Raw genomic sequence first — 128,502 nt, forward strand, 5'->3', positions numbered from 1 at the left:
TCTTTCACAGCCCACCAGAGGGCGCAGTTGGTAAGTGTAACTATAGTCGGTGTAAGACTAAGCTAAATTTTGTTACAGAGCTTTGCTTTATGAAAGTAAGGACAAAATTAGATTGAGTTGAACCACTTTTAATGAAAGTTATATGAGCTGTTCAAGATGCATCAAACATTGGTTTAAAGCTGGGCTGCAGTGGTATATATATGCCTTTAATATTTGCCCTGGGCAGAGACAGACGGTTCCAGGACTGCCGGGGTTGTTACCCAGAGAAACCCTTTCTCGGAAAAAAACAAAACAAACCAACCAACCAAAACCCATTGGTTTAACATTTTGTCAGATACTTGCTGCGCCCTGCATTCTGCAGTTTGAACCCTTAAAGGTTTTCCAGTGTTAAGAAGTAGTGTGTCGCCGGGCGGTGGTGGCGCATGCCTGTAATCCCAGCACTCTGGGAGGCAGAGGCAGGCGGATTTCTGAGTTCGAGGCCAGCCTGGTCTACAGAGTGAGTTCCAGGACAGCCAGGGCTATACAGAGAAACCCTGTCTCAAAAAAAAAAAAAAAAAAAGAAGTAGTGTGTCGGTGAGGAGAGAGTGGGTGAGTGGGTAGAGGAACATTCATGGAGGCAGAGGGGAGGGGTGAGAGGGCAGAGGGGATGGAGGATTGTGGAGGTGTAACTGGAAAGGGGGATATCATTTGAAATGTAAATGAATAAAATGATTAATAATAACATATCTATGTACAATCTTATAAAAAAAAAAGTAATGTGTTAAGCCAGGCGGTAGTAGCACATGCCTGTAATCCTGGCACTCTGGGAGGCAGAGGCAGGAGGATTTCTGAGTTCAAGGCCAGCCTGGTCTACCGAGTGAGTTCCAGGACAGCCAGGGCTACACAGAGAAACCCTGTCTCAAAAAAAAAAAAAAAAAAAAATGTGTCTTTGTCATGGTGCCTCCTAGGCAGTCAGCTGGGTCAAGATGGCTGCATATCTCCTTCCCAGCCAGCAGTCACCAGAAATTCTTTGAAGTGGATGATAAACACAAGCTTCATAACTTTTTTAAAAAAGATATTATTTTATATATGTGAGTACACTGTCACTGTCTTCAGACACACCAGAAGAGGGCATCTGATCCTGCTACATCTGGTTATGAGCCACCATGTGGTTGCTAGGATTTGAACTCAGAACCTCTGGAAGAGCAGTTAGTGCTCTTAACCACTGAACCATCTCTCCAGCCCGAGTGTTGTACTTTCTGAGAAGCACACGGCCACAGCAGTAGCTGATGCTCTGGGTGAGGAGTGGAGGGTTATGTGGTCAGAATCAGTGGTGGGAACAACGAACAAGGTTTTCCCATGAAGCAAGATGTCGACCCACAGTGCACCTGCTGTAGAGTAAGGGGCATTCCTGTGAGGGACCAGGGAGAAGTGGAGAGGGGAAGTGCAAGTCTGTGGATGCCAATCTGAGTGTTCCAACTCGTTCCTGTAAGAAAGAGGGAATGAAGAATACCCACGGCTCACACATCCTAGTGTACCTTGGTCATTGGGGTCCAAAAAGAGCTAGCAAAATCTGAAAGTTTTTTTTAGTCTTAAGAGAAGATGATTGCCACTGTTGTTAGAAAGCCTGTGAAGAAGGAAAGAAGCTCAGGACCAGAGCACACAAGACTCATGGTCCAGTTCTTCACTATAAGTGAAGCATTATAAGTTTAAGCTTCTATATAAGCATCTATGCATTGCAGTATAAACATCTATGCATTGGCCTGAACAAACAGTACACTAAGAAACAGGAGGAGTTTAGCTGCAGAATATGATAAACTTTTGGTCAAGAGAATGAAGGAGATCAAAGAAAAACCCCAGGAACAGATTTCCAGGAGCTGTAGGCTGTCCTCACTGACAGGAACAGATAAGCTGTACGGTGGTGGCGCACGCCTTCGATCCCATCACTAGGGAGGCAGAGGCAGGTAGATCTCTGATTTGGAGGCCAGCCTGGTCTACAGAGTGAGTTCTAGGATAGTCAGGGCTATACAGAGAAACCCTGTCTCAAAAAAGGAGCAAATAAGAAAAAAAAAAGGGTGTGTGTGTGTATGGGGGGGGGGGTGAACACTGATGGTATGGGAGAAGGTACTGCACAGCCCTGCAGTGAGGACAGCAAGGCAGATCTGAGGCTGGGGAACCAGGGGCAAATTCATCATCCCAAGACTACCAGACAGTAAGTAGCAATGTCCCTTGCTTTTATGTGAGGAAACCAATTTAGAGGGAAAAAATGACAGGAATCCCAGGCAACTGAGTGAAGGACAGATCAGCTTTAAGAGGGTGCCAAAGCCAGGTGTGAGCCTATCGCGAAATAACTGGAAGGCTGTGGACCCAGGAGTGTAGTTTGCTACACTGAGACTGATTGTATTTCTAAGGGTGTATGGGTGTTTTGTCTGCTTGTATGTCTGTGTACCATGTGGTATGCCAGGTCCTTCCTCAAGGCCAAGCAAGTGCATCAGATTTCTTGGAATTGGAGTTATGTTCGGTTGTGAGTTACCATGTGGCTGCTGGGAATTAAAACCTGGGTCCTCTGGAAGAGCAGCCAGTGCATTTAACAGCTGAGCATCTCTGCAGCTCCCAAACTGATCTTTGGACCACTGCTTGCTTTGCCAACTCACTGCCTGTTTCTGCTTTTGTATTCCCCAAGAGTAAGAAACACCATTCAGTTTTGTGTGCCAGCAGCAGAAACAGGTGCTTAGGAAATGGGTGCTCGTTGCCAGGACTGGTGCCGTAGCCACTTTGGTAGGATACTTGCCTAGCGTTCTTGAGGCTCTAGGTTCTATCCCTAGCACCGTCTAAGCCAGGTTTAGTAGAACATTCCCGTAACCCTGATCCTTGTGAGCTGGTTGGGTGCAGAGATGAGAGATGCAAGGGCACTCTCAGATTAAGGGCAGCCTGGACTGGAAACCTCTCCAAAGCCCAACTGACTAATGTTCGAGAACTATTTATTGAAGAGATGTGGTTCGAGGTGCTGAAGGACGGTTCAGTCAAGAGCACTTACTACTTTTGCAGATGGTCTGGGTTTGGTGTCTAGCTCATGACCACATCCGATCCAGGGGTTCTGATGCCCTCTAGAGTCTGTTAGTGATAGACATGATAGGGGTGCACATAAACTCAGTCAAACACACATACATGTATATAACAAAAAATTTTTTTAAAAGTTGCAACTTGCTTTTTCATTTAAAGTTCAACCAGAGAAAGAAGAATGTGGGTAGAGAAAGGAAATGGTTAAAGCAGGGGCAGAAATTAAAAAATAGACTTTTCAAAAGAAAAAACTTACAGTTATCATGGTGAGCATGGATAAATAACCAGAGAAGAGCGGGGCACCCGTCGAAGATTGGCAGTATAAGTTAAGAGAAAGCTTAACTGCATTTCAAATAAAGCGACAATCAATTATTCTGAGTGAATTTATAAATTACAGTTCTAAATCTGGGCACAAATTTTCATTTGCTTCACAGTATTTCAACTGACTTTTGTTTCTGTTTTTGTTTGTTTGTTTTGTTTTGATACAGGGTCTCTCTGAGTAGTCCTGGCTGTCCTGCAACTTGAACTGTAGACCAGGCTGGCCTCAAACTTATGGAGATCTATCTGCCTCTGCCTCCCTAGTATTGGCATTAAAGGTGTGGGCCACTATCACCCAGCCCTGTGACTGTTCTTTACTAATCGAAATGTCCTTTTATTTCTTTGTTGAACAATTACTTGGTACTGAGTGCTTTAGTAGAAAAGCCATGCTTGAGCTGGGCGTGGTGGTGCATGCCTTTAATCCCAGCACTTGGGAGGCAGAGGCAGGCGGATTTCTGAGTTCGAGGCCAGCCTGGTCTACAGAGTAAGTTCCAGGACAGCAAGGGCTACGCAGAGAAACCTTGTCTCGAAAAAGAAAAAAGAAAAGCCATGCTTTTGAGCAAGAAGTAGTGACTTTTAAAGGACACTTCAACTAGTCAGGCAGTGGTGGTGCACGCTTTTAACCCCAGCCCTTGGGAGGCAGAGGCGGGTGGATTTCTGAGTTTGAGGCTAGCCTGGTCTACAGAGTGAGTTTCAGGACGGCCAGGGCTAAACGTAGAAACCCTGTCTCGAAAAATAAAAAAAAAGGGGGGGGGCGGGGCTCTTAAACTACAGCTATGAATGCTTTTCCATCTGTTGTGAGAACAACACTGCATGCGGTAAAGCATTTAATGTAGAAGTGCAGACGGTGTGAGTGCTGTGATGAGTGCCTTTAGAAATAGGGACAATGAAGACTAGGGGACCAGAGGATGAACTTTCACGGGTGTGGGGTAATTTTTCAGATTTTTGAGGTCTAATTATCTGGACAAGTTTTGCCTTACTTCGAGTTTTAGGAGAACGTGAGTCTCACCTGTGAAAGGATTCATACTAGAACAAACATCCAGAGCCTGGCATACTCCTAACAAACGCTGTTTCTTCAACCTCCATCCCAAAGGACCATTGATGTTTGCTTTCTCAATACTTCACAGGTTCCTGTTTGTGGGCGTTTCCCAAGTGATTAGGATGTAACTAACGCTAGGAGCGAGTCAAAGTTTCTCCCTGAACGAGGCTCAACGAAGTAATCCAACTCCGGTTCTGGAAAACTCCAATCCGTAGTTTTCCCCTGTCTCTGAATCGCCTGAGGTCTCGCTACTAGGAGCAGTGAAGACTTCAGCTGACCACAGTCCACCGGCTCTAAGGAGGCGGGGCCAGCTCTCTGTAGCTATGGGAGCTACAGGCTTGGGCCTGATCGAGCAGCCTATGGGCACCAGGACTACAAGTCCCAGCATTCCCCCAACCCCCCACTCCCCCCCCACCGCCGCAGCACGGCTCGCACCTAATTGTCAGCTCTCGCGCTCACTGGCCAATTGGATGGTGGTGAGGGTTATCGCTGGTTATCGAAGACCAATGATAAAGCAGAAGGGGCGGGCGCTTCCTCATCGCTCACCTTGAGCTCAGAAAAGCTACCTTTAAAAGGTCGTGCGGAGCCGGGCTGTCGCAGGTAGTGAGGCTGGAACAAGAAGGTGCGGCAGCGTGTAGAGACCGGCGCCGGTGGCCTATTGGACCTCGCTCCGGGAATTCGGCGTCACTGGGGGCGGGACCGGGGGCGGGGCCTGGCCTCGTTGTGGCGCGGCTCGTAATCCATTATGGCGGCCTCGGGGGTCGGTGTCTATCACTGAGAGGCGTCGGAGCTGGAACCGAGCGCCGGGTCCCGCGGCTGAGGATCCCGTGCGCGGCACACACCCCCACTGGCTGGAGAAGCCGGGTTTCTCGGCAGAGCTGGGCATGTGACTGCTCGGCGGCCGCAGCAGAGGCCGGGGCCAGGGCCGGGGGAGGGGTGTCTCGGGTAGAGACCCCTGGGCTCGGGGCAGCCGAGGCGTCGGGCCTCCTTCCCTGTGGCTGCCTCTCTGTTCGGACTGCGAGAGTCCTTCGTCCCTCATAGCCCTGCTCTGGCTCTGGGACACCCAGAGTGGTCTCAGTTTCTCCCTACCTGGGACACCCTGTTTCCTGAGGAGGAGCGTCGCCCCCGAGTAAGCCGCCCCCGCCCTGCCTGGGAAGTCTCTTTCTCACTCCCAGGCCGCCTTTCTCTCGATTTCAACCCCAAGTTTGCCACGGAGCCCCCTCATTCAAATCATCTCCCTGCTGTCAAGAGATCTCCGGGGGTCCTCCCAGATTGCTTCCGCCGGCCTCCGATGTTCTGACTTCTTCCAATGTCACCTACAGTCCCATTGGTCACAGTGCAGCCCAAAACTTTAATGCAAAGGAAAAGTCTGGATTGGTTTCACAGGCCTTTTAAAAAGCGGACTTAAAAGTTGCTGGTCATGCATTCCTTCTCGGCAGAGTGGAGAGCAAGCTCTCATTGAGATCTGTGTGACCCGTGTCTTTCCGGAGACCAGGGCAGGGAAGTGAGAGCGGCAGGAAATTTGTTGCAAGATGGAGAGACAGAGATAGGGGATTGGTTGACTTCCACAGGAAAGATTGCAGAAAACATAAAAGAAGCTCAACCTTTTCATCGCGCTGGGGAGTTGAAATGACTTTCAGTACTCTTGGCCCCTTTCTGACTTCCCCGTGAATATTTTTATCCAAAGTTTTCCTCTTGCAAAGAAAGTGTTCCTCGGCCCGCAACATAGACTTAGATTCAAGAAACTTCTGGGTGGCATTGTGGTTTCAAACTGATTACCTTGGAAAAGAATTCCAGACTCCTGTTTACATGTGTGAACCCCAAACCCAGCTTCCCTTTCTCGTGGAAGCTGTCTGTCTGTGATTGACCCAAGTTACTGACCCAAGTCGGTGTGGTGTGAAGTTCTGGGTGTCTACTGTTGCCTGCTAACCCCCACGGACCATTCTGAAAGATCTTGAACCCTCTTCTGGAAAGGGGCGCCTACCACTGCTTTATGGGGCAGCAGCCTGGAAAAGTTCTTGGGGACCAAAGAAGGCCTAGTTTGCCCGCCCTGCATTTTATCAAAGGGGCAGGAAAGAGGGACTCCTCGAGGCATGGGGGCCCACACTGCAATGTGTTTGTGGAACATGGTGAGTGCCTTACAGGTTTCTGATAATTGGTTTTCCTTAAGCATCAAAGAAGTTTCTGAAATAATACTTGTGTCAATTCCTTCTGGGTCTCCTCAGCAGCATTTTTTTTTTTTTTTTTTTGGCTACTATAGTTGCAAAGGTGGTGGAACAGTTCTTTGTATAAGAAAATTGTAAGTTTATTCAGTCTGCATGAGTTGCTGTTTCTTGCCTGAGTCCCCTTCTGGTTCACTGTTGACACAGGACAAGCCCTTTAACTGTTTGGGGGTCAGCATTTTGTGGGGGAGGGGTTGGACTTAAGTGGCTCTGAAACAGTCATAGTTCTTCCTGTCTGTTCTCACTAAAAGCTGGGATCCTACCCACTGTGTGTGGATGCCTTTATTACTTTGTCTATAGAACACTTACATCTTCAAAGTGGTTTGTGCACACAAAGGTTAAGTACCAAACCTAGTTGGCATGCTATCTTTTGACTCTCTCAATAATGAGCTGCACTTGAAACTTCTGTTTTGGGGCTAGGTGGGAAAGTTGAGTGTGGAAGCAGTGTGTCTCCTGAGCTGAGACTGGCTGTGTTGCTTCCTGTAAGGAACAGTCCCGTCCTTGCTGGTGGCATCTTTTCTTCCTGATTAGTTGTCTTTGACATTTTTTATAAATCTATTTGGTTCATAATGCTGACAGCACATGTGCTGTTGACCAACAGTTAAGAGCTGGTTAGACTAATGGGGCAGAGGCAGCAGGAGCTCGTTAGTTAGTACTGTGGCATCCTGATATTTCTCAAACTGTGTACTTAATATTGAAATAGCAATTGAGCTCTTATAGTAACTATACGTAAGCAAATATGGCCTATGCAAGGGTCTTGTATGCTTTGAAATTTAGTCATTAGTATTTAACAACAGGTGGTTGCTATAAACAGCTGTTTTTGAGTGAACTTATAGTTGATAATTGAAGTTTTCTTTTTGTAAGATTTATTTTAGTGTGCGTGTGCGTGTGCGTGCGTACCACATTTGTGTCTGGTACCCGTGAGGTCAGAAGAGGATGTTGGATCCCTGGAACTCAAGTTACAGATCATCATGAGCCACTTGTGTGGACCTTGGGAACTCTATAAGAGCAACACATGTTCTTAACTACAGAACTCTCTCTCCAGTATGTCTTTTTGTTGATGTTAGTTTTTCCTTTTCTCTGTATAGCCCTGGCTGTCCTGGAACTCACTCTGTTGGCCAGGCTGGCTTCGGAACTCAGAAATCCGCCTGCCTCTGCCTCCCAAGTGCTGGGATTAAAGGCATGTGCCACCACTGCCCGGCTACCTATTTATTTTCTTTTACTTGTAATTATTTAAAATTTTTTTATGTATATGTATTTTGTCTGCATGTATGTTTGTGCGCCACATGTGTGCAAGAGCCCGCAGAGGCCAGAAGAGGGCACTGGAAACCCCGAGCTGGAGTTACAGGTGGTTGTGAGCTGTCTTGTGGGTTGCTGGAAATTAAACCCTGGTCCTTTAGAAGAGCAGCCAGTGCTCTTAATCACTAAGCCGTTTCTCTAGGTCCTTTTCTTGTAGTTCTTTTTAATTATGTGTACGTGTGGGTATGTGTACATAAGTGCAGGTGCCTGTGGAGGCCAGAGACATCAGCTCCCCCCTGAAGCTGCAAGAGCAGCGTATGCTCTCTTGACCTCTGCGCCATCTCTCTAGCCTGGTGTTTCCTTTTCTTGTCCACATGTACTTCAAGTAAGTGTGGGCATCTTGGTTTGTCCCTCTACCTTGAATCAGTTCTTTTTAGCATTGTTTGAGGTAGACAACAGGGGCAGTTTGTTAAGCTCCTTCAAATTCACAACTTAAAACATTGTTATCTTCTGAGTATGATGTAACTTCAGATAGTGGAAGTCGGTGGACACTTAGAGAATTCTGGCTAAACTAAAATACAACTAGCTACCAACGACCCAGGAAAGTCACATCTAGAAATCCTGGCCTAGGTATCTCTAATACTTTTCAGGGGTTCAGAGGAGAGACAGGGTCTTGTGTAGCTTAAGCAGGCCTCTAACTCAGTGTGTAGCAGAGAATGACCTTAAACTGTCTGATCCTCTTGTCTTATCAAGTGTTGAAATTGTAGGTGCTTCTAATCTGCCCTCATCCTTTTGTGTATGTGTATAAAAAACAAAGAAACTAATTTTTCTTATTGCTGTGAGTGTGTGGGGAATGTGTGTCTGGGGTGTGTGTGTGTGTGTGTGTGTGTATAGGTAGGTAGGTAGGTTAGAGGGTAGACAACTATGGGGAGTCCTTTGTCTCCTTCTACCTGTCCTTGGGTTCCAGGAACCAACTTAGTCAGGCTTGCATGGCAGGTTTTTTCAACCCATCTTGCCAGCCTGTGCACACATCCTTTTGATACTCTGAGGTCTAATAGGACTACACGTAAACTTCAGCTGTGTACTGAAGTGAGGTGGTGTCCTCAATAACAACACTGGAGCAATTGTTTGCATGGTGACCAGAACTTTTTAATTTTTCTTTTTTGGACTACCATTTTTACTTGGAACTTCATCTGATAGATTGTAGTTACTCAAGACTAAAATTTGTCTTTCCTTTTGAGGAAAATAGCTTGTTTTAGAGAATTCGAATTGCTATTGTGCTGTCCATACCAGTGTGATGTTTACAAGTGTGGTCAGGGACCTAGTGTTTTCTAAGGGGTCAGTAGATGATATGTGACACAAGGTCACATGGGTGAGAGGCACCTTCATACTGCCAGGCGAGGAGGGTTTTCAGTGTAACAGTAGAGAAGAGCGACTCTACTGTTCACCTGCTCCCGAGGTGACAGTCTTCAACTTTAGAACTTTTTTGTTTGTTGTTTGTTTTTGTTTTTGAGATCAGGTTTCTCTGTGTTGCCCTGGCAGTCCTGGAATTCTGTAGACCCAACTGCCTCAAACTCAAAGACCTGACCGTCTCTGCCTCTTGAGTCCTGGGATTTAAAGTGTGTGCTACCACAGCCTGACCCAATTTTAGTTTCTAAGGTGGGTAGTAATTGAGATAAGAAATATAAACTAAAAGTCTTTGAGCAATTATTGATTTTCTAAAAGTATAAAAAGGCCTGAGATTAAAATGTACAAACTTTTATCAGTGTGATAGTGCACACTTTTAATTCCAGCATTCAGGAGGTAGAGAGGCTAGAAGATCTCAGAGTTTGAGGCCAGTTTGATCTACATAGCAACTTCCAGGTCAGCCAGGGCCATATAGACCATGTCTCAAAAAAAAACCCATCCATCCATCCAACCAACCAACCAAAATGTGGGCCTTTCATTGTGTAAAGTCTGTTCAACGCACACTAGGGTGTTTTCTGATGTTTCTCTCTCTCTCTCTCTCTCTCTCTCTCTCTCTCTCTCTCAAGACAGAGATTCTCTGTGTAGCCCTGGAGCTTGCTCTGTAGACTAATCTGGCCTTGAATTCAGAGATTCACCTGCCTGAGTGTGCACCACTATTGCCTGGCTGTTTAATTTTTAATTGATGTTTGTATTGTCTCTGTGCGTGTCTGTTTGGCCTTGACTTCTCACACTCACTTCTCTTTTTGGGTGCTGGAGATGAAACTCAGTCGTTAAACTTGGTGGCAAGAGCCACCTCCTCCTCCACATACTTCAAAGACCCATCAGTGAAAGCCACCCTGAGTTACAGTAAATGGAAGAAAGCCATTTGGAAGATTAGTCTGTATGGTTTGGCCCCATTTTAAAAAACAAATAATTACTTATTGCATATGGAGAAGTATGGAAGGATTTTAAACCAAAGTTGCTGTTTTTAGGGAATTGAGATTTAGTGGAAATAGGAAGAAGAAAACTTTAAATTTTTTTGAGACAGGTCTTGCTTTATAGACCAGCGTGGCCTGAACTCCAACATAGCCATCGTCCTTCCTCTACCTCTGGTTCAGGGTGACAGGCAGGAGCCAGCAGCCCTTCTTAATCTTTGTGATATTCTAGATACTTTCTACAACAAATGGTGTTATTTTGTAATAGATACAGAGAGATTTGTAATTTGGAATGGTGACTGAAATAGGTACTTCTTTGCTGCACACTTTTTGTGGAACTGCTTAAGTCTTGATTGAAGATCAGTCAGTTTGCTTAAACTTTTCTCAAAGACTATGGATTTTAGTTCCAAGCGGCTTTTCATCCTCCATAGACTGATTTTTCTAAAGTTTGTTTATGTCCCAGGCCTAACACATGGTATTGGGCCATATGCGAATTGGACGCCAAGGATAATGCGTGGTAGTGGGTTTTGTTGGTGGTGAGTGAGGTGGTTGTAATGGCAGTAGTGATGTGATGATGAGGAATTGTGGTCATGGTGATGGTGGTGGTGGTGGTGTTGGTGATGAATTTTCAAGGGGTAGGGAAGCAGATGGTAACATTTGCCAGGATCATTCGTAGTCAAAAGGATTTGCTCATCTGTAAAGAGAGGGAAGAAATGGAATCTATGGTATTTTTTTTATGTTCCATACATTTAACATTTTAGTGACTTACCTAAGAAAATCCACTGTTAGGAGTGTTGAAACTATTCAGAAGTAAACTTTTCCTAGATGTCCCTTTTCTTCTACAAATGTTGTTGAGCACACATATGCTAGGTAGTATTTTAATAAGAGAACAGAATGCAACTTCCACCCTCCTAGAACCTTTGTTTTAGACACAGAGGCAGACCATCCCGACTGTAACGCAGGAGATACAGATAGACTACATTGTAGCAAGTGCTGAGAGAAAAGGAACAGGGATGCTTGGGGCCATACTGCAGGGGCGGCAGAGTCAGTTGGTAGCACATGCCTGTAATTTCAGTACTTGAAGGTCTGAAACAGCCGCGGTGGTGTCGCACACCTGTAATCCCAGCACTTGGGAGGCAGAGGCAGGCGGATTTCTGAGTTCGAGGCCAGCCTGGTCTACAGAGTGAGTTCCAGGACAGCCAAGGATACACAGAGAAACCCTGTCTCAACAAAAAAAAAAAAAAAAAAAAAAAAAAAAAAAAAAGAGGAAGAAGAAGAAGGTCTGAAACAAGAGGGGACTGAGTTCTAGGTCAGCCTGCTCTACATAATGAGACTATGTCTTGTTTTGTTTTTCTTTTTAATCTTCTCAGGGGCTGGAGAGATGGCTCAGTGGCTAAGAGAGCCTCATGCTCTTCCAGAGAATGAGAGTTCAGTTCTCAGCACCCACACTGTGGCTCACAGCCATCTGTAACTCCAGCCCTTCAGGAAATCCAACACAGTCTTCTGGCCTCTGCAGGTACCTACACACATGTAAAGCACACTTACACACACATTAAAAACAATAACAGCAGTCTTGGACTGGGGAGATCGCTAAGAAAGATAGCCTTACAAACAAGAGGACCTAAGTTTGAGATCCAATACCCATGTAAAAAGCCAGGTGCTTTCTATCACCTGTTTGTAAGCCCAGCATTGGAGGCAGAGACAAGAAGATCTCAGGAGCTTGCTGGTAGGAGTCTCTCCTAATCAGTGAACCCCAAGTCTTACTTTGAGACCTTAGAGATCTCAAAAAATCAGATGAAAGCTGGGCACTGGTGGCGAATGCCTTTAATCCCAGCACTTGGGAGGCAGAGGCAGGCGGATCTCCAAGTTTGAGGCCAGCCTGGTCTACACAGTTCTAGGACAGCCAGGGCTATACAGAGAAACCCTGTTTCAAACAAATAAAAAACAAAGATGGGTGGCACTGAAGAGTGACACCCAAGGTTATCGTCTGGCCTCCACATGCCGTGTACCCTCCATAAACATAATAATTTCCCTTAAACTTGGATTTTCTTTCCCTCTTCTCTCTCTCTCTCTCTCTCTCTCTCTCTCTCTCTCTCTCTCTCTCGCTCTCGCTCTCGCTCTCGCTCTCGCTCTTTTTTAAAGATTTATTTATTTATTATATGTAAGTACACTGTAGTTGTCTTCAGACACACCAGAAGAGGGTGTCAGATCTCATTACAGATGGTTGTGAGTCATCATGTGGTTGCTGGGATTTGAACTCAGGACCTCTGGAAGAGCATTCAGTGCTATTAACCACTGAGCCGTCTCTCCAGGCCTCTTTCTTTCTTAGTTAACTAATGCTTGGTGCCTGAGGAGGTCAGAAGAGGGCATTGAATCAGCTCTTGGAAGTAGAATTCTGAGCAGTTATGAAGCACTATGTGGCGCTGGGATCAGACTTGGCCCTCTGTGAGAACAAGTGCTCTCAACCTCTGAGCTCTCTCCAGCCTTTAAATCTTGTTTAATAAGAATCCTATTAAATGGACTGAGTGAGCCTGTGTCTGCTCACGAAGGGTTGGAGTGAGTTCTCGGGAAGATTGTTTCTTCTTTTCTCTGGATTCTGGGATTTTATGCAACTAGCAATATTCTGGGGTGTCTTTTCTAGTGAGTATACTTCCATTTCTTTCTTTTTTATTTATTATGGCAAAATACTCATAAAAAGAACCAATTTAATTGTACAGTTTGGTGACGTTACCTATTAATACTATGCCATTACTGTTATGCATTCTAGAGCTTTTAATATCTTGAATATGGAACCATATACCCGTTAAAAACAATACCAGCCTTGGAAAGATAAAATGCTCAGGGTATGTGGGTTCAGTTCCCAGCACCCACATTGTGGCTCATGGCTGCCTCTAACTCCAGTTCCAGGGCCCCAGGGCCTTTGTATAGTCTCCAAGAGCGCCAGGCATGTGTGGTGCAGGCAGACATGCAGGACAAACAGCATGCACAAAATGATTTCCATTTCCCCTCCTATGTTGCTATGCTTTCTGTCTTCTTGAGTTTGCCCATTTTGTATATCTCATAAAAGGTAGTGATAAAAACGTGCTGTGTGTCTGGCCTGAACAGTTAGTCTAGGGTTGTCAAGGTCATCCCTGCAGCAGCAGTTATCAGGCTTTCCTTTAAATACTTGTAATATTTCATGGCATGAGTGAATGAATATACTGTATTTTTCGTTCATGTAACTTGTGTACAATTTATAAAATTAGGTTATAATATAGATAAAAGGCTGTGACTGTCAGCTTGTTGGTAGTGACCATGGAGTCACTTCCTTGGTGAAGCCGCTGTCCTGGCCATCAAGCAGAGATGATGGGTTCTGTTTTGTCCTGCTCCAAGGAACCTCTTGTACTTCAGCACCCTAGAGTCCTTCCCCTTGTAATGCAACCTTGTTCTGCTCTGCTGTGCTCTGCTCTGTTTTTGTTTTGAGACAGGTCTCAACGAAGCCCAGGCTTGTGATTCTCCTGCCTCCACATCCCTGATGCTGGGATTACAGATGTGTGTCCTCCATCATGCCTGGTTGATGCTGTGCTGAGGATGGGACCCAGGGCTTCATGAATGCTACAAGCAGTCTGCCACACAATCTGATTCCCAGTCCTCCTGGGATACTCTTAATATCTGTAGTGTATTCCTGATACTGAGAATTTGTGTGTTCATCCTGTCTCCTTCCCCTCCCCCTCCTTTCTAGTCTGTTCCTTCCTTCACCTTTAAAGTGTGTTTGGCTAGCTTATCCATTTTATTAATCTTAAAGACAAACCAACTCTTTCCCCCCATATAGTCAAGATTCATTTTAAGGTCTAAAAACATTAAGACTAATTAAAGCAAAACTACTGTTATTGCTTTAAAAGATAAACTACTTTTCCCCCTTTTTATGAGTGCTTTGCCTACATGTATGTTAGTATACCATATGTGTGCAATGCCTCTGGAGGCCAAAAGAGGGTGTCAGAGCTCCGGAGATTGTCACATGTGTGCTTGGACCAAACTGGGGTCCTCTGGAAGAGCAGCCAGGGCTTATAACTGCTGAGCCATCTCTGCAGCCTCTGGCTGCCTTCTCCGAAGCAAAGTATCCATTGACTGTTTTAGTTAGCATACAAGAGTGTGCTTACGCCGGCCATGCCATCCGTGTACACCGCCCTCTGCTGCTCCTTGACATGTCATCTTTATTTTTAACGTAGTCTCATTTAGTGATTTTTGGAGGGCGACAGGGGGGAGTCTGCATGAAAAATAGTGTCTACCCAAAGGTTCACAAGGAGGTTTTGACACTCACTTTACCATATATTTTACAAGTTGCCTGGAATGACTTTTGATCTTTATTGGTGATGGGTTTATGGTTTGTTTTTTTCTCCTTCCATGTTGACCTCACACTTTCATTAAAAAGAGCCTTACCAGGGCTTGAGAGGGCGGCTCACTGTGATCACAGAGAGGAGCAGAAGCCACCTGTAACCCTGGCACTCAGGAGACAGAGATGAAGACATCTGGGGCCAACCTCTGACCGCTACACACACACACACACACACACACACACACACACACACACACAGAGAGAGAGAGAGAGAGAGACAGACAGACAGACAGACAGAGACACCATCACTGCTGAGCAAGTCTGGTATCTGGGTTTGTAGGTCTGTCTGGAAACTCTGTTTTGTTAATTCACCACAGAGTTTGTCCCTTTATGCCATCTACACCACCTGTAGCTTTAAAACAAATCTTAGTATCTGATAGAACAAAGCATCCAGCTTGTTCTACATTGTTGGCTTGGCTTCCTCTTTTTCTTTCCATACACAGTTTAGAATGAGTTTTATTCATTTCTAGATCCAGTTAAAGATATTCAGAGCGTTTGTTCTAGAATGGCATTGCGTTTGTTGATTACTGTGATCTGGGTATAGTAGAGGGACATAAAGACTGGAAAAGGCCGCTCCCCTGGCGGAACGCTCAGCACCCTGTCGGTTGTCGTGGTTTGCAGCTGCTTCCATGTCCATCTCTTCCTGATCTTCGGCTTTTAAAACATTCTGGTTTTCTTTGAACTCAATCCTTGGTCTTGCTGATAGAAATCCTGTTTGTATAGTTTCATGTGTCAAGAAATCAGATTCCCTCTTTTTTTTTTTTTTTTTCCAGATTAGGTGTTTAGTACATGTGGAATGAGAGTTGCTTTGTGTTGGGCACTGTGTGTGTCTGGTAGAACAGCAGGGAACGCAAGCGTCGGCTGGTGGTGGCTCTTTGTGCCCTGGTGACTAGCCTGGGAACCCCCATCGTCACCAGTGTGGTAAAGTAGTTATTGCCTGGACTGTGTGGGCTGTGTCCAAGGTTGTTACGCAGAAGCACACCCCCACTTGGTTCAGCAGTGCCTTTATCTTTTGCTGATGAGTGAGTGCTAGTGGCTTAGTCAGACAACTCCCAGGTTTGCCCTGATATGGTAGCTCCTGTTACCCTGAAGAACTCTTTTCTTATCTTCCTGCCTCAGCTGGACTTGCAGGTATGCTGGTGCTCACCAGCTGGCTTTTTAAGAATGGAGTGAAGGCTTTTGAAAATGATTATAACATTGAAATGAGAGGGATTGTTATTTAAGACTTTATATTGTAACGTTTTGTGGTGTTTGTTTTTGGTTGGACTTTGGACTCTGTGATTATTATGTGATGTGAAACAAATATATCCTATTTATGCTCTTCTGATGTAATTTTATGTGCTTACTAAATTTTATAACTAAGATCATGATTTGTAATTAAAAAAGAGCTTTGGCAGTTTGAAATTTTATTTTAAAACTAAATTGAACTGTTTTGAATAGATGGTTTATTGTCTGACATAAGTACAGAATACAGTACAAATGTGTGTTCTGAGGTGCTTGTTTCCACCTGTACCACCAGACTTTTGTCCCACTTCTCTGCAAAGCTATCTCTGTATTTCTTTTAAAAAATAGTTATTTACTGTGTGTGTGTGTGTGTGTGTGTGTGTGTGTGTACCATAGCACACATGTGAAGATCAGAGAACAGTTTGTGGGAGTTGGCCCTCTTCTCTCTGTCATGTGGGCTCCAAGTCTGGGCAGCAAGCACGGTTACTTCTGAGGTTGCCTTTTTTACTTATTTATATTTAAACTTTTCATTCATTTTTATTTTATGTATGGGGATGTTTTGCTTGTATCCTTGTGCACCACATATGTGCAGTGCTGCTGGAGACCAGCAGAGGGCATTAGATTCTCTGGAACTGGAGTCGTTATCATGTGGGTGCTGGGTACTGAATCCAGGCTGCATGCAAGAGCAGCTGGTGCTTTTAACTGCTCAGCTCTTCATTCAGCTCCTGCTTTCCGCTTTCTAATGGCTTCGTTGTATCCCATCACCTGGAGGTGTCCTTGTCTTTTCTGCACACAGTGCTGCAAGAATAACCTTGCATGTGGTGTTTCACAGCTGTGTACTGCGTCTGTGGGAGACATTGCTGTAAGCTGGACTCTAAGGAGCATATGCACATGCCATTTCTATAGCAGTGGAGCGCTACTGATGCCTAGGTAGATACTGATATAGATGCTTGCTGCACTGCCAGATCCTGTCATCCACTGAAGTTCTGGGGGCAGGGAGGTGGAAGTAGGGGGTGGAGGGTGCAGGCAGGGGCTGGAGTCTGTTGCCAAAGCTTGGCAGTAGACTGCTGTCAGGCTGTGTACTCTAACTGGTTGTGCGGGAGATAGTGTCTGATGTGGTTTTGGCCAGCAGTTCCCTCTCTGTGTGTTGGACGCTTGAGCAGGAGCCTGTGCTTCTGGTTGTCTTTGCCCCTCGGCTGCCCCACATCCCTTACTCCAAGGAGCTTCCCCAGGGCTAGGTCCAGGGTACTCTGGATGGACTCTCAGCCCTGGCTCTCTCTCTCTGAGGAGCCTCTCGGATCTGGCTACAAAGGCTGGCCGTAGACTCCATTGCCAGGGCTGGCTTATTTAGTTTGGACAGAGACCCAACTTTCTCCCAGTTTGTGCTTTAATGTGAAGAGACTCTAGTTATAAAGCTTGTTGCACAGGGGAAGGCTGTTGCTGTAGGAGGGTGCTCTGGCCGAGGCTTGCAAGCCTTTCCTTGTTTCTGAACACTCCAGGAGAATCAGGCCGTAGTCAGCAGGGAATCCCTCCACCCTGGGAATGGCTCTGGCTTAGAGTGAGCCTGCATCCTAAACTGATCAAGTCTGCCTGGAAGCAAGGTCTTTTATTTCCTTGTGTTGAGGTTAGCCAGCCTCAGGATGGAATGAGACCCCTGGTAGGGCAAGGAAGAGTGGATGGGCAGTGCCCAGTTCCTGAGGCCGCTCCTCGGTATGCACCTTCTCAAGTCATTGACTTCAGTTGGCCTGACTGCTCTCCAGGTTCCAGGAAAGCAGCACATGCTAGCTGATCAGCGTCTTCTCATTCTTTTGAGAAGAAAAATAGCAGATTCCTTTTGAGTAAATGATGCAGCTAGACTAGTAATATACATTGATTGCTATTTATAAAAAAAATTAACATCCTTTATATGTATAAATATGTAAGCATAAATATATTCATAATATTAATTTACATTTATCCTGGTCTCACTCTCAGTTGTTTTCATGCCATGTTCACACTTGTGTCTGTTTTGGAAAACTGACAAGTTCTATTTCATGTAGCTTCACTTAGCCAGCCATCTTTACTCCACTGCCCTAACTACACCCCTAGCCTGTGGAGTTGTCATTCTGTTAAAGGTTATATGTTACTGACACTGCCTTTTTAAATTAATTACATTTTTTTTCTTTTAAGAATTTCATACAAGTATACTATGAAACATCATTACTACCCGTTACCCCCTCCAGCTCCCACTGTGTCCCCCATTAAGTCCCTGACCACATCCCTCTGGCCTTCTAGATCTTTGTATAATGTGTTACTGGTGTAAATGTGAAAGTCACAGCCAACACGCTCATCACTTGTTGAGCTTTTTTTGGGGGGGGATTTTTTTTTTTTTTTTTTTTGAGACAGGTTTCTCTGTATATCCCTGGATGTCCTGGAACTCACTCTGTAGACCAGGCTGGCCTCAAACTCAGAAATCCGCCTGCCTCTGCCTCCCAGAGTGCTGGGATTACAGGCATGCGCCATCACTGCCCAGCTATGTCTTAGTTTTCTATTGTAGTGATAAAGACCACCACTGAAAGCAGCTTGTTGAGGAAAAAGGCTTTAAAAAAAAAAATCTTACAGCTTGTCATCATGTAGAGAAGTCAGGGCAGGAACCTGCAGCAGGAACTGATGCAGAGGCTGTGGAGGGCTGCTGCTTACTGGCTTGCTTCCCATGGCTTGCTCAGCCTGCTTTGTTATAGAACCTGGAACTACCAGCTTAGGGAGGGGGTGACACCTACAGTTAGCTGGACCCTTCCACATCAATTAAGAAAATGTGCCACAGGCTTTCCCACAGGTCAAACTGGTGGGGGCATTTTCTTAATGACTCTAGTCTGTGTCAAATTGACAGAAAACTATCCAGAACACCAAGTAGCTCCGGCTTGTCTAGAACTCTGTAAAGCAGACTGGCCTCAGACTCAGAGATCTGCATGCTGAGGACTGGGCTTAGAGTCGTGTACTACTTGATGTGCACCTTTGCCTACTGAGTGATCTCACCGACCCTGAGGTCTGTGTATATGTACATATATACACATTATTCTGTGAAAGTACTATAATGTGATACAATATTTAATTGTGTTTAAATATTTAAAATACAATAATATTTTATTTTATTTTATCTTATTTTGAGACAGGGTTTCTCTGTGTAGCCTTGGCTGTCCTAAAACTCATTCTGTAGACCAGGCTGGCCTTGAACTCAGACATCTAGCTGCTACTGCTGCTGCCTCTGCCTCCTGAGTGCAGGGACTAAAGGTGTGCACCACCACTGCCTGGTGAAATTGTATTTTAAAAGAATTTAAAAATTATTGTTGTGGGAGAGATGGCTCAGTGATTCAGAGCACTTGCTGCCTGTGCAGAGAGTGGAGTTTGATCCCCAAGTCCCAGGCCCACAACACCCTCTTTTCACTTTCTTAGCCACTTGCACCACATGTGTGGCCACATACGCAGAGGCATAAACACAGAAATTGAAAATATTAAAAATTATTATTGTGAGGGGTTTGCTTTATTTATGTGTTGAGATGGGGGTGGGGGGGACGGGGAGTGTCTTATTTTGTGTCCCAGGCTGGCTGTGAATCTGTAGAGACGGGCCTGCCTTGGTCTTCTGAGTGAGTGTTCTATTAAAGGTGTGTGCTGCCAGGCCTGGCTTGGGCTTCTTAATGGAGTGTTGCAATGGTGGCACAGAATGCTTGCATTTGCCAGAGTCTGGGCTTTTGTCCTGAAACTGCCACTTGTAAACCTGGACAAGCAAGGTTTAGTAGAGGTGCACCTAGAAGACAAACCTTCCCAGCCATCTATGCAAGTACAGCTTTACCTCAACAGGGAGAGAGAGTGTGTATTCTGGAGCAGAATATAAGTGACCATGGCCTAATGAATTGATGCCACCCTAATACCATGTTCCACTGTGGTAACTTTCTTTCCTTTTTTTCCTTTTTTTTTTTTTTTTTTTTTTTTTTTTTTTTTGGTTTTTTGAGACAGGGTTTCTCTGTGTAGCCCTGGCTGTCCTGGCACTCACTCTGTAGACCAGGCTGGCCTCGAACTCAGAAATCTGCCTGCCTCTGCCTCCCAAGTGCTGGGATTAAAGGCGTGCACCACCACTGCCCACCTTGGTAACTTTCTTAAAGTTTTTATACTAATAAACAAAGACCCAGACTCAGGCTGGGTCTTTGTTTATTAGTATAAAATATACTGAGTTTGAGTCTAAAGGATTTACCCAGAATCACAAGGCTGCTGGGTCAGACACAGAGGGACATTGAGTGGCTGTTCTGGGTCTGTAGATGGCCCAAGAAAGCAAGACTATGGGCTCACACCATTTCAGTTCTCCATAGCTGAAGTCCTAATCATCCTGGCTTGTACAGAATTCAGTGTGTCTGCACCCCAAGAAACTGCTTTGTTGTTTGGCAGGTGCTACTATGTCTCCCTGCAATAGGGAAGTCAGATGTGCTACTATGTCTCCCTGCAATAGGGAAGTCAGATCGTGAAGTCAGGCGCCTGTCCTCTGAACTCACTCCTGCTGGCCACCCAGGAGCAGTGTGACTGACTGACTGACTGACTGACTGCAGACACTAGGGAAATGAGGCGGTACACATCTGTGTTGTATTCCTTTGCTAGGTGGAAGGGAATGAGGCAAGGGTGGGGTCTGTGGCTCCACCTACATGGAATGTTGGTGAGCCTGGGGCCAGGTGTGTGGCTGTGGTGACTCAGGCCTGCTTCTAACCCTGCAGCTTACAGATGATGGACGGACCCGCGGAGACATGGCAGTTGCTCTTCCTGGAAACTTAGAGAGAGCCTTGCTGTGTGATCCACTTGGAATGCTTCCTCAGGCCTGGGGAGGGCGGGAGCTGGAGAGCCCCTCTTCTGTTTTGGTATGAAGTTCAGGATTCTGGAGATTTCCCCCAAGAGTTTCTCATGGGGTCTCTAGGCCATCCCGCCGGCAGAGGCAGGTGTATCCTCTGACTAAATAGCTGCTTTGCCTTCCCGCCAGGAGCGCACTGCTTCTTCAGGAGAGCGCTAGCTCATCTCTAAAGCTCTTGTTTACCACATTTCATTTTCATCTGGCTTTTTCTCAGTCTCCAAAGGTCTTATTTATGAGCCTGTGTGGAAGTTGAATTTGTGAAGCCCACATTGGGCCCTGATGCATTGTGGGTAGCTTTTGCTCCAGGTGATTTCTGGGTTCTATGAGCTTGTGTGGCTGTCAGCCCAACTTGAAATTGCACAGTGAAGCAAACCTTTAATTTACTGGGTCAGAAGAACTCATCAGGGACAGAAGTCTGACAAATTAAGGGTCTGCTCCAACATGGGCTTTTTTTTCTGTGTTGAAGGGGTGGGTAATTCACCTGGTATCTTCTGGAAACCCATTGATTTAAATGCATTTCAAGAGGCTAGGGATGCAGCTTGCATGATAGAGTGCTTGCCTACCCTGAAGCCTTTGGTTCAGTCCTCAGCACCCCATAAACTGGGCACTCTGGTAACCAGAAATTCAAGGTCATCTTTGGATATATAGCCAAGTTCAAGGGCAGTGTGGGATGTGAGAGCCTAGCTTTGATTTGTTTTTAAGCTATTTCTAGGAATCAGAGGAGATCCCTGCCTGTGCTGCTTTGGAGGTGCTCTCTGTTTCCTTGCTTTCTTTCTGTATCAGTTACAAAGCCTCAGCTAGTGTCTGAGGCTAGTGTCTCGCTAACATGATAAACAGGATAGGTGATTTCTCTGAGACTCACAGAGGAGCAGTTTAGATACCACAGCTCCCAAGTTCGTATTTGATTATGAGAGGCCGGCCAGTTATCTTTGGAGAGGTCCCTTAGCTCAGGCTGTCTCAGTTGCCATTGCTATAATGAGGTAGGGGTGATGGGGAATAAAAGCAAAGCAACCCAGCTCTCCGTGCACCGCGCTGCCTCCTCATACCTGTTAGGCAGAGGACCACAAGAAACTGATGCACCCCAGGGGCTGGAGTGATGGAGAGGCGGCTCCGTGGCTAGAGAGCATTTGCTGGTCTTGGGAGGACCTAGCTGTAGTCTCCAGAACCCACACCGCAGCTCACGGCCACCTGTAGCTTCAGGGCCATGAGATCTAACACCCTCTCTTGGCCTCCAAGGGCACCAGGCACACCTGTGATGCAAATACATACAGATAGGCAAAATAGACAAAATAAATCTTGGAGGGGAGGGAGAGAGATAGAATAACAAGGGTGCTTGGTGCTAAGTCATCAGTGAAGTGGGATTCTCGAGTTTTGACCAAGATCCCCAGGGTGTGCAGAGAAGGAAGCAGACTTGTTTGGGCGAGCCTTCCTCACTGCTGTATAGCACTGCTGGCTGTGGATTAAGCAAATTCTTCATTATTTCTAGGGAATCTAAACCCTGTTTTTGTTGGGGTTTGGGGTGGGGAGAATGTAAATTTTCCTAGTTAACATTCTTTTCCTTTTGAAAAGGCATGCTTTTAAAAGCAGTAATCAGGAAAATCGTGTTTTTGATGAATAAGCAGTGCCTTGAGTGCTAACGTATTTGTAGCCTTGTCTAATTACTCTGCAGGGTTCAGTGGGCCTTGGAGACAGCTCCAGGTAATCTGCTTGCTCTGCAAGTGTGAGGACCTGAGTTGAGGGCCCAGCCTCTGCTGGTGACCTGGTGCTGCAGGGTGGGGTGGTGACAAGAGGGATGGATGGCTGTGTCCTCGCTGAGCCGGGCTGTTTAAAGGGAATAAGCAGAGAGCGATAGAACAAGACACTTGATGTTCCCCACATGTACACAGAAGTGTGCACACCTGTATGTGTGTGCACATGCCCATGCACCCACCCTCACATTCAAATTGTGTAACCTTTAAGACTGGCTTTTTAGTTTGTTGCATGTAACATGTTTTCTCCTTTTCAATGATGAGTTATACCCTATTATAGAAATGTTTATTTATTTATCTGTTGTGGCAGTGGGTTATTAGTGGCTGGGACCCTAATGCTTTGAATATAACAAACTTTTTATGTGAAAGGACACTTCACACCTTCTTCTACTTTATCTTTTCTGTTTTGTCTCTATCTCTGACTGTCCCCTCCCTCCTTCCCCCCATCCAGGTGTAGCCCTGGCTGTCCTGGAACTCCTCTGGAGACCAGGCTGGCCTCAAACTCAAGGGTCCACTTGGCTCTACCTTCCACGTGTTGGGATCACAGATGTGCTCCTTCTTGTTATGTTTGTTTAAGACGCTTGTTTGAGTTGATAGACTTAGACCCTAAAATAACAACTGACTGCGCACACCTGTAATCCCAGCACTTGGAGGCAGAGGCAGGCGAATTTCTGAGTTCAAGACCAGCCTGGTCTACAGAGTGAGTTCCAGGATAGCCAAGGTTACCTAGACAAATCCTGTCTGGAAAAAACAAAACAAACAAAAAAAAAAATTAAGAACTGACAAAGTGTTTTCAAGAAGCAAGCCTCTGGGGGAAAGGTGCTTTTCCACAAAGAGTGAGCGGGTTTGTGAATGAAGATGGACAGATATGGGTCTCCCGCCTCTGCTGCTGTGGGAGCGGCTGTTTGTGGTTTGTGCTGTTTCCTCCCTTTTCTTCCTCCTAGGCAGACCTGCATAACCGTGAGGCTACCGAAGTACTGAGAGCCTCTTCTTGGCCTGTCTGTGTCGGTGGCCCTTTGTCAGGCGCGGCCAGCCCTTACCAGCTTTCCCATATACTGCTACAGCTAGCCCCACGGCCAGCTGGGAGACAGTCTCCATCCTTGAGCACCACAAAGGGGGCACTGTTTTGGTGGTGCTCCAGATCTATGTGATCTGCATCCCACTGTACCCTTCCCTCTTCACCCCGAGACTGGCAGGCATGCTTTACACAGTCTAATGGTGTTTACCAAAGTGGGGGACCTAGGGCTGTTGGGGGAGCTTTTGTCACTTGTGGGATTAACTTTGGATGTCTACAGCAAATGTTTGTTCCCACAGTTCCAGCCTGCTTTTGGCCTCTGCCTCAGTTCTGACCAGGTTCTAGCATAGCAGAACATGTGTCCACTTCAGCTTGCTGCAGGAGGGTTTGGGTGTCTGGAGCGTAGGCTGGGGAGCGTCTTGATGTTTTTTTTTTGTTTTTTTTTTGTTTTTTTTTTTTTTGACTTGGTTTTTTCAAGACAGGGTTTCTCTGTGTAGCCCTGGCTGTCCTGGAACTCACTTTGTAGACCAGGCTGGCCTCGAACTCAGAAATCTGCCTGCCTCTGCCTCCTAGGGTGCTGGGATTATAGGCGTGCACCACCATTGCCCAGCTGAGAGTCTTGATATTTTGAAAGAAAATGAAGCAGATCTTTCTGCTTTCTGCTCGTGGCTGTGGAATTTGGGCAGAGGAGTTTTCCCTGTGGCTGCCTGTCTATTCCTAGGGGCTGTGCTGCGGAGAGAAGGTCACCCTCTGCTTCTATAGCATCCTCTTCACCATCTTTGAGGAGGCCATTTGATCCTTGCTAGAAAAAAACTGTGGGAGCTGGAGAGATGGCTCAGCATCTAGGAGTACTGGCTGCTCTTCCAGAGGACCTGGGTTCAATCCCCAGTACCCACATGGCAGCTCACAACCATCAGTAACTCAAGTCTCAGGGAATCTAACATCCTTGTCTGGCCTCCTCAGGCACTATACAAAAGCTATGTGCAAACCGCACATCCAGACACATAAGAATAGGTTGAGAGAAAGAGGAGCAAGAACAAGATTAGGTCTTGTTGGCTAATGTCTGGACTGACTGAGAGCAAGCTGTTTTAAGATGGGCCCTGAGCTCAGCCCATCAGCCTGGAGAACACCTAGGGAAGGCTGTTCAAGCCCCAGGCTTTCATAACAAGGTAGAGGAGGATGATGGAGGTTCTCAGGGAAGCTGAAAAGCAGTGCCCTTTAGGGGAAAGCTCATTTCTCTCAGGAGTTTTACTTCAATTTCTCGGCTATGAGAAGGGGCTGACTAATGCCTTCTTCCAGTGGGCATGGTAATATACGGAGTGAGTGGTAACTTACGGAGCATGTGTGCTGAGCTAGACAGCACAGAGAGCTTACGATTCCTTATCCTTTAGGGTTGCCAGGGGAGCTAAGAAAGGGCCTGAATTAGGGCTGGTGGCTCCAGCTGCAGTTCTGTCCACTTGAGTAGGGAGGCTAGGAAAGGGCATACCTCACTTATCATCGCGGAAGTGCCTGTGGAGTTGCCATCCAAAGTGATCTCCAGGCCGCACCGCTCACGTTTGTGTGTGGTGCCCAGGACAGTAGTGCTTGCTATAGCAGTTGATGACACACATAGAACTACATATTCTCTGGGCCCTGTCTCAGGGACAGGAAGGGCTGCCCACTGCTCATCTAGGGACACCAGATAGTTGTCCCAGTGGCAGAGCCAGATTTGGAACCCATGCTTTTTGTCACAGACAGGAAGGTTTATGGACACACTGTAGTTCTTTAGTTTTAAAGACTGTCCAGTTGGGATGGGACTGGTTACCTTACTCTTGGCCACAAACTACTTGGAGTTAAGTTTGTCATTGTTTGCTGGGTGGTGGTGGTACGCGCCTTTAATCCCAGCACTTGGGAGGCAGAGGCAGGCAGATTTCTGAGTTCGAGGCCAGCCTGGTCTACAGAGTGAGTTCCAGGACAGCCAGGGCTATACAGAGAAACCCTGTCTCGAAATAAAACAACAAAAAACCCCATAAAACAAACAAACAAACAAACAAGTTTGTCATTGTTTTTTTCCCCAGATCAAGCTGCTTTTGGGATGTCATTTTGTTATAGGGTTTAGCCTCCTGGCCTTCCTCCCATTAGCCCTGCAGCACAGGCCCCCCTGGCCTGCTCCCTGGTCCTGTATGCCTGTGATGGAAGCTGCCCTGTGTTCACCTTGATGCTCACCCTCATCAGAGGCTGAGTTGTTCTGCATTCTCCTAGTCTCTGTACTCAGGCCCTTGGCTGAGATGCGTAGGGCACTGGAAATAAACTGGTCCTGATCTTTTCTACTGTCAGTGTTACTGCCCCTGTTGCAGAGCCTCAGCAGATCAGAGGGCACCTGCTTGCTTAGACGCTGACAGAGCATCCTGAGCTTGCTGCTGCCCTTCTTTTTGCAGGAAGGCCCTTCCTATGCACACCTGCAGGGTCCATTGTCTTCTCTTTTTGTGCCTATTAACAGCTTTTGATGCACCAGTCAAATTCAAATCATTGTCAAAGGGCTGGAAATCCCCATCTCTTTTTTCTCAAATTCGGGACTTGGTTTGTCAGTCCTTTCTTCTTCCAGTGCCTACCCCAGCCTTTTCTCTTGTCCTTGGGAAGGAAGATCTTGATTTAGAAGTACTATTAGAATGAAATAGAAAATAAAAACATCTCAACCAAAATTTCTTATGCATATGTGTGTGTGCATGTATTTATGTATTGAAATAGGGTCTCACTAAGTAGATTTGTCTGGCTTGGAACTCTGTATAGACTAGGCTGGTTTTGAACTCACAGAGATCCACCTGCCTCTGCCGCCAGTTGCTAGGCTTAGAGATGTATGCCACCATATTCTTTTCCATTTTTGAAAGCATCCTGTCACTAGCTAGGCAGACATCATGGTATATACCTGTCATCCTAGGACTCAGGAGGTATATGATCATGAATTCAAGCCAGTCTGGGCTACATAGTGAGACAGTCTTGATCTTTAAAAGTTTTTGTTCAGTGCTAGCGTCTCAGCTTGATCCCACTTCTTCCACTCAGCTCTTGATTCCATGGCCACAGTGCTCAGAGATGCATTGCTAACATTAATATTCTCCTTGGAGATAATTTAAGACTTCTTAGAATGGACTGTACAGCTTCTCAAATTTCATTTTTAGTATATGGGAAAGTAATTTTTTTCTTTCCTGATCCCCTACAAAGGAGATTGACTTTATACCTATCACATTTGTAATGAAACTGTGCTCAGTGTTTGAAAAAGAGAATATGGTAACAAAGGAAGCTCAAGTCACCTATAGCCCTCACTGGAGGTGATCAGTGCCAATCCCTCACTGATCTATCTGCTGGCAGCCACACCAGGGTTCTCATTCCATAGCTGGCTTTGCTCATCTTCCTCACTAAAGAAGTATTTCTTTCTTTTCTTTTTCTTTTTCTTTTTTCTTTTTTTTTTTTTTTGATTTGGTTTTTTTTTTGAGACAGGGTTTCTCTGTATAGCCCTAGCCCTGGCTGTCCTGGAACTCACTCTGTAGACCAGGCCGGCCTCGAACTCAGAAATCTGTCTGCCTCTGCCTCCCAGAATGCTGGGATTACAGGCATGTGCCACCACTGCCGGCCTTTTTTTTTTTTTTAAGATTTATTTATTATATGTGAGTACACTGTAGCAGTCTTCAAACACTCAAATCAGAAGAGGGTGTGAGATCTTGTTACAGATGATTGTGAGCCACCATGTGGTTGCTGGGATTTGAACTCTTCCAGGACCTTTGGAAGAGCAGTCGGTGCTCTTAACCGCTGAGCCATTTCTCCAGCCCCTAAAGAAACATTTTTTTAAAGCTGGTAATCCTAGCACTTGAGTGGCTGAAGCAGAAGGATCTCTGTGACTTCAAGTATCAGTTAGGGACATAGACTGAGACCCTGTCTCCAAGCAAATAGAACCAAAGGATTGTAGCATGTGGAACAATATTACACACACACAATTGTAACTCACAATTCCTGCTACAGGATACAGAATGTTGTACATGTGGAAGCTTGTAGCATTTCTTTTTTTTAAGATTTATTTATTTTATGTATGTGAGTACACTGTAGCTGTCTTCACACACACCAGAAGAGGGCATCTGATCCCATTATAGATGGTTGTGAGCCACCATGTAGTTGTTTGGAATTGAACTTAGGACCTCTGGAGAAGCAGTCAGTGCTCTTAACTGCTGAGCCATCTCTCCAGCCTTGCTTGTATTTTTAAATTTAACAGTTACAAAGAGAAAATAACAATTGTTGACTGCATGACAGTGGCAGCTCTGTCACCTCTTGTGACTAATGTGGGGTTTCCCTTCTGATGCCCCTGTTCCTGTCTTCCTCCTTTCCAGCTTACTGCTACAGGAACACAGATGGGATCCTGTTGCCTCTCTGGCTACAGCTCTCTGGAGCTCACATCCATATCAACTTGAAGCCAATTCATCCAGCTAAGATCTGGCCTGGGTTCCAGTGCCGCCAGACAGCTATGGTGGCCGTCATTTCTCTCTTTGCCATGTAACAATCTGTTTAAGCTTCTGGACCTTTTCTGCTTCCCTTGCTCTGGCGCATTTGGAAGACTGATACCCCTTTCATTCGTGGTCATGGTTCTGGTTTTTATTTTTTTATTTTTGTAGTATTTATGGATATTTTACCTGCATATATCTCTGTGTACCACATATGTCACCAGTTCCCACAGAAGCCAGAAGAGGGCATTAGAATCCCTGGAGCTAGAGTTACAGACAGTTGTGGGCTCCATGTAGGTGCTAGGAATTGAACCTGAGCTCTCTAGAAGAGCAGCCAGTGCCAGGCGGTGGTGGCACACACCTTTAATCCCAGCACTTGGGAGGCAGAGGCAGGCGGATTTCTGAGTTCCAGGCCAGCCTGGTTTACAGAGTGAGTTCCAGGACAGCCAGAGCTGTACAGAGAAACCCTGTCTCGAAAAAAATAAAACATAAATAAATAAAGAAAGAAAAAAAGAAAGAAAGAAAGAAAGAAAGAAGAGCAGCCAGCGCTCTTCACCACAGAGTCGTCTCCACAGGCCCTAAGTGAAATGTAATCAAGTCCATGTGTATTATGGAGAAAGTGAATTTAGTGAGGCATGGAACTGAACATGTCACTAGTAACTCTACTGTCCATCCTTAATTTTTCATTTGCTTATTAAGGCTTTAGTCTGTGTAAGGGCTCTGTATTATAATGGTTCAGGACTGAGGCCCAGCTGGCATGGCAGCTCATACCTAGAAACCCAGAACTGGAGAGGCAGAGGTAGGAGGAGGATTGCTGTGAGTTCAAGACTGACTTAGGCTGCATAGTGAGCTCCAGGATAGCCTGGGCTACACAGATCCTGTACAAAAAATATTAGGGGCGGGGTCCAGGGAGATGGCCCACCAGTAAAGTGCCTGCCGTGAAAGCATAGGGTCCGAGTTTGGAGACCCAGGACCCGTGTAAAGGCTGGGCTCGGGTGTGTGTCTGTACCCTCCGTTCCAGGAAGGTGGGGACAGGTGGACCTCCAGAGCTGTTGGTCATCCAGTCTAGCTGAATCAGTGAGTCCCAGGCCACTGAGACCCGGTCTCAAAAACGAAGGTGACTGAGGAAGATCCTGACATCATTGGTCTCTGGCCCCCACATATGTGCATGTGCCGAAAGACCGAACATACATACACACACATACACACACACACACACACACCCCAGATGACTCCTCTCTGAATTCAGATTAGCATAATTAACTTTGTTATCAGCCTTGGTTTAACTCCTATCATGTTTAACTGAGTCAGGGCTTTTACACTACCTGTTACCCATTTTTGGATAACACATCATTTTAAAATTGAATGTCTCCAGGTGGCACTTGGGAGGCAGAGGTAGGCTGACTCTGAATTCCAGGCCAGTCTGGTCTATGTAGGGAATTCTAGACCTGCTGGGATTGCATGTCGAGACCCTGTCTAAAACAAAACAAAATAAAACAAAAAATCCCCCCAAAACAAAAACAATTATTTCTGGTGTTGGTCAGGGATTCAGCAGTGCCTTGTCTGGATGATCCCAGATGTGGCTGCTTACAAGACTGCAGTCAGATGTCACTGTGCCATCCACATGCCATACTGGCTGTCACATAGAGTTCTTTGTAGAAGCCCCTCTCCACAGGCCATTTTTTCTATAGCAAGCAATCCCGGAGACTAAAGTTAGAAGCCACTTAGCCACTGTGAACTCCTATCAGCTCAGAAGTCCCACATTTGACTCCTCTTGGTTATAGAGCAGTGACACTCACTAAGCAAGTAAGCTAGGAATTATTATGAACTGTTTGGAAGCTGGCCACCATACTGCCAGGAGTGAGCTTTGTGATGTACATCCATTTTTGATATATGACATGGGTTACATGCACTCACTTTAGATTATAGTGAGCCCTCAGAAAACCTTGTCATGATTGTGTTTGTGCTGTTACCCTCCTCTCTCTCCATCCTTCTCTTCCAAGGAAGAGAAATGGACAGCACATCATGATGGGGTAAGAGAGGAGGCCACTTGGGAGGATCATAAGCTTACAAAGATGTTGGACTGAAAGGCTCTTGGGAGGTGGGATGGGCAGGTGATAGTCATGGCTGGGAAGGGTGCTGGGTGGGGAAGCATACTGTGAGAAGGACAGCACAGTCCCTGGCACTTTGGGGGACAGCTGATCTCTAGGCATATAGATAAACTGACCCCAGCTGGAGGATTGGAATCCATTTGCTCCAGTAGAGCAGGGCTCTTCTACCCCACACAAGTGACTGTTCTCTACAAGCTCTCTCCCTAGACCCAGCCCCTCCCCACAGAGGGCCTTTACCCTGCCTTTTCTTCCACCAGAACGGTTAGTTTATTGGGGTGGAGTGGAATCGAGTTCTGATGGACATGTGCAGTGATCTAGAACCTGCAGTTTCCTGCTTTGGTGGCACTGTTTCCTTGGGCTTGTTATTGAGGGCCAATCAAGTGCATTGTGTCCTGGATTTGACACTGAGTTTGGACAAGTTTTATCTTTTCAGAGAACCTAGTAGAATTGTGCTGTGCCTAGCTATTAGTCCAAGCAGTTGACCGGCCAGCTGCTCCGAGGCCTGACGTTCCTCTCCTCAGTTCTTCTTTAGCAGGGGCTCATTTGAGAGTTGTCACCTTGTGAAGATTTTCTGTGGTCTGAGGGGTTGAAACCTGATATCCTGTCTTACTCAGTTGTCAGACTGACCTAGAATCTGTGTCATACAGAGAGAGACTCTCAGAGTAGAGTATGTGTGTACCCATCAGTGGGTATGTGTGGAGGTCAGAGGATATGTTCAGCATGATAAAACGGTGTCATTTTCCCTGGACTTGATAGTTTTCCGAGATGCTAGGAAGGCAGCTCTTTATTTACCAGCTGTACATTTTTGGGGGCTTGTTCCCTTGTTTTGGTGAGGAGGCCCGTGGCTTCTAGCTCAGCAGCTTCTCAGTGGGCTTTGATATGGGCACACAGAACTCCGGAGCAGCCTAGGGCACTCTGCTGCTGTTGATCCCTCCCCTGTAGGCTGCTTTAAGGAGCTGGGGGAGTGTTTGGGGGTTGGGCGACTTGCTCTCCTGAGCAGCCCCTCTAGAGAGACAGCCATTTTCTGTCTTTCTCTCAGAACCTTCTCTGTGATCTTTTTTGTTTGTTTGTTTGTTCATTTGGTTTGGTTTTTTGAGACTGGTCTTACTATGTAGCCCTGGTTGTCCTGGAACAGCCTGTTGTGTAGAACAGGCTGGCCTTATACTCAAGAGATTCACTTGCCTCTGCCTCTTGAATGCCTAGATTAAAGGCATGTGCCATGATCCATTTAAAAAAAACATTAAAAAATTATTTTATGAGTATCAGTGTTTTGCCTGAAGGATATATATATGCATCTGTATGTGCCTTGTGCCTGCATAGGTCAGAAGGGGGTGTTGGATCTCCCAGAGCTGGAGTTGCAGGTAGTCGTGAGCCACTTGTCGCGAGTGCTGGGAACCGAACCCAGACCTTCTGCATGAACAGCAAGGGCTCAACAGCTGTGCCATGTCTTCAGCCCTCCATGATCCACTTTTGTACATTTCCACTTTTTAACTGTAAGTTTCTAGGTGTGTCTTAAAAGGATCTATGTTTTTACAGGTTTTTGATCTGTTTTACTAACTGTTCCTCTGTTATCTGTGGTAACAATGACAGATTAGGAATTACTTCTTAATAGAAGGAGGAACTGAAGGTCATGCTGGGGGCACAGAGCTCCCACTGGACATGACAGAGTCTGCTCCTGGACTGTTCCTTGAGCTCCCCACTCTCTACTGTCTCCGCTATGTCACAGGATTAATAATTTAATACATGCTCTGGTGGGTTCTCATATTCTACCAGGTTTCCCAACCTCCACCTTAGCAAGTGCCTGTGCAGCTTGGCTGAGGAACTGGGTAAAGAAACAGTTGTGAGGGGACAACAGAGCCAAAAGCTGGACAGATCCACCAGATTGCATTCGTGGGGAAGACAAGTGGGCGCAGGTCACTGCCGCCCACGGCCAGTTTCCCAGGCCTCTGGAAGCTTGTGCCTGTGAGGGTCTGGGCAGTGGTGTGCGTTGGTGCATGGGGAAGAATGTGGCCATTGCATTCCCCGACACATACCAAGAACCCTTGTTCCCCTCTCCACAGCAGTTCCCAGCTATGCTGGACGGCGTCAGCACACATGAGGGCAGCATGGGACACGCCCACTGTGGGACCCTTGCAGGCATACCGAGGGAAGAATGGCAAGCACGCAGCGCCTTTGGCCAGGATAACTGTGGCAGGCAGCAGGGGCCACGGAGGCGACCGTCCAGGTGTGACCCTGTGGAGACCCCGTGGAGGAGACTGCCCTGTAGAGTGAAGCCCAGCAGTGCAGGTTCCCAGGCTCCCCTACCCCGCTGATTTTCCTGCCTCTGCTCAGCGTGTTCTGATGGCGTAGGATAGGAAAAGGTGATAGCCAGGGCTCAGGGCTTCCAGCCTCGGCCTCTGGCCTTCATGCCCATGCCTGTGTGCAAGTGAGCCTTGGAGCAGAAACCCCACAGCTGTGGCTGCCTGCAGGGTGTCATCATGGCTGCTCCCCTGCAGCCCTCTGGGTCAGCTCACTTTCCTCTGCAGCCACCAGGTCTCTGTAGACTTTATCCTCGTCCCCAGGTCTCTTCCTCAGTCAGTGCTGATCTTAGCAATGTGTGGAGTTCTACCCCTCTGAAGCCCAGGCTGTTCTATTGCCTTAGCCATCCTTCCCTGGTAGCGTAGCCTTGTGTCTGCCTTCTGCTCTGTCCCAGACGTCACACCAGTCCTGCTGTCATTGGTCCAAGTGACATTTTTTCCCAAAAAACCAGTTGCTGCTGCAATCACAGGCTGCAGTGTCCATCAGGTACCCTTGTCCTCTTCCTCCGCAGCACTGGCATGTGCATTTAGTCTGTGTCCTCAGCTCTAGACTTTTAATTCTGGAAGAGCTGAAACTGCGAGTCCTCAAACCAGCCACAGTTCAGCTCTCCAGAATCCAGTAACATACACTGAGCATCACTTTGGGGCAGAAATTACCACCATCGCTTTACCAGGGAGTGGTGATGCACAGCTTTAATGCCAGTACTGGAAGGCAGAGGCAGTGGATCTGAGTTCGAGGCCAGCCTGGTCTACAGAGAGAGTTCCAGGATAGCCAGGGCTATACAGAGAAACCCTGTCTTGAAAAACAAAAACAAGGGCTGGAGAGATGGCTCAGTGGTTAAGAGCACTGACTGTTCTTCCAGAGGTCCTAAGTTCAATTCCCAGCAACCACATGGTGGCTCACAACCATCTGTAATGGGACCCAACTCCCTCTTCTGGGGTGTCTGAACGTAGCTACAGTGTATTCATACACATAAAATAGATAAAAATAATTAATAAATAACGACCATCCCAGCTGCCTGGGAGACAGACTTTTTGAAAAAACAACAACAAAAAAAAAAATGCCACTTCCTTTGGAGAAGAGATAGTTCTTTTTGTTTTTTGGGGTTTTTTGTTTTTGTTTTTGTTTTTCGAGACAGGGTTTCTCTGTGTAGCCCTGGCTGTCCTGGAACTCACTCTGTAGACCAGGCTGGCCTCAAACTCAGAAATCCGCCTACCTCTGCCTCCCAGAGTGCTGGGATTACAGGCATGAGCCACCACTGCCCGGTGAGATAGTTCTTATACAGAAGAAAACATTAAAATACACATTCTGGGGGCTGGAGAGATGGCTCAGCGGGCAAGAGCACCGACTGCTCTTCCAAAGGTCATGAGTTCAAATCCCAGCACCCATATGGTGGCTCACAACCATCCGTAAAGAGATCTGACACTCTCTTCTGGTGTTTGAAGACAGCTACAGTGTACTCACATATGATAAATAAATCTATAAATAAATAAATATCTTTAAAAAAATACACATTCTAATAGATGAAATTCAGTCATCAAAATGTATACTAAGGGGCCGGAGAGATGGCTCAGCGGTTAGAGCACTGACTGCTCTCCCATAGGTCCTGAGTTCAATTCCCAGCAACCACATGGTGGTTCATAGCCATCTGGGATCTGATGTGCTCTTCTGGTGTGTCTGACAACTACAGTGTACTCATATAAAATTAAAATTTTTAAAAATCTATACTAAGGAAATCTGTCTAGAACAAATGATTTGACTGAATTAACTAGTAAATGGCAAGATCCCATCTTAAAAAGGGGGGGGGGGAACCAAGTAAACTTAGAAAACTTAAAAATATCCATAATAATTTTACTTTCTTGTTGGTAATGTCAAGGGGATTTGAGACAGGAGCTTGCACTGAAGCTTAGGCTGCCCCCAAAGTTTTGGGCTCAAGTAATCCTCCTGCCTCAAACTTCAGGTGTTGGGATTATGGACACATACCAACCACATCATCCTGTCTTCCCTTCCTCTTCATTTCTCCATAAAGTTGTTCATTTAGCAAAATACCAATTACTTCACAGGTTCTCTAGCTCCAACAACCAGTTGACACTTCCCCTCCCTGCCCATCAAAAGTCAGTATCGGCTTTTTGGAAAAAGTGTCCCTTGGACCATGACACTTTTCTGGTAATGTTGGAAACAGAACCAAGGCTTTGTACATGCAAATTGAAAGTGTGTTGCCACAAAGTTACCTGTATCCTGACCACTCATAAAGCTCTTCTTCACTAGATTTTTACCCCTCACAGCCAACTCTGTTCTCCCAAACATGTTTCTTAAAACAGGTAAGTGTACCCTAGACACTCATCAATAGAAACTTCCTGGTTCCTGCAAGCAGGAGAGCTTAGAGGGCCCCTCCTCAAAGCTTAACTGTATTTTTTTAGTGTGTGTGTGTGTGTGTGTGTGTGTGTGTGTGTGTGTGTGTGCTTGCTTGTGTATATGTGTACCATGTGTGGGCAATGCCCACAGAAGCCAGAGGAGTGCATCAGATCCTCTGGAGCTGGAGTTGCAGATGATGTGAGTGCTTGATGTGGGGCTGGGAACTGAGCCCAGTCCTCTTCATCATGTGCTCTTAACCCCTGGGCATCTTCCCACTCCCAGGCTCCCTTTCCCTTTGACTCTGGATGGGCAGGGAGGGGAGGAGTTGCCTGGTGGTTGGAGTTGGAGAACCTGTGAAGTAAGGGTATTTTGCTAAATGAACAACTTTATGGAAAGCATGGAGCAGACTGCCTTTGTCAGTAGCATAGAGCTTATTAGGAGGAGAGTTTGCTCGGTGAGAGACCCTCCCCACACCCGCAGACAGTGATAGCTCATCGTGTGTTCTCAGTCTCATCAAGCTCCTACCCTAGTCTTATCCAGAGGCCCTTGGAACCCACAAGTCAACCAAGACATGGTGGTCAAGAAGGGTGTTAGATCTAGCCAGAGGAACAGTAGTAAGTTAGGTACTGGCCAGGATGGTCAGACGTGGTGGATTGAGAGGTCCCTGTGCTCAAGGGTCCATTCTGAAAGCATGGATTAAATACTTGTGTTGGAAGCTATACCTGACCTGACCTTCAGGAGAAGCTCATGTGGAACAATGGCATTGAACAACTGAAGTACTGGGGGTGGGGGGCTGGTGCTGTCACCCTCAGCCCTGCCCATACAGCAGTTGATGGGACGTGGCTTATGGGAGTGGCTTGGAAAGGTGTTGCCAGGGCTCATGGAGCCTCCTCGCTGTAGGGAGGACCAAGGACATAGATGTGTGGATACGGTCTGTGCAGCACAATTCTTTGAGATGGGAATATGTACAGTGTAGAGGCCAGGATCCTTTTCACTGAAATTCAGCAGCAGATATAAAGAGAGAGACAGTGCTTAGTGTGTGGCCAATCAGCAAGCTGTAACATGACGGGGAATTACAAAGTTCAGAAAGACCAAAGGCTAACTAGAGCAGTTGCTCCATGGGCCACCCAGTCAGTTGTTGTTTAACTTTTATAGAATGTAACTTCCTTGCCTTGTGAAAGCACAGTGGACATTGAGTTTGGAAAGCTGAACTGTCCCCGTCTTTGCTGCATTTCATCTCAAGGTTCTAGGGTTATTGATATACAGTTCCCTGCCATCAGTCTCACCCCCTATACTGCTCTGTGTACTTGACAGATACAGACAGCATGAAATTGCCATACATTCTGGACACAGGGCAGTCCTATCAGTCACCCTAAAACTTCCCTGTATGGGCATCTGCGGGCATCCCTTTCTCTACTCATCTGTCTCTTCCTGTGGCTCTGCCTTTCCCAGAATGGGAAATCATGCTGGGTGTGACTTTTGAGCCTTGCATATTTACAGAATGAGCCCTGTTCTAGTTGAGCTGTGCTTCTCAGGGTGGGTGTGGCAGGGTGTGAGCACCCCGGGGTAGATGTGGCCTGGTGTGAGCTGTATTCTTCAGGTGGAGGTTCTACAGCATAGGCATCCACTTACCAGCTGCGGGGTGGTGCTCCAGGTTCTCAGTTCAAGGATGGACTAGCAGCTTTTGCTGCTCCATTCCAGTTGTGCCTCTTTATTTCTTTAACCCTAGAAGATCATTATGATAGATAATGTGTGACAGGCGGTGGTAGCACACCCTTTAATCCCAGCACCTGGGAGGCAGAGGCAGGTGGACCTCTGAGTTTGAGGCCAACCTGGTCTACAAAGAGAGTTCCAGGACAGCCAGGGCTACACAGAGGAACCCTGTCAATTTTTTATTTTTTGCATTTTATAGGAGAGAAGGGCAGAAGCCCAGGGTTCCAAACCTTGAAACACCAACCCTCACTCTTTCTCGGCTACAGTTCTGTGCTGCAACCCCTTGGGCAGTTCACTGGCTTTGTAGCCCAAGCTCACATGGGCATGAGGAGCACAGGACGACTCTTCCAGATGGGGATAGATCATCTCTCTAATTGGAGTTTGGTTATCAAAGCAGGACTTACTGGGCATGGAGATGGCTCAGCTGGTAGAGGCACTTACCACTATGTCTGACAACCTGAATCCTACACTCATTAAAAAAACAACAAAGCAGGGCTGGAGAGATGGCTCAGTGGTTAAGAGCACTGACTGTTCTTCCAGAGGTCCCGAGTTCAGATCCCAGCAACCACATGATGGCTCACAACCATCTGTAATTAGATCTGACACCCTCTTCTGGAGTGTCTGAAGACAGCTGCAGTGTACTTATATATAATAATAAATAAATCCTTTAAAACCCTAGCGATTTGTAGCATCGTTGCTCTTGCAGAGGACCAAGATTGAGTTCCCAGCACCCACGTAGTAGCTCGAGGTCTTTAACACCAGGAATGCAGTTAGTACGCAGACATACATGCAGGCAAAACAATCACACATGAAAATAAAGTAAACAAAAAAATAAAATAAAAAAATAAAGTAACTTTTAAAAAACCTCAAAAAAAAAAAAAAAAAAAACCCAGCAAAACACAAAACTTGTTCAAGAGGTTACCTGTTGTAAAGCTTCCTATAAGACATGGCCAGGCGTCATTTCTGCCCCATGCTAGGATCACACTCCACTTGCTAGGCCGGTGCCTGCTGCTGTGCTACACCCCACCTGCGACTTCAGACACTGCTAGGCTGTGTACCTAGCCGTGCCACCCTTTCAAGTGTGACACAGCCACGGAACTGTGGAGCATGCACTAAAACCATTCACTACCTGGTGGCATTTTCTTAGAAAACAAAATTAGATGTTAGTATTGAGTATTAGGAATAGAATTGATTATGAGCAGTTTGTATTTTGTACACTTAAAGTGCAAGCTTTTGGTTTTTGTTTGGTTTTCTTAGCTGGGTGAGATAAGAACTGTCAGAACATAGGCATATTTCTTCTTTTAGGCAGCTAACACACTCACATGAACTAACTGGTGCTGAGCCTCTCCGAGCTTCCCACTGTCTACACTTACAAGTCTGTGCTTAACAGGAAGACAGATGTGTCCATAAAGAAAACACTGTAGGTGTTTGTTCAGAACCTGGCTGTGTAGGGAGAGCAGTGAACACACTGGTCCTTCTGGGTGACGGGTGTGTATTTTGACTGTTGTGTGTTACCTGCATACATATGTGATCCCAGATTGACCCCTGTTCCCTGCTGTCACCCAGCACCTCACATGTCATCCTCACACTCCAGCTTCATCTGCAGAGTGATGCCCTCGACACCCCCCACCACCCCTCCTCCCAGATGTCTGCCTGGCATCCCTTTGTGCTAACTATGAGCAGTGTTCATCTCTCCACCTTCAGACCCCAGCTTTGCTAGACTCTCTGGCTGTGATGGCCACTTCCTGCCTGTTTAAGACTCATAGGCTGAACACCATGAGCACTTGTCTCTGTCTACCATCTTCACCCAGAATCCTGCTCGTGCTTTCATGTCTTGTTGTAACTGGATAATTACTGTGTGTGCTGGACAGAGACACAGGCCAGGAGGCCAGGGCATGGACATCTCTGGAGGAGCCACCAACTTATTTAGAATTATTTCATATCCCTTGTGTTTTTTGCAAAGTTGTCATTTTCTCTTTGGGAATTAAAACAAAAAGGTCCATGGTAAGTAGGAAAGAAGAAGATCTAACAGAAAGTCATGATTGGGACTTAAGTCACAGGTGCTGATGGGAGCATGCTGTTTTAGACAAAGGTCCATCTTAGGATCTCTTCTTCTTCACCAGACACCCCACTGTCCTGAGGGGATCACAGCTGCCAGGTGAAGGACAGCCATCTGCAGTTGTGGTGACACAGTGGAGATGTGCGTGCAGGATGATTAAATGGTAGTTAGGGCAACAGTGATGAGCACAGGGAAGAAGTAGATCCTGGAAGTGCAGCTGCTGCATTTCAGAATCATTATTCATGATGGTAGAACTGTGCACTATGAGAATTCCATCCATCTCTGCCGCCTGCTGCCTTCACTGGCTCCTGATTCAGAGCTGCTGATATGTAAGTGATCAGGTATCAACCCCACCTCTGAAACCCAGCCTGTGAGCCTGGAGACAACTGCAAGACACTAATCCCCAGTCCCAAAATGTAAGGGGCCTGAGCCTGTTGCCCTGTCTACCCTAACCCCTTTTTGGAGAAAGGAGCTTATGCACTTCTGGAGGAAAAGTGAAAAGAACATTTCAGGGGCTGTGGGATGGCACGGGGAAAAGGCAGTTGCTCTCACATTTGAATCCCAGAACCCACGTGGTAGAGGCAGAGATTTGACCTCCACATGTACTGTAGCACGCATATATGTGCACACACAAGAGTTAAGTGTCAGTATTTTTAAGGTTTTAAATGTCTGGACAAAGTAGTGGCTCCATCATAGCGTCTTCCAGCAGCAGTAGTGCATTTGTGGTAACACGCCTTGAGCACCCGAATGAAACAAAGGATAAATGCTGCGTGTATAGTCTCTTATGCAGAGAATGATTTTGAGTTTTTACAAAAAACTGTGGTGGCTGTAGTGGTTCATGCCTTTAATCCGAGTACTCAGGTGGCAGAGGCAGGTGGATCTCTGTGAGGCCCAGACAAGCCTGGAGAGTTCCAAGACAGCCAGGGCTACATAAATTGGGCCTCACTCAAAAAACAAACCAACGGGATTCAGACTGTGTACCAGTGTGGTAGTGTCCAGCATCCCAGCACTCAGACAGGAAACAGAGTGCCAGCCTGGGCTGTTCTCTCCTGGGGACTGATTTGGTGACAGTGGGGTTGCTTAGAAAACCTTTGAATGGCAGATCTTAAACACACATGGAATGATTAATTTCAATCTTTTTTCCCAGGTAAATAGAACATAGAGTTGGGCGTATGGTCTGTGGTCTGACCTGCCCAGTGTGGGCTCTCCACTGTTTAACTGCTTGACTTCTTAGGGAGGAAGGGAGGGAGGGAGGGAAGGAGGGAGGGAGGGAGGGAGGGAGTGCCCGAGTGCTCTTGGCTCTTGGGCAGTTCTAGTCTACCATGGCCAGGCTGTCTGCACGTGGGTTTCAGTGGACAGTCAGAGATGACTCTCCTACCTAGTGATCATCAACCTGCAACTGCACTTAGATGCACAATTCACACTGGATTCAAATGATAGCTTTTGTTTTGAGAGGTTTTTTTGTTTGTTTTTGGCAGGGTTTCACTATGTAGACCAGGCTGGCCTCAAGCTCACAGAGATCTGCCTACCTCTGCCTCCTGAGTGCTGGGATTAAAGGTGTGTGCCACCATATCTAGCTTTGAAGACAGCATTTTACTATAATGAATGAGGATGATTCAGATTCCTGTCTGAAGATATGTCTTCTATATTGCCAGCTGAGTCGTTTTCTCTTAGTGTGTTCTCAGAATGTGCTATTTTGACACCTTTGAAGACTAGAGACTTCCCTGAGACATTCCCCCACAACCATCTAAATCCACGCTGCCTTTTTCTTCTCTAGTCTCTAAATGAGGCTTCTGGGCTGGAGGTGAAAGAGGAGGAACAGGATAGTGTAGAGCAGGGACTGTCTGTCTGTCGGTGTGAGTTTAATGTGGTGTGAGTTTGATGCGTGGTTCCTCAGGTCCCGCTGTGATGTGTGCATGTGTGTCTGTGCACCTAAAGACAACATGTGACTTAAACCTTAATGTATGCAATGCTGTTGTCTCTTTTACTTCATTTTGGAAAATTCTGGCTATAAACACTAGTGAATTTCATGACCAGGGTTTCACTATGGTCCTGATAGGCCCGGCTGATAATGACAGAGCACAGGCTGTGAGGTGTGTCCACCAGTCTTAAACCCAAGCCTGCCTTCAGTCTGATGGATGCATCAGATGCTGGTCTACAGAATGAATTCCAGGGCAGCCAGGGTTAATGTAAACAAACAGACAGACAGATAAATAGATATATAAAATGTTATCTATTACTGTATATGTATGTGCACGTCATAAATGTATGTTTGTGTTTTCGGTTTGTGCTGGTGCCCGTGGAGGCCAGAATATATCATTTGATCCTCTGGAGTTACAGGCAATTGTGAGTTGCTTGATGGGGGTTTGGGGGACCCAGTCCAAGGTCCTTTGGGGACATAGCAAGTGCTCTTAATTGCTAAATCATCTCTCTGGTCTTTTGTTTTATTATTTTATTTATTTTTTTCTGGCCCCATTCTCTCTGGCCATACTTTATCATTTTAAATAAAAATTGACAAACCTATAAAAATTATATATATATAAAATGTATGTGGGTGTGTCTGTGTGAACTAATGTCCGCCATGTACATTCAGAGCCCACTGAGGCCAGAGGAGGGCCTCAGATTCCCTGAAACTGGAGTTACTGGTGGCTGTGAGCTCCCTGTGGGTGCTGGAACCCACACTCACAGTGAGGAACGACATTAGTGTTGAACTGTGCTAAGAAGAGTGCTGGCCTTTGTAGGCAAATCCTTGTATTCTATCCTAGCACAAATCTCAAAACAAACAAAAAACAAACAAAAAAAACCAAAACAAAAATAACCTAAGATACTATTTAATATGTAGTCTGCATTCCGAAGTCTTGGGATAGCAGCACACTTTACATCCAAGCCACTAGCGAGCAGCAGCCTAGCTCACCTGTGCAGTTGGAGACGGAGGTGGAAAGTGACCCTCACAATTATAAGCCGTAGGGTTGATGAAGGCTTCGTCAGTTAGCTGTCTGGGGCTTCCTTTGCCGGGTTTGCCTCCTTTATATGGAGCCCAGGGAACAAAGGGTTGGGGGGCTGTGTCTGCTGCGAGGGACACTGCCCACGTTGCCTGCAGCGGCCTCCTTTCTTTCTTACTCACCCCAGGTGTTTAATAGCAATATGCGGAACAAAAAGACATCCTCAGATACAGAGTTCTAGAGTAGCACAGTTTAGTTGACTAGACTGTCAAACTGAGAATTATAAGGATATCTTTTATTTTTAGGTTATTATTTTTGGTTTATGTATATGAGTGTCTTCCCTGCATGTATATATGTACACCATGTGTATTCAATGCCCGAGAAGGCCAGAAGAGGGTTTTGGATCTGCTGAGACTGGAGTTACAGGCAGTTATGAACCACTGAGTGGGTGCTGGGAACCAACCCAGGTCCTCTGCAAGAGCAGCCAGTGCTCTTATCTGCTGGGTCATCTCTCCTGCCCCTTAAGGTTGTCTTCTAAGGAGAGAACTCAGAATGACCCCTACAGGCCTCTGTGTGGATTTGAGATAAGTTTTTTTTGTCCTTGTCCTAGGTGCTCTGGAGCTTACTATGTAGACCAGGCTGTTCTTGACTTTATAGAGATTCTCCTGTATCTCTCTCTCTCTCTCTCTCTCTCTCTCTCTCTCTCTCTCTCTCTCTCTCTCTCTCTCTCTGTGTGTGTGTGTGTGTGTGTGTGTGTGTGTTTGTGTTTAAGAGAATGTATGCAGAGAGAGAAAATTCAGTCTGGCAGGATGGCTCTGTGAGTAAAGGCTGCCAAGACCTGAGTTCAGTGTGGGAGCCCCATGGAGGACGGAGAGAACTAACTCCCACAACTTTTACTCTTACTTTTTTTTTAAGGTGTGCAGTAAAATTAAGTCATGTTCTCTAAGTTTTGTCTGAGTTTTTCAGAGCCATTTTAACTTAAACTCTACATTATTTCATGTTTTAGAAGTTCTTCTAAAGTCGGGATGGATCCTATAATGAATAAGAATGGAGATGGTTTCATTTACAGACATTCCATGAGTGTTGGAAATTTAGTAGGGCTGGGCCTGCTTAGTACCTGGGTGGGAGGGAGAAAGCCGTGGTTTGGTCAGCACATAGAGTGATGGAGTAGGAATTTAATGGGACCCTTAGCGTCAGATCCAGTGAGGTGTAATGTCCTCTGCACTTCAGGTTCATGTGCTTGTCTGAGACATGGTAATTCAGTAGGGCTGTAGATTTATATCCACCTCCTAGCTGTGCATAGAGGATTTACAGCAGAAAAACAGAACAGTACCACTGGTATGCACCTAGGAACTGTCTTGAGGAGAGAGCCGTCCAAGGCCAGCTACCCCTTGTGCTTACCAGTCTCTTTCCTGCCTTTGCCCAGCTCCCGGTTTAGAATGGTACAGGAGTGTCTTGAGGGATATCAGATCTTCTGATAGGCCCTTTCCTGTTTGTTTTTCTCTGGAACTATGGTCTGTTCTGGCTAGTGACACTGTTTTAACTTTTTTCCTTTTGTCTCTGTCTAGGGACCTTTCCTTTCATATATCCACACAGGGGAAGGTGGACACCCTCAACTTGAATTTGCGTGCTCCTTTCTCAGCACACAAACTCCGAGAGGCCCTGAGTGTCCAGCTCCAGCTCCCTGTGTTTATTCACCTCCTGTGTCTTGTGGCCTTCCGCGTGCTGGTCGATGGGAAGCTGACAGTGGCCTCCTCTCAGGACTTCCATGAGGGAGTAAACACACAGCCTCAGTACTCTTCAGTCTGTCTGCCTTCCTCTTGCTTGTCCGTCTGTCTCAGTCGTCAGTCTGTTCCCCTCACCTCCAGGTCCGTTCTCCCTCAGCATGCTTTGATGTCAGGGCACTAACTGTAAACACTAAACACAGCTTCTGTGCAGCTGGCCTGCCACCAGGCTTTGCCAGCCCAGGTGCTCCCAGGACCCTACCAGGCCATGGTGGGAGAAGGGATCTTTTGTTGTTGCCAATGTGAGCCCAGGAGGACCACTGAGCATGGCATGGCTACAGTACTGCACCTAGTCACATACTCCAACACAGCCTTTTCCCCAGACCAGTTCAGTTTCTGCCCCCAGCAGGCTGTGTTCCTAAAGAGGTCTGGGTCTGAACTGTAGGCGGGAGGGAGATTTGGCACAGTCATAATAGTTTCCTGCTGCATGCCCTCACTTAGGTGGCAGGTGATTGACTAACTATGCTTCCGCCTTCCACTTCCTGCCCCAGAGACCATTCTTCCTTCTGTGTCTCTTGGGTACCTACAGGTGTGTAATTTATGGAGGTGAGTGCTGATGTGGGCAGGCTGATGGCATGGGAAGGTTGGTTGGTTGGTTGGTTTTTACCTACATGCCACACAGTGCAGGGTCCCCTTGGGGAAGTGCCAGGTTTGCTCAGGGCCAGGGAGTATGAAGGGAGAGTGTGTGGGAAGTGAAAGGTGGACGGAGGAGACCGCTTAGGATTGCCTGCTGTGGCTGGTGCGGCTAGCTCTGAAGGCCTTGAGGCATTGGCTGTTCTTCGTTGTGTGACTCCTTCCGTGGGTTAGTAGGGCAGGAAAATACTGGGTGTGCGTATGTGAGTTACATAAGGAAGTGGGTGCAAGAATGGGCTCTGGATTTCAGGCTGTTCCGCCTGGGGACTGATGGATGCCCAAAAGACACATGGAAAACCTAAGAAAGCCATTTTGTGTTAGCTGCCAACCTACATGAAGACTTTGGTGGCTGTGGTTTCTGTCTCTTGTCTGAACCCTGACGTCATCCCGGCCCTTGAATTTGCAGAAATGATGACACTTGGGGTTGACTCTGCTTTCTCTTATTTTTGAGCTCTGATGGCAGGAAAGGGCTGGACCTGTCTTCTGTCATTTCTTCCTCTGCTGTGTGAACTAAATGTACCTGTCAACTTGTTTCAGCGGGGTTCTGAAGTAATTTTGCCAAGCCAAACAATGTTATGCTAAAAATATACTGTTTCAAAATTAGTCTTTAGCTGGAAAGGTTGTTATACAATTAGGTAGAAAAGCTAATTCAGACATATATGGATGGAAGGAAAGAGAAGAGAGGATTAGTCAGAATCCAAAGACTGCGTCCTCCCACTAAGAATCTTGCTCTGAGTTTGGCCTGTGTAGACCATTCCAGTTTTCCTTCCAAGCTTTTTTTTTTTTTTGTCTGAAATTACATTTACTCCTTACTTGTGCATGTGCGCACGCGCGTGTGTGCTTTAGTGCACCTGTGGAGGTGGAGGTGCGACACCAATTGTGGGAATCTGTTCTCTCCGTCAACCATGTGGGGCTTGGGGACTGAGCTTAGGTATTCAGGCTTGGCAGTAAGCACAGTTGCCGTCTTGCCTCTCACTGACTGTCCTAGTTAGCATTGCCATTGCTGAGATAAAACACCAGGAGCTAAGAAAGCAACCTGGGGGGAAATAGAATGTGAGCAGGAAGTCTAGCGGGGCAGGAACCTGAAGGCAGGAGCTGATGCAGAGGCCATGGAGGGTGCTGCTAGCTCAGCCTGCTATCTTACAGCACACAGGACCACCAGTCTGGGGGTGGACCCACTCACAGTGGGCCTGGCCCTCGTCATCAGTCACTGATTAAGAAAATGCCCCACAGACTTGCCTGATCTTATAGATGCATTTTTCTCAATGGAGGCTCCCTTTTCTCCAGGAAATCTAGCTGGTGTCAAGTTGACATAGAACTAGCCAGCGCACTGGCCTATGGGTGTGGTTTTGTTTGGTTTTTCCTTTCTCTTTTATCCTGCTGTGTCACAGTGCAGTGAGTGCTAGACTGCTGTTCTGTTCTTGGAGCCAGAGTCTTGGTAAGACGTGGATGTTACTGGTTTTCTTTGTCCAGCTGAGTTCTTGGTTTTCTTAGCATCATGCACTTCAATTCTCTGTGCATGTCTGTGCTTGATGGGGGGTGCTCTTGTATGAACTAGAACTTGTCCTGTGCCTCTTCTCCCTCAGTAACTGGCCTCTGACTTGAGTCAGTGAAGAATGCAGTAGAACCCTGTCAGGGTCCCTAAGGCAGGAAAGGCCTTGATTTTCCTCTCAGGTCAAAGTGTTGCACTGCATAGAACAGGGGTCCCATATCCAGACGGGCTGTCTCCAATCTTGAAGTCTACTCCTGAGCACCTGCTGGAGAAGGCCTTACAAGGGACTCTGTCTAAGACTCGCAGGAATTCTACAGTTGTCTAGCTCATGTTGAGCTTTCTAAGAATTCATAAACATGTGAGCTGTCTGCTTCCCATGTGGTTCTATAGCAGTCCCCTCCATTCTCCTAGGCTTCAGGGATGGTTACACATTTTGCAAGCATATCTCTCTTTGGAGAGATTATGGCTCATTAGAATTCAATCCCCCTATATCCATATGATCTCACTCTGATGAACTCGAGAAGCTGTGATCTTAGAGCTGTCAGACATGTTCTCCTGGGATTTCAGTGACAAGCACAGAACATTTGTTTTGTTTTATTTTGTTTTGTTTTGAGATAGCAACTCTATACAGCCATGTCTGGCTTCCAGGCTGTCCTCACAGAGATTATCCACCTGCCTCTGCCTCCTGAATACTGGGACTAAAGGTATGTGCTACTACCACTGTGGGAAAATTGAGGTCCTTTAAGTGATGGAATCGGGGGCAAAGGCTTCTGACTCAGGTTCTAGGGTGGTTGTGAGAGGTATAGAAGCTCATCAGACTCCAGAAGAGTAGGGAAGGCTGGAGATTAGGTCTGAACATGAACCTGTAGAATATCAAAAATATCTATAGAGAGAAGACAGCAGACCTAGAGAGACCAGCAGGTAACTATTGGTTTTTGTACAGTGAGAACAGAAAACCCTGTACAGACTAGACACAGATCATTCAGGAAACAACACCTAACCTAGAATTGTAGAGCCTTAAAGCCAACTTTAAGACTGAGAGTGAGTATAGTGGCACAGGTCTTTAATTCCAGTACTGGGGAGGCAAAGGCAGGTTTATTTCTGTTAGTTTGAAGACAGCCTGGTCTACATTATGAGTTCCAGGACAGCCAAAGATACATGGTGAGACCCTGTCACAAACATCAGTCATATAAAAACAAAAAGAACTTACTGCAAAGAATCCATCATCGAAGGACATCTTCACTGGTGCATTTCAAGGAAAGTGAACCCAAGAAGGAAGGGTTAATGTTGAGGGAGACTGCCTGTGACCTAGACTTGTAAGTTTGCCTGAAGGTCACACCCAATCATGCCTTTTTTCCATCAGAAAGCAGGCTACAAATAGCAGTGTGTGTGCTCCCAGCAAGCACACTGCGCCCTTAGGGTTCTCTTCTAGGATAACCTCTGTTCTGTTAGATAGCAGCCTAATGGCTGCGTCTCATAGCCTCTGGGGCTTTGTCTTTGCTAATGGGTGCTGTCTTCTTTGTTTGCAAATCTAGGTAGCACTGGACTTTGTGCCCTGGCGCAGGCCACAGGGTAGTCTGAGGCTTGAGCTGTGGCCAGGGAAGGTCTCTTCAGTTCCATGCATCAGCTCCATGCTTCTCCTTTTATATCAGTGTCTTCCTGTCGTGCTGCTCCTCCCAGACCTTCAGTTCTATCTTGGTATCCATAACATACCCGACGCTGATACCAGATACTTCCTGATCTTGCCTCCTGGACACAGGAAGGAAGTGCTGAGTTGAGGGTAGGATCTAAGATATACTTTGAATAGTAGTTACCTTCTGTCCATTGTGGTTCCTGAAAAGTTTGCACCCCAGCAGAAGTGATGATGTTGTATGAGGTGGCAGGGGGTATCTTCATAGTAGACAGAGTTGCTAGAGCATAGAGAAGGTAAGGGACTCACCTGATGGTTGCAGGCTGTTCTGGGCTCCAGTCAGATACTCTGTTCCCTAATAGCACCTTGTCTCCTCGTAGAAACAGTTGATAAAATGCTGCCCAGCCTGGTAGCATGCAGAGGCAGAGAGGGCAAAGAGGGAGAGGGAAGGTAGGGAAGAGAGGAAGAGTTGGGGAAGAGGCGAGGCAGAGGGGCGGAGGGGCAGAGAGAGGCAGAGGCAGAGGGATCTCTAGCTTGAGGCCAGCCTGGTGTATGTAAAGAGTTCTAGGACGGTCAAGGCTCTGAAGAGAGGCCCTGTCTCAAAAACCAAAAACATTGCCCACCAAATTCAGGGGCTGGAGAGATGGTTCAATAGTTAAGACCACTGACTGCTTCCAAGAGGACTCAGGTTCAATTCCCAGCACCCTCATGGCAACTCACAACTACCTGTAATTCCAGGATCTGACACCCTCACACAGACAAGAATGCAGGCAAAACACCAGTGCATATAAATAAAAATAAATAAATTATTTTAAAAAATAAGAAAGAAAATGCTGCCTAAGATCTGCCAGTATGAAGGACATAGGGTGTGCTTGTTTTTTAATGTGCCTGTCAATACAGATTGTTGGGGTTTTGTCTAAGCTCCACCCCACACCTACCTGGCAATAGCCAGGTATGCCCCCGCCCCAGAGATCTGGCCCACTATAAGAGGGGCTACTTGCTCCTCCTCTCCCTCTTTGCTCTCTGCTCTCCCACACTCTCTTACCTCTCTGCCTCTGGGGCTCTTCCCCTCTCCACGTGGTCATGGCCGGCCTCCACTCTCTATTCTCTCTCTCTCTCTCTCTCTCTCTCTCTCTCTCTCTCTCCCTCTCTCTCTACCTCTCTCTCTACCTCTCTCTCTCTACCACTAACTCCTATCCCCTATTCTGAATAAACTCTATTCTATACCATGTCTGTGTGTGTGTGGTCCCTCGGGGCAGAGCTGCCCAGGCAAGGGCCCGCCTGGACACCTTCCCCCACGCCGCCTAGCCACACTCACCTAACCCCCTATACTCCCCTCTTTTAAGCCCCTTCATCATCCTGCTGCCGAAAGTCCTTCAATGGTGCATTGGCCGGGAATCGAACCCGGGCCTCCCGCGTGGCAGAATTCTACCACTGAACCACCAATACCAACACAGATGAATGTCTTTTTTTAAATTATTTTATTATTTTATATACATGTGGATGTTTTGCCTACATATGTATCTGTGTACCACATGCACGCAATGTGCCAGTAGTTTGAGAGAAGGCATAGGATTTCCTGGGACTACAGTTACAGACAGTTCTAAGCTACCGCATGAGTCATAAGAATATGGGTCCTCAGCCGGGCGGTGGTGGTGCACGCCTGTAATCCCAGCACCCTGTCTGGAAGAAAAAAAAGAAATTCCGATCGGACAGGACCAGAAGAGTCAGGCCCAGGCTGTCCATGGTCATGCGGAAGAAAAGGATGTAGTACGCTAAGTAACTGGAGAAGCTGGGAAGCAAACACATCTATGGGGAAAACCTTAGAGAAATTAATCGAGAACCAGAAAGATGGTTCAGAGGGAAAAGCACCTGCTGCTTTTTCAGAGGACCCAGATTCTTTTTTTCTTTTTCTTTCTTTTCTTTCTTCTTCTTCTTCTTCTTCTTCTTCTTCTTCTTCTTCTTCTTCTTCTTCTTCTTCTTCTTCTTCTTCTTTTTTTTTTTTTTTTTGGTTTTGTTTTGTTTTTTGGATTTGGGTTTGTCGAGACAGAGTTTCTCTGTGTAGCCCTGGCTGTCCTGGAACTCACTCTGTAGACCAGGCTGGCCTCAAACTCAGAAATCTGCTTGCCTCTGCCTCCCAGAGTGCTAGGATTACAGGTGTGCGCCACCACCGCCCGGCCGGAATTTCTTGTTGTGAGTGTTCTTATGTCTCTGTTACTTTTTGATGCTCAGGACAGTTTTCAGGTCGTGTTCTAGAAACAACTGGGGTCTGCAGGCTGCATGCAGGTCACTCATTTTGACTTAAACTTTAGTACTGAGTTTGGTCCTGCTTCCTACAGAAACACATAGTGCAGCTGCTGGCAAGTGCAACTGCAACCCAAGCCTGTCATTCTCCAGGTGACCATGGGTGACAGCACACTGCTGCCGCATTGCTTTAACTGCTGCAAGCAGCAAGGCCTGACTTGGGTTGTATTTTCTTAAGTTGTACGTTCCTATCTGTAAAGTGCAAGATAAGTCTGTCCTACAGAGGAGTGTTGGATTACGATCCAGCTCATTTATTTGGCTTATTTTTCCTTTCTTCTGCTCAGAAGCTTAGGAGGAACTCCTCTCCTTCTCAAAAGGCCAATTTGAGGGCTGGAGAGATGGCTCAGTGGTTAAGATCACTGACTGCTCCTCCAGAGGTCCTGAGTTCAGTTCCCAGCAACCGCATGGTAGCCCACAACCATCTGTAATAGAATCTGATGCCCTCTTCTGATATGTCTGAAGACAGTTACAGTGCACTCATATAAATAAAATAAATAAATCTTTAAAAAACAAAAAGAGCCCAATTTGTAATACCTTAGGCCATGGGAATATGACTTCCTGGCCTGTTCAGCCCTTCTCTGAAGGCTAGATTTCACCAAGACTCACTACATTTTTGTTTTGTTTTGTTTTGTTTTGTTTTGTTTTTTTGCTTAGCTGTGTTTTGCTTACAGTCCCATGGGCAAAGACTTTAACCAGTGGTTGCTGTTGACTGATCAGAGGACTTAAGCAAGAGTCGCCCCAGGAATAAGCTATGTCTTATGCTCTTGTTGTCAAGTTAAGGAAAATGATCTAAATAATCAAAGCTTATCACACAGGCCCTGAGTCCTTGAGACTTGTGCTTGCTTTCAGACAGGAAGAGGCATGCCCCTGGAACCTACAAGCATCGGTTTGGCCATTGGCTTCTGTGATAGCACCATCTCTTAAACCCTATCCATGATTTTACTGATCGTTCATAGTTCTCACAAGTGAACCATGGAAAGTGAGTTCACCTCCCCCTTTGCTGCTCTTTGCTTTGGTCTGTTCATGTTCCTTTAGCACAACCTTTATGAGAAAGAGGGGAGCTTGGAGCAGGCTGGGCTGGGGAACGTTTCTCACATGGTGTCTTGTGAGCATTCTACCCATTCCTTCCTTCACAGCCCTAGGAAGGAGTCATTCCCGGCATGACACAGCTCAGAGTTCTACAGACAGCCGCTTTCACTTACTGCCATTGTTTAAACAAGTACTGTTCCTGGAAGTGGTTTCAGAATAGTCTGTCCTTGTAGCTCACTGCTCCTTTGCTCTTGTTTTGAAAGTATTTTCTTAATGATAACCAGCAGAGCACAAGCACAGCACACTAGAAGACTCTGCTAGTCCAGCCCCCAGCTGCTGACGTTACAGTCAGTAGCGGTGAGATTTAGAGCTCTTTATTTTATAGAACTAAAGAGGTTCTCTGGTTGCCTGGCACCCCACTTTCTGCTGTTGAGGAGTTCCGAGGTCTGAAAGTCCCTTGGACAGTGACAGAGAGGAGCTTTTATTACTGTGTAAATATGAGAAGTCCAGCGAGAGCCGGGGCTGGGCTGCCTGAGTTGTTGGTGTGTTTTTAACTGACATACAGATTTCCATGACACTAAAATTTTAAAGAGTGGATGCAAAAATAAAATGAGATCTTTGGCTATATTCATACATGTCTGAAAGCAGTTTATTAAAAACTTGTTTTGTTTTTGTTTCTAAAACTCTTTTATTTTTTTATTTTTGAAACCACCTTAGCTGGCCTGGAACTTGCTTTGTAGACCAGGCTGACCTTGAGCTCAGAGTGCTGGTATGCAATACCACTGGCTATGTAAGACGTTTAAAAATAATGGAAAATACAAAGGTTTTGAACGCCCGTGCGATTCATTAAGAACCGTTTGTGTACTATGTAATTTCTTTCCCTCGCAGCATCTCTTCTTGTCTTTGAAGCCCTCACTGCAATTTACAACCAGTGTGATGCAGTCTCCTCCAGGCCGGTGCAGCTGCTCTGAGGGGGCCGTGCCTGTGCTGCGCTTTACCATTTGTCAACACTCATTCCATAATTGGGTCCATAGTTAACAGCAGGACTTAGGGGGTGTGGAGCCCAAAGCAAGCACTAGCATTACACACACATCACAATTGCTGTGCCAAGTACCATTCTGAGTGCTTTTCATGATAATTCGTGTGTGTTGTATGTATCGAGTGTATTAGGTGTCGACTGTGGACAGAACACCTAGCACATAGCTGCTTCACATTTACATTTTTTTTAAATATTTTTAATGTATGTGAGTACACTGTGGCTGTCTTCAGACACACCAGAAGAGGGCATCAGATCTTATTACAGATGGTTGTGAGCCACCATGTGGTTGCTGGGAATTGAACAGAGGACCTCTAAAAGAGCAGTCAGTTCTTTTAACTTCTGAGCCATCTCTCCAGCCCCACGATCACATCTTTGTGGTAAGAACTTTGTTGTCTGTGTGCCAGTTGTCTGAGGCATTTTCCAAACAGGAGTCTTTGCCCCACAGAACACAGTGCGCATGTGCCTGCCGCCATCTCACATGCTATGTCTGTAGACTGTGCCTCCTCCCTCATGATCTCCTCTTTCTCTCCGCTTTAATCTCTTCTGCATGTCAGAAGGAATACAGATTCATTGTGGTGGCAAGTGGTTAACCTTTTTTTGTTGGTTTTTTAAGACAGGCTCTCTCTACATAGTCCTGGCTGTCCTAGAACTGTCCACAGACCAGATTGACCTCAAACTCAAACTCTGCCTGCATCTGCCTCCCAAGAGCTTGGACTAAACGTGTGCATCAATACACCTTGCCTGCAAGTGTTAACTTTTCATTCCTACCGTAAAGCACACCCTTTGAATGAAGCTGTGTTAGGAATGTGTTCCTTCTTTACTGGGAACAGGAGAGCCTTTCTTTCTCCGTGTCTGTCACACGTGCTGCTGCGGTGCTGCGTGTCCCTCCCTCCGACATCTCTAGCTCTTAGACATGTCTTTCTGTGTGTGTTTTGGAGGCATTCTAGTCTAGGGCTCTGTATGAAAGAGAATGTCTGCTTCTCAGAACAAGGCTGGACATTTTTAATGAGAGGCCCTGAGCTGTAGTTTGCATGGGACTTACAAAATTGTGTTTTTTTTAGTCAAAAAACAAAAAACATTTTTTTAAACATTTACTTATTTAGTGGGGAGGGCAGAGGTCGGGAGGGGAGAAGCATGAATGGAAATCAGAGGACAGCTTGAGTTCTCTTCTTCTACAATGTGGGATCTGGGGACTGAACTCGGGTCATAGGGCTTGGTGACGAATGCCCTCACTCGTTGACCCATCTTGCCAGCCCAAGAGATATACTTCTTACTGCTGTTGCTATGAGTGTAATCTATAACATATTCATGTGAAGCCCATTTCAAATTGGCAAGCACATGACTCAGATACATAGGAAAGGGAGATAATGACAGGAAGCAGGACACTTGTACCCCAATGAAAAGCAATATTTACTACAAGTCTACTGACACAGAGAGTCCCTCATGAGTGTGCAGAGGAGACACACCGCACAGGAGCCTAAGGGCACTTCTCCTCACCTTCGGAATTTCACAGCAGAATAGACTGTGATCTGATGTAGTAAGACGAGACGCTTGTACCTTGAGTGTTCCCTTCTGACCTTTCCTGCTGTTACTCAGCGGTTAAGAGCACTGACCGCTCTTCCAGAGGTCCTAAGTTCAATTCCCAGCAACCACCTGGTGGCTCATAACCTTCTGTAATAGGATCTGATGCCCTCTTCTGGTGTGTCTGAAGAGAGTGACAGGGTATACACATGCACAAAATAAATAAATCTTTAAAAAACAAAAAGAATGGGAAAGAGTCAGGAAAATGAGAAGGGGGGGTTATAGCAGGGAGAAGGTGGGGTAAATGCAAAAGAAGGGACAGTAACATAACTCCTAAGGAGTCATATGATTAGCTAGCTACCTTACACTCTGTAATACGTATAAGTCTGTATTAACATACATATATAGTTTAAATGAAATTTTCCCATCTAGGCTGGCAATGCTGGCCCTAAGAACCAAAGTCCACCTAACAAAAACTCCAACCCCAGGCGTGAGAAACCCTCTTTTGAATTGTTGGCTAAGGCTGTTCAAGAGTCTCCCCATATATTGTCCTTGGTTGCTCCGGCCCCCAAAGGTGGAAGATAAGTCCTAATTGATAAAGACACCAGGCACTTCAACCCAAGAGCCCATGAGCTGGAACTGACCTAAATACTTCCTTGCTGAGATGGAGCGCTCAGGGTACTGAAGGCACTGGGCAAGCTTCCAAAGGAGGGAGGCAAACAGTAGTCCTACCTGCCATGGCGCCTGTGAGCCACCAGTGACCAGCCAGGGCCTGATAACCCTCTGGTGCAGGAGGGAGGCACACGTACGTAGGTGGGCAGTAACCGAGAGCCCTCGAGGTGACTCAAGTCTTGCTATACGCGAAGGAAATCATATCTGCTGCCAGAGACCTAGCCAACCGCTCAGGGCGAGTGACGTCGTGGATCTTGGAGGAGAACCTACAACTACCACTTTACTAAACCAGCATAATTCCTAACTAAACCCTAAATATTTGTCCTCATAAAAGTGCACAGTGTAGTCCTCACCCCTCAACAAGAAAACTTTCTTTGCAGCAGAGACTACATCAGAAAACTGCAACCAGTTAAAATGCAGTTATGAAGCCAAGTACCAATGGATACATCTACGACACAACTCCCACACCTAAGGCTCAGGGAGCATTGCAGAAGAGGGGAGGACAGAGGATCAGGGAGTCTGCTGTGAAACTGTCTTCTAGAAATGTCAGAAGCTACACCCTTACCGTCACACTGCCTAACACTGGAGCTGAGTGAGCACAGCAGTGGGCATGCCCAAGTGCAAGGGAGGCGTGGGGAGGCAGCGAGCACAAGGCCTCAGCCCTCCACAGAGAACTCCTGCAACCAGAGGGCGGGCGCTGAGAGCGGAGAAGCAGCCTTCCCGGGGAAAGCACATCGAGTGGTTATCCAGTGCCAAGGTCGGTCAGCCCTTAAAACACAAATACAAGTGACATTGGACAAACTGACAGGGGAGCCCATAAATTTGAAAATGAGCAAGGAGGGATGTTTGAGAGAGTATGGAAGGAGGGAAGGGGGAAATATTGTAATTATATTACATTCTTAATAATAAAAAAATTAAGAACAATGGGAGGGTCTTCCATCCCCATTAGATTAAAAAAATGTTATGAAGTAGAAAAAACAGAAACAGATTAAAAAGCACACCTAACTCCATGGTGTGTATGACTTCAGAACAGCTGCCCTATTGCTCTCTTCCAGCACCCTGGAGAGTGTTGAGAGCTGGGACTCATCCAGCTGTGGGCTGAGGTGCCTGTGCCTCACTGGGTGATGCCTAGGGTGGCAGCCCCAGCAGCTCTGGGCTGGTGAGGGGTGTAGAGGGTGCTGTGGGGTAGGGAAGACACAGCTTGTCCCGTGTTGCTTTTCTTCCCTCTCATTTCGACCCCTCTGTGGTTTCCCTTACGTTTTGCCTTCCTTTCAGTAGGTCTGCTGTGACAGTCTCTTAATTTCCTTCGTCTTGGAATACCTGAGTTTCTCCTTTATCCCTAGAGGACATACTTGCTGTCTGTGCAAGTCTCTTGATGCTATGTGGCCTTTGTGGTTTTGGAGGGAAACTGTCACGCAGTTTGCTTTCCCAGTAAGCCAGATACCAACATCTCCCTGATGTTGACATGCTCTTCTTAGCTTCTAGAAGTTTGACAGGGCTAGGGACACACACAGCTCAGCTGTACTGTGCTTGTCTAGTGGGCACCCTGGGCTGTGCAGTGCTGCCTCACCGCTCTAAGTCCACTTTGTGTGCTGTGCTGGGTTTCTTGTCTTTGGACTGATCTCATTTGGAGTTCATAAACATATATGAGACAACAAAAACCTCATTTTCTGGTCATGATATAAATGTGGGTCCCATGCAGACCACTCAGCGCTCTGATGAAATGGGTCTGTTTTCTGTGGGCCTGCATAGCCATCTGTCTCCTTTACCTTAGGAAATAGAAAGGTCTGTCTTGCCATGGACCATATCGGGCCTTCTTTTTTAAATGATTTGTTTATTTTTGTTTTATGTGCATTGGTGTTTAGCCTTCATGTATGTCTGTGTGAGGGGGTCAGATTCCCTGGAACTGGAGCTACAGGCACTTGTGAACTGCCATGTGAGTGCTGGGAATCGAACCCAGGTCCTCTGGGAGCTGGTGCTCTTAACTTCTGAGCCGTCACTCTGGCCTCGCCCCATCTTTTCTCTAAGCATTTTTGTTTTGCTTTTATCCTTTTGTTTTGATGTTGTTCTTTCTATGTGCTGGGGATCAAAGACAAGTTCTTACTCATGCTAGGAAAGTGTTCTCTCTCACTGAGCAACAACCCTAGCCCAGACCTTCATGGTCTGACATGAAGAGTATCTTGTCTAAGGCAGATAGTGTTCTAGAACTCTGAGTTAGCTGGTTGGTTGTTTCCTGCCTTACTGCAGACTTTAGAAATAGTCTGAATGGTAGTATGGATAATCCACTCCTAACTCCCCAGTGGGTGCATGGGTGCTTCTCCCTACTTTCCCAGTGTTGTGATTCTCTAATGAAACACACACACACACACACACACACACACACTCTCTCTCTCTCTCTCTCTCTCTCTACCTTATTTTTAATACGCCCTAAGCTAATGCCTCTCCTCCAATACTCTTGAATTATTTTTTTTTAAAGATTTATTTATTTGTTATATGTAAGTACACTGTAGCTGTCTTCAGACACTCCAGAAGAGGGCACCAGATCTTGTTATAGATGGTTGTGAGCCACCACGTGGTTGCTGGGATTTGAACTCAGGACCTTCCGAAGAGCAGTCAGTGCTCTTAACCTCTGAGCCATCTCTCCAGCCCCTATTCTTGAATTATTACTTACTAAACTCTATATTCTTTCTTTGCTACCGCAGACCCAATGGGGTAGATTACTGGGTAATTTGGAAACCCAATTAACATAAGCAATAAATTAAATCTACAACAGTATTCTTTCATTTTTAAAGTTTGGTTTTATTTTGAGCTCTGTGTTTGTGTCTGTGTCTTTATGGGTATGGGCATGTGAGTACAGTGCCCCAGGTTCACGGTCCCGGCAGCTGGAGTTACAGGCAGGTGTGAACCCACTGACACGGACATGGATGCTGGGAACCAGACTCAGGCTGTGGGGCCTCTGAGGGCCCAAGTGGAACAACTTTCTTGATCATCATATTTTCTGAAAAAATCAGTGTTCCCTTTCTTTGCTGGGTCATTCTATGGTTGTTTTCAGTGTTTGCTCTTAAAGTGATCATGGTAGTGTCTATTTGCAGTTTCAGCTTCCCAGAAGGCTGACACAGGAGGATTGTGGCTTTGAAGCTGGTCTGGGCAACAGTGAAACTCTAGCTTTAAAAAAAAAAAAAAAAACCAACATAACAAAGGCCTTGGGGTTTGATTTTTCCATGTGTGGCTGGCTTTGTTTCTTCTTGTGCTCATTTCATGGTTTGCCTCAGTTTCTGTATGTCAGTAAGTGTAGACAACGTGCGTCCTTGGTTCTTCTGAGTCGCACATCCTTTCCTGCTTCCTACAACTCCAGCTCTCTATGTTGGTCACTTGGTATCATCTGGAACTTACTCTGAGTTGTTATTATTATTTTAGTCTTTTTTCCTCTTGCTTGTATTGGTTTTCCATCTGCAACTCCCTTTGGGAAGTGGGCAGAGACTCACTGTGTAGGCCAAGGCACTATAGTATTGCCTACACACTCAATCCTCTGTCTCCCACGTTCTGGGACGGCAGCTGGGAGCCGCCGTGCCATTGGTGCTCCTGCCCATCTCTCTCACATTTAGTGAATTTTTCATTTCTTGTGTTTCATTTTTTCAGTTCTGGAATTTCCATTGAGTCTCCGTGTTGTCTCTGTCCCCTGCTGGGGTTCCTGACCTACCTCAGTGAGATTTTCACCCACTCACTGGACCACGCCTCCTTCTGTCACCCATGCGACAGCTGGAAGAGCTGCTCCAAACAGCAAAGGGAGGCTGGACTCATCTGGGCTACACTGTGGCCTGGTGTCCCCAGTGCCATCTGTGGCCAGCATTTCTGATTGCATTCTAGATGGTCTGAAGTTCTCTTGTGGGAATCTGGATTCTTTAGTCTTCTCCAGAGACACAGTTAGGGCTGCAGCTCCCAGCATCCCTTCCAGGGTTACGTCACTCTTGTCAAGACTCAGTTCCTGGCTTCCCCTTTCTGACTCACTGAGCCAGGGATCCTGAGCTTTCTCGCTGGGGCTGTGCTGGCAAAGCCACAGACAGAGCTGGGAAAGGCACTCATTTGGAAACACAATGATAAGTAAAATTATTATAAAGACAACTTTGTAAAAACATGGAACATTTTGTGAACACAAGTCCCCAAAATGCCAGAAAGCTCAGAAAGTTAATAAGCCTCGTTGATGATAAAGAGGAAAGGAATTCATTTTCTGAGTGGGTAACTTGGTCATTTTACCGACAGGGGACTCAAATGCTTCTTTTCTATTTTATCATCTATTTGTAGTTTTTCCTGTGTGTGTGTGTGTGTGTGTGTGTGTGTGTACATGAGCGTGTGCACCTGTGCTAGCTGCACATGTGTGTGTTCCTGAAGGCTGGAGCAGGGTATCAGGTGTCCTTCCATCATCTATACTGTTTCTTTGAGACAGGGCCTCTTGTTTGAACTTGGAGCTCAGCTGATGACCGGAGCCCCTGCAGTCCCTTATCTCTGTTCCATGTGGTGTGAGGGTCTAGGTGTGTGCGGCCACACCCAGCTTTTTAATGTGAGTGCTGGGATCTGAACTGGGGTCTCATGCTGTACTGCAAGTGCTGCTGTCCACCAAGCCATCTCTCTAGGCCCTCCTTACTGGTTCTTCTGAAAGGTTTATCTGTCCTTTGCAGGGGTAAAGCTATTGATGTTTGACATGTTCAGCTTTGCCAGCAACTTAGGACATAGCTCGGCACTGCTCCTTCTGAGTAGTCGAACAGTTTTCTTAAGGATCAAATAGATAAACCACATTTGTTGTAGACATACTCATATTTCTTCATGTAATTTCTATTAATTATCAACTAATTGAAGTTTAGTAGCTGCTGTGGTGGCACATACCTGTAATTTCACCAAATATGAGATGAACACAGAAAGATCAGAACTTCAAGGCCATCTTTGCAGAATGCTGAATCCCAGACTAGCCTGGGCTGAGACCCTGTTGTGAAAATAAACAAATAAAAATTTCTAGGCACAAGAGAAACCCAAGACTTGTTCACCTTTCCCCATCTGTAGACATTGTCACTTAAACAGGTTTTCTGGGAATGAAATATGTAAGGCTATAACATGGCTTAGAGGGAGCCCTTTAAAGGTCATATAATGAGCATTGCTCTCGCTCTTCATCAGAATCACAACAGGTGGATATAGTAGTGTGCATGTTTGTGTGGGGAAAGACATTTGCAGTGGAGCTGGAAGGCTCAGCAGCTAGGAGTGCTTGCTGCTCTTTCAGAGGATCCAGGATCAGTTCCTAGCACACACATCTGACAGGCTTAGCCTGCTGTTACTGTGACTACAGCTCCAGGGGATCCAGCACCTCTTCTAGTGATCACAGGCACTTCTCTCTCTCTCTCTCTCTCTCTCTCTCTCTCTCTCTCTCTCTCTCTCTCTCTCTCTCTCTCTCTCTCTCTCTCTCCTCTCCTCTCCTCTCCTCTCCTCTCTCTCTCTCTCTCTCTCTCCTCTGCTTCCCCTTTCCCCTCCCCCTCCCGTCCCCCTCTCCTCTCCCCTCTTCCCCTCTGCCTCTCCTCTCCTCCCCCTCCCCCCTCCCCCCCTCTCCCCTGTCTATCTGTCAATCCTGAAAAGTGAGAGATTTATAGTAAGGATTTGGACTTACAGAGGTTAGCAAGGCCCCTGCTCTGCATGGGAGAGCCAGTGAGGTGGTTTGCAGGCTAAAGGTTGCCAGCTTTGGGCCCAGGTGGAGCTGCCATTGCAGTGAGTCTTAGGAGAGGTGAAGCTCAGCACTCGGGCAGGAAGAGTCCCCAACTCCAGTGTGGTCAGATCCACAGTGTAGGGACCCCCAGCGTACATGCCAAGCTTCCATTAAAGCTTCCTCACAGACACATAAGTTTTTTAATTTGTTTTTATTTGTGTGTGTGCAAAAGCCTTTTAAAAAGATATTTATTTATTTATTTATTTATTTATTTATTTATTTATTTATTTATTTAATGTGAGTACACATACACTGTCATTGTCTTCAGACACACCAGAAGAGGGCATCGGATCCCATTACAGATGGTTGTGAGCCACCATGTGGTTGATAGGAGTTGAACTCGGGACCTCTAGAAGAGCAGTCAGTGCTCTTAACCACTGAGCCATCTTTCCAGGCCCTAAAAGCATTTTTTAAAGTGATAATCTTTTCTCAATCCTGGCTAGCTCCTAAATAAATGAGACAAAGACTAAGATTTATTTGATAAGCTTTACAGCACAGTAGCTGAGTAGTTATTAATTTATTCTGTTCCTTAAAGCTAATCTGGCCACCTCCTACCCAAAATCCCTGAGATACTTGTATTTTAGTATTGGTCTGCTCCAGGTATGTTCCCATGATGTCTCCTGGACCCTTTCCTTGTGGCAAATCCTCTTCCTCCCTCCCTCCCTCCTTCTCTCCCTCCCTCTCTCTCTCCTCTCCTCTTTCCTGTCTCCGACTGTGCCCCCCACCCCCGTTGCCCCCCCCCAAGCTGGGATCAGAAGTCCAGCCCTATTTTCTTTTCTGATCAGCCATTGCCTCATCATCATTTGTTGACAAGTCAGAGAATAAATGTGGAACAATGTTTTTAAAACATTCTCTTAGGAGATAATTATGAGCATTACAATGCTGTATCTAGATTGCAACCAGATATGGGGGTAGAGAAATCAGCATTTGAATAACACAAGGATAATCTTTATACAGTGTACAGCAGCATTATGTCAGAGTGTGTGTGTGTGTATGTGTGTGTGTGTGTGTATGTGTGTGTGTGTGTGTATGTGTGTGTGTGTGTGTGTGTGTGTATGTGTGTGTGTGTGAGTGTATGTGTGCAAGTACCCTCAAAGAGCAGAAGGGGGTGTCAGATTCCCAGGAACTGGAGTTATAGTTGAACTTGGGTGTTGAAACCCAAACCCAGAGCTGGGTGGTGGTGGCACACGCCTGTAATCCCAGCACTTGGGGGGCAGAGGCAGGTGGATTTCTGAGTTCGAGGCCTGGTCTACAGAGTGAGTTCCAGGACAGCCAGGACTACACAGAGAAACCCTGTCTCGAAAAAAACAAAAAACAAAAAAACAAAAGAAAAAAAAGAAAAAAAAGAAAAGAAAACTAAACCCAGGACCTCTACAAGAACAGCAAGCACTTCTACCCATGGAGTCTTCTTACTAGCCACCCTACCAGGCTCCAATAATTCTTTAACCAAGCATCTGAACACCTGGGAGCAGCCTCGTTTAGGTACCACACAAGAGTGCTCAGTCTGGTCTTGTTAGACTACATAAGAGAGAAGGTTTTACTCTGGCTCATCAGACGACTTTTTCCATCTGGGAAGGTGTGATGTCAGAAGCTGCTGCTTAATCACTGTGGCAGTCAGAAGGCGGAATAAGCCCCACACCCTTGCAGCAGATGCCCTGCTCCCTACAGACTGCATCACTGCTGGGGATCTGCTGAGGATGTGTATGTGAGGGTCTACTTCCGGCTCGCCATCCTTTTGATTGCTGATATACTTAATTGACTATTTTAGTTTATAAGGAGACCTGTAGTTGACTGTGTCAGTCTTCCATATTCCTAACTAGAAATTTCTAAGTAAGCTGCTTTGCCTATTTAAATCTTAACATTTGCATATTAAGTTTAGGCTCATTCATCTCTACTAGAAGCTTGCTGGGTCTTTGGTTGAGACAGTGTTGACTCTGTAACCCCAGCTGACATCTGAATTTGTCTAATCCCTGAATGTAGTCATTTTCCCATGAATTTAGAACTTCTAATTTCTCTCTGTAGTATTTTACAGTCTTTGTTATGAAGGTCTTATACAACTGTTGCCAGATTCATTTTAAATATGTTTTCACATAACCTTCCTCTCCACTGTCCACGTACACACCCCTCTCCACGTGTGTATACACATACTCCCATCCACATGCACACATACATAACCCCCTCTCCAATGTACTTACACACACACACACCCCTCCCTCAGTTGTCCCTGAGCAGAGCCTCTCTGCACATGGTTCTCTTTGCCAGGATAAGCACTTGTCCCATACTTCCCTCTTTCTTTTACATGTTGTCATCTTCAGTGATGGCTTTTCTTGTCACCGTATTTAAAACTGCAGCCCTCTTGTATGTTTTAGCTACAGATTTAAACAGCTACCCTTCCCTAGTTCATTGTGTCTCTTCCCAACCTGAATGTTAGCTCTGGGAGGGGTGCAGGGCAGAGGGAGACAACAATTCTTCTCCTGCCTGTCGCCACTTGTTAGCAAGGCCCCTGCTGTGCTTGGGAGAGCTAGTGAGGTGGTTTGCGGGCTAAAGGTTGCCAGATTCTCAACCTTTCTAATGCTGCCTTTAATACCTCATGCTGTGGTGACCCTCCCGATAAAATTATTTTCCTTGGTACTTTATACCTGCAATCTTGCTACTGTTATGAATCATGATAGAAATATCTATGTTTTCTAATAGTCTTATGAGACCCTTATGAAAGAGTCATTTGACCTTCCAAGAGATTGAGATCCACAGCTTGAGAACCCCGTTCTAGAGCCTAGGTGAACACCAGCTCCTGGTAGGTTCTCCAGAAAATGTTTACAGAATGCTCAGGGCTTATTCCCTGATGGCTTCATAATGTGTATCAGTATCGTGGGTATCTTTGTGCATATGTATAGACCACAGCACATGTGTTGTGACCCGAGGACAGCTGTGCAAGTTGCTTCTCTCTTTTCACCCTATGGAGCATAGAGATCAAACTTGGGTCATTAAACTGGCTGGCAAGAGCCTTAGCCACAAGCCATCTTTTTGGCCCTTGGTGGCATTTTAATTGCTTTTCTTTCTAATACACTTTATTGTGTGGCAATGTATTCTCATGTATCCCATGTTCTGGAATGCAGACAACCACCAATATAGAAGGGGCCCTCTCCTGGGGAGCAGTAGACATTGGAATTACCCTGGAAAAGGGGGTAGGTAAGCAGGGTCTTAATGGTCAGTTTCAGAGAAGAAATGAATGAACATGAGGGCCTGACAGTTGTTCCCTTTTGACAAGTGCCACACACTTCTGGGGGCTTCATACACCCCAGTGGAAAGTTAATCTAGAGTCTAACTTAATGAGGACACTTTTGATATTTAAACAGCATATTAAACAGATATTTGTGTGTGTGTGTGTGTACATACTTACACGCACAGGTAAGTTTGTAAAGTAAATCCCCAGAAGTAGACTTGATGGTTCAGAGGGCAAATGTGTTTGCAATTTTGGCTGTTATGGAATATTGCCAGATTCCCCATGAGACTCTCGGGAACAGGAAATGAGAAAGACAAACAGGGTACCATGCAGGGCTGCCAGCATCCCACAAGTGATGTGGTACCACGGGACAAAGGATGGTTTCGTCCCCTAAACAGTGGAGCAAGTGTCTTCTGTCCTCAGGAGAACCACATAGCCCCCAACTCCTGCCCCTTACCTGCAACATTGTGATACTGCTTTTCCTGAGAGAAGCTCATACACCCTGGAAGTGATGAGCTAGCTGTGTGACCTTTAAGTCAGGTTGGATAAGTAAGCCCTTAGCAGGGAGCTGGCTCCACAGAAGCAGACAGAGCCAGGCCCTGCTACCCTGCACTTCTTCCCTGCCTGCCTTTCCCTCCTCTGAGGCAGATGAGAAAATGGAAGAGAAGGCCAAACAATACTGAAAAGTGTTATTATTAAAATCTCTGTGTGCATGTGTGTGTTATGGGGTTCCATACCACAGTGCTTGTATGGAGATCAGAGGACAACTTTTGGGTGTCAGTTTCCTTTTTCCACCTCTATGTGAGTTCTGGGGAGTGAATTCAGGTTCGGACTACACAAGTGTTTCCCAGTGAGGGGCTCACCAGGACTGAAAATTCCTAATTGCCTGATTCTTAAAATTCCTTTGTTATTATAAGGCTATGATTCATGAAATACTAGTTGTTAATTGATGCTAAAAGCTAATTGGACATGGCTGCCTCCCAGCATTTTAGGAACACAATTTTATTATCTAGAACTTTTCCTGCAGTGGATCTAAATCATCTAAGTATTTTGACCCATCCAATTCTGTGTGATACTTAGTTTCCACAAGGATTCAACAGGTGGGACTGTGGTGTATGTAAGCACTGCTCTCTGTCTCTGAAGACCCAGCACAGGAAGCTGGGATGCCCCTGAGAATATCTTATGCTTCCTGAATGGGAGGCATGTTCTCTGAGTCTTGGTCCCAGCTGTACCAGGCACTGGCTTCCCTGTGGCTGTCTCTCCTGGGATCAGCCTGAGTGCTGTCTCTTGCTCCCACTATCTTGATGGCCTCATCTGTCTATAGGCACTCCCCTCCCCCCACTCCCTAGCAGAAACCCCTGTTGTATCTGTGCTGGCTGGAGGTGTCAGGAGGGTGGGACTGTGATAGCTCTGTGATCTCATTAGAAAGATCTAATGGTGTAATGTGGTGTGTGTATTGGAGTGTGCACATGCAGGCCGAGGCCAGTGTTAACTATTGGGCATCTTCCTCCATTGACAGTCTCTGCCTGAACTTAGAGCTCACCCATCAGTCCTCTAGGTAATCCCTTCTGTCTCTCCAGAGCATGCTGCCACATCTGGCTTTGTATGAGGGTGTAAGGATGGAGCTAAGTTCTCCTGATGTGTAGCAAGCATTGTACTTAGTGAGCTCCCAGCAACCATCATGCTTCTGCGGGGTATGCATCAGCCCCTCACTCCTTCATACTGGTGAAGTTTAATCCACTAGTGAGGCACATTTTTGATGACTCACTTGCCACCTGATGGGTATTGGGGCCTTGGTGACTGGGGTACTGTGAACATTCACACACAGTTCATGTGTGGATATACTCTCATCCCTCTTCAATTGATGCTTAGCTCAGAAGTTTTATCTTAGCTTTAGATTGTTTTGTTTTGAGCCATGATGTCTTTATGAAGCTGTCCTGGAATTCAATATGTAGAGCAGGCTGGCCTCCAACTCAAGAGAGATCTGCCTGCCTTTACTCCTGAGTGCTTGAATAAAGGTGTGCACAACCACAACCAGCTTTATCTCAAGGTTTTTTTGTCTTGTTTTGGTTTTTTGTTTGTTTGTTTGGTTGGTTTTTTAAGACTGGGTTTCTCTGTGTAGCCCTGGCTATCCTGGAACTCACTCTGTAGACCAGGCTGGCCTCGAACTCAGAAATCCGCCTGCCTATGCCTCCCAAGTGCTGGGATTAAAGGCATGTGCCACCACTGCCTGGCTTATCTCATTTTTTTTTAAGATTTATTTATTATATGTAAGTATACTGTCACTGTCATCAGACACTCCAGACGAGGGCATCAGATCTCGTTACAGATGGTTGTGAACCACCATGTGGTTACTGGGATTTGAACTCAGAACCTTCAGAAGAGCAGTCAATGATCTTAACCACTGAGCAATCTCTCCAGCCCTCATTTTTTTTTTAAGAGCCTGTGTATTGGAGTGTGCACATGCAGGCAGAGACAGAGTTAACCTTGGGGTCTTCCCCCATTGCTCTCCACTTTAGGTTTTGAGACAGCCTCTCCCTGAACCTGGAGATCACCAGTCAGTCCTCAAGGTAATTCTGTCTCCATCTCCTCAGGAAAAACTCCTTTCCAAAGGGACTGTGCATCTGCATTGTTTGTTAACATGTTGCTTGTGACTGTAGCCCTTAGAGTGGGGTGCAATGGGAGCTCGCTGCAGTGGACTTGGGGAACTCACTAGGTGGGTATAGTGGGGTTCCCTGTTTCTGTCCCCTAGGAGCAGACCAGGCTGGCCTGGAACTCGCTGCCTTCTTCCCTAGTACTTTGATTCAAGGTGTGTGTGTGTGCCACCATTGCCTGGTCTGAGCATCTTTTTGGGTGCTTACCAGCCATTTGTTTTGATTCTTGGTGGCACATCATTGACTCTTGCCAGTGTTAAACCAGTTTGAACATGTTCTAACTGGGCAGGAAGGGTTCTCTGCATTTCGGGATACAGTTGTGCTTCAGGTCTATGGTAGACACATGGCATTTGCTTTCCTCACAGCTCTCATTTCTTCCATGTTCTCTGGCGTCCTACCATCCACACTGCAAGCTAGAGACCCAGGAAAGCTGCTGGGGTTTCTAGAGGCCTGAGACCCAAGGGCAGTGTGAGACACAAATGCCTTGAACTGGGAACATGGAGAACAGAAGATCCTGTCCTGTTAAAGAAGTCAGACCCAGGGAAGGTAAATGTCACCTTCCTTTTTCTGCCTTTTGTGAGTCCCTCTGCTGATCGGATGAGGACAGTGCCTTAACCCAAAAGCTCATGCCATCTAAATCTGTCCTCACAGACACACCCAGGACTAATGTTTAGTCACTTTTCTGGCTGACACAAAACCCACTACTGCCACACTTAGGGAATATGGAAATCACTTGGAGATCCTGTGCTGTGCCACAGTCCTTCTGTGCTAGCTGGTAGGAACGGTGCCCAGGTGAGCTTTGGAGGCAAGCCCAGTTTTGTCTTTTCCAGTCAAGGGCACAGGAGCCCAGATGTGGCCCTTTCCTGGGCCTAAGCACAGTGTTCCTTGAGTAGTCTCTTCAGGGTCAGCCTCAGCCCTTCCTTCCCTGTTCACAGTGTGCTTCTGAGTCCATGTGCCCATCTCTGACTTTAAGGCAGGGCTGACCCTCCCACTTAGTGCTGTCCGTGCTCTGAGTGGAAGGGAGACTTACAACGCCAGTTAGTGCTGGTCCTTTTTAAGACTCAAACATAAGCTACATTCCTCAGGCCCCAAGCTTTTGCTTGCTTGGGTGCAGTACTAGGCTGCCAGACCACGGGAGGGTACTGTGGGCTGATAGCTTGGGTAAACATGGCTTCTGCCTCCTCCTCCCTGCTGGGTTTACACTGTGCTGAGGGTTGGCCAGCTTGTTTTCTTTCCCTCTCTCTGCACTCCTCTCCAGCTGCCTTCTTCCCCACCCCCAAAAGTAATGTGATCTCCTAGGCCGCTGTGCAGATTCCTTTAGTCTTAGGGAAAGAGAGGAAAGATGTTAACTGTTGGCTTCCCAGTTCCAAGTTAACCAAACCCCAGTAGCCAAGCACCATGCTGGTCTTGAAGCAAAAGGATGATGGGGTAACAGTGTCTACTTGGGCTTGTAAGTTCCCTGTGAGAGGTCTTCTTATTTCAAGGATGTTAGCTCTGAGGATGTAGGGCTTTAAGAGTTTCTTTTTCCTTTCTTTCTTTCTTTCTTTCTTTCTTTTTTTTTTTTTTGGTGGAGATATGGGCTACCAGCTGATGCTGACCTAGAATTCATGATCCTCCTGCCTCAGTTTTCTGAATATTAGTGTTTAAAGGGTTGTGCCACTATATTGGCTATGGAGACTTAAATCTTTATTCAATATTCAGGTCAGAAGAAAACAAGACAGTAATTAATATATATATATGTTTTTTGGATTTGGTTTTTTCGAGACAGGGTTTCTCTGTATAGCCCTGGCTGTCCTGGAACTCACTCTGTAGACCAGGCTGGCCTCGAACTTAGAAATCCTCCTGCCTCTGCCTCCCAGAGTGCTGGGATTACAGGTGTGCACCACCACTGCCCGGCTGACAGTAATTTCAAATAAAATTCTTTGACCCTCACTGCAGAATGAACCCCAAGACAGGAACACAGACATTTGTGCAAGCATGAAAAATAACTCAAGTTGAACTCAGGCTTTAGAATAGAACAAGAGTGCTCTCTTGCTCTGTGTTATTTATATTTAATGATATTCCCATTTACAAACAAACTTTAAGGTGCTGATGTGAGTAGATTTAATGACTCGGAGCCTGGATCCTTCTCATCAGCAAAGCTGAGACCTGTTCACTACAACAGGTTTTAAATAGTTTTTCATTCCAATGCCCTTCTTGATTACCCTCTCACCCTGACCGTGTGTGTGTGTGTGTGTGTGTGTGTGTGTGTGTGTGTGTGAGCGCTTTGCGTTGAGGTCACAGGCCAACACCAAGTGTCATCTTCAGTCACTCGGTTTTGTAAGGCAGGGCCTCTCACTGATCCTGGGGCTCCAGGTTGGATGAGAGACTGTTCAGGGGATCCCAGGGGTCTTCCTGTCTCTACCTCCCCAGTCCCAGGGTTACGCACTTTTAGGTGGGTGCTGGAGATCCAACGCCAGGTCCTTGGCATGCATGACACTTTACTGACTAACCCATCTCATTACGCATCATGTTCCTGTTAATTATGGGATCTAATGGATGGCATCTAATAAGGAAACCGTTAACAAAGGGTTTTAGGGATTTGGGTTCCATCCTTGGTTTTGCTACCAAAGTGCTGGGTGGCTTGATGTAAGTTGTTTAACCTCAGGCAACAGCTGTGAGGCCTATAAGATGCACAAAACTGTGAGAAGTTTTGAGGTACATTTCACCACCCACTTCCTGCCTCACTGAAATGACAGTTTTGAGACTGCCATACTATGGAGCCCAATGACAGTCTTTCTGTCCTCAGACTCCTGAGTCCTCAGACTTAAGTGTGAGTAACACATAGATTTTTTCTTTTAAAAACTGAAGATGTGTAAGGACAAAAAGAATCCAGAGGGAGATAGAAGTGAATATCAAAAGTAGCTCGTTCTGGGGGAAATGGGAGGCAGCCAAGAGTGGTAGCAGACTTCAGGGAAGCAGCCTAACTTTTGAGAGCCCATGGTAAGATGTGAGCCACTGCACACTTGTGGGAAACTGAGGAAAGCTCAGAAACAAGAGGCACTAGGCTCAGAGAGGGAAGTCTACAAGAAGGGTGTTGAGATTGCTCACAGGGCTCCCAGCCCTGCACAGCCAGGTGTCAGCTATTCTACCTCAGCCACATGAGATGGCGTGTTTCCCATAATGCTGTGGGCTCAGGAGATTGCTAAGCAGTATGGATTCAGGTAAGCCTCTGGTTAGTAATAGTGGAGTAGTCAAGAATGGGGTTTGTTGTTGAATATCCACACAGTGGTGAAATTCCCAGCCTCTTCCAGGGCCTGCCAAGCTAGACTTTAACAGAGAACAGATTGAAATACTCTTCTAAGGAGGAAAAAATGGAATGGCCCCAGAAAAGTGCCCCCCAGATCCCAGCACTGGGGGCTGCTCAGCTCCTTCCCTCAAAGTCTTCAGGTGTGCTACCCCTTCCAGACATAGGACTTTAAGTCCTCGTAAATAATGAATGAACAGCAGAGTTTCATTGAAAATTCCAAGAATTCTCCAAATGATAAGGAATAAGATAGATTCACAGAAAGCAGGAACTCAGTAGGAATAGAGGTGTACAAGAGGAGCTGGAAAGGAGAGTTCTGATCCTCAGGGACAGCACAGCATCAAACAGCATGTGCTGCTGACAGCAGGAGAAAAAACTTTGTTGTTGTGTTTGTTGTTAGTCTGTTGTTTGTATAGCAGAGTCTTAAGTGGCCCAGGTAAACCTTTTAAACTCTAAGTAGCTAAGACTGACCCTGAAATCCTAAGAATCAATATTTTACTAATAAAAAACATTGCCTGGACAGTGATGGCCCATGCCTTTAATCCTAGCACTTGGGAGGCAGAGGCAAGTGGATCTCTGTGAGTTTAAAACCAGTCTGGTCCACACAGTGAGCTCCAGGACAGCTAGGCTATATCGAGAGACCCTGTGTCAAAAACAAAACAAAACAAAACTACTATAACTCCAATTTTTTAAAAAAAAATCATTTTTAAAAGTTTATTTATTTTATGTATGTGAGTACACTGTCACTCCCCTCAGACACACCAGAACAGAGCATCAAATCTCATTACAGATGGTTGTGAGCCACCATGTGGTTGCTGGGAATTGAACTCAGGACCTCTGGAAGAGCAGTCAGTGCTCTTAACCACTGAGCCATCTCTCTAGCCCCCAATTTAAAATTTAAGGGAAGATTTGAAAATCAAACTTACCTTAGAATGTAAAACATAGGGCGGTGGTGGCACACGCCTGTAATCCCAATCCCCTTGGGTGGCAGAGGCAGGTGGATTTCTGAGTTCGAGGCCAGCCTGGACTACAGAGTTCCAGGACAGCCAGAACCATACAGAGAAACCCTGTCTCAAAAAACCAAAAACAAACAACAACAAAAAGAATGTAAAACATAAAGACAGGGACATGGAATCAAGGGAGACTATAATGAGGTTTAAAACCCCTTCCAGCCTTCCAGGGTGTGAGTATCCAAGTGTTAGGAAGTTCAGAAAGGGAGAATTAGGTAATAATAATAGCAACAATAAATAGAAGTTAGAAGAAAAAATTGGGGCTGGTGACATGGCGGCTCAGCAGTTAAAGGTGCTTGCCACACAAACCTAGTGGCCTGAGTTCAAGTGTCAGAACACACAGAAAGGTGGGAAGAGGGAGCTGACTCTACAGCCTCTACAAGCATGCTGTGACAGATATTTCTTTAAAGGAAAATTTCAGAGGTTAGAGAAGTGCTTTCCTAAACTCATGGTGTCACCATGCTCCAGATAGCTCCCTGGTACCCAATATATATATGAAAGATCTACTCCAAGACACATCATTGCGAACTTTGCAAATGCCAAAGGGTAAAGAAAATTCTATTATAAAAGTTTTCAAAGAGAAAAGCAAGCTATTATTTGAAGGCTCAGAAATCAGAATAGGATTGCATTTCTGAATGGTAGTCTTGTAGACTTAGAAAACAGTGGAGAAATGTCTTCAAAATTCAGGGACGCCAGGCAGGCGGTGGTGGCACACGCCTGTCATCCCAGCACTCTAGGAGGCAGAGGCAGGTGGATTTCTGAGTTCGAGGCCAGGCTGGTCTACAGAGTGAGTTCCAGGATAGCCAGGGCTACACAGAGAAACCCTGTGTCAAAAAAAAAAACAAAATCTTAAAAAAAAAAAAAAAAAAAAAAAATCAGGGAAATTAACCCCCTCCCTTCTTTTATCTACTTCCTAAATGCTGGGATTAAGATGAATGCCACTGCCACCACCCTGTGGGAAATTCCATTTAGCCTAGGGTTCTATACCCAGCTAGACTATCACAGTAGAATTCAGGTCTGCTTTAGACCTTTGTCTCCCCCCAGGAAGCCACTGGGCAGTGAATTCTAGCAAAGGAAGTCAACCCATGATGTGTAGGCTTAGTAAGCCCAGAGCAGCAAAGTGTTGAGAAAAGTTGAAGTGTTTCAATATTTGGGAAAGTACCAGTAAGTTTTGACAGATCTTTGAAATGTTTGGGGATATAGTACTAACTAGGAAATAGATGATTAAAAGAAAAAAAAAAAAAGAAACATGGCATTATAACTAATGCCACTAAGAAAAGACTAGGGAAACATTCCTTGTCTCTGGAGCAGGGAGAACTATTAACAGTGGAAGCTCGCCTCTCCATCTACTCAGAAATTAGGATGTCACAGTTGGGAGGGTTAGGCTGAAGGCAGCGTGCTGCTGCTCTACTGAGTTAGTAGGTGATGTAGATACCCAAAGGAGACACCTCTGTGATCAGACAGAGTAGGCTGCAGGACTAGTGTTAGTTGCTGTGTTTCTCTGTCTCTCCTTTCTAGCCTCTCTTCTCCCTCCCCATCCCCTTCCTCACTTGTCTTCCCTCTTTTCTCAGAGTAGGTTTTCAGAGTATAACCTGCCTGGCCTGAAATTGCCTGTGTGACCAAGCTGTCCTTGAACTCACAGAGATCCACCTGCTTCTGCCTCTGGAGTGCTGGAATCAAAGGTGGGCACCACTGTGCCTAGGTTTAATTTTGCTCTTAAGACTATTAAAAGAACCTTCTTGCCAGGAGGTGGTGGTGCATGCCTGTAATCCCTGCACTTGGGAGGCAGAGGCAGGCGGATTTCGAGTTTGAGGCCAGCCTGGTCTACAGAGTGAATTCCAGGACAGCCAGGGCTACATCGAGAAACCCTGTCTTGAAAAAAACAAACAAAAAAACAAAACAAAACAAAAAACCTTCTTGCTGCTTGATTTTTAGCCAAGTATGTATATCCTGTTGATTATAAGTAAAAAAAATAATTAACATGGATGCACTAATATTATTCATCAAACTAGATTTGTTTGACCAAATATGTTTATACCCTTTACTTATTTAATATAGTAAAGTCATATATATATACACATGCATATATATAAAATGAGATTTTTGTTTTTTTTCTAAGCTGGCCTCTTAATCTTTTGCCCTCTACCTTGCAAACTACAAAATTTTCTAAAAGAGAATTTGCTTTGGGCCCTCACTAAGAATCACAGCCTAGACATCCCAAGGGGATTGGCCAGACAGGGAACATCATTATGATGTGCAGGGTAGCCTTCAATGTGCATGTACATAGTGTGTTGAGTCTGGAAGAGGCTGGTAAAGATGAGGGTGGAGGGGGCTGGGTCCTACAACAAAGCCTGAGTCCCAAACTCCCAAATGTCAGCTGTAGATGAAAGATGGGCTCTATGACATTTCAACCCAAGTTGCAGCTCATCCGTGGCTAGTAATCCCAACCCCACTCTCCTTCCAGAGTGTCTTAGTTAGGGTTTTACTGCTACAAACAGACACCATGGCCAAGGCAACACTTAGGACAACATTTAATTGGGGCCGGCTTACAGGTTCAGAGGTTCGGGCCTGGATGCTGCTATGCATGGTGCAAGAGGAGCTGAGAGTTGTACATCTTCATCTGAAGGCTGCTAGTGGAAGACTGGCTTCCAGGCAGCTAGGATGAGGGTCTTAAAGCTCATACCCACAAAGGCCACACCTCCAAATAGTGCTACTCCCTGGGCCAAACTTATACAAACTGCCACAGAGAGCTAGTTTGGATTGTGCTTTCTCCAGTCATTTTTGATGCAGTCTAGTACTCATGCAAGAGTGCTGCCCTTAACTGGTGCAGAGTCCTCTTGGGAATGATGTAGTAGATCACTGTGCACCTTATATGTTAGGGCTTCTGTACAGTGTTTCCACTACTGAGACCACACTTTTAGGATACTCACAGTACTTCTCAGATGAGGAACCCTCAAGTACCTGCTGAGACCTTAGAAGGGGAAGGCTAGGGAGCTAGAGCATTCGGGGCACAGGCAGGACAGTCCTGGAGGGTCCGTAAAAAATGGTGGGTGCCTGCCCCCCAATTTTACAAGAGATTGAACCTCAAATTTAAAATAAATCCAATCTAAAATTTTAGAGCCCCTTTTTGTTAATTAGTTCTACTCTGTCGTATTTCTTAAATATACAGGTTGTTTTCAGATGAGTAAATTCCAAATTCATGGAATCCATCCATCCATCCAGGTCTGTCCCATTCCTGATAGACTCCAGTAGCAGCCTTTCCTTCTTCCAAAATGGCCCCTGCTCTCATGGGCACAAGGTCTTTGGGGCTTTAGCAGTTTAGTCCACACATTCTGATGATGCAGTAGGCTACAACTCAGACAGGGATCTGCTGTGCTCAGACACAGCTTAGGTGCCAAGTTCAAGTATGAAATACACTTTCAACACTGATCTGGTGGCCTCTCAATACATATTAATTGTATGGGAGGGGAAGTATGAAACTGTCCAGAATTTCCAAGCTACTTTGAGGTCTCTGAGCACCTTGGTTGTATGGTGCAAGCCTGTAGATTTCCCAGATGACAGTGTATAGTACATAAACCTGGTTCGTCTTATCATCTTCTCTTCTGCTTCCCCTGTTACCGTTTATGCTTTGTTGTGCTTTGAGACAGCCTCTCATTATAAAGCCCTGGCTGGCCTAGAGTTTTGTCTGTATTCCAGACTGGCTTTGAATTTGCAGCAATGCTCCTGCCTCTGCCTCCCAAATACATGCACCCTGTGCCTGGACCATCAGTTGCTCTTTTCCTCCTGACTGCTTTGGGGGCAGTCCTTCCACGGCCATTTCCTTGTACATAGCACTCTTCCCATCTTGCAAGAGTGCAAAAGCTACTGCTGGAAAGAACATTTGAGTCTGTCGTCATGTTTGTGTGCAACTTGGCAGTGGCTCCCATGATCGCTGCTGCTTGAGCATAGTGCCGGCCTGTTGATAAATAGGTTTATATCTAAATTGTAAAGAATCTGGACAATTTATAAGCATTACTCACTTTGAGAGGATTTTAGAGGATAAGGTCATTGCCATAAAAGCAGACTATTAGTCGTAGTCCTTAGCTTTTAAAAACAAGCTTACATCCTAACGTGAAGTCCAGCACATGTAAATAAATGTCTGACTTGTATTAAAGAGTATTCAAGGATGTGGTTAGAATTTCAAAATGCCTTTTAATGTGTAATTCTTAGCATTAAGCTGCCAATCTGAATATAACCCTATGATCTGATATGCTATATGATCGACTTCATTATAATCTGGTCCAAGACCCTTGAACTTTGCAAATGGTAGCAGAACATGCAGGCCCTGCATCATCTGTGGACTGGTAGCACCCCCTCAGTGTTACCCTTGGCATCCAGTAGAGGTTGGCAAGGGGGGGTGCGAATCAAGACAATACTAGTCAGCTGTGGGCTCTCACAGAAAATAGTCTCCCAGGATCAGGAAAATATCCAGTGGTACCCTTGTGTCCTGGTCACTCTGGTCCTTTTCTCCAGAAGATTGAACCGTATGTGTACTGTAGATCCCCTGGGTACTTGTGAGGCCTGGTCTGGCACCTGTACTTTGTAGCAAAGTAGGTCCACTTGGCTTCAGCATGGACATTTTTAGTGTTGATTAGCACAAAACGTGTGTGACATCCTGGTGGAGAGGCCTCTCTTGACCACACCTGCCAGTTTAAGCAGACCTAAGTGGGACTTGCTCCTTCACAGTGCCTGATGGTCCAGACATCCTCGCAGTCAGCATGTAGGGTAGCCCAGCAAGGACCTAGGATCCCATCCTGTCCCCCAACTTTCCCTGCTTGTTTGTTTGTTTGTTTTTAAAGATTTTCTCTGTATAACCCTGGTTGTCCTGGAACGCTCTATAGACCAGGCTGGTCTCCAACTCAAAGACTGGTCTGCCTCTGCCTCCCAAGTGCTGAGATCAAAGGCGTGCACCCCCACTGCTCAGCTTTTCTTCCTCTTGGAACCAGAGCCCCTTAACTAAGATTTTCTCTGAAACAGGCCATAACTTTTGTCATGGATTGAGCTATCCAGTGCTGTCTACTTAGAAGCCAAGAGGCCAAACTTTGGAACCAGGCCGATCCTGGCTGAGTGCATGTCTTCTGGTTTCCACCATGTGACCTTCTGGAGTGTCTGTTATCACAGGAAGAATCAGGGGCATGATATAACTATCTGCACAGGATTATGGTTCACATGCCCTCGGGTGGCAAGGCACATGGAGTCCTTCTCACAGAGAACCATCCTAGCACAGGTCAGCTCTTCAAGTGCAAGGATGTGGACAGACTTTTAGTTAGGTAGCATTATCTTAGAAGTTTATTTTTCCATTGTCATTGGAACTTGAGTGAGTTTTTATTAGATTGGCTGTAGTTAGGGTCCTTGTTTCCCACCAACTTAGTGTCAGTAGCCCACTGCTGTGACTATTGTTTAGTTAAAATCTTGTTGGTAACCTCTAGCCAGCGTTTAGGAAAAGATAAAAACTCACCATGAAATGGATTCAAACGCTGATTACCCATGGCACCAAAAACAGGGAAAATTCTCCTAAAAATGAGGCCAAAAAGGGCCGTCATTCCAAACCACAATGAACACGCACGTAGAGACAATTCCCTAAGCTTAAACTCCCATCTCCATCCAGGTCTAAATGGATGGTTGGAGCAGTGTCCGGCATTCAGTATCCTGAGGGTTCTAGCCCTGACTGTTCACATTCCTCAGACACCCACCATAGGTTTAATCACAGTCGCTCCCCGAATAAAAAAAAAAAAAAACTAGACCAGTCTTGGTAACTCGAGAGGAATTTGCATTTCCACCCACCTTCCCGGACACGCGGCAGGGGCTGCACCAACGCGGGCTCGCAGCTGAGAAGGGCGTGGAGCCTTCCCTGGCCTGGAAGGGGTTAAGGGGCGGGTGGGGCGGGGCGCTGGGCCCCTTTGTTACCGGCCTAGGCGGGAGGCGGGACGCGGGCTGGGCGCGGGCCGGGCTGGGAGCGCAGCGAGGGCGGCCTGGCGGGGCTGGGGGCCCGGGGCGGTGGGGCCTTCGCCGTGGCCTTGGGACCATGTTGGAGATCTGCTTGAAGTTGGTGGGCTGCAAATCCAAGAAGGGGCTCTCTTCGTCCTCCAGCTGCTACCTGGAAGGTAAATCCCGGCCTGGGCTCGGGGACCCACCAGGACTGGCCTGCCCGCCCGTACTCTGTGCGTTCTAGGGCTCCAGTCTTCTCCCTCTGAGGCCTCCGCGGGTGCTGGTGTCTCCTTCAGACTTCCAGAGAGAGAGAGAGCCTTGGCTCTGGCGCTGGCGAGGCCCCAACGCATGGTGTGGCTCCTGCCCAGAAAGTTTGAAAAAGCCAGCGCCACAGGCCTTACAGTCCTCGTGAGCCCACGTTGTGGCGTTTCCACTGCCATCTGGGAATTGTGTGCCACAAAGGTGGACCTCCACCAAGTGCTGCGTACAAAGGGACCCTCTCTACCATTTATGGGTACAGAATTTCGTGTGAACTTTCCACCCCACCCCCACCTTTCTGCAGACCACGAAGAGGTCTTAGGTATTCTCTCTTTTCAGAAGGGAAAGAGAATGGTTTTGCTTGTGTTTCCAGGAGTTTTAAGAGGGTCCAGTTTGCTGCTTGGTCGGGGAGGCTTTCATGTTTTGTTCTTTGCATAAACTTAGAGCCAGGAGCCTGTTGCTTTTGCCTGTTTTACCCCGCTCCTCAAATTCCATGCCTTTCCTGTTGTCGTTAGAGTTTGGGCCTAAAGGATGGCAAGGGAAAAGGGTGAGTAGCGGGTGCTGGGGACTGGGCCTTGGCCAGGCCTGTTAGAGTTGACCTTCGTGGGGACTGCTGCTGTCTTCAGAAGGGCAGAAGAATGCACAGATGTGTGGTGCCCTGGCTTTTCTGAATGTTTCATGTAAGAGTTAAGATAGGAGTAAAATGTAAAGTTTACTTCAGAACAACTTGGATTTCTGCCGTTTTGAATTGTAAAGAATTGAAGACTTTTCAGGATCTAACTTGCTTCCCCGACTGCCCCCCCCAACTCTTCGATTCAAAGGCCTATAGGGCCCCACATAACCCATCTCAAGCTTAAGTGCCCGTCCAGGTGGAGTGCTCTCGCTTTGCTGTAGTGTGACTCCAGCCCCCCAGGGATTTCAGGGACTGGGTTCCTTGGAGGAGCTTGGTGTGAATGACATGAGTTCAGGGCCTACCATTAGAGGGAGGACGATGGCTTATTTGTCCCCGAAATTGGCATCTGAGCTGCCAGAATCATCCTCAGTTACTGCATTGCTTATTTTTTCCAAGTTGCTCCACATTCTATGCGCATTTCTCCTCCCCATCTGTATCCAGTTAGTGAGAGGCACTATCTCCATTTTGAGGCCGCTGGAGGCAGAGATGAATGGACTTTTGTAACTGCAGAGTTAGGGCAAATCATAGCTTTACTAAGGTATCAGCTTGTTCCTGGGAGTAAAGTGGAATTCAGTGCATATCTGTTGGTTTATTCTTGTCTTAGGAGGGAAAAATCCATTCTTATTTCAGCATACCTTAAAGTGAATTCTAGCGTTGCCAAGTTCCAAAGAAGTGTGGTCCTCACTTTGGTTTTGTAAGACCTTGTCCACGAAGGTGCGTCTCTAGGAGCTCCTTCTGCTCACTAAGTTCGGAATGGTAGAAGGAATTCTTGTTCTGGAGCTGACGGAATCGAGCCAGCCTCAGTGTAATTATGTCTTAAAGACGGAAGTGCTGTCTGTCTCTGGGGAAGAGAGCTGTTGCCAGAATCTGGGGAAGTAATCTGGGCTTTTCATTTCTTGCTTACATCCTAAATCAATCAATCAGTTCATTGACACCCACTCAGAGGCCTGGGCCTCCCAGACCAGGAAGAGAATTGAGTATGGTAAATTTTCCGTTATTACCAAATGCACGTTCCCTGCTCCTTGGGCAGAGAGGACACGGTCAGCACAGACAGCAGCAGCAGTTAGATGGCCATAGTGGGCCAAGCATTGTCTGTATTCCACATGACCTCACTTCCTGACTATCTCATCTTGTAGATAAACTGAGGCACCAAAAGGTTCCGGGACATCTCTGAGGTGACAGAATCAGCAGGGGGTAGTCCCAGGATTTGAATTTGTACCATCTGGCTTCAGGGAATCAATGGGGTTGGGGGGAGGGGGAGAGAGAGAGAGAGAGAGAGAGAGAGAGTGAGAGTGAGTGTGTTTGGGCATTGGAAGCCAGGGCCTTGAACTACACCCATAGGCCCCTGCCAACTTTTGAATTTCGAGACAGAGACTTGCCAAGTTGTCCAGTCAGGTTGTAGACTCAATCTGTGAAGGTAGAGAGATGGGCTTTGCAGTTGGCAGCCTCTTGCCTCAAGCCTTCTACGCACCTAGGATTATAGGCTCGCACCACAGCACCTGGCCCAGAAAGCCACTGTTGGCCTCTCTGTGCTAACGATGGATCATCTGTCTCCTGTGGAAAACACTATGGGCTCATTCAGTACTGCCTCAGAAATGCCCAGCTAGGGCCTCAACTAGACCAGGCTTTTCCTTTCTGCACCTGGCACTAGTAAAGCAACAGGACCATTAACATTTTTTAAGCAAACATAAAAATACTAGTAAGGAAATTCTGAAAGAGTATTTAATGAAAATTAATTGGCTCTCCTATTTATTCTCTTCCTAGAGACAATCCATATGGTTTGGTTTGGTTTGGTTTGGTTTGGTTTGGTTTGGTTTGGTTCGGTTCGGTTCGGTTCGGTTCGGTTCGGTTCGGTTCGGTTTGGTTTGGTTTTCTAAGAGAAAACTGTGCCCTCTAGATACAGCTTATGTTTATAAGAAGCTTTCGTGGGGCTGGGATTCTGCTCTTCTGAAGTCTCTATTCAGAAAGACTCTCAGCTTAAGTCTTTGGTCCGCTTTGAACCCCAGTGTTGTCAACGGTTCCTTCTCTGTAAACTTGGGTCACCACCCTTGGTTGTAGCAGGGATGCACATGGACTGACTGCAGAGCTCTGTGCCGCCTGAGAGTGAACTCAGAGCCTGCTGAAGCTTCTCTCAGCTTGAAGCTGTGCCGCCAGCACCTCCTGTAGGGCCAGCGCACCAGTCCTCTCCGGAGCTCAGCACTTTTGTCCCCTTGTTCAGGGACAGAGGATACCAAGCTCTTTCTCTTACCTCGCAGGTCAATCCTTGTCATTTTGGGCTTTTATAACGTGACAGTATGTGACCCCAGACATCCTCACTTAGTATTCAGACTGGCCCTGTTGATTTCCCAAGGGAAGACCACCAGAGTGCTTTGGTGACAGCACTTTAGAAGTTGGTTTCACCCCCATCTTGTTGTTGTTGTTGTTGTTGTTGTTTTGGATTGGTTTTTTCGAGACAGGGTTTCTCTGTATAGCCCTGGCTGTCCTGGAACTCACTCTGTAGACCAGGCTGACCTCAAACTCAGAAATCCGCCTGCCTCTGAATCCCAGAGTGCTGGGATTACAGGCGTGCGCTACCACCGCCAGGCTCTGTCCACCCCCATCTTACCCTGACTTGCTTGGCTTCCTCCTTTTCTGTCCAAGTCAGGGAGACTTCCTCTTTCTAGCCAAGGGTTGTTTTAAGGACCCATGAGAATCCCAGTTGACCACTTTAAAAACAGCTGAGGCAAAAATGTATGTTTCTGCTGAACTGTTGGGGGTTGCTCCTTGGCGCCCTCAGACATTGTCAGGCTTTCCCTTCTCTGTCCTAGCAGAGTCGGGGTCCCTCGAGTGTAGACAGTTCTGGAGCCAGGCACCCCAAGAGCCAGCCATCCTCAGCTGATTTAGGCATGGCGCTTTCCGAGCAGCTGACATGCTCTCATTTATAAACTGAGGCTCACAGTCCTTTCTGCCTCATTGTTGAGAGACATCGTGTAAATTGTTCAATCCAGCGCCTGTCACTGAGCAAGAGCCAGTGACTATAAGCTATTATTGTAAACAGATCTTTAGCAATCAAAAAACAGAGGCTTTACCAGTTTCTTTGATGGCTGAAGTAATGATAGAATTGAGTAGAACCACCCATAATTTTTCTTGTTAATGAATTATTTCAAAATTTAAAAATCTATATGCAATAAAATTAAAACTTTGTCTTCTTAGATTTTTTTCAAATTTAATTGTTTTATTTCATTTTATTTTGTTTTGATTTGTTTTTGTTTTTGTCTGCATGTATGTGTACCACATGTGATGCCTGGCACCTTGTGGAAGTCAGAAGAGGGCTTCTGATCTTCTCGAATTGAAGTTTCAGATGGCTTGAGCCACTGTGTGGATGCCAGGAATTGAACCTGGGGCCTTTGGAAGAGCAACTAGTACTCTTAGACACCGAGCCATCTATTCAGTCCCCTTCTTCTTAGATTAAAGCTGAAAATATCTTTCCTTCCTTGATCTTCTCCTTAGTCCATCCCATGATAAATAGTTTAATGGTACAATAGGCATTCCCATTGATTTTTGATCAGTATATTATTTCTATTCTTCAGAGGAGGAAATATTTCCACAGCCCTAGGCATTTACAAGCTAAACTCCTGTGCCTCTGAGAGCTTTTAAAAATTGTGTCTTTGGGCTGGAGAGATGGCTCAGGGATTAAGAGCACTGACTGCTCTTCCAGAGGTCCTGAGTTCAATTCCCAGCAACTACATGGTGGCTCACAACCATCTGTAATGGGATCTGATGCCCTCTTCTGATGTGTCTGAAGACAGCTACAGTGTACTCATATAAATAAAAATAAATTTAAAAAAAAAATTGTGTCATCATGGGGGCTGGAGGAATAGCTCAGCAGTTATGAGCACTGGCTTCTCTTCTAGAGGGTTCAGGTTTAATTCCAGTACCCACATGGCAGCTTACAACTGTGGGACTTCAGGTCCAGCACCCTCGCACAGACACCCATTTGGACAAAATCACCAATGTAAGTAAAAAGAACCGAGTCATTGGAATTGTGCTGGTATCATTTCCGATTTGAGTTGGATATGGAAAAACAGGAATAGATAGGTTTTAAATATACATGTCACTAAACCAGGCTACTGCTCATGCTTGTAACCCTGGCATGGGTGGGGCTGATACGTTAGGATTATGAGGAGGGTTTTATACATACACATGTACACACACTCATAGTCAAGCACACACAAACACACATGTGCTCAGCACTCGGGAGGCGGAGGCAGGCGGATGGATTCCTATGAGTTCGAGGCCAGCCTGGTCTGTATAATTAGAGTTCCCAGACAGCCAGGGCTGTGTAGTTCGCCGCTGTCTCAAAACCAAAAAAACAATCTTCCTTCCAGACCCACCCATGTACATATACATATAGGTACACACATGTATACACACAAGCACAGACATCATGCAAAACTAGAACTAAAGATCAAATGAGACACTGGAAGGATTTGATTTCCCTTCATAGTGAATCATAATTCATTAAACAATTTATAAATTGTATTCTTAATTTTCTGTATTTATTTCCTTTAAGACAGTCTTCCAGTCTCAGCCTCTCAGGTGTTGAAATTATAGGTATAAGCCAGTACAAATGCAATCCCCCCAACCCCAGAGTCTTATGTCTTCATCAAAAACAGATAGTAAGAAACCCCTCGCATGGATTACCCACCTTTAACAGTAGTCAAGCTGCTTGAGCCTCTTTCCTTACACGGTGAAGCTGTAGTTGCAGAAGTAACAGAAGAATCACTTGCCCTTTTTTTTCTGCATCTGTATGTAATATGTGTGTGATGTGTGGATGTGTTTATGTGTGGGAGTGTGGATAGACATTGCACATACCTGCATGTGTGGAAGTCAGAGGACATATTTGGCTGTCAGTCCTGGACTTCTATCTGGTTTGAGACAGAGTCTTTTTGTTGTTAGCTATTGCTCTGTGTACAGCATGCTAGCTGACCCCAAAAGCTTCCAAGGATACAAACTCAGCTCCTGATGCCCATGTGGCAGGCACTTTACCCACTGAGTTATCTCCCTGTGCATTTACTTTTGAGAATATAACTTTGTCCACAATGAGATCTGTTAACTCGGATATTCAAGTCCCTTTCCCAGTACATACTGCTGAGTAGTGGTGGACAGTGGAGAGTGGGCAGGAGAGGAAGAGGAAGGGGAAGAAAGGGAGGAAAAGAGACTTCTCCTCCCAGGAAACAGGGAGACAAAGTTAGGAGAGAAGAAGGAAAATAGAGGCCGGAAACTAGGCATAGGCAGATAGCAGGGAGGTCAGCCAGCAGGAGTGACAGATAAGACACTGTGACAGGTATACTGATGGGTGGCAGCTGACAGAGAACTGGAGTGCGGAGTCTGTCAGGTGAGGGCACCTCACAGGGCTTCCATTTCTTTCTCTGGACGGTAGTGATGCTTGAGGGTCACATGCCAGCTCTCATCATGGGTCATTAGCTCATGCTTATCCCAGGGAGTAACCAGACTTGAACCTCCCATCTGAGTCTATAGAGCTCCACACCCCCCCCAATGTAGCACATTTTACATGGTCATCTTAAGATTGGCTTTGACTCTGAGTTCGGGGTAGAATCAGACGTGGCTTTTTGGAGCCTGAGTCCTGCCTGTGTGTGCATGCATGTGTGTCTGTGTCAATGTGTCTCAGTGATTCAGATTAGCAATAAAAATGCTAATGGTAGAGATACTTTCTGAAGAAGGTCTACCATTGAGTTCAGCCAGGTCCCAAGGGACCCAGGAGACACAATACACAAAAGACAAAGCGTCAGGATGAGTGCGTTGAGTCTGTCCCTAGCTCTGTCTCAGTACATGGCCTATGACAGAGCAAGAGCCTTGTGTTGTCGACAGACTCGCTACTGCAGCTTGGAGGCTGCAGCCAGTGCAGGAACTTTGGGATAGGCCATAGAGACATCCAGGGCTGTACCGCAGTCTGCCTGTTTGGTTTGAAAGCACAGAGAGAGACGCTTTTGTGTCTTGCCCTGTTTTAAGATCTTGAGCATAGCTTATGTTTCATTGAAAACAATTCCTTGTGTCCCTGGGCTGTGCTAGAGGGTTTCTGGACAGGCTGCTTTGTCCTATATTTCTGCTGGCTTTGTTTGGGTTAACAGGTTGTTATAGTGCACTTTCTCAGTTCTGACCTAAAAATACTTTGCTCCCTGCTAACAAGCATGGAGGGTTTTGTGTCTGAGCTTCTTAGCAGCACGTTGTGCTGTGCTGTGCCGTGCCATGCTGATCCTTCCTGAGTCTGGTGACTGAACCTGTTGGTGTCCTGAAGACGGGTATGGGAAGGAGCATCTTTGATACAAGTGTGCTGAGATTTTAATTTAGCTTGTCCATATCAGAACCCAAGTCAGGGCCGTGAGGAGGGTCCGGGTCCTTGTCATCTGATAGCTGGTGGCAGAGTCCATACCAAGTGCTCAAGTGTAGGTGGAGAGGGAGCCGCAATAATGCAAGGGCACAGTGGTAGGAAGGAGGTCCAGTGACAGGTGGGAAAGCAGGAGGATGGTCCAGGCTGGGAAGACCTGCCACTGGACTTGGTGGGATCAGTCAGGTGACACAGCAGGGGCTGGGGAAGTAGGACTTCAAGGGGTTTGCAAAAATGGAAGAGCACAGTCCCCACCTGAAGCCTGCAGGGCCTTTCCACCTGCTTCAGGAGGAACCTCAAGTTTCCCTACCATGGATAGGACTGATGGTGTCATTTTCTGAGGCCCATGTAGACTTATGAGCAGTACCCAAAAAGCTGCGGACAGCTACATACCCTGCAAGGCACAAGATGTTCTGAGCATTGCCTGGATCGCACTGTTAATAAACAGAGGCTGGTCAGTAACAGGAAGTAATCTGACTGGTTTTCAGAAGGGCCCTTCCATGGCAGGCAGTGTAGAGGTGGGGTGACCTGTGGGTGCTGTGCTAACCTGGGCCTGGGTGACATGTGCTCTGAGAGACTTTGGAAGATGGTGGCATCTGTATTTTAGAGTCTCTAGAAGCCTGTCTAGAAGGTGACTGACTGGAGGGCCTGCTTGCTGGGCAGGTCTAATGGCCTGGGTTCTACCTCAGAACCCACATAAAGGTCAAAGAGCTGTCCTCTGACCCCCACATGCACACCCCCCCAAATCATAATACTCATAAACACTAACATTTAAAATTTTAAGTCATGTCCACCAATACTAGTTATAGACTACTCCAACAATAGATTACTTTTTAAAAATGGTTTGTTTTAATTTTTATTTCTATGTATGCCACATGTGTGCAGGTGCCCACAGAGACCAGGGAGGGTGTTGAGTCTCCTGAAGTTGTAGTTAGAGGCCGTTGTCAGCCATGGGGTGCTGGAGACCTAACTTAGGTCCTCTGCAAAAGCAGCAAGTGCTAACCACTCAGCCCTATCTCCAGCCCCAACAATAATCTGTAAAGGGTAATACAAGATTCCTTCATATTTTCTTTATTTTGGGAACAAGGGGTATATCTTCAGAAAGGTTAGTACTTGGGCAGTTTGACAGGATCAGAGGCTCAGAGGTTTGGGGAGAAGTCTATGTTGTCTTAATTGCCTAGGTAAGTACATTGTATTAGAAAGATTGCAAGGAAAATGTTTAAGCCTTGGGATGATGACTCAACCTGTTTTTTTAAAAAGGGGTTTCTCTAGAATCCTATTTAATTTAGAACCTATGATATCAGGGGCAGAGAAGAACAATGCATCATTTTAAGAGAAAGTTACACAGTATGCTCTGGTCATCACATACACCATCCCCGCATACATCCTCCCTCCATACACCAGCTTCCCGGAGGCTCTGCGTGGTACCTTTTTGGTCCTTGGGTATCATTGGGCACCTCAGCAGTCCTGGGCAGAATTGTTACTCTGGAAAGTCATAGGAGGCTGGGAGGGGGTCATGACCTTGCAAGGATCATCTTGCAAAGAAATCATCTTTGCTTCACTAGCTGGAACCAGCCATTTTTTTTTTTTAAAAAAAGATGTTTATTTATTATATGTAAGCATATTGTAGTGGTTTTTCAGACACACCAGGGCATCTGATCTCATTACAGGTGGTTGCAAGCCATCATGTGGTTCCTGGCATTTGAACTCAGGACCTCTGGAAGAGCAGTCAGTACTCTTAACCTCTGAGCCAACTCTCCAGCTCTCTCTCTGACCCCGCTCACTGTAGCTGTCTTCAGACAGCTCAAAAGAGAGTATCAGATCTTATTATGGATGGTTGTGAGCCACCATGTGGTTGCTGGGATTTGAACTCAGGACCTTCAGAAGAGCAGTCACTACTCTTAACCGCTGAGCCATCTCTCCAGTCCCACCATTTTGCTTCTTTAAAAAACAGTCTCCAGAAGTCAGGTCCACATAGCACAGATGCGGGAACTCACACTGTCACTGCCTCAGTGACAGAGGTGTTCATAAAGAAGCATGTTTTTATTGAGAGGGTGTCAGGCTGGCCTTGGGTCCTCCCCTTCTTTGCTGAGTGCTGCCTCTGTCTCCAGTCTCCTCTCCCTGAGGAGACCCCATCTGCTCTGTCGTGGTATACAGAGACAAGGCCCTCTTGGGAGACCACCAATGGCTCTGGTGTTCTTCTCCACTCCAGTTCCTCTACACCTGTAACTCAGTGTTGCAGGGTACTGGGAAAATTGGGTTCTGGGTATGGGGGTAATACAAAGGCTATCTTTAGTTAAATGTGGTTTTGTTTTTTTAATAATCTGATTTGTTGGTGAGGGTCTGAGTTCCAAGAGGGATGCAATGACTTTGAGCAAGTTCACATTGTGAGAAATAAAGACTTTTCCTTCAAGCTCACATTATGAGGAACGTATGAGGCTGTTATAGACTGACTTGAGAATATTCTGAGCATGACCTCATCAGCTGGAATAGAAAGGAGCTAAGACATGAAGCCTTCTCAAAGGGTCTGTTTTACACATCTGTGCATTGCAGAGATTCCTCTAGCCAGAAGAAATCTCAAAGGGGCCACCAAGGAAATAAAGTCACATTGGCAGGGCTTTAAGTTCTTGAAATGAGAACAGGAAATGGGACTGTGTGCTCAGGGACATACCCTTTTCTGCTTCTCCCCGACAAGGAAGTGTCTCCGGGGCCCAAGGGAGGGCCACCATGAATGCCGTGCAGCTGGCTGCCCCACACTCCACAGGGACCTGGGGACTGGTACCAACAGGAAGTCAGGAGCTTCCTGGGGTGCTTTTTCTAGAGGTGACTGTCTCCCTGAGACAGTGAGGTCTCCTTCCTTCCCTTGCGTCTCAGGGCAGCCATGGCCCCCCTCATTCCTCACAGTGGTCTAGCCCAGATATGCCACATGCAAAGAGCTTCTGTCAACAGTTTTCATCAGTGATTCACAGCCTTGAAAAGGGATTTCTTTTTATTTTAATAAAAAAGATTTTTAACTTATACTCAAAGATCCAAACAGATTTCCTAGAGTACTGTCTACACACGTAAATCATGACATGGTTCCTACTGAATTGCCCAGAAGTCTGTTACCCTTCAAGTGGAGCCCAGGCTTTCCAGCGCTTTGGAGGTAGTTTCCATGGCACAATTTGTGATGCTGCAATAGGCTGATTAGCAGCTCCTGCTGAGTGTCACTGATGGGTGGCAACTTCCTTACTAACAGCAAGAGAACAAAATGGTCTTAAAGGGGACAACGGGCACATTTAAAAATCCAAATTTAATATATTTAAAATGTCATTCAAAAGGACACAGCAGAAAGTGCTTGTGGTAAAGAAAAGAGTGGATCAGTAGTGCGAGGTGCAGTTTATTGTGTGAGACTTGCTGAGAGAATAGGAGGGGAGCTCTTTGAGGGCGGCACTGTGAACAAAGCTTTCAGACGTGGTGGGGGGGGGGGGGTGGTTTCCTGACAGTGGAACTGGCAGAAAGTTAATGTCTTGAGCAACAAAAATTTGAGGTACGTTCTGCAACTCTGGCCTGGTGAGCTGTGATCTTTCTTACGAGTATGACTGACTATGAAATTAAGAAAGTAACTTGGCATTGATGTACCGTGAGTCAGCTTTGACATCAGCCTGGACTGGGAATTGGCTGGAAGGTTTTGTTGCTGCACTAGATGTCTCCATCCAGAGGCATGCATGAGCAATCCTTCCCTTTGGGCTTTGGCTGTTAACTTGAGGACCAGAATTGGGGGTGGGAGAGTGGGCGTGGAGGCCATCCTGCTGGATCTAGGCAGCTGCAGAGGCTTCACCCCCTACCTACATTGTCAGCTTCTATCTCAGTCTTGGGGACAGACCTGCTTCACTCCTCATCTCTGGGCAGATGTGTCCTGCCTACTCCAGGTGTTTTTCCAGGCCACTTCCCCTGGTTATGTAACTGATCAAATCCAGATGCAACAGAATGTTTGATAGAAGAGGTCAGATGGTGTTTGAGAAGAAAAGCACTTCTGTACGCATGACACAGCATTCATTTCCTGTATTGGCCCAGCCTTCCAAAGCACTGCGCTGCTGGCTGCTGCTTGGGGCATGCAGGGAAAACACATAAGTGCCCTTTCAGGACAGTGGGAGGAGCCTCGCCCCAGAGCTGCTCATTGTAAATTGTCTGTTATGTAAGCATCCTGGCTTCTACTTACATGTTATTCTAGTGTTGGGGTTGGGAGCTGATTATAAAAATAACCTGGTCGTGTTAACAAATGAGCCGCAATAGAGGAGTGGAAAGAAGGCTGCGAGCCTGGGACACCCCCCCCAACCGCCCCCCCACCCCACCCCCAGCCTGGGCCAGCGGCTGCTCACACCTTGGTGTAGTTTCTTCTGATTCTCTTGGCTTTTTATAAAATTGGAATGTTACTGTATATGCCAGAATACAATATAAGATTTTAATGAATGTATTTTAAACATATTCCCAAGCCATTGAGAGTTTTTTGTTTCTTTTTGCTTATTTATTTGTGGTATTGAGAATCAAACCCAGGGCCTGCACATTCCAGGCTGGTATCCTGCCACTGAGCCCTGTCTAAAACATCTCAAGTGGACTTCGAAGTGTCCTGTTCAGTGGAAGGGGCATAGCTTAGCTTAACTTAATCAGTGGGTATTTTGGACCTTTTTTTCTGTCTTTTAAATTGGTGTGCACAAGTCATTGTTTGCATGTCTTGGGATAAATTGCCAAAGATGTTGAAAGATTGTGAGATGAGGTGATTGTGTTGCACTCCCGCGGTGCACATTGCTACAGGCAAGCCCTGTAGACGACCGCCTGCCGTCCTGAGGTCTCACCCATGGTTTGGAGGATTGCCGTTCTTCAGTTCCGAGTGAGGCTTCACACTTTCTGTGAATTGTTTGTTGATGGGTTTTGTTCACCCTCAGACATGTCTCCTTTCCCCCCTCTCTTCCTCGCTCATTTTTTGAGACAGCGTCTCACTGTGTAGCACTTACGTAGCCCAGAACACACTCCATGCCCCAGGATGGCCTCAAACTCACTTTGTGACTGTGATGGTTTGTATATATTTGGCCCAGGGAGTGACACTACTGGAAGGTGTGTCCCTGTTAGAGTAGGTGTGGTTGTAGTCTTTAAGACCTCATCTTAGCTGCCCGGAAGCCAGTTTTCTAGCAGTTTTCAGATGGAGATGTAGAACTCTCAGCTCCCTGCACCACGCCTGCCTAGATGCCACCATGATGACAATGGACTGGACCTCTGAACCTGGACTCCAGCCCCAATTAAATATCGTCCGTATAAGAGCTGCCTTGCCATGGTGTCTGTTCACAGCAGTGAAACCCTGACTAAGACAGAGAAGTACTAGGGACTGGAATGTTGCTGTGATAGGCCTGACCCTGCTTTTGTTTGGAACAATGCGAATTTGGGGACTTTGGATTTAGAAAGCCATGGAATGCTTTAAGTGGGGCTTAATATGCTAAACTAGTAGGAATATGGAAGACAGTGCTTACCGAGGGTCATTTGAACTGTGTAGGCCTGATGGCCCAAGAAGGTTCAGTGGAGAAGAACTTTAATGTGTGGCCAAGAGACTGTTTTGTGATGTTTTGATGAAGAACATGGCTGCTTTTGCCACTATCTGAAAAGACTGCCTGAGGCTAAGGTAAAGAGATTTATATTAATTGCACCGACAAAGGATGTCTCAAAAAAGCCCAACTGAGACTTTGTTCTTTGGCTAAGTCTGAAGAAATGTATTTTAAACGAGCATGACAAGCTGAGAAAGGAAAAATATAAAATATACGGTTTGAATTTTAAAGGAGCACCTGGAAGTGAAATGGAGGAGCTGAATCCTGTGCTCGAGGACATTGCATCGAATTAAGGGAGTAGTGACCTTGGGGCAAGATCCCTCCCAGCTAAGTTTAGGTCCAAGCCTGGTAGAACAAGCCTTTAATTCCTGGAGACCAAGTAGATCTTTGAGTTCAAGGCCAGCCTAGAACAAAGCAAGTTCTAGGTAAAGAAAAACTTAAATCCAGGTTTGATGGACCACACCTTTAATCCCATTGCTTAGAAGCCAGGCATGCAGATCTCTGAGTTCAAAGACACTCTACAGAGCAGAGCAAATTCCAGACAGACAAGCTAAGGCAGTGAAGGAGCTGGAAAACAGAAAGCTGGTGATAATGTAATAGAACAAGGGGTCCAGGTTCCACCCCCAGCAAGCAGCAAAACTCTGCAACTTTGGTCACGTGGCTCTGGCTTTAGAGTCCAGAATAGAAGGGATTACTGGGGCAATTGATGCAGGTTAGCTGGAACTAAGAAATTAGTGGTGATTAAGAAGAGACACCAGAGCCAGGCGGTGGTAGCACATGCCTGTAATTCCAGCACCCTGGGAGGCAGAGGCAGGTGGATTTCTAAGTTCGAGGTCAGCCTGGTCTACAGAGTGAGTTCCAGGACAGCCAGGGCTACACAGAGAAACCCTGTCTCAAAAAAAAAAAAAAAAAAAAAAGAATTTTAAAAGAAGAGACACCAGCATCACTGAGGTGAAATCTTCTGGAAGTGTTTTCTGAGAGCACAAAGAAGCTCCAGAGATAGCCAAGGTTGTACCTCGTGCTACAGCTGGATTTGGCAATGTGTAAGAGTCACCCAGGTGGTACTGGTTTTGAAGCATGAAGGGGTTGTGGAAAGCAGCTGAGGCTTGGCATTGTGAGAGACCATGGAAGTTCACTGGTGAAGGTGCTGCCTCAGTTACAGTTGATGGCCCAGGACTGAAGGGATCATGCAAAGGAGTTGAGACCATGAAGAGAGCCTATGAGAGGCTATTGGTGAAGCCTAGTTATAGCAGAAGACCCCAGTGTATTGGAGATGCCAGTACCATGAGATGATCACCAAGAACAGCAGCAGTGGAGTGGATGAACCTGAGCTTAGAGTGCTACAGAGGGCAGAGCTGGAGAAGTGAGGCCAGCCCTCTGGAGGAGCCCAGAAGATCATGAGTGAATCCCAGGCATTGAAACAAGAAGCTGTAACATTGAAGACCCCAAGATGTTCAAGATGCCAGAGCCATGGGCTATCTGCTGAGGAAAGCGCTAACAGGGAGTGGAACCAGCCCAGGAGAAAGAAGTTGTTGCAGTCAGCAAAGATGAAAAAGGAGTTGGAGATCTGAAGACTGCTTTGACATCAGCCATGGAGATGCAGAGTTTGGAGTTTGCCCAGCTGGTTTCCTGTTTAGCTTTGGGGATTACAGTTAAGTGAGTGGATGAATCTCAGAAGAGACTTTGAACTTTGGACTTTTAACACTGTTGAGACTGCTATAGACTATAGGGACTTTGGAAGTTGGGCTAAATGTATTTTGCATTATGCTATGTTTAGGTATGGCCCCCATAGATTCATATGTTTGAACAAACCTATGGGGGCCAGAGAGTGAAATGTGATGGTTTGTATATGCTTGGACTATAGCACTATTAGAGTGGCACTATTAGAAGGTGTGACTCTATTGGAGTAGGTGTGGTATAGTTGAAGTAGGTGAATCACTGAGGGCGTGGGGGCTTTAAGACCCTCATCCTAGTTGCCTGGAAGTCAGTCTTCTAGCAACCTTCTGATGAAGATGTAGAACTGCCTGCCTAGATGCTGCCATACTCCCACCTTGATGATAATGAACTGAACCTGTAAGCCAGCCTCAATTAAATGTTGTCCTTATAAGAGTTGCCTTGGTCATGGTGTCTGTTCACAGCAGTAAAACCCTAACTAAGACAGAAGTTAGTACTGGGAGTAGGGTATTGCTGTGGCAGCCTGACCATATTTTTGGGAGGACTGTGGAAGGACTTTGGAACTTTGAGCTAGAAGACCCCTTGAGATGTTACAAGCTCTGTGGGAACTTAGAAGATAATGTTGAGAACAGTGCAGAAGATGGAGGCCTGACTTGTGAAATTTCAGAGGGAAGATTAAAGACTCTTATCAGGGCTGATGCTGTATTGATTGTGAAGATTCTGTGGTTTTGGTTAACTGGGGCTGAAGAATCAGCTTTGATTGACAAGATACCAGAAGCACGAAAGTGAAACCTTTGCATTACTAGGTCGATTGATGCTGGTTAGCTGAAGCTAAGAAATTAGCAGTGATTAAGAAGAGACCAGCATCACCGAGGTGAAATCTCCTGGGAAGTGTTTCCTGAGAGCACAGAGAAGCTGTGTTCCAGAAGTAGCTATGGTTGTACCTTGTCTTGGCAGACAGACTTGGTAGTGTATGAGAGTCACCTGGGTGGTAGGTTTTGAAACATGAAGGGGTAGCAGCTGATGCTTGGTGCTGTGAGAGGCCAGGAGAGGCCATTGGTGAAGGTGCAGCCTCAGTGGTAGTTGAAGGCCTAGGACTGAAGGGGTCATGCAGAGAAGTTGAGGTTTAGCACCATGATCAGAGCCTATGAGAGGCTACTTGTGAAAGTGCAGTCCAGTTGCAGCAGAAGACAGCAGTGTTTTGGAGATTCCAGTACTATGAGATGACCACCAAGACCAGCAGTGGAGTACAGGCAGCTGGAGCCTAGAAGACAAGGTGTGTGCTACAAAGGGCAGAGCTGGAGGAGTGGATCCCAGACACTGGACAGTTAGAGTTTGATTTTGATTTTGATTGTGACTATGCTCTGATATTTTTTCCTCTTGAAATAAGAAAGTATTTTAGTGGGGCCCACAGTTAAGAGACTTTGAATTGTAAAAAGAGGTTGAATATTTTAAATATTTCAAAAAAGAGGTTGAATATTTTAAAGGGATTGAAATTTTAATATGTAAGTACTGGCTGGTTCTGTGTGTTAGCTTGACACAAGCTGGAGTTATCACAGAGAGAAGCGCCTCCCTTGAAGAAATGCCTCCGTAAGATCCAGCTATAAGGTATTTTCTTAATTAGTGATCAGCGGGGGAGGGCCCAGCCCATTGTGGGTGGTGCCATCCCTGGGCTGGTCTGTAAGAAAGCAAACTGAGCAAGCCAGGGGAAGCAAGCCAGTAAGAAACATCCCTCCATGGCCTTTGCATCAGCTCCTGCTTCCTGACCTGCTTGAGTTCCAGTCCTGATTTCCTTGGTGACCAATAGCAATATGAAAGGTGTAAGCTGAATAAACCCTTTCCTCCCCAACTTGCTTCTTGGTCATGATGTTTGTGCAGGAATAGAAACCCTGACTAAGACTGTTGCCTAGCCTGGCCTTGAATTTGAGGAACTTCTTGTGCCTCAGGCCTCCTTAATTCTGGAACTACAGGTGGCTTTCCATCATTTTGTTAATATTATTGTTTTAGATGAATGCAGTCAGGCCCATCCCCAAAATAGGAATCACTGCCCAAGAAAATGATGTTGGGGGAGGGGGGATGGCGGAGGCTGGTCCTCTAAATGTATATGCAGGCATGATTGTCAGCGTTTGTGTGTGGCTCTTTTGTAAATTTACTACTCTCCTCAAGTCCAAACTGTTGCGAAAATTTGATATCTCACTGTGATTTCACTCAAGTAGAATTGAGGTTTTACTCCATAGCTCTGCACTGCCATGCCTTCTGGAGGAGACTGGGCTGCTCAGAAACGCCCTTCTGCAAACTGTTCTCACAAAGGTATCAGACAGCTGGCACGCAGTTCAAGGTTGGAAAGAGGATGAGTGGAAAGCTGTCTGCGCCGTGCCATACGTACTGCAAACGCTGCTGGTCGCCTCCAGCCTTAGCTGTCAGAACACAGACACTGGGGTGGCCTTCACAGGCTAAAAATGTGTAAGGAGGACCATATCTGAGTGGAAGAGGAAGGCCAAGTTGGCAGGAAGGTAGGGGGCAGTCTCCTGTGGGGAGCAGCCGTCTTGGGGCAGAAGCACAAGGGCAGTTTGAAGTAGAGATCACAAAAACCAGCTCTCACCCAGGACAGAGAGGGCTGGGATGGCCAATGCTTGGTTATTTATGTCAGCAGTGATAGAGTTAAGTGTCTTGTTTTGTTTTGGATTTTGTTTTTTCGAGACAGGGTTTCTCTGTGTAGCCCTGGCTGTCCTGAAACTCACTCTGTAGACCAGGCTGGCCTCGAACTCAGAAATCCGCCTGCCTCTGCCTCCCAGAGTGCTGGTATTACAGGCGTGCGCCACCACCACCCGGCTGAGTTAAGTGTCTTAAGCTAGCTGTAGTGGCACAGGCCTGTTACCCCTGTCTTGAGAGGATAAATCAGGAGTTTTAAGGACACTGGGTTATAAGAAACCTTGTCTCAAAAACCAAAACTGGAAAAAAAAAGAAAAAACAAAAGTGTTTTAAAGAATGTATACTCTGGGGCTGGAAAGATGGCTCAGCAGTTAAGAGCATTGACTGCTCTTCCGGAGGACCTGAGTTCAGTTCCCAGCAACCACATGGTGGCTCACAACCATCCGTAATGGGCATCCAATGCCCTCTTCTGGTGTGTCTGAAGACAACAGACTTACATATATGAAATAAATATGGCCCGAGCAAGTAGGGCCAGAAAAAAGAAAAGAAAAAATAATGCATACTCCATATTGTAGGTAGTGGCAGATTATAGAGATGGATTATGTCTATTTCTGAGAAAATTGATATTGGAGTAACGAATTTTATCACATTCGTTTGGGGGGGTGTGCATATGCCGTGGTAGGGACAGAGGTCAGAACACAGCTTTCTGGAGCATCAAAACTAAGCTTGGCGGATTTGGCAGCTGCTGCTTTTACCAGCTGAGCCATCTTGCCTGCCTGGAAGAATGAATTTAAAGGTTTAAACTGTTGGGAACAGGGATGCCTTAGTTTCTTTTCTGTTGCTGTGACAGAACACCAGGAACAAAGCAACTCATAAAAGAAATTGTTTAATTTGGGACTCATGGTTCTAGAGGGTTTAAAGTCCATGCCGATCATGGTGGGGAGTGTGGCGGCAGCCAGCAGCGGCTGAGCTCAGTCCTGATCTGTAGGCGGAGGCAGAGCTAATTGGGAGTGGCCTGGGTGCTGGAAACCCCAATGAGACCATACCTCAGAGAGACTGCTCCTCCCCAGACAGTTCCACTTCTGAAGGCCAGGCCGCACATTCAGATATGTGAGCATATGGAGCCCATTTATAAGGAATTATTAAGTAGAGTGAAAATGTTGAGTGCTTTGCGGAATAGTTGATAAAGACAACTAAACGTTTTAATATGTAGGTGTTAACTGGTGAGTTCAGCCCAGCTCTCCCAGGTGCATTCGCCTTTTCCTTGTCTTACAGAAGCCCTGCAGAGACCCGTGGCATCTGACTTTGAGCCCCAGGGTCTCAGCGAAGCAGCTCGGTGGAACTCCAAGGAAAACCTTCTTGCTGGGCCCAGCGAAAATGACCCCAACCTGTTTGTGGCGCTCTACGACTTTGTGGCCAGTGGAGATAACACTCTCAGCATCACTAAAGGTAAAGGAGAGATGCAAGCAGGGGGGAGGGTGTAGCTGGAGGGGCTCGCCCTCTACTCCCTGACACGGTACTTTATCGTGCCTGGCCTTAGATGCCGAGGTGCCCCCTGTGTACTCCTGACCAACAGGAAAACAAGATGTGCTGGAGAAAGGTTAGGAAGGAGAGAGTCAGGCACCAACAATATGTCTGTTTGCTCTTTTCTCTAAGGTGAAAAGCTCCGGGTCTTAGGTTATAATCACAATGGGGAATGGTGTGAAGCCCAAACAAAAAATGGCCAAGGATGGGTCCCGAGCAACTACATCACCCCCGTCAACAGCCTGGAGAAACATTCCTGGTATCATGGACCTGTGTCTCGAAACGCTGCCGAGTATCTGCTGAGCAGCGGAATCAACGGCAGCTTCTTAGTGCGGGAGAGCGAGAGCAGCCCTGGCCAGAGGTCCATCTCGCTGCGGTATGAAGGGCGGGTGTACCACTACAGGATCAACACTGCCTCTGACGGCAAGGTGGGTGGCGCCCGACTGGGCCAGCAGGGAACTGACTGATGGGCTGTGGGAAGCGCGGGGATGGAGACGGTAGCCTTGGACGCCAGGTCCAGCAGCAAGGCTCCATCTGGATGCTTTAAGCAGGGTGTGGTGGCGCATGCCTGTAATCCCAGCGAGTGGCCTGACAGAAGGAAGGATCAGGAATTCAAAGCTGTCCTTGGCTACATAGTAAGTTCAAGGGCAGCCTAGGCTGCATGAAGAGCCTGTTTCAAACCAAACAGACAATATTTTAGGAATCTTCCAAGTACATAGCAGGAGTCTCCATTAGTTTCACAAATATATAAGCCATGGGGACGACCTAGCACGACCTAGCACCGCAGCGTCTACACTGGGCGGTGACTTGGCTCCAGGGGTGGCACTCACCTAGCATGACCGTGTGTTCTCTGCAAGCTGCAGTTAACGCAGATACATTCTAGACACACACATATTGTTTGCTTTCGAGAAAGGATCTTGCCATGTAATGCTGGCTTGCCTGGAACTCACTATGTAGCCCAGGCTGGCCTTAACTTGAACAACACTCCAGCCTCTGCTGAGTTACAGTGTGCATCGGCACACGTGGCCTCACTTCTTATGTATGTGTAAGGTCTGTGCATGATTTCAAATGAGAAAAACCAAGGACAATGGAAATTGAGTCTGCCTCCTAGCACAGTCTGCCCACGGTTGCCAGCGCCTGTCAGCGCATCACCCTGTGAAGCAGACACAAGAGTGATGCCTGCACACTGATGCACCTGGCCATTCCCCATGTGACAGGGTATTTTGGAGCTTTTCCCAGTGGCACATTAGCCCTGCCTCTGTCAGTGTCCTGTGGTGGCTTACACCTGAGGCAGGGAGATTGCTGAGTTTGAATACAGCAAGCATGACATAGTGAGCCACAGTGTAAAGATAGCAACAAAACCAGAAAGCGTCAGTGACCTGTTATGTTTGTTTCTCTGCACTGGTGTAAGCATGGGGAGATAAAGGCTGAGCTGAGCAAAGGCTCCACCCCCTTTAAAGCTACACCTGCAGCGCTTACTCCAGCCCTCTCACAGACAGCTCAGGGTCAGCATCACCAGACCACGCACCCCCTCGCTACGCTACTGGATTCATGACATGTGTCATTCTTGCTCCACTTATTAAATTTGCTTTTGTCCTGCTTAGAGAAGTCTGCACGCACTTTCAGGTGTGTGGAGTCTGTGGGTCCTCTGTTGGATTCTAGTGTGAGACTTCAGATAGCTAGCTACAGCCCTGCCCTTGAGTCCGTGTCCAGGGCCAGCACCCTTGGGATCTTTTCAGCATTTTCCCGGCAGCTCATGCATTCATTTGTACCATATGAGCATCTATATATACAACCCTCCTGGAGCTGGCCCTGCAGGCCGGGCTGGCCTGCCCCTGCCCCCAGAGCACAGGGACTACAGTCCTGAGCCGCCGTGCCCACCCACATGCCTCTCCGGATTTTTTTTTTCCAAGTGTTCACACCCTCCTGCCTGTCTCTGGGACAGTGCACTGTAGCGCTGTGGTTTCCGTGCAGAGTCAGTCTGTTACTGGTATGTTTAATTCCTTTTCTCAACACTGACCGGATGCCTAACCAAAAGCGACTTACAGAAAGGAAGGTTTGTATATTTTGGCCTGGTGGTCCTGGTGGGCCTGGCCTATCAGTGTGTGCTGCCGCTTGCTCATATCCCAGAGGATGAAGAAGCAGAAAACAGGGAACACACTGCCTTTCTCTATCCCATTGTCCCGTCCAGGACGCCAGCCCTTGGGTCGGGCTGCCCACATTGACTGGGCGTGATCCTCCCCACCCAGGCCATGCTGGAGACTCTGTCACAGAAACACCCAAGCTGTGCTTCATCAGGGAGTGCCCTGGGTGTTTCCTCATTCTGGCAGGCCAGCCATAGAGCTGCTGCTTATGCCGGGGCGTGCACTGTGGGGTGGTGGCCCTTTGAGAGAGCCCTCCGGGCTACAGAGTGCTTCCCCGGGGCTGACAGCGTGCTCCCATCTGCTTGCTTCTTACGCAGCCAGCCAGGCTGCCTCAGGTTAACCGCTTAGTCCACACTGAGCAAACATTGCTGTCTCATCCCCAGAGGCCTTTAGTCAGCAGTCTCAGCACAGCGCAGCCAGGTGGATCTAAGCGGCAGCTCCGCAGCTTGTGCTTAGGCTAAGTGCTGCTCAGCATGGGGAAGGGTTGCGATCCCTCTGTCTAAGGCTGGTTGGTATGTGCTCAGTGTGGAGAGGCCTCATCTGACAGCTGCTCCCTGCCCCTCCCCGGACAAGGCTCTGCTATCTACTGTCCAAGCACGCAGAGACTTTGGAGACTTCTCAGCCCTTACTGAGGCTTTCTTCTGTAGAGGGTTCATACAGAGCAGCTGCCCTGGGTGGAATCGCGTCCCCAGAGTGGGACACGTGTGTCAGGAGTGGGAGGTCCCTCAGCTCTGGGTGGGATAGTGGGGCTCAGTACTGAAGAATGCACCCCACATAGCTTTGCTTTGATGCAATCCTCTGATTACTAAAGAGAACATTTAAGAATGGTAGGAATCACAGACTGGGACTGATGATGCTTATTTTTATTTCAAAATCAGCCAATACTCAGCCAACAGTAGGTACAGGAGATTCTTCTGTAGGCCCAAAGGATCTGTTTCTGTCCTCCTGACTCTTGTTTCCCTCTCGAGGTGTTCCTGCTTTTCTGAGGTGATCTTGGACAGGGCTTCCTCCTTTCTTGCTTTCCGTTCCTACTCTGCAGCCACAGCTGTGCAGCCTCTGTTCCCAAGAGTCTTGAAGCCTTTCCTTTTTTTGAAGTTTCCCAGCATCCATTGTTTTCATGGTCAGAAGCAATAGGCTGGAGTTAACAGAAATGGAGCCCAGACAGGAAGGGTTGGCCCCAGGGCCTCTAGATTATCTGGGCTCTGCCTTCCCTGGCAGGGAACAGAGCTGTTGCCGCCATGCAGCAGGGTGGGAACTAAAGTGCTTTTGCCTCCAAGAGGGTCTGAGCAGCTCTGAAGACCTGGACTCTAAAGCACAGATGGTGTGTGCCCATGGTGTGGCACCAAGGAGAGTCAGTATGGGGTTTTCTTCATGAACAGGAAGAGGCAGAGCCCTGGCCGGGCATGCTGTCTGCTTGTGGAGCAGGCATAGCACAGAGCAGGGTCCTTACAGTACTAACGTCCCCTGCCTGAGCACACTGGGAATGCCCCGCGCTCATCCTGATCATCACTGAAGTTCTACTCAAAAACTAGAGCGGGCAGTGTGGACATGCAACTCTAGGAACATGGTGGGGATGGAGCCACAGTGCACCTGAGGGCAGCTGGCTGTAATAGTTAAGGACTGAAGCTATAAAAATTTTAGGTTGGAGAATGAACTCAGTCACATGAGAATGAACTCTCTGGGGAGTGGCAGAGGCAGGGAGCTGTCCCCCAAAACCCTACAGAGTGCACTGTCCGTGACCAGCTCTGAGGGGAGGGCTGTGGGTCCCAAGCTTATGTAAGTAAGGCCACCTCACCCCTTCCTTCACCGGCTCATGTCCCGGTCTAACTCACTGTGGCTCCAGAGGCGTTCACACAGCCTCTCCTAGGTGCTCTGAGGTGAGAGAGGGGCCTCCTCAGCCTGGAGGGTCCTGTTGCTCACATGCAGCTTCTCCCAGAGACCAAGCTGTCACACAGGGTGAGGAACATGTCTGGGTAAATCTTGGTTGTCATAGATTTTTATTTTAGTAGAATTATAGATTCAGGTTTGGCCTGCCTGAGTGTAAAAAGTGTGTGTATATCTTCTGGACAAGCAGAAAAGGGAGCTTGCTACCCCCTTGTGGTTATTTCCCTTCAAATGCTGTAATGATCTAATATTAACACTGCAAGCTATAGAAAATATTTGTATATTCTGTATTTTATTGCCACAATGAAGTAACCTGAAGCAACTAATTCGCAGAAACAGTTTTATTTAACTCTTGGTGTGGAAAGCTGAAAATTGAAGCAGTATGGTGCAGGCCCTTGGCCCAGGAGCAGTGGACTAGTGGAGTAGTTAGTCAGCTGAGTGAGGGCAGGAGCAGGCTCCTCCTCCTCCTCGGAGAGTGTCAGGGAGGCCAGGCTCCTCCTGGGGAGGGACGGAAGGCCAGGCTCCTTTGCAGTCTGGAGCAGGAGAGCTCTGGGCTTCCGAGACCACACCATTTAAAGTTTCCCCACCTCAGCACACCACAATGCTGCCTAGAGACCATGTACAGACGTCATGACAGTGGTGCCCAGCATGACTAACAGCCAAAGGTCTGTATCTGCTGTGTGTGTGTGTGTCTTGGGACTCCTCTCCCTCCCTCCCCATGCTCCCTCCCCCCTGCTCCTCCCCCCTCTTATCCAGATATCACCATTGCAGTCACAGCCTGACCCTGTCTTCCCAAGTATCAGCACTGTCAGAGTCCAGCACCTCCACAGCCCTTACTGTGAATTTGCTGCTGGGGCAAGTCAGGTGCTCGATGCTTACTGTGTCCGGAGCCCAGCTGTCCGTGTAGATGTGCATGGGGCAGTTCCTTCCCACAGCACAGCAGCAGGGAACAAAGGTAGCTGCCCTCCCACCAAGTGCTTCTGCCACGCTGTCCCCATGCTGTGGCTCAGAGAAGCCTGAAAGTACTCCCCTCTCAGTCTTCCTGTATCCCATCTTGGAAAAGGCTGTGCTGGCTTCTGGCCTGCAAGGTGCTGACAGAAACATGGCTGGGTGTGGAGCCACACTGTCCTCCACCCTGGTAGTAGCTTCGGATTGGGCACTGAGGAAAAACATTTCATTGGAAGTTAGGGTCTAAAAAGATGTCTCTTCAGGGTTAAGAACACTGGCTGCTGCTCTTCCAGAGGCTCACAGTTCTAATCCCAGCATCCACATGGTGGCTCACAACCACTCTCTGTAACTCTAGTTACTTTTCCTCACCTCTGAGAGCATCAGACATGCGCATGGGGCACATACATACATGTCATACCCATACTCTTAACACAAAAATAATAAAAAATTAATTAAAAGTAATAAAATGGAGATCAAAGGGGGAAAGCTGGGTGGGGTTTCACAGAGGCAGGTGCGCGTGCCCTCGGCTCCTGAGCTTCTGTCGGTAAGTTCTGCCCCTGCTAGAAGAAGCTGCAGGTGACTCTAAACTGTGAAGCCTTTCCCCTAGGGTTTTGCTCTGTGGTGAGGGCTGTCCCCTGTCTCCTCAGCTGTACGTCTCGTCCGAGAGCCGCTTCAACACTCTGGCTGAGCTGGTTCACCATCATTCCACGGTGGCTGACGGGCTAATCACCACACTCCACTACCCAGCTCCCAAGCGCAACAAGCCCACCATCTACGGCGTGTCCCCCAGCTATGACAAGTGGGAGATGGAGCGCACGGACATCACCATGAAGCACAAGCTGGGCGGCGGCCAGTACGGGGAGGTGTACGAGGGCGTGTGGAAGAAGTATAGCCTCACCGTGGCCGTGAAGACCCTGAAGGTGGGTCACAAAGCCTGTGGCTTTGCGGGTGGTGAGCACTGCCCAGTGCCGAGGGTTGGGAAAGGCTAGGCCTTAGTGGACACTTGTCCTGGGGCTGGGTTCTTTCAAAGCTGCTTTCTGTTCTTGTTGGGTGACGTGGAGGCTGCATCTTTAGAGAGTTCTGGGAAAGAAGCACTGAAGCCGAGCTGGAGGAGCGTGAGCTGTGAGTCCCATGTGGACTTGTGTGGGCTGAGAGGAAAGGCACGCGTGTGCTGTCCCGGTGTGCTTGCGTTCTCTCACGTGGCGGGCTTCTGCAAACAAGCGAGTCCTGCTTGTCACTGGACCGTGGCCTTCCTTGGATCACAGGACCACACACCTCTCCACTGTTGACCTGTGTGTAGAGTTTGCAGGTGGTTCACGTTCTTCTTGAATCTGTGTGACCCAAGCTTGTCCCTGTGGTGAGAGTGCCCCCTAGTGTTGAACGCTACTGCTTGCGTGTGCGTGGTTTGGGCGGACTGATGAGAACCTGTGAGTGGCTGCTGTCTGCTGTGGGAGCCTCAAGGGACAGCTCACAGCGCGCTCTGCCAGTGAGAGACAGGAAAACAGAAGCTGGGGCTTCCGGCTGCCATAATAACTGTTTAGAGCAAGACTGCATTCCTTAATTACAGAGTGAAAAGCAGCTTCCCAGCCACCATCTCGAGCATGTCCCCTTCCCTTGGCCCTGTGGCAGACCAGCACTGGGGGAGGAGAGGGGCAGAGGGGCATTGCCTGGGGTACTACTCTTGGGCATTTTCCAAATTCAACTTTTTAAAATGTAATATGAGTTCTTCACATTTGTTTGCCAAACAGGCTCAGTCCTGGGTGCCCACATCATACAGACATGGACAAAACCCCAATACTGGCAGCACAGGGGGTCAGGGCTCTGCCGTGCAGGGAGCAGGCAGTGTCGGTGCACTGGGTAGAAGAGTGTGGACCACTGCTGTGAGGAAGGGCAGAGGCCAGGAGAGACACTGGGAAGCCCTGGCCGAGCAGGAGGAGCCACTGAGAGGCGGGCGCACGGCAGCCCTGCAGAGGGGAGGGCAGAGCACTGGTGACCTGTGTCCAGTGCTGCGGGCCACAGTGTCACGCGCTGGCTCGGAGGGCGAGGCACTGCTGACAGGGATTTACAAACCCAGCAAGAGGGACAGCACGGGGTGTCTAAGATTCAGCAAGGAGGGAAGGATTGTTTGAAACCCTTCAAGAGAGGGCGGCAAGGCCACTCAGTAGGTAAAGTCCGAGCTCGACACCCACATGGTAAGAGAAGAGATCTGATTCCCACCACACGTGTGCCATGACACACGCTCTTCACACAGCACAAACAAATATATGTAAAAATTAGAACATTAAAGAAAGTGAGGGTTACACAGGTGGGAAGCCCTGTCATGGGCAGGATTGCAACTCTACAGCGCAGGAAGTACTCCAGAGTAGGACCTGTTCTGGTGTTTTTGTTTTTGTTTTTTAAAGACTTATTTATTTTATGTATGTGGTGAATACACTGTAGCTGTCTTCAGACACACCAGAAGAGGGCATCAGATCTCATTATAGATGGCTGTGAGCTACCATGTGGTTGCTAGGAATTGAACTCAGGACCTCTGGAAGAACAGACAGTGCTCTTAACCACTGAGCCATCTCTCCAGTCCTCTGGTGTTTATCTTAAGACCTCAGCAAGTTCCCGACAGCCTCATTAGTAGTGTATGCACCACAGTTGGTAAAGAGCAGTGGGGTCTGCTGGGTGGGTACCTCACAGTGACCCCGCATGGCATCTGACCAGAAAGGGCAGGGCACTCACTGGAGAGGTGTTTTAACACACACGTACAACTTGCAAGTAAACTGCCCCACTCTGCCCAGCGCTGCAGGAATCAGGCTCTGCCGTCTGTTCCCCATTTCTCAGATAAGGGGAGTAAAGGATTTTGGCTCTTCACCTCCTTGGCAGAGTTGAGAGCCACACAAATTACAGCATGGCCAGAGTTACTGAGTGTAGTGTAGCCCGAGCTCCGCGTGTGTGATGGACCAGTCCACGCAGCAGCTCCTCAGCTCAAGGTGCTGAGAGAGCGCGTGAGTGCTAAGGCATCACTGTGACTAAGGCTGTGGGAGTGGAGCCCCGAACCAGTGGACTCGGAAGCCCCACTCTTCACCGTCTCCCTCCTTTAAAGTCTTACTCCTCAGACTCCATGAAAAATAAACATAAGCCTCGACTCTGCCCCTAGGAAAACCTTCCTCCACATCCTCTGTCAGTGGCTCTCAGCCTTCCTAATGCTGCAATCCTTAACACGGTTCCTCATGCTGTGGTGACCCTACATACAGTTATTTCATTGCTACTTCAGAACTGTAATTTTGCTAGTTATGAGTTATAAATACCTAATATATAGGATACCTGATATGTGACTCCAAAGGGGTTGCAACCCACAGGTTGAGAAAGACTGTCGTGGACTTCCCTTGCTGGCTATGGCTGTGAAATTCCTCTCGAGAGAGTCCTGCTGGCCTTCGGCAGCCTGACAGAGCATTGCTTTCTCCCATCCTTAACCAGCAGGGGAGGCAAGGCCTGCTTTATAAGGCACTCCCTTCACAGTGAGAAGCCGTATTCGTTAGAAAATTGGTCCTCCTTCCAAACGAATGAGCGGTATGCTTGTTCCAGCCTACAGCCAGAGGTAACAGCTACTGCAATACAGTGTGTGTCCCTGATGCCTCCTGACCAGTCACTGAAAACGAGTCTGGAGGCCGAGGATGTGGCCCCGCTCACAGTGCTTGTCTAGTGTGCACGGAGCCTTGGGCTTCATCACTAGCACAGTCTACAGCTGGAATCTCAGCTCTTGGGAGGTGGGGTCATCACATGAGCCCCAGGGAAGACAGAAGAAAGAAAAGATCCACAGAAGAGTGGGGGTGAGGGTTGTAGGTCAGCAAAACTGACAAGCCATCCTCTTAGCGCCCTATAGCACTGTCTCAAAGTTACCGCTGTTTCCACAAGGGCTGAGCCATGCAGGCCCTGTGAAGAGAGCAGTTGGCCCCTCTTTTCCCGACAAGCATAAGCACAAGGAATAAAGAGTAAAGGAGAATCCTCCAAGCATTACTCTCACCGAAGCCTTCCCAGCTCTGTTTGACTGTATAAAAGGAAAGTGGCTTCAGAAGGATGGGATGAGTTAAAAAAGGCAGAGGAACCTCACAAATTGGAATGAGGAGTTTGTTAAAGATTTGTTTATATATTATGAGTGCTCTATCTGCATGATAGAAGAGACTATCAGATACCATTACACATGATTGTGAGCCACCAAGTGGCTGCTGAGAATTGAACTCAGGATCTCTGGAGGAGCAGCCAGTGCTCTTAACCACTGAGCCATCTCTCCAGCTCCCGGTATTTTATCTTTTAAATTTCAATATTTAAAAACATTAGGTTGCAGTTTAAATGATTAATTGAATCATGTTTAATTCCAGCAGGGGGAGACAAACTCACACTGATTTTTTTTTTTCTGAAAGGAAAAAAAGTCCCCATGATTGCCCCATACATGGTGTGTGTGTGTGTGTGTGTGTGTGTGTGTGTGTGTGTGTGTGTGTGTGTGTGTGTGATGGGATGGAGTCAGACAAGAAGGAATGATTGCACAGAGTGTGAGTGCATGTGTGAGAGACAGTGGGAAGCTATAGTCGCAGCAGGAAGGTGCTTTTGAGTAATTCTGCCTTGAGATCAGGGTCTTCTAGGTCAGGTTAGGGGCTCCACAGCAACTGAGCTTTCTCACGATGAGCCTGTGTGGTTTACTGCGGTGCATTGCTTTAGAACAGAAAGATTTGAATGTTAGAAAGTATCACTGGAGAGTAACCTTGTCAAAACCAGTTGTATTGTGCAGCATTGACCTCGGTTTGGGCGGGCATCCATAGTGTGTCACCAGGTACATCAGAGTGCTGCACACCAGGGCCAGACTGGCTGTCAGGCAGCTGTGGAACAGAAGAGACTTGAAGAACCCAGCAGCCAGTGGTGGGTGGCATGGGATGAATGCCCTCTGCACAGCTGGGCAGACAGCCAGCATGCTGTGGTGTATTAGAGCAGCCCATGTTGTTAGAGAGCAGTAGACAGCATCTCCGTAGTCTTTTAGAACCTGTGTTTGGTGATACTTAGCCATCACACTGGCTGTGGTCATGATTTGCTTCTCAATATGGCTGACCAAAGCAAAAAAGCACCAAGAAAGGGTTGGTCCATCCTCTGGCATGTCACTTCCCTTTCCACAGCAGGAACTGCGGCAGCCATAGTACTAACCATGTCGACAGCTCCACATGTAGCACAGGACAGTGCAGACACGTCCACACTTAGCATGATGTCTGGCAAAGCTGTCTGCCCAGGGAACCAATTTTCATGAAGCCTCCTCCGTACCACACAGGCAGACCCCCTGCAGACACTACATGACCTGCTCTCCTCCTTGCCTTGTTCTTGCAGCTAGGGCGCCCCTGCCACTCAGTGTTGCTGCTTCCTGTTTATGGTAGCTGATTCAAAGGAACAGTGACTTAGGTTCAAGGAGGGTGAAGAGCGTAGACCACAGCCCTTCAGACTCAGCTGGGAAGGTAGAGAGTGGTCTGCCCATCTCTGGCCCTGTGTTGTGTGACCTACACAGATGATTCTATGAGTCATCAGAGGATCTGCTGGTGAGACTGATTTAGAATCTGGGTGATTGACCCCCTAGTCAGTGGTGATTGCTTCATTAGGTGCTCATGACGTTGCATACCTAAGTAGCTCAGGGTCTTCTGCCAGTGTGAGGCATTCTGGAAAGGGCCTCTCAAGCCTGTTCCATTTCAGATTCTTCACAGTTTCCTCTTTAATTTTAAGGGTGTTAGATCGGGAAGTAAACATTAGTTGTAGAAATAGTTCTGTAGTGTTTGCACATCTCTCCAAGACCCCACAGAAGATGCAAGCGGCAATACTGGGCGGCTCTGACCCATGGGCCCATTGACTCACTGGGCCAGACAGAATACCTGACAGGAACATCTTAAGGGAGAAAAGATCCAACTTGGCTCATGGCGTCAAAGGCTTCAGTCCATCACTGCAGAAAGTATAGCAGAGAGGCTTGGTCCATGGTGGCAGGAGTGTGTGGTGAAGTTGTTCCCGTGATTGTAACCCAGGAAGAGAAGAGCTGCTCTAGAACCAGAGACTGGGGCTGACCTCTAGAGACCTGTCCATACTGAGCTCCCAGGCAAGCCCCGCCTCCTGAAGGTTCCATAGCTCCCCACCGTTACTCCATCACCTGTGGAGCAGTCATTCACAGCATGAGAACTGGCCCCTCAGGAGTCTTCACATCACCAGGACAAGACTCCTTGAGTTTCTCAAGGGCAGTTAACCAATGTTCATCAGAAGCGTGGCCTGGGCTGAGTGGGGGTTGCCATGCTGTTTGCTAAGCCCTTGAAGCTGCATCTGCCCTCTCAGACACCTCCTTGCTAAATGAATCTCATGAATCTGAACTTGCTTTCTCAGGAGGACACGATGGAGGTGGAGGAGTTCCTGAAGGAAGCCGCGGTGATGAAGGAGATCAAACACCCTAACCTGGTGCAGCTGCTAGGTAACCAAGCCCAGCCTCAGAAGAGGGGCCACCAGGGCTGCTGTGAAGGGCTCTGTTCCACATGTCTGCTCAGTGGCCATCACTTCCTGATAGGGAGAAGCAAGTGTTTGGGGGCATGCGGGGAGGCCAGACAATGCTTGTCTGCTCAGTCCCTCCTTCCACCGTCATGTGGGTTCCCGGCTCAGGCCTGCGAGGCAAGTGCTTTTAGTCACTGAGCCCTCCTACCAGGCCAGGAGCCCTTTCTTCTGACTTTCCTAGGGCTCCTTCCCCTGAGCCACATGTGAAGCCTCCATGTCTGTTGTCAGGGGTGTGTACCCGGGAACCTCCGTTCTACATCATCACTGAGTTCATGACCTATGGGAACCTGTTGGACTACCTGAGGGAGTGTAACCGGCAGGAGGTGAGCGCCGTGGTGCTGCTCTACATGGCCACACAGATTTCATCAGCCATGGAGTACCTGGAGAAGAAGAACTTCATCCACAGGTAGGGCTGGGCAAAGCAGAGGGACCCAACTGTGGGGTCTTAGGGCTTAGCCCCCCAGCCTTGGTCCTGGCAACTCACTAGCCCGCGAGACGAAGGCAGACGCAAGTGCCCGACGTAAGCACTGCTTGCGGCTGGCGGGACTAAGTGCTTCAGGCCCGAGGCCTGGGCCAGTGGAGCAGCTAATCCCCGGGGAGGGAAGGGTTTCATTTCTGAGCCATTTCGGATTTGTGGAATATTAAATGAAATTCATAAAAGACCTTCCTCCTGATAATCTTGGTTCCCTCTGAAACGGAGCATTCCGGAGGCCAGCACTCAGTCACTAAAGCCTCTCTCTGACTGGGCTCAGCGTCATTGTGTGGCTTTTCCTCCTTCTCTTTGTGTTTCCTTGTCCACCAGCTGTCACTGGGCTTGGGAACGTTTCCATGGCTGGGGAATTCTACACATGCAAGCTGGTTGCTGTTTTTAAAACCCTGAGTGTTTTGACCTTCAAGTATGCCACAATTATCTGAGTTTGCATGCTTTGCTGGTGGAAATGGCTTCCTAGCAGAGTGACCCCTGTGCAGGAGGGAGCCTGACAGGCTTGGCCCAGCTCCGCCATGCAAGATGTTCTCCACGCCACTGTGGTGACCTTTCCTACCCAATTAACTCAAGTGTGAAACCTCGACATGAGATTTCATAGCCAGGAATAAGTAGCGTGTGTGAAATGCTGGCAGCCCCTCGGAAGACAGATCTTTTTCTGCTCCACGAGAGCCCAATCCAAATGCTCCTGTCGCTCAGCAAAGTGTAGCCTCTGATGCTGCAAATTGAGATTTCCTGACTTCTGGCTCGCCTTGCATGGCCAGCTCCGTCCCCTCCATTCACACACTAAAGTGCCTTACCAAAAATCCTATTAGGCACAACTCGTGTGTGTTTAATTTCTCTCCCATTGCTGGTGATCAGGCTGTATCGTGCAGTCGTTGCCCTGAGCTGCCTCATCCTCTTATTCCTCGGTTCCCAGATGCCTCAGGACTTCATGGTTAACATCCATGAACCAAAGATTAGACCCTTCCTCCCGTGAAGACCCAGGAGGTGATTATTTGGGAGAGTTTTTCACATGCACTTGAGTCAACATCAGGAAGCCAGAGAAAAGGAGGGAGATCACATAGGACACCCTGTTACTGTCTTCATTTTATGGGTGAGGTAGTTAACATGCTGCAGGTCATGGGGCAGGACCCCCATTGCCACCCTGTCTGCTCGTAGCCAGACTGGAGTCTATTTGCTGAGGGACTGTTGCTCCACAGCAGGGCATTTGAAAGCTTCCGAGACTACACTCCGTCTTTTTTTGTCAGCTTCAGAGCTGTCAATAATAGGGGAGCTGCACAGCTGGGGAGTGAGCCAGGAGCACCCACAGATGACCCTTTCCTTCCTCAGAGACCTTGCTGCCCGGAACTGCCTGGTAGGGGAAAACCACTTGGTGAAGGTGGCTGATTTCGGCCTGAGCAGGTTGATGACAGGGGACACCTACACGGCCCATGCTGGAGCCAAATTCCCCATCAAGTGGACCGCACCTGAGAGCCTGGCCTACAACAAGTTCTCCATCAAGTCAGATGTCTGGGGTAAGGGCATCCTGGGCAGTCCTGGCCAGGGTTCCCTCTGTGTCACTGGCTCATTACTGCTGTACCTCCATCTCCCCGCCACTTCTGCACCCTGGTTCTGGTTTGGTTTAAACTCCTTTTTCCTCTTTTCTTTAAAGAGAAAAGCAAGAGTGACTTCTAGAATAATCTAGAATAGCACCTCCTTCAGGTCTTCTTTCCGTATTTGCTGCTTGGATTTGATGATGTAATGGACCCTGCGGGCAGCACCTAGAATCATAGTCTCTGCAGGAAAGATGGTTGCTTTGGTTTTGGGCTATAAACAGGGCACTGCATCTGGGAGTGTCACCTGTTGTTTAACTTTTGAAAGAACGGTTTTGTTTTGTTTTTCTAAGATGGGGTCTTAGTAGGGACACAACTCCAACTGTCAGGGAAATCAATCTGTAGATAGGCTGGCCTTGAACTCAGAAATCCACCTGCCTCTGCCTCTGCCTCTGCCTCTGCCTCTGCCTCTGCCTCTGCCTCTGCCTCTGCCTCTGCCTCTGCCTCTGCCTCCCCAGTGCTGGGATTAAAGGTATGCACCACAATGTCCATCTTTAAGAACTTGTCATGCCAAGGGTGACCAAAGAAGGTGGAGTTGTGTAGTGAGCCCTGTGCCCTGCCTATTCCCTTGGCTCTTGTTATTTTAAAGCAAATCCCAGACATACTATTTTGTACACACTCATTTCAGTATTTGCTTCACCTGGGAGCAGATGCGGCTCCCTCACTACAGTGATGTTTTCTAAGTATCTCTAGCCACTGTGTCTGCCGTCACTGATTGAATTTCCCTGCTGTTCATTTATTGATAAACTCTGTCACCTTTCCATTAGACTTTCTAGATTCTAGACTTTGTTCATTGTGTCTCTGTGCTGTGATCTGTTCTGTGCCTCTGGCTTCTGTCTTCTTAGAAGCTGCAGTCAGACCTGGGTAGCTGCTGGCATTTGAGCCGACTTTTCTTTCATTAAGTACACTAGCAGAGGTGGATGCTTTTAGCTTGGTTGATCCATGATGCTTCATTTTTTTCTCCCTCTAGTACAGTGCTTCTCAACCTGTGGGTCATAAACACTTTGGCAACCTTCTATCTCCAAAAATATTTACATTATAATCCATAACAGTAGCAAAATCACAGTTATGAGGTAGCAATGAAAATAATTTTGTGCTTGGGGTTGCCACAGCATTAGGAAGGTTGAGAAACCGCTGCACTGCAGGGCTATGGTATAGCAGTGGTTGATGACCAGTGGTGGCTCGCTTGGGGCTGTCTGTCATGTGGTCAGGCTCCAACTCCTTTCTTCCATACTCAGTTAGCCATGGAGTATAAAAGGAGAGCATCTGTGTGCTTGGTTGTCCAGTGCTGGTCCTGGTGTAGGAGGTGGGTTCAGAGCTGCCTCTCATGACTCTCACTTTTCCAAGTGCCCTGTGGTGGCAGCAGGTGGATTTGCTAGTCTTCTGTGGTATTGCTCTGAGCTCTGTGTTGACACATCCCTGTGTTGCACGGTACTGTGGTTCTTCTCCTCGTCTTTGGCCATCTCCTTCCTTGTCCTTTTGACAGTAACCTGTGTAGTCTTCTGTAATATCTGTGCTCTGAGGAATGACAAGAAAGTCCAGGTTTCTTCCCTGTCCCAGATCTGAGTTGCCTGTTTTTCTAAGGAATCCTGGTTCTGTTAGTGGGAAGAAGAATACCAAGACTTGGAGAGTTCACAAGATTTTTACAAACTGTTTCAAACTGGAAGGCACTTTGGAGATAATCTCACCCACCTAGAAACAACCCATGGCCTGACAGACATGGCTACACAGTCACAGAGCTATGATCAGAACATGGCAGCTGACTTAGAGCCTTGTGCCCCAGGAGGCTCACCTTCCCATCTCTCCCTTACATGCTTTAGTGTAGCCTGAGGAAGCAGCTTTGCTCTGTCCGACCTTTCCTGGCCTTTTTCATGGAGAGCCTGGTAAATGTTGATGCTGGGACTGCTGTACAGGTCACTCTGCTGCATGGTGTGAAGAGTGCCTGTACATCCTGTGTGTGTGTGTGTGTGTGTGTGTGTGTGTGTGTGTGTGTGTGTGTGTTAAATGTCGATGCTGGGACTGCTGTACAGGTCACACTGCTGCATGGTGTGAAGAGTGCCTGTACATCCTCTGTGTGTGTGTGTGTGTGTGTGTGAGAGAGAGAGAGAGAGAGAGAGAGAGAGAGAGAGAGAGAGAGAGTGAGTGTGTGTGTGTGAGAGAGAGTGTGTGAGAAAGAGTGTGTGTGTGAGAGAGAGAGTGTGTGTAAGAAAGAGTGAGTGAGAGAAAGAGTGAGTGTGTGTATGAGAATGTGTGTGTGTGAGAGAGAGAGAGAGAGAGAGAGAGAGTGAGAGAAAGAGTGAGTGTGTGTGTGAGTGAGAGAGAGAGAAAGAGTGAGTGTGTGTGTGATATGTTTGTTTGGGTGTGAGCATGCTATGCCACACGTGTGACTTTCAGAGGACAACTTCTCTCCTTCCACCTTTATGCTGAGTTCCAGGATTGAAAGGTCATTAGGTTTGTGCAGAATGCCACCTCACTGACCAATGCCTCACACACCCTGATGTCTTCCTCTCCCTTCTTTCTTTCAGCATTTGGAGTATTGCTCTGGGAAATTGCTACCTATGGCATGTCACCTTACCCAGGAATTGACCTGTCTCAGGTTTATGAGCTGCTGGAAAAAGACTACCGCATGGAACGCCCTGAAGGCTGCCCGGAGAAGGTCTACGAGCTCATGCGAGCGTGTGAGCGTCCCCAGCCCATTCAGAAAGCCTTTCCAGGGGCCTCTGCCCTCTGCCCATGTTCCCAGGCCATTCATGGAGTCTGGCCTTTGGGTGTCTTTCAGTGCATTCATTTACAGATAAAATACTTATGAGTTGTTTTTGTTTACCTTTGGGAGAGATATTTTTGCTTGGTTTTTGTTTTGGACCAGGGTCTTGTTATATAGCCCTGGCTACATAGTGACTCCTGCTTGAATGTCACAAGCTCTAGGCTCACAGCCATGAGCCACCATGCCCAGGTCATTTAATTTTTTTAAGCATAAAAAGAATTACATGGATGCCAAACCTGGGTATTATTAATAGACACAGATTCCTAGGTCTTGCTTCCAAATACCTGGCTATAAATTGTTCCAGGTGATAGAATTCTGGCGTCTCTATCATGTGAGTGAGTGTGTGTATCCATGTGGTGTGTTTGTGTACATGGTTGTATCATGTTCATATGATCATTCCTTTTTCTTCTTAGTGTCTTAGAGATACTGTTCCTGTCCTTGTCTTTAGACCCTCCTCCCCTGCCACCTTTAGTCAGTGCTGCCGTCTAGCATCTCAGTTAATGGTTTGAGACATCCACTCCTGTTACACATTTGTTTGCTTTACATTTTTAATTAATTAATTTATTTTTTTACGGGAGCATGCACTCTCTTATCTGTGTGGGTCCCAGTGATCAAGCTCAGCCTCAGTCTCGGCAGGCAGAGCACACGTCTTGCTTGTCACCTGTGTTTGCTACTGTATATAAGGCAGAGAGACACTTACTTACCCTTGTCTCTGCACGTAGCACTGATATCTCTAAAAGCGTTGGTTCAGAGGTTCTATGCTGTGGATAAAGTTATCATCTAGCAGAAGGTTGTAGCAGTTTATACTCCGCCAAGTCCTCACTGATGTGCCAAAGCATCGTCCTTGTTATCTTTTTTTGGATTTGGTTTCTTCGAGACAGGGTTTCTCTGTGTAGCCCTGGCTGTCCTGGAACTCACTTTGTACACCAGGCTGGCCTCGAACTCAGAAATCCGCCTGCCTCTGCCTCCCAGAGTGCTGGGATTAAAGGCGTGTGCCATCACCACCTGGCCTTTTTTAAGTTTTTGTTTTATGTATATGGTTTTGCCTACATGTATGTCTGTACATCATATATGTGTCTGGTAATGATGGAGGCCAGAAGAGGGCATTATGTCCCCAGGAGCTGGTGTTACAGATGGTTGAGTTCCATGAGTGTTAGGAACTCAGCCTGGGTCCTGTGCAAGAGCAACAAAAGCAGCAAGAGAGACCCGTGAGTCTGTGCTCAGAAGGATGGTAGACTCTGATCACATCAGTAAGGAGGCCGAGACAGGCTCTTCCTTGTTAACTCCCTGTCTATCAGTGGGCTTTGGAGAAATGTTTATAGATGCAGTTTTTATTGTCGGTGTCTCTGGAGTTTTGCGAGCCATTTTTCTGCCTGTATATAATGTCTTCTTAAATCCTTAGTGTCTGTCATAGGACACAGGAGCATTTGCCATTTTAGCTTGTCACAGCATCAGCTGTCAGCAGGCTTGGAATGATCTCTCATGTCCAGACTGGTGCTTGGGGACGGCTAGTCCAGGTTTGCTAGCAGTGCTCTCCAGCTGCTCTGACAGGGGTCTTCTCTGTCCAGGTTGGCAGTGGAACCCCTCTGACCGGCCCTCCTTTGCTGAAATCCACCAAGCCTTTGAAACCATGTTCCAGGAATCCAGTATCTCAGACGGTAAGATTCCTCCCAGGGGCCTGCGATGGGTTGAGAAGTTGGGTTGGGGTTACACAAGCCTTCACTTGAGTCCTAGTGAGAGTGCCCACCAGGTGCCAGACAACTCTTGGGTGGTGGCTCTATGTCAGGTGCAGTCACACAACGTTCAAGAACGTGCTAAGAGCTGTTTCTTCAGCATTGTATTCCTTTTCTCTAACAGCATAGATCTTAAGAAAAAGAGAATCCCAGGAACCGGAGAGCTAACATAGTGGCTAAGAGGACGTGGGGTCAGTTCCCAGCACCCAAATGATGGTAGCTCACACACCAGTCACAGAGGATCCAGTACCCCTTTCTGGCCTCTGCACCCATGTAGTTATATAGACATACATGCAGGCAGAACACCATACACATACAAAAAATAACTTAAAATTTGTATAAATTAGGAACAAAGCAAAGGAAAAGAATCCTTTTCAGTATGGCCCCTCTGCTGATGACTGTGGCTGTCTGTGTGATCCTTAGAGGTGGAGAAGGAGCTGGGGAAGCGAAGCCTGAGAGGAACTGCTGGGAGCATGCTGCAGGCCCCAGAGCTGCCCACCAAGACCAGAACCTGCCGGAGAGCGGCCGAGCAGAGAGATGCGCCTGACCCCCCTGAGCCGCCCCACGCGAGGGGCCCGGGAGAAAGCGGTATGTCTGCCCTTCCCAGCCCTCAAGCCAGACAGGTGAACAAAAGCTGTCCGTGGAGCTGGCACGGAAGGGCAGCAGTCCCTCCTCGGGTCCAGCCCAGGGAGAAAGATTCGCCTCTTGCCCAAGGGAGCCTTTCAGTAGTTGCTTAGACAAGCCGAAAGCTGGGACACTTGCCAAAACCACGCCCATCTCTGCATGTGCTCTTCACAGCCCCGTGGGCCCCTTCGGGGCAGTCACAGCACTAAAGGACATGGAGCTGTCAGAGCAGCTGGGCTGAGGCAGCACTGGGTTCCTTGTGGTTCTGGAAAGGCTGTCCTCTTAAACTGTTTCCAGGCTCAGCCTGGGCAGTGGGACTGGGTCAGGAGGTGCCTGGAGATGTACAGGGATAGTGCGGACAGCCAGTGTCTGTGGCTTCCTGCATGCCAGCCGTGGTGCCCTGATAGGGACAGGAGAAGAGTCTTCTCTCCTGCAGACCCACTGCAGGAGAGGGTGTGTGTGCAATGATGGTACCTGAATTCAAAAAAGCCCTCCGGTCTCCCATCATGGGCTGATGGCCCGTCGGCCTGGTAGAATGGGACCAGGCAAGGCAAAGTTTGATTCTGATAGAAATTCATAAGAGTCATTTACTCAGCAGAAGGCACAGTTCTGTTTTTTTAAACAGTTGTGATTCTAAACTCATACTCCTACTGAAGTAGGATGGTCAAACCCGCAGAACAACTAAGAGAACTCTGGGAGCTGTCTTAGCCAGGGCCACTGTCGCCGCGGTGAAGCACCATGACTAAAGCAGCTGTGGGAGGAGAGCGGTTCCTTAGCTCACACTTCCACATTACAGAGTCATCAAGAAGTCAGCACAGGAGCTTGAGCAGGGCAGGAACCTGCAGCAGGAGCTGGTGCAGAGGCCATGGAGGGCGCTGCTCACTGGGCTGCTTCCTTATAGAACCTATGACCACCCTGGGGACGGTGCCAGTCACAGCGCGCTGGGCCCACCCCATCCGTCACTAATTTAAAAAGGGCTCTACAGGCTTGTCCACGGCCGGGTCGATGGAGGCTTTTCCTCAAGTGAGGCTTTCTCTTCTCAGATGACTGGAGCTGTGTCATAAAGCAATCCAGCACACAGGGCCAAAGGAGCGTGCTCGGAAGGTTTGCCACGAACGAGGGGAGGCTGGGTGCGAAGCAGCTGCTGAGCAGTTGTAGCCACACATGCCAACACATATCTGTAACTCCTCAGAGACGGAGGGTGGCGGCAGGAGAACCCTCAGAAACTTAAGGGCCAGCTAGCCTTGCACACGCAGCAAGACCAAAGGCTGCCGCGGGAGCATGGCTAGGGAAAGCCGGCGATGAGCACACGTGTGTGGCTCTTCCTGTCAGTGTCATTACGGGAGTTTCCAGTAGTCATCCTGGTGAGCCAGCAGTGCCCTGGTTGTGCTCTGGGTGTGGCTCTGTGTCCCCCGGAGTCTCCACCTTCTTCAGTAGGACTGCAGTGCGGAGAGGTCCTCTGCAGACCTCGCTCTGATGCTCACCTCTGCTAGTCTTAGGACAGATGCACAGGCTCGCTGGGTCCTAGAGGCTGGGGGAAGGAAGCCTCTGTAGTTGGCCGCAGCACCTGGCAGCACAAAGGCTTTTGTTTGTTTGGTTTTTCAAGACAGGGTCTCCTGTGTAGCCCTGGCTGTTCTGGAACTCACTCTGTAGACCGGGCTGGCCCTGAACTCAAGATATCTGCCTCTGAGGGCTGGGGTGCAGCCACCTCGGCCCAGCTATGTCACTCATATTTTAAATAAATCCACGTGAAGGTTTTGTTTTTTGTTTTTGTTTTTTCGAGACAGGGTTTCTCTGTGTAGCCCTGGCTGTCCTGGAACTCACTCTGTAGACCAGGCTGGCCTCGAACTCAGAAATCCACCTGCCTCTGCCTCCCAAGTGCTGGGATTAAAGGCGTGCACCACCACTGCCTGGCCCACGTGAAGTTTTATAAAGGCATCTTTCCCTGTTTGTCACAGCAGCTGATTGTCATGCCCCCATAGGACAGCTGACGTTGGAGGGACTCCACAACTTTAATAGGTTTCAGGATGAGGAATGCAGGGTCGTCCCAGCCCTTGCCCCTCTGGGATTGGGGAGAGACACTTGCACTCCTACTGGTAGGACAAGGCCGAGCTGTGGGGAATGCCACAGCCTTGTCTTCTGCCCTCCAGTAGCACTGAACTCCGTGCTGCCTGCGCCATGAAGGCTGAGGGTGCAGGAGCCCCTCGGGGAGCCCCCCACAGAGGGTCAGCTGGCCTGAGGGCGGTGTCTCCTGGGCGCTGTTGATTATTTTCTCCTGTTTCAGATGCACTGGACAGTGAGCCTGCTGTATCACCACTGCTTCCTCGGAAAGAGCGCGGGCCCCCAGATGGCAGCCTAAATGAAGATGAGCGCCTTCTCCCCAAAGACAGAAAGACCAACCTGTTCAGCGCCTTGATCAAGAAGAAGAAGAAAATGGCACCGACGCCCCCTAAGCGCAGCAGTTCCTTCCGAGAGATGGACGGCCAGCCAGAGCGCAGAGGGGCCGGTGAGGACGACGGCCGGGAAATCAGCGGGTCGCCAGCTCTCACCTCAGATGCAGCAGAGCCTTCCAAGTCCCCAAAGGCCAGCAATGGAGCCGGTGTCCCCAATGGAGCCTTCCGGGAGCCTGGCAACTCCGGCTTCCGTTCCCCCCACATGTGGAAAAAGTCCAGCGCGCTGGCCAGCAGCCGCCTGGCTGCTGCCGAAGAGGAGAGTGGTATCAGCTCCAGCAAGCGTTTCCTGCGTTCCTGCTCCGCCTCCTGCATGCCCCATGGGGCTAGGGACACGGAGTGGCGGTCAGTCACGCTGCCTCGAGACCTGCCATCTGCCGGTAAGCAGTTTGACTCATCCACCTTTGGAGGGCACAAAAGCGAGAAGCCAGCTCTGCCTCGGAAACGCACCAGTGAGAGCAGGTCTGAGCAGGTAGCCAGAAGTACAGCGACGCCCCCTCCCCGGCTGGGGAAGAAGACTGAGGAGGCCGCCGAGGAAGTCTTCAAAGACGTGGAATCCAGCCCGGGCTCCAGCCCTCCCAGCCTGACTCCCAAACTCCTCCGCAGGCAGCTCACCGCCTCGCCCTCCTCTGGCCTCTCTCACAAGGAAGAGACCACCAAGGGCAGTGCCCCGGGCCCGGGGACTCCCGCCTGTGCAGAGCCAGCACCCCCCAGCAACAAAGCAGGCCTCAGCAAGGCCTCCTCTGAGGAGACCCGCGGAAGGAGGCACAAGCACAGCTCGGAGTCCCCGGGGAGAGACAAGGGCCGGCTGTCCAAGCTCAAGCCTGCCCCGCCACCTCCGCCCGCCTGCACCGGGAAAGCAGGGAAGTCTGCACAGAGCCCCGGCCAAGAGGCCGGAGAGGCAGGCGGGGCCCCAAAGACAAAATGCACAGGCCTGGCTGTGGATGCTGTGAGCAGTGACCCCGCCAAGGCTGGCCCACCCGGAGAAGGACTGAGAAAGCCTGTGACCCCATCTGTGCCAAAGCCCCAGTCGACTGCTAAGCCTCCAGGGCCCCTCACCAGCCCAGTCTCCACCCCCTCCACAGCACCAGCACCTTCGCCCGTGGCTGGCGACCAGCAGCCATCTTCTGCTGCCTTCATCCCCCTCATATCAACCCGTGTGTCTCTTCGAAAGACCCGCCAGCCGCCAGAGCGCATCGCCAGTGGCACCATCACCAAGGGTGTGGTTCTGGACAGTACGGAGGCCCTGTGCCTGGCCATCTCCCGGAACTCAGAGCAGATGGCCAGCCACAGTGCTGTGCTGGAGGCTGGCAAGAACCTGTACACGTTCTGTGTGAGCTATGTGGACTCCATCCAGCAGATGAGGAACAAGTTCGCCTTCCGAGAGGCCATCAACAAGCTGGAGAGCAACCTCCGGGAGCTGCAGATCTGCCCCGCGACTGCCTCCAGCGGGCCGGCGGCCACGCAGGACTTCAGCAAGCTGCTGAGCTCCGTGAAGGAGATCAGCGACATTGTCCGGAGGTAGCAGCAACCTGTGTGTGTCAGCGAGAGATGTTGCAGTCCGCGGGCCTTCTGTGCCTATGAAGATGGGGACAGAGGACTGGGGAGCTGGCATCTTTTCCAGGGGCTTTACAGAGCATCAAGCAGGGCCAGGGCCTGGTGGAGTCGGCCCTTCCTCCTGTGCTGTGCACCAGCAGCCCTGCTGCACCTTTCCTGCCCAGCCCAGGCGCCTCAAGCCACCTCTCCTCATTGCCTGTGGGTGGACCTCCTGCTCGGAAGACTGCAGCCAGCCTGCCTGACCAACAGGCTTCTCACTCCCTGGTGCCTCAGACCCAGCTCCCAGGTCAGCCTGGAGTGCTCTTCCCTGTCCTTGCAGGAAAACGATGACCTCGGATGGACCTTCCTGTCACCAAGGCCTGGGAGCCCCTGTGCTTGCTGTCCCTGACCCTTCTGTGCTTACCAATTGTCCCAGAGAACCTGTGCTCACTGTGTTCATGTGAAGGATGCTGTTGCTTTAAGGGTCATGAGGTGCTAAAGCCAGGGGCCCAGGTGGGTGGGTCCTGGAAACAGGAGCTGGGCAGAGAGCTCTGTCACCTGCTCTCAGTATCCTCAGCAGTGTGCCTGTAGATCCTGGACAGCAAGCTTGAGTTTCATGAGTGGCTGACCAGGCACATAGGCAGACCAAGCCTAGGGCTCCAGGGGCTCCCCAAAATCTGAATTTCTGAGTAGTCTCCATCCCTCTCCTGCTCGAGGTCAGGCCCATCCTCTCTGGTCCTTGCCTTGATGACAAGGATCCAGCCTTCTGGTGTTTTTGAGCATTTCAAATGTCTGCATAGAAAGGAACAGCCACTAGGTACAAATAGGCAGGAAGCGGGGCTCTCCTGAGCCCTGGCTGCTTCCCAGAACTGCCACCTAACCACTGAGAACGGGGCTTAGCCTGGGAGGCACGCACATCCACTCAGCCAGGGCAAGCCTTCCTTCCTGAGGCAGCCAGGACCAGAGCTGAGCACAGGGACAGGCGTGGGCGACTCCGTGACTGACCTGGAGCAGCTAAAGAACAGGGCCCCTGCCTAGGCCATGCACCAGGCCGGAAGACACCTCCATACTCCTGCTCCTCCCTGCAGGCATGCTGCGCTGGCCCCGGTGCCACACTGAGCACCTAGACGCGGAGCTGGTGGAGATGATCTCCTCTGGATGCTCTCCCGTGGTTCTCGTAGCACCTCACCTCTACCTCCAAAGGCTGTTGTGCAGCCCAGGGGAGGCCGTGCCACACTGACAGAGACCGTGACTAGCCAGATGCCACCTGCCCTGACACCGTGCTCACAGGGTCCTGCTCTGTGGCTGCCATGGGCTGCCACAATGTTTTCTATTACACTTTGGTATTACACTCTTTTTTAAAATAGACTTGCGCTCTTATGAATGGCATGTAAATAGCCTGCCGCTGTGCCCCTCTGGCACACCAACAGCATCCCCCTTTTTCTCAGTCCAGTACATTCTGTTTCTGTATATGACTATGTTTTTTGAATCCAATCTCTCTGTAGTATTTTTTAAATAAATGTTTACAGAACTATTGACAGGCTGCTTGGTCTGTGATTCACCCCTGCAATCCCTCATGTCCCAAACGGTCACAGCCCATGTGTCCTGAGCACACAGTTTCCAGCTGCCCAGCTCCGGTCAGCCTCACAGCAGATGGCAGTGTCCTGTGTCAGGCCTGCAGTAGGAGCGGCTGGCACCTGAGATTCTTGCTGGCACGGTGAATCCCTCCCTGGCATGCCCCTGCATCCCAGCCTAGTGTTCAGCCACCCAGGCCGCTCACACGCATGGCTTCAGGGGTCTGCTGTTTGGCTTTCGTGGGCAGTGAGCACCCCCCCCCCAGCAGGCTCTGGGAGGGTTGTGATTTAGTCACTGAAGCCCATGGCAAGGATGCCAAGGCCACAGGCAGGGGTGCCCTGTCACTCTGGCAACTCACACACGGCTCTGCCTCCCTGGCTGTCCTCACAGACGCTGAAGTGGGCCGGAGTTGCCCAGAGAATGTGGGCACTGGCCCTCCTGCACTGGCCCTCCTGCGGGGTTTCTGTAGCAATAGGGTCACCCTTGAGTGTCTGCTTGTCTGACAGGAGCAGCCCGAGCTTCCAGGGGCAGCCACCACAGCTACCATTGGTGCTTTTGTGTGTGACATGCACCCAAGAGGGCTCCCCATGGCCTCAGGCAAGTACAGTTTGCCTGTTTTCTGTTTCTTATAAGGCCACAGGGGTGAGACCTCGCCCCAAGCATAAAATACTTCCTGTCTCCCAAATAAGGTCCTGATGTGTCACTGGAAACTTAGTTTGTTATTTCTATGACTGGCTTTCTAGTCAGACATGGTACCCACAAAGGCAGGTGGCCTGGCCTACAGAGCAAGTTCCAGGGCAGTCAGGGCTACAAGAGAGAGAAACCCTGGCTTGAGAAACAACAATAAAAAGACTTTCTTGACCTTAGATCATAGCTGCTCCCTAGAATCTAATAGTTGTGGATTTCCCAGAGAGCCTCCCACCCCACCCGACATGCCCATTCTGAGGGGCGACTGAGATGGCTCAGTGCACAAAGCACTCACTGCCAGATTGACGATTCCGTTCAAGAAGAGAACCAACTACCACAAGCTGTCCTCCGACCTCCACATGTGCCCGTGGTGCGTGTGCATACACACCTGAGTATGCACATAGGAAAGCAGAAATGATAGCACACTGTGGAATGCTTGCACCGCCCTGAGGTCTGGTGCTGTCTGGGTTCAAAAAGGTGAAGCCACTTAGTGTAGTGTAGACGATGCAGAGAGCTACATCCTGCCCAGCGGAAGCGGAAGCGCCCTCCAGGCTGGCCTCTGTGGTAGTGAACTGGCTGGCCTGACCACACAGGGTGCCAAGTTCTCAGGGAAAGTCTCTGTCTCTCTTTCTCTCTCTGTCTCTCTCCCTCCCTGTCTCTTTGTCTCCCTCCCTCCCCACACCTCCACACAGGGGGGCGGGGGTTGGGGTCACCAATATATTTTTTGCAAGACAGATTTTCATTGAACCTGAAACCCGCCCGCCCGTTGGCTAAGCTAGCCAGTGAGCTCCAGGCCTCTAGCTCTACCACTACCATCTACCCCCCTCCCCACCCTCCGTCAGCTCAGCCGGTGCTGGGACACAGACCTGGGACGGGTTTTCTATAGGAGCCGTGGACCTGAACTCAGCTCCTCGTGCCTCACGTGGCAAGCTCCTTACAGAGCTGTGGCCCTCAGCTCCGAGAGGCCATTTCTAAGTCTGGCCAGGAAACAAACCCCCACCTCATCTGCCTTCATCCCTGTCAGTCACTTAGCTTCTTGCCTGGGGCTCTGCTCTAGCTAAAGTCAGTTCTGCAATCTAGACGCCTTTGGGATTCTGTTCCCCAGGGGCTTTGGGACTTGTGCCTATAGACCATGAGCACAACTCAAGACTGGGGGCTGTGGGTCTCCCGCGGTGTCTGCGGTACTGGAGCAAGTGAGGAAATGCAGCAGGCTGTCCTGGGCCAGCCTTCTTCCTTAAGCATTTAATTACTATTTGAAACACAGGAAAATTGGACAGAACTTTTCTATCTTAGCAGCTAATAACCTGTATGCATACAGGGAAGATTTGCCTTTTTCTTTTTTCTTTCTTTATACTTTCTTTCTTTTTCTTTTTGTTGTTGTTGTTTAAGACAGGGACTCATTAGCCCAGCTGACCTCCATCTCACTAGAGAACCAAAGCTGGCTGGCCTTGAACTTCTGATCCTCCAGCTTCAGCCTCCTGAGGATGAGGGATTAGAGGCCTGCACCGCTACGCCTGCCTCTTGCTTATGTCTACAGACAGCTCCTGATTGAGAGCAGGGGCTGCTGCCAGGCCAGCCGGTGAGCAGCCTGGGGCTGAGTCCACCCCGGATGGATGGTTCTCAGAGCCTCCCCTTCCCCAGTCTGGAGAGAAGTGATTTTTTTTTTTTTGTTCCCAGGAGGACAGTGGAGGGCCCAGACCCTGCCGGAGCGTGGGAAACTGGGGGGCAGGGGTTAAAGAGGGAGCTTAGCGCCACGTAGGCGAGCTGGTTTAGCAGATCAATGCTTTAGCAGGCTGACTGTTCTGATTTTCAGGGCTATTGAGCTCCAATGTACAAGCAAACTGGAAAAAAATAGCTTTGCTGGTTTTCTTTTAATGATTAAAGGTAATGACAGCAGATGTGTTCCTTTGAAGGCCTCCCCCCCTTCATCTCCATCCAGGTTAATCTAATCCTGCTAAATTAAGAACCTGCCAGGCTCGGGGTGCAGCTCAGTGGTAGAGCACTTGCCTAGCATGCACGAGGGGCCTGAGCTGGAACCTTAGCACCGCAAAAGAAGAAAATTCAAAATGAGCCCGACCTACCCACAGAGTGAGGATGCGGGCTTAGCCTCACGGGTGAAGGGAGGCGCCAGGGCCCAGGCTCCAGAACCTTCCTGCCCTGGCTTGTGGGCTTGTCTGCCTCAGCCTGTCTCATATGTGTATGAATGAGCCAGGGTATTGCTCCACAGAAGCAGGGTGGGCATCCCCAGCTGGCGAAGGAGCTCGGTGGAACCACAGCTACCTCTCCGTGTCCACAGCTGACCCGTGTTCTCAGAACTGTCGTCACAGACACTGGCCCAGTGAGTGTGGCTGTGCCCATGATGTCCACACTAAAGGAGAGCAGTAGCATCCCTTTGTTGGACACACCGTCGGCCACATCTTCCTGAGACAGTAGAGAAGGCAGAGTGATGTGCCTTACAGGTCCTAGTGTGCTTGTCTTGTCCCTGTGACTGCAGCCCAGGACCCATGTGCAAGGCCCCGGGGGAGCCCAGGGTGGCTCGGTGGGAAGGCAGTGCACCACTGTGTCAGGTGTTTGGCTCTGGTCCCCTTCCTCACCTCACTTCCAGCCCTGCTCCCCAGTCAACATGGTCCTTTTGTGGCTCTGATCTGTCAACCTTAATGAAGTGGCTTCCTCGGCTGCCGAGGATTGAAAGCTGCTACTGAGGACGTAAGTCACTAATAGAATGGAAAACACCAGAATACTGTGAGGTGCCAAGCTGGGCCTGGCCCAGTGTGGTTCTAAAAGGCTAATAAAAATCCACCAATTAATTGTGACAGCTCAATGGAAAATTATTCAATTGTGAACGGGGGCAAGCCGCTACTCGCAAGGAGGAGGGGAGATGTTGCCATAGAAACATCAATATAAGTTCTCATCTCAGCAGTCACAGCCAGCCCCGGAGTGAGCTGCTTCTGACGGCTGTGTGTGACCCGGGATGGGATGTAGGAGACTCAGCAGCCTTTGAAAGGGATGCTCTGCGTGGCCCCAGGCCTGCACACAGCCCAGACCGAGCCTGTCCCCCCTACACATACCTCCCCTCACCTCCCCCAGGTGGAGATGCCAGGGTTTGGTTTTTTTTTTTCCCCTCACACTCATTCTGAGAAACGCAGGGAACAGGGAAGCGGAGAGGGAAAACAGCCTGTGCCTTCTCTTCTCGTACCTTCGCCCAGTTGCCAATTAAGGGGCTGCTCAGAGAGGTGTACAGGGTACAGGCTGCATGATTTCCATCTCCCCAAAGTGAAGGCTTCAGGAACTCAAGAAAAGAAGTTTCTGGGGCCCAGAGGACCTGGAAGGAGGAGGCCAGCATCCCATTATGATGCTGCAGTTGTTACAACTTTTATTTCAAAAGATACACATGGCAATTCCTAGTTTGGGTATTTGAAACTCATCCTTGCTTAGCACAAAAACAAGAACAACAACAACAAAAAAACCTAACCCAGCCCTTCGGAGTTCAGGTCCCATGAGGCCTTTAAGTTAGCTAACACTACCATGGACAAGAGGCGATGGGCAGCCAGAGGGGATGCACGGGCCATTCGTGGGCAGCCTGGTGCCACTGCTGGGCTTTCTTGCCAGAGGCGTCTTGTGCTAATGGGGTGGAGAACACACTGACTGTTTGGGTTTGTGTGTGCCTGGGTTATTTCCTCTCCTTCATTTCTCTACTTTCCAACTCACATTCTATACACAGCAGAGTGTACTCTTTCACAGCGGCCCTTCAGATGTCAGCTACCCGCGTCCCTTCGGGGACTGTCAGAACTTTGATTTCCCGCTGTAATCTCTCGGTCCACCTACCGACAAATGAACAACAGAGCCAGAGGCCTGTGGTATACACGGCCCCATCACAGCTTCAATGCCCTGCCACTGGGGGCCGGGGGCTGCTCCAATCAGACCACTGGGGAAAGTCAGAGGCTGAGACAGACAGCAGCCCGAGTCATGGGCTGGGACAAGGACACATTGTATTACTGAGCAAGACATACTTGGTTCTCCAGTGTACAGGGTGTTTTTGGGGGGAGGCAGGGGGAGCATTGATTGTTCAGTTTTTGGGTTGTTGTTGTTGTTGTTGGAACACCACTCAGATTTTTCTCTTTAGCAAAGTTGGAAATGAAAACCTGAGCACACAGTCATTCACCACCACTAGTTCACTGTGACACACTGTCTGGGTCTGCCTGGGTTCTTGAGGTTGAGTGGGGCAACAGTAGACAGTCAGACAGGGCAGAGCCCACGCAGGCCCTCACCGTCCGAAGCGGAAGCTAAAGCCTCCCTTCCTCCTGCTGTAGCTGCTCAGTTCCTCTGCCAGAGTCCCCAGGAGGCTGCTGGCCTTCTCTGAGCCAGTGGGCAGGAACCCTGCGGCCTCAGGGCTACCGTCCTGCCTCCCTAGACGGAAGCCGGTGTGCTCCCTGCGCGAGGCCTGCTGCTCCTTGGCCACCAGAAGCAGAGCCTGTGGCTGTGGACTTTGAACTGAGTGAGGGGGTTGTCCCTCAGCCAGCTGGGCCCAGCTCATCCTGGCTCCGATGTCACCGGTGTCTGTGGGTCCCCTTCTGTCCAGCAGGGGAAAGCAGGTGCTCAGGGGCAGGAGGAGGGACAGCAAAGAGCAGAAGCTCCTCATCTAAGCAGAGGAAGGAAGAGGAGGGGTTAGTGGCCAGCGTTGGGCCGCACGCGATCCCTGGACCCAGGCTTCCCACGTCTGGGCAGCCTTTGGAGGAAGAGCTGCGGGCTGTGCTTAGCCTGGGTCCCCAGCAGCCCGGACACCAGGCTGTCTTAGCCAGCACTGGAGCTGGCTGTAGCAAAGGGACTGCTTCCCACTCAGCTGAGCCGGGGAGCTGCCTGCCTTAGTGGCTCAGAGCTAGACCACCAGAGCCGCCAGCTGGCTCGCAGAGGTACCCGGGTGGCCCTCGGGGCTGTGTGCATTTGGGCTCAATTTTCTATTATAATTATTGACTCTCGGGCCGTGGGCAGAGTGAGAAGCCGCCGCCGTGTTTTCAACTTGATAATGAAAAGGTCTAGCAGCTCTGCTGGGAAACCCCTGCTGTCTCCCTAATTCGGGAACAAGTTGCTCTTGGGAGGGGGAGATGGGTCTGGTGGCCCTTGTGTAAGTCAGACACCTACCTGGGGAGGGGCTGGAGGCACGGCTGGGGACAGCCTACACCCACTGAGCTCACTGGACAGGACAGGCTGGGGACTAGAGATTACACACACAAAGGGACTTCTCTGCACAGTAAGTCTGACTGCAGTGAACTCCGCCCCTCCACACAGCTCTGGGCTCTAATGTCAGTGTGGTTTCTCCCTATACCAGCCCTTGGGAAACAATTGCTTCCTGAGTACAGCCATCCAGTCCACCAACCTGGGGGCCACCCCTCAATACCTCGGGCTCAAAGAGGCTCAGGGTTTACCCTAGGCCCTACAGCTTTCTAAGCTGAGTTCAAGGTAGCCTCATTACTCTGTGTCCCATTGTCTCGAGGTCCCCCCACCCCCCATGTTGGGGGCTTCCCTTCCCTCACAGAGGAAGTCTGTTTTTCAGTGGCCATGGGTGCGCTGGGCTGGGCTGGGCTGGCTCGTCCTCTGAGGAAGCCCCTGAGGCTGGGATAGAGGGGAGGGGAGGACTTCTTTCCAGAAGCAGCTCCCTTGAAAACATTTCAAAGAAGTAAGCTCAGCCAGAAAGCTTCAAAAACAACAACAAAAGCAGCCCTGCTTTCTACCCAAATCCAGCTTGCTAAGCCCCCCTGGTCTCCAGGGGCTGGAGTAGCCTCCAGTCTGCTGCTGCTAAAGGGCCTTCCTCAGGCCGGGGTGGAGACGGCCGCCCCACAGGGGACAGACAAACCTCACTCCCTTCTCCCCATGGAAGGGGAAGACCAGGAACGTTCTTTATCCTAGGAGATTAATCCTTCCTGGCTGGCAGCAAGGGCTGGCTGCCTCTGGCGAGGAAGCTGTGGGTCTCCCGGTGCATGCCTGCGCCCAGCTCACCTGGAGAGCCTGTCCCCTCCCGTACTCACTGTGCTGTGAGCTGCTCTAAGAAGGGCAGCTGAGTCCCCTGAGTCCCCAGGCCCCAGTGTCAGGCAGAGCTGCTCAGGTCCCGGTCCAGCAGGCATGGCTCTGGGGTTTCCCTGCTTTATGAAGATCCCTGGTGTGGCGAGCCCCAGCCTTCCTGATGGCTGTGCATTCCTCGCCCTAGGATTCCTTTGGGGCTGCTGGTGGTGAAGGAAGGGGCACTGTGGGCCACAGGACAAAGAGACAACGCAAACAGGATGTGGTCTGATGAGAGAGGCGGGCGCCACCCTTGGAGAACGAAGCATCATCACAGGTCAACTGCAGCCTCTGACCTTGGAGATCCCGGGGAAGGGAGAGACATGGAGGTCCGCTCTTGAGACTCTGATGGTGCTGCCTTTGTCTCCTTCCAGAGACAGTGGGATCACAGAGGCAGCTTCCTCACTGCTGAGGGGGCTGGAGGGTCATGGACTCCCAGCTCCTTCTGTAGGCAGGTGAGGTGTTCTGGTGTGTGATATTCCCTTCCTTAAGAGCCTTAGGAGACATGAAACTGGGCAGGAATTCTTGCTTCTGAGTGTTGGGGTTTTGTCTAAGCTCCACCCCACACCTACCTGGCAATAGCCAGGTATGCCCCGCCCCAGAGATCTGGCCCACTATAAGAGGGGCTACTTGCTCCTCCTCCCCCTCTTTGCTCACCGCTCTCCCACACTCTCTCACCTCTCTGCCCCTGGGGCTCTTCCCCCCTCCACGTGGTCATGGCCGGCCTCCACTCTCTCTCTATATATATATTCTCTCTCTCTCCCTCTCTCTCTACCTCTCTCTCTCCACCACTAACTCCCATCCCCTACTCTGAATAAACTCTATTCTATACCATGTCTGTGTGTGTGTGGTCCCTCAGGGGCAGAGGTGCCTAGGCAAGGGCCCGCCTGGACACCTTCCCCCACGCCGCCTAGCCACACTCACCTAACCCCTATACGCCCCCCTTTTAAGCCCTTTCATCTTGGTGCTGAAAGTCCTTTCACTGAGGGGATCAGGGTTTAGAGCTCATGACCAAGCAGGCTCCCCTCAGAAGCCTACAACACACTCAGTCCGTCCCAACAACAGCGCGCTTTGTCTCTCTCACCATGCAGTCCTATGGCTGGGCTGTACCTGATGTCTAGATATGTCTTCTCAGACTTGACTGCCCATCCGGACATAAAGCACAGGGCCTGCCCCTCTGAACAGCAGAGTAGCATCACGCCCACCTCCTCAGTGACTGCCAGGGAGATAAGGCGTGGACCTTGGCAAAGGCGTAGGGCATGTGATGAGGTGATCATTCTCATTCCTCCTGCGTTGGCACCCACAGGGTCATCTGTCACCGCCACCCCTAGCCACATACCATGGCTTCACCTCAGCTGGGTCCACGGCCGGGTGCTGTTCTTACCGGCCCGTACCACCACAGTGAGTGGGTGTCTGCAGAGGCTGGAGACACCTCATCTCCACAGCCCACTCATTTACCAGACTCCCTCTGGAAGCAGCCCATGGGTGCTCAAGGTGTGGCCACTGCCTGCTCCAGGGCCACTACTCAGTGCAGTTCTTCTGGTGACTAAAAACAATGCCCCCACCCAAACTCCCAGGTGAGACCTGGATTCATCAGCTGCATGGTAGGGTGGGACCCTTCCCCCTTCTCCCTTATTCCTTAGCTCAGACTGGGTTCCCACCCGCCATGCTGTGCCTCAGGCTAGCTCAAGCCGTTTGCCTTAATCAAAGGCTTGGCTCTGAGGGCTGGGCAGACTCCCAAAGCACTTTCCAGGCACACTCCTGGGTTCCTGCCTGCATCTGTCTCTCTGATCCTTGAGCCCCCGTGTCTTCAGAGGCTGTTTGCCATCATGAGGGACTTTGCCAGCAGCTGGTGTCCAGGGCAGCAGGGAGGCTGGAGTTGAGGGTGTTTCTGGTGTCATCCAGCAGGACGGGCCTCGTCAGGGTTAGAGGCTGAGCAGAGCAGGGAGCAGTGTTACAGGCGGAATCGTGGGAGGGGGAGGGGAGGGAGGCAGCTTTCCAGAAGGTTCCAAGGAGTCCTGGCTTATAGTCCTGAGGGCACAGGGCCCCATGCAGCCTGTCCAAGCTCTCCCTACAGCCCGGCTTCTGGACCCATCCTTGTTTCTCATGGTGTGAGGGAGGGCTGGGACTGGGTGTGACAGCCGGTCTGGGCTGTGCCCTTGTAGGCTCCTGGCTTCATCTGAATGACCGCCCCTCCCCAGAACAGGACTCAGCCTGGAACTCCACATGGCTATGGTCTCTGAAACTGATGATGTCACAGCACTGCTCAGGTCATGAAGAACACACTACACCCTGAAGGTGGTGAGGCCGGCAGGGTGCCCTTCCTGCAAGTGTTCACCAGTACTCACTCGGGGCTCCCTCTCCAGTCTCCCCGCAGATCCCGGGGAGATCTCTTCCCTCAGTGCTACACTCTGTAGATGGCTGGTCCCCAAGCCCCGGCATAGCGCTAGAAAGCTCTGAGATTGGGTCGAGAAGACCCATGCGGCTGGCTCTCGGAGCCACAGGCAGAGCGGTTCAGCCCGGGAAGCGGCAGGGCTGTGGCATAGCAGTGTCAGAGCACCGGACAGGGCCCCACACAGGTGGGTGTGCTCCCACAGAAACACACAAATCACCGTGGCTTTCTGAGGGCCTGACTCGGGAGTCCTGTCCCCAGCATCTCTCCCTGCCCCCCCCCACCCCCCACCCCTGCATCTCTCCAGGCCTGTGTCCCAGAATGAGCTGCCTAGAGGACAGGACACTGAGGATCTTGGGAGTCTGACAATTGGTGTCCTGTGGGCGTGGCCTCAGGAGTGGTGACCCCGCCCCATGCCGGGGGCTCCTCCCATCTACTTCCTGCAGTGTGGGAACTCAGTCAACCCCGCCTTTCATGGAATAACTTGAGCTTCGAGTTGAAGCATCAATTAGAAATAAATGACTGTTAATTAGTTCCTCAGAGGGTCGACTCCTCAGAACCCCAGGACCCATCCCCTGTAGGGACAGCTCAGTACCACAAAGACGCCTGCGGGGTACACAGAGCCAGCCTAGGTGTACCCGTGAGACCTAGACTCCAGGACACACGCCCCGCTGAATGCGACCTATGCAGAAGGCGGGCCTGACCCTACCCCTTCGCCCAGACTTGCCTGCCTCTGCCTAGCCAGTGACTCCTTGGGAGTGAGCACGACCGGAGAGGAGGGCAGAGCAGTCTCAGAGCACCGGGTACCTGTCTCTCTGCTGCGCCATGGAGCGCGGTGCAGAACTGTAAACAAAGGCTGGCACTGGGTCACCACGAGACTTTATTGAAGACGGGGATATACAAGACACGGAGTGCACACGGCCCCACATTGTTC

General features: G+C 48.3%; 2 protein-coding genes and 1 long non-coding RNA gene across 4 annotated transcripts; 2 read left to right on the forward strand and 1 right to left on the reverse strand.

Annotated features, from left to right (window-relative positions):
- The first annotated feature begins 4,907 nt into the window (after positions 1-4,907).
- On the forward strand, positions 4,908-118,396 carry Abl1 (ABL proto-oncogene 1, non-receptor tyrosine kinase). Of its 2 annotated transcripts, none has more exons than XM_052182136.1 (11): positions 4,908-6,525; positions 93,901-94,074; positions 94,282-94,577; positions 99,773-100,045; positions 105,513-105,597; positions 105,903-106,080; positions 107,491-107,675; positions 110,279-110,431; positions 112,086-112,175; positions 112,674-112,838; positions 115,159-118,396. In XM_052182136.1, exons 1-11 carry the CDS (start codon positions 6,390-6,392, stop codon positions 116,847-116,849), a joined length of 3,426 nt encoding a protein of 1,141 aa, XP_052038096.1. In that variant the 5' UTR covers positions 4,908-6,389; the 3' UTR covers positions 116,850-118,396. The 2 variants fall into 2 exon arrangements, with proteins under 2 accessions (XP_052038096.1, XP_052038097.1); XM_052182137.1 differs by lacking the exon at positions 4,908-6,525 and adding an exon at positions 75,441-75,580.
- LOC127685210 (uncharacterized) lies at positions 65,010-66,108 on the forward strand. Its single transcript, XR_007977807.1, has 3 exons — positions 65,010-65,057; positions 65,507-65,687; positions 65,793-66,108. It is a non-coding gene; the product is annotated as an uncharacterized LOC127685210 (long non-coding RNA).
- Positions 118,397-122,475: 4,079 nt separating the features above from the next.
- Positions 122,476-125,382, reverse strand: Qrfp (pyroglutamylated RFamide peptide). The gene is made up of 2 exons (XM_052182138.1): positions 125,146-125,382; positions 122,476-123,761 (listed from the first exon to the last, which is right to left on the reverse strand). Exons 1-2 carry the CDS (start codon positions 125,239-125,241, stop codon positions 123,387-123,389), a joined length of 471 nt encoding a protein of 156 aa, XP_052038098.1. The 5' UTR covers positions 125,242-125,382; the 3' UTR covers positions 122,476-123,386.
- Positions 125,383-128,502: the final 3,120 nt, after the last annotated feature.

Source organism: Apodemus sylvaticus, chromosome 5 (genome assembly GCF_947179515.1).
Source record: "Apodemus sylvaticus chromosome 5, mApoSyl1.1, whole genome shotgun sequence".
In the NCBI taxonomy this organism is placed as follows: Eukaryota; Metazoa; Chordata; class Mammalia; order Rodentia; family Muridae; genus Apodemus; species Apodemus sylvaticus.

Coding starts and splice junctions, on each gene's coding strand:
- Qrfp (XM_052182138.1), bottom strand. CDS start 125,241: ATGCCTGCTGGACCGGGACCTGAGCAGCTCTGCCTGACACTGGGGCCT. Junction 123,762..125,145: donor TTAGAGCAGCTCACAGCACA/GTGAGTACGGGA, acceptor TCCTCTGCTTAG/ATGAGGAGCTTCTGCTCTTT.
- Abl1 (XM_052182136.1), top strand. CDS start 6,390: ATGGGGCAGCAGCCTGGAAAAGTTCTTGGGGACCAAAGAAGGCCTAGT. Junction 6,526..93,900: donor CAATGTGTTTGTGGAACATG/GTGAGTGCCTTA, acceptor CTTGTCTTACAG/AAGCCCTGCAGAGACCCGTG. Junction 100,046..105,512: donor TGGCCGTGAAGACCCTGAAG/GTGGGTCACAAA, acceptor TTGCTTTCTCAG/GAGGACACGATGGAGGTGGA.